The following is a 121,988-nucleotide window of genomic DNA, read 5'->3' as shown; positions in this document are numbered from 1 at the left end:
CATGGAAATCTATTTTCTTTAACCCTCTAAACATTTTTTGAAATTTGCATCATTTCAAAAATATATAATTTTTTTCTTTAAACAATGACATCTTAAATTTTAAATTTATTATAAATTTGTGGGTGTTTTCTTACATTGAAATTTTCATGATGCAATATTGTGTCATGTTACCATATCACACTGTATTGCAAACAAGTCATTACTCACGCATATTCCTGCTGAGGCATGCTGGAATTTCTGACAATACACAACAGGATTGTCTGCCAACACTTGCTTGTTAAGACCTGTCAGCGGACTTGACCACTGATCAGGTATAACTTGCATTTCGTGTGTTTATTTGGAAAATAATGTAATCACTATGACTTTAACTCTGTTATACAACAGATGAAACTTACCAGCAGTTTTCAAAATGTTATCTTCTCATCTTTCATCACCCCCTTATTTTTATTCAATGCCCCCCAATTGCACCTGAGGCTATTACAGCTCCCCTGAATCATTCTAGTGCCCCCCAGTGGCAATACTGCCAACTTTGGGAACCTTTCAAGACTCTTCAGACATTACTTTTTTTCTCATACTCTGTGATCCAAACAAAATGGTCTTCTCACTTGCAACACTCTCCATGCTTCTTGGAATTCACTCTCTCCTTAACTCAACCTCATAGATGCTGCTCAAATGCCATCTTCTTTAGGGAAACTTTTTCTGATCTCCCTTGATGGGGTAATGTGACCTGGACCCCAAAGGGGAAAGACTATGCCTCTGGAAGCACCCTTAATCTCAGTAGGCCATTGTGAGAAAGCTCTCTCCTTAGGACAGGCACATACAAAGCTGGCCCTGTAATCAGATAAAGGCTTTCAGTATAGGGACAGGGGTGCCTGGATCAAGGTCTTTCTCTGGCATGCCTGAAATAGAGTTATCTTGTCCCTTCAACAAAGCTATTTCTGTTGACTCTCTGAGTTTTCCCGTACATTCCAGCAACCCACTACCTAGATCTCTTACTTATTTCCTTAAAGACTACTTGCATATACTGAGTACTCCCTAATCCCATCTCCCACCCCTCTCCTATCCTGTATCACCTAATTAGCATACTTGGCATTCTTTTCACTGTCCCTTTTCTGTATGAGTTTTAGTATCACCACCATTAAGTTGCAAGTTCCATAATGAATTTTGCCCACCTTATGGGCTTCACAATAAACTTTGCCTCTAGACTGGAAGATGATTTCAGTGTGTGAATTCATTTCAGGTGCTGCTATTCAGTCCCCTGACATTTGGGGGTTCCAGCACCCCTAAACCATGTCATCATCCCTAAACCACATCATCCCCCATCTACTTGTGCCCTCCCTCCCTAATTGTCTTGTATTTAACCACTTTGTGTATATGTGTGTGCATATATGAATGTATTTTGTTAACTTTATATTTATACTGTATATATATTTAAACATTTCTCTAAGAAGCTGTAGCGTGTGCAATGGTTACACCCAGATAAATCCTTCTCAGCAGATAAGCTAAACCAGCTTGAGTGTAACCAACAGCTTCCAAACCTGTTGATTTTGCTAAGGGGATGCCTACTTCATGTATGTGGAGACTTTTTCCTGGCTGAATGGGCGGACAAGAACAATTCATTCCAGTGACCATTAAGGCTGATGAAGCAGGTGCTATGGAGCAGTTTGAACTTGTCAAGGTGTAGAAGATGCCGAGACCATTCACTGGATCCCAGGCTATCCCCAGCAGTCCTCACTTTTGTCTTGCCACTGGACTTTAAGGCCCTGGCAAGACAGAGTGAGGCTGATGACTTTGTGCAACTCTGCCTCACTTAAATCTCAAGTCAAGACAACTCCAGATGTGATGTCGTTGGTCTTCTTTGAAAATGAAGGATGAACAACAACCACCACTTTAAATGTGCTTGTTTACATATGCTCCCCCTGCACCGGGGAAAAACGGAAGCGAATAAACATTTCTATGATGAGTACTACAAGGCAGACACTGTGCTAAATGCTTTACAAATATTATCTTATTTGATCCTCACAATAGCCTTGCTAGTAGATAGGTATTATTATTTATTATCCCCATTTTACACTTGAGTAAATTCAGGCAAACAGAGGTTAAGTGACTTCCCTGGGGTCACACAGCTAATAAATATCTAGAAGTGATTTGAATTCAGATCTCCTGACTCCAAGTTCATTGCAAGTAGAGATTATTTCATCCTTTGTATATTTATACCTACATAGTACCTGCCAAATAGAAGGTGTTTAATAAATATTTATGATGAATTAAGTGATAAATACTATAGCTTACATAATAGTGAAATCCAATGTCAGAAGCTCAAATATGAGTATGTATGGTACTTCCAGCTTGTAAATATTTAATATTGTTCTCAGAAAAATCAAGATAGTATAGAATTCAGTAAACGTTGTTTAAATACTTACTGAATACCCAGTACTATGTTAGGTGCTAGAGAAACACAAAGTTAAGAACAGAATTTGTAAAACTTCCAGTGGCAAAGAAACATTATTATTCTCATTTATAGTATTACTTTTTTATTTAAAATGAAAAGATAGAAAGCATATTGCAAACATTTCCTTTAATTTTCTAATTCAGTTTTATTTTATTTCAATTCCAAATTACCTCCCTTCTGCCTCCCTCTCCCCCATCTATTTAGAAAGCAAGAAAAATAAAACCCATTACAAATATGCATAGTCATGCAAAATGAATTTGCATATTAGCCATGCCTCCTCCCAACCCCACCCCATCCCCCCACACCCCCAAAAAAAGGAAAGAACGAAATAGAAGAAAATATACTTGTCTTTTTTCTGGATCCATCTCTTTTGTATCTGAAGGTGAATAGTATGTTTCATCATGAGTCCTTTGGAGACCTTGTGGGTCTTTGTGTTGAATAGAGCTACTAAGTCTTTCAAAGTCTTGATGATATTGTGATTACTGTATAAATAAAATACCATATTCCTGGTTCTGCTCGCTTCATGTTGTATCAGTTCATACGGGTCTTCCTGAGTTTTTCTAAAATCATCCCCTTCATTTCTTATAGTACAAGAATATTTCTATCACACTCCTGTACCATAACTTGTTTAGCCATTTCCTGATTGATGGGCAACCATTCAGTTTTCAGTTCTTTGCTACCACAAAAAATTGTTTCTATAACTATTTTTGAACCTAGGAGTATTGCTAGGCAGTGTATGCACAGTTTAATAACTTTGGGGGCATAATTCCAAACTGTTCGCCAGAATGTTTGGGCTAGTTCACCACTCCACCAACAATACCATTAGTGTGCTGACATTCCTACATCCCTTCCAGCATTTGTCATTTTCCTTTTTTGCTATCTTGGCCAATTTGATGAATGTGAGGTGGTCCTCAGAGTTTCGAAATTTGCATTTCTCTAATTTTTAGTGACTTGGGGTTTTTGATTGCTTTGCTTCGAGTGATTTCACAATTCAGTCTGGGGGCTTGAAAGTTTTTAATGCTTCTAAAATGGTGTGGTCTGGAGAGAGATCTTTTCACTGCCCTCCTGGTCTGAATTCTTTTAAGTTGAGTCTGTTAGTTTATGTATAATCAAGTTTCAGTAGACTTCTGCTTGACTTAGTCACTTTTAGCCCACTGGGAGGTTCTGTCGGTTCACAGGAACTGAACTGCTGGCTTTCCTTTGGTCTTGGTCTCCTGCCCTGGTTATTCTACTGTACCTTTATGTGCTGGGCTAAAGGTTAGAACTGAATTGTTACCCTGCTCCTGGGCTCAGAGTCACACAGCTAAATTTCTGGAAATTGTTCTGTGTTCTGTACTCAGCTAGTATCCAGGCTTTCTCATAACCACTCCTCTTTTCTCTCTCTATGTCTGTGACTTGGAAGTGTGGAATGACTATAGAGCTTCCACATGTCACCCATTCTTTCTCCCAGTGCTATTTCAAGGGTCTCCTAATTCTCTTTCTGCCTTGGTGCTCCCTGCCTTGGTGCTCTGTCTCTACTTGCTCTTTGTAGCTGGGAGCACAATGTTCTTCATCCTCACCACCCCTATTGCAATGTGCTTCTAGTCTGTCCCTATCCCAGTATCCACAAACCTCTCTGTCTTCCTAAGCTGCCCTGGGCCGTTAAAAATTACTCACTATGACTTTTCCTTTATTTTCCTGTTCAGAATTCAGTCTAGCATGTTGTTTAGCTTGATTTAGAGGAAATATACTGAGGAATTAAGGAAAATAATACTTCCTTTCACTCTCTCATCTTGACTCTGCCCTTCTCCACATTGTAAACTTTAACGTTATTTATATATGTGTGTGTGTGCCATTTGTCATTATTGTTTTTTTTTTTTAATTAAACTTTTAACATTTATTTTCACACAATTTTGGGTTACAAATTTTCTCCCCTTTTTTCCCCCTCCCCCCCCCAGACCCAAGTTTTCTAATTGCCCCTGTGACCTATCTGCTCTCTCCTCTATCCTCCCTCCCTGCCCTTGTCTCCGTCTTCTCTTTCGTCCTGTAGGGCCAGATAGCTTTCTTGACCCCTTAACCTGTATTTCTTGTTACCCAGTGGTAAGAACATTACATTTGGTCCTAACACTTTGAGTTCCAACTTCTTTAGCTCCCTCCCTCTCTACCCCTTCCTCTTGGAAGACAGGCAGTTCAATATAGGCCATATCTGTTTAGTTTTGCAAATGATTTCCATACTAGTTGTGTTGTATAGGACTAACTATATTTCCCTCCATCCTGTCCTGTCCCCCGTTACTTCTATTTTCTTATGGTCCTTTCCCTCCCCATGAGTGTCGACCTCATATTGCATTCTCCTCCCCGTGCCCTCCCCTCTATCCTCCCCCCCATCCTGCTTGTGCCCCTGTCCCCCACTCTCCTGTATTATGAGATAGGTTTTCCTATCAGAATGAGTGTGCATTATATTCTTTCCTTTAGTGGAATGTGATGAGAGTAGATCTCATGTTTTTCTCTTGCCTCCCCTCTTTATCCCATCACTAATAAATCTTTTGCTTGCCTCTTTTATGAGAGATAATTTGCCCCATATAACTTCTCCCTTTCTCCTCCCAATATTTCTCTCTCACTGCTTGATTTCATTTTTTTTTTTAGTATATGATCCCATCCTCTTCAATTCACTCTGTGCACTCTGTCTCTATGTATGTGTGCGTGTGTGCATGTGTGTGTGTGTGTACTCCCACCCAGTGCTCAGATACTGAAATGTTTCAAGAGTTATAAATATTGTCTTTCCATGTAGGAATGTAAACAGTTCAACTTTAGTAAGTCCCTTATGATTTCTCTTTGCTGTTCACCTTTTCATGGTTCTCTTCATTCTTGTGTTAGAAAGTCAAATTTTCTTTCCAGCTCTGGTCTTTTCATCAGGAAAATTTGAAAGTCTTCTATTTCATTGAAAGACCATTTTTTCTCCTGAAGTATTATACTCAGTTTTGCTGGGTAGGTGATTCTTGGCTTCAGTCCTAGTTCCTTTGACTTCTGGAATATCCTATTCCATTCCCTTCTATCCCTCAATGTAGAAGGTGCCAGATCTTGTACTATCCTGATTGTATTTCCGCAATACTTGAATTGTTTCTTTCTAGATGCTTGCAATATTTTCTCCTTCACCTGGGAATTCTGGAATTTGGCCACAATGTCCCTAGGAGTTTCTCTTTTTGGATCTCTTTCATGCGGTGTTCTGCGGATTCCTTGAATATTTATTTTGCCTTCTGGTTCTAGAATCTCAGGGCAGTTTTCCTTGATAATTTCGTGGAGGATGATGTCTAGGCTCTTCTTTTGATCATGGTTTTCAGGTAGTCCCAGAATTTTTACATTGTCTCTCCTGATTCTATTTTCCAGGTCAGTTGTTTTTCCAATAAGATATTTCACATTATCTTCCATTTTTCGAATCTGCACGGTATGTTCTGAGATATCTCTTTCTCGAAAAGTCCAAAGCTTCCATCTGTACCATTCCAGATTTGAGAGATCTATTTTCTTCAGTAAGCTTTTGAATCTCCTTTTCCATTTGGTTAATTCTGCTTTTGAAAGCGTTCTTCTCCTCATTGGCCCCTTGCACCTCCCTTGCCAGCTGAGTTAGGCTAGTTCTCAAGATGCCAATTTCTTCAAGATTTTTTTGGTTCTCCTTTAGCAGGGAGCTGATCTGTTTTTCATGCTTCTCCCTTATCCCTCTCATTTCCCTTCCCAGTCTTTCCTCCATCTCTCTAACTTGATTTTCAAAATTCCTCTTGAACTCTTCCATGGCCCGAGCCCATTGGGTGGGCTGGGACACAGAATCCTCGATTTCTGTGTCTTTGCCTGATGGCAAGCATTGTTCCTCCCCATCAGAAAGGAAGGGAGGAAGTGTTTTTTCTCCGATAAAGTACCCTTCAATAGTTTTATTTCTTTTCCCTTTTCTTTTTTTTTTTTATTTTATTTTATTTTATTTTTATTTTTTTAATGTTTAACAATCACTGCCATACAATTGCGATTTTTATCCCTCCCCACCCACCGCTCACTACCTCCCTCCCTCCCCACGACTGCATACAATTCTGTATAGATTCTACATATACTTTCCTATTGAGTATATTTTCACTATAGTCATGCTATGTAGTCAGACTAAGATAAATGAAAGAATCCGTATAACAAATCAGAACATGATACACAAACAGTCTTTTCCCTTTTCTTGGCATTGTCTCCACCTAGTGGCCTGACCTCTGAATGTTCTCACACCCACCTCGCCTCCTGGTCCTCCCAGCCAGCGTTTGGGGACTGAGATTCAAATGCTGCTTCCCGCCTTACGATTTTTGGCGGGGGCAGGGCTGCTATTCAGTGTGAGGATTAAGTTCAGGTGCTGAGGTCAGGGGCAGGGCCGCCTCTCTGGCTCAATTCCCTCAGGAGGTTTATGCACAGACCTTCCACAATGGATCCAGGCTCCCGCCCGTTTGGGGAGCCCCCGTCCGCAGCTGCCTCTCAGCCCCCACCTCCCGGGGGGGCCCGAGCAATGGGGGCACCTCACTCCCCTCTCAACCCGCCAAAGAGACTCTCTCACCTACCCCCGTCAGTCACCTGTTGGTGGGGGGCCCGTGCAGCTGCTGAAGATCCCGCCTCCGGATCCCTCTCAGAACTGTGTCTCTCGGAGCCGCGGCTGCCGTTGCCACCGCAGGTGCGGGCTGGGCACCGTGTCTGCAGCGCGACGGACCTTTTGCAAGAGGTTTGCAGGTCCCTCTGTGGGTGGGGGGACCCGCGTGGCCACTGGAGACTCCGCCCCGCAGCCCTCTCGGATCTCTTTCCCATGGTGTCGCTGCCACGGCAGGGCTGCTCTCCTCTTCCCGCCCTGGCGCCCAGTCCCCGGCGCGAAGGACCCCCCGCGAGAGGTTTGCAGTTGTCTCCGGAACAGAAATCTCCCTCGCTCCAATATTCCGTGGTCTCTGGGTGCAGAATTCGCTCTGGGTTAGTCCCCTCTGCCGTTCTGTGGTTTGTGGGTTCGGAGCTATGTGTATGTGCGTCTTTCTACTTCGACATCTTGGCTCCGCCCCCCATTTGTCATTATTGTTAAGAGAGTCCCTGCCTAAAAGAGTTTATGTTTTATGAGGCAAATATGACACAGTTTATTTGGATACCATTAACACAAAGTAATATAGGATAAATTTATAAAAGATGTTCAAGCAAAATGAATGAGGGCAATAAAGGACATAATTAACAGAATATCAGGAGAGGTTTCCTGGATCTGGCAACATTTGAGCCTAGTTTTAAAGAAAAACTGAGAGAAGAAATGGGCATAGGGAGGGGTGGGGGCTTCCAAGTAAAAGGAATAGCATGTAGTACATGTAAGAGGACAGCCATGTCAAGTGTGGTTAGAGCATAAAGTAAATAGATGCATGCAATGCAAGGTTTTAAGGCATCAAGAATGAATAAATGGAAAAATAATGAAGTGAGTACTTACTATGTGCCAAGCACGACCTAAGGATTGGGGATACAAAGAGAACATGTGAGATAGCCTCTGGTCTCAAGGAGTTCATCATCTAATTGGGGGAAGCAACATATGAAAGGAAGTCAAGTGGTAGAGCAGATAGAAAGACTTAGAAGACTGAAGGGATCCACGGCAGGACAGGTGACACTGAATGGAGGGAGAAATGTAGATACTTCTAATTATTAAGAAACAATTTCTTTCTTCAATCCTAAATTTTACCTTTTTTTTTTTTTTTATTTCTACCCTCTGGACGTACAGAACAAGTCTAATCTCTTTCCCACATGCAATCTTTCAAATCCTTAAGGGCAGTATTATGTCATTTCTAAGTCTTCTTTACTTCATGATTAGACATCCACAGTTCCTCTAATTTATTCTGTTTATCTGTGGCTTCCCTCATCAATGTTCTTCTTAAAGGTGATACCCAGAAATGAATTAACTGCTCCATAAATACAGTGATAACAAACAAAGTGTCATGAGACTATGAACTCCTTATTTTTCTTAAAACAGCCCAAGATGGTATATATTTTTTTTATTAAACAAAACTCCCATATCTTTTTTCTAATGAATTTTCTGATGAATTGTTTAGCTATGACTTCCTCATTTTTGAGACTGATAATTTTGAACCCAAGTGTAAGACTTTGATATTTATTCCTATTGAATTAACTTTAATGGATTTGACGCAGTGTTCTAGCCTATCAAAATCTATTTGCAACCTGGTATGCTACAGCTTGACAAAGTACTTCTTAAAGTTATAGTCCCCAGTAATGAGCAGGTGTTACTTGGCCAGGGCAGAGAATTATTTTATATTTTGTACCTCTCTTTTATTGAACATTGTATTTCTATTAATGTAGCCCATGATCAAGTTAGTGTTTTTAGTTTCCATATTCCTGTTGACTCATTGAGTTTGTAGTCAAATAAATTCCCTAGATCTTTCTGCTTCTTAATCCAATCTCCACTATATTTGTATTTTTTGGACCTATGCTAGATTTTACATTCATCCACACTAGACCTTACTATTAGATTCCACTCATTGATTCCCTTTGTCCAGATTTTTTTGGATTCCAATTCTTTCCTCTAACTTATGAGCTTCTTTTTTTCTTTTTTGTAGCTTTGTACCAGTTTTCAAACTTTGTAAGCAGGCCATCTAAGTTTTTTTTTTTTTTTATTAATAGTTTTATTCATTTATTTTTAGATTTCAACATTCATTTCCACAAAATTTTAAGTTACTACTTTTCTCCACATCTCTCCCCTCCCCCCAACCCATAACACCTTGCATTCTGATTACCCCTTCCTTCAATGTGCCCTCCCTTCTATCACACCCCACCCTTCCTTTATCCCCATCTTCTCTCTTTTCTTGTAGGGCAAGATAAATTTCTGTACCCCATTACCTATATTTCTTATTTCCCAGTTATATACAATGACAATTCTCAACATTCCTTTCTAATACTTTGAATTTCAACCTCTCTCCCTCCTTCCCTCCCCACACATCCCCACTGAGAAGGCAAGCAATTCAATGCAGGCTATATATGTGTCATTTTGCAAAAGACTTCCATAATAGTCATATTGTATATGACTAACAATATTGCCCTCCATTCTACCCTGTCCCCCCCTTTTTTTCTCTTCTCTCATTTGACTTTGTCCCTTCCCAAAAGTGTTTACTTCTAGTTATTCCCTTGTCTCATTTGCCCTCTCTTCTATCATCTCCCTCACCCCACTTGGCCCCTTCTCCCCTACTTTTCTGCAGTGTAAGATAGATTTTCATACCAAATTGAGTGAGCATGTTATTCCCTCCTTAAGCCATATGTGAAGAGAGTAAGCTTCACTTTTCACCTCTCACCTCCCTGCTTTTCTCCTCCATTGAAAAAGATTTTTCTTATCTCTTTTATGAGTGATAGTCTGCCCCATTCCATTTCTCTCTTTCTCCTCTCAATATTTTCCTCTCTCACCTTTTAATTTAACTTAATTTTTTTTATGGATATCATCTCTTCTGATTCAACTCAACCTGTACTCTCTGTCTATATATGTGAGTGTGTGTGTGTGTGTGTGTGTACAATCTGTCCACCTACCCAAATATTGAGAAAGGCTCAAGAGTTATAAATCTTATCTTTCCATGTAGGAATGTAAACAGTTCAGCTTTAGAATGTCCTTTATGATTTTTCTTTCCTGTTTACCTCTTCATGCTTCTCTTGATTCTTGTGTTTGAAAGTCAAATTTTCTATTCAGTTCTGGTCTTTTCATCATGAATGCTTGAAAGTCCTCTATATCATTGAATGACCATTTTTTCCCTTGAAGTATTATATAGTTTTGCTGGATAGGTGATTCTTGGTTTTAATCCCAGTTCCTTTGACTTCTGGAATATCATATTCCAAATCCTTAAATCCCTTAATGTAGAAGCTGCCAGACCCTGTGTTATCCTGATTCCACAATACAATTGTTTCATTCTAGCTGCTTACCATATTTTCTTCTTGACCTGAGAACTCTGAAATTTGGCCACTGTATTCCTAGGAGTTTCTCTTTTTGGGTCTCTTTCAGGAAGTGTTAGGTGGATTCTTTCAATATTTATTTTGTCCTCTGGTTCTAGAATATCAGGGAAGTTTTCCTTGCTAATTTCATGAAAGATAATCTCTAGGCCCTTTTTTTGATCATGGCTTTCAGGTAGTCCCATAATTTTTAAATTGTCTCTCTTGGATCTATTTTCTAGGTCAATTGTTTTTCCAACGATATGTTTCACATTATCTTCTGCTTTTTGAATCTTTTGGTTTTGTTTTGTAATTTCTTATTTTATCTCATAGTCATTAGCTTCCCTGAACACCACCCTCTCTTTTAAAGAACTATTTTGTTCAGTGACCTTTTGAACCTCCTTTTCCATTTGGCTAATTCTGCTTTTTAAAGACTTCTTCTCCTCACTGGGTTTTTGGACCTCTTTTTCCAATTGAATTAGTCTATTTTTAAAGGTGTTATTTTCTTCAGTATTTTTTTGGTACTCCTTTAGCAAGCTGCTGATTCACTCTTCAAGTTCTTCTATGGCCTGGAGGTACTGGAGGCAGAAGCCTTGACTTCCTCTGACAGTGTGCATTGTTCTTCCTCATCTGAAAGGATGGAAGGACATACCTGTTCATCAAGAAAATAACCTTCTATGGTCTTATTTTTTTCCCCTTTTTGGGCATCTTCCCATGCCAGTTACTTGACTTCTGAGTCCTTTGTCAAGAGGAGGGTCCTTGTGCTCCTCCACCTCTTAGGACTGTGCTCATGGCTGAGATTCAGAACAGCTACTCAATTCCCTCAGACTTTTTAAGCTGAGCTGCTTGGACAATGGACCCAGGCTGCTTCCACAGCCACCCTAACTGCCCACAACCCACTGCTGCTGCTTCTGCTGCCACCTGGGGCCAGTGCTTGGGGGATCCTGCTCCTCTCTCTCCCAGCTGGGAAAGCCCTCCCACACTGACCTTTGAAGTTTTCTTTGGTGCTTGTGAGTTGAGGGATCTAGGACCCTCCCTGCTGGGGATTCTGCCCCAGAGGCCTGTTCAGATCCTTGTCTTCCCTGTGCTGCATGGCCAGGGCTTGGCTCTACTCTGCTCAGTGTCCTGTAGGATAGACTTTTCTTGTCGGACTTCCAGGTTACCTTTGGCTAGAAATCTCTTTCACTCTATTGTTCTGTGGCTTTTGCTGCTCTAGAATTTGTTGAGTAATTTTTTATAGGTATTTTGTGGGCTATCAGGGAAGCTCTAGAGTATATGTGTCTTCCTACTCTGCCATCCTGGCTCCACCCCAACTCAAAACCATCTAAGTCTTTATCCAGGCCACCAACAAAAGTGTTGAACATATTCCCTTAAGGAAAGAACTATGATCTTCCACTACACACCTTCCCCCACAGCTGTCTCTTGGTACAGATGTTTAACTTACAATGAGGTTAATGAGTCTTACCACATTCAGTGCTGCAGGATTACAAAAACTGGAGGGAGGGAGAATGAGATAAAAAGCACGTCATTAAATCCCTTTTTAGTCTTATTTAATTACGTGACATTTGAGAGGCAACTATGCATCCTGTGGAAACCAACTTCCAAAACCTATTAGTATGGGTCTCTCCCTTCTTGGGTGGAGAGCAATCCCTTGCATCTGTATAGGGGGAGAAGTGGAATTGAAAAGATCAGAACAGAGAGGAATACTAGGCTGTTTGAATCTCTTCAGCTTTCTTAGGGCTCTTTAGTCTCTTTTGTCTTTAGACATTATTTGGATTCAAGTTTGAAGAGAAAAGATGAATGCCAACTCCATTTCAGGTTGAGTAACTAGAGATACTATAGACTTGAAATTTCCCCTTAGATGGAATCTAGTATTCTGACCTGGTAAAGTTAAGTTATCTTGTTCCCAGTGGTACTTCTCCTTCACTTTCTATTGTCTACTATATATTCTCCTATGTATATTTTCTCAGATTTCAGTTTTGCTGTCTGCTTGAATAAGTGGTTTTCTTTACTACTCACTATGTGTTCATTATAAAACTGGTATTTGTTGTGAAGAGAATCATGCCTCTCATATAAAGTTTGGGGTTCATCTTCCCTTATTAAGAAAAAGTGACCACAGAACAAGAACCATTCCCCAATTGATAAATGACCAATAGGCAATTTTTAGAGAAAGAAATCAAAGTTATCAAAAGGCCATTTGAAAAACTGCTTTAAATCACTAATAACAGCATAAATGAAAGTTAAAACAGCTCTGAGACACTACCTCACATCCACTAACTTGGCTAAGATGAATATCAAGGGAAAAAGGAAAATGACTTTCTAGAGGGGATATGGAAAAATAGGTACACTAATGCACTATTGAGTCAACTATGAACCAGCGCGGCCATGCTAAAAAGAAACTGGGAGCTATTCCCAAAAGTAGCGTATGTACTCTTTTGCCTAGTAATATGCTCAGTAGTGTTATAACTCAGAAAGATCAAAGAAAATGGAAAAGGACCCATTTTATAGCAGCTCTTTTTGTAGTAACAAAGAATTAGAAATGTCCATTAATATAAAATCTCTGTGCCTTAAATAAATAAATAATAAATTAATTAAATTTTAAAAGAGAAAAGACAGAAATAGACAAGCACAATAGTTTTATTGCTATGATTTTAAGTTTAATCTTCATTAAAAATATAGTATATGATTAAAGTGAATTATTTCATATAGAATCTTCTTATTCTGTTTTGTTATATTGTAATATTCATATTTTCTGATTTCTTTCAAGGTCATCATTTTAAAAAGAGAATTTTTAAAAAGAAATAACAATCAGAAAACCACAGGCCCTAGACCAATAATGTTTAAGGGAGCAGAGAGATATACTTCTAGCCCAATACTCCCTCTCTCTAAAGAGAAAGGAGTGGTGGCCTCTTGCCCCAGTCTCCTGCTTCCCCTCCTGGCAGGAAATAAAGTATCCCTTAGGGAATTGTGAAAGAAGGAGATGCTAGAGATGTCCATTCTGCTTCCCTTCATGACACCCTCTTTTGACATGTGAGGGTTCAACCTCACTACACAGGGATAGAGAGCTGTCCTTAGTATCAGGAAGGCTTGCATTCCATTTTCACCTTTGACATATACTTGGTTGTGTGACTTGGCAAGCTGGTAGCCTCTCAGTAGCCACAAGAAATTCTCTAAAATTGTAAATCTTTTTGTATTAATGTAGGGAGTTTCCTCAAGTGGATTTCTTCCTGATTAAGTTATAGATCTAGTACAAAGAGAAAAAGAAAAATCAGCTATTGCTTCACAGTTAGTATAAGGCTACTACAAAGTAATGACAAGTAAAATAGGATCTTTTGCTGTTTTTGTTTTACCATCTCTGAATAATGTGATTAAGGAGGATCTTTCCCACCCATTGTTGGATCTGCCCATTGAGGGAAGCTTGATTAAGGGAGTTGTTTTGTAGAAAGGTCCCAAATACCTTTGATTTTTTCTATTGAGGCTCAGGGTCAGAGGGTTATGCCTTCTGGCTCTAAAAAAAAGTATAAATACTCTGAGGGTGAGGTTTTACTTTGGGGCTTACTGACTAGAAGTGTTTGTTTGCCTAGAAGAGAATGCTGGAAAGCTACTAAGGACCCCCCTTCCCCGCTTTTCCTCGCTTTGAGAAACCCAGATGTTCCCTCTCTGGTAAAGATACATGTATATTAATGGTCAGACATTTTGGAAGCATGTCTGTTGACTTTTAATTTCTCTGTATTTTCTTTGAAGTTCAGGGAGCTGACTCCCCTGAACTAGGTGAATGATGTATGTGTTTGATTAAAGTGATTGCTAACCCCTGAAGTGCCTTTCCTTTTATGAATGCAGATCTAAGAACCTGGGATAGGAGGTCCCCCTGTGTATGTTGGGGTGCTTACTGTTATAGACAGTTATAATATCTGTAACCCTTTTCATGACATTCCTAGATCTAAATGAGAGAACAGGCATAAACTGAATAATAAAAAAAAAACCTGTTTTAAGATTTTGTCCTAGATGACACATTATGTTTCAGTTACCAAGTATCATGATTTAGTGGGAGAAAATAAAAGAGAGGCAAGGAGGAGACAAGGGCTTTATGAATGAAAGGAAATGAAAAGGAAATGAGAGGAAAGGAATGCACAATGATAGGGAGTGAGAATTGAAGCAGAATCACCTTTCTGCCAGCATGACGTGTGGCACTATCTGCTGATGTGCAGAGATGGCAGCGATCTGATTCCTCTTTCCCTTCCACCATTGCTAGCACTCTTTTCTTTGCTGTTGTCATCATTAACTTTGCCTTAATAGACAGTTGGTAGTGGGTAGTACCTGGAGCACCAATAAATCAAGTCTTCACTGTCAGAACACAATCAGTCAGCAAGAGGCAACCTTTTACCAGAGCAGTCTCCCTCCTTATGTCCCCGCAAATGTTGATGGAAGTGTGTGAACGTAACGAGAGTAATAACAAAATTTATCATAGAGGGAGGGTCTGGTTAACAGGAAGCTCTTCTGCATTCTCCTATGAATTCATAACCACCTTATAATTGTTTGTGCTTTTCTGCAAATGCCAACACAATCCAACATCTGTCATGCCACATGAAAAAGTCCCAATTCATTTGATATAGTTAGGGCTCCACTCATCCCTGAAAAGGTCACAAGGGCTTTAACTAGCTGTGCATGATTAAATTAGCTTCTAGCAGATGACCATGCCTATTCTGAAACCTACAGCTTCAGATGGGGTGGAGGGCAAAGGTGTCCCTTTCTCATATTCTCAGAAGTTCGGTTTTAGGGAGTGTTGGCTGCAGACACACAGATGGTCTTGGGCTTTGACATTTCTGACTTTTTCCTCTTCTATTCTTATGCATATGGCGTGGGTACTGCTTTGTGTGAAAAGAGAATTTTAAAATAGTTTGCAAGTCCTTAATGTTCCCCACAGCTTGTTTCTTAGATCTGTTTATTGTTTCCAACCAAATGGGGTCTGTGTTAATCCTGAGATTGTGAAAAGACAGATGCAACTTGTTACCAAAATAGTTATCTCCTCACCCTTATCAGCCTTATCATCTAAGCAGTCACAGTCAATCAGCAAGCACTTATTAAGTCATTGCTGTTCTTTTCCTTTTCTGTATCCCTGTGGCTCAGAATGGTGACTATCGCTTAATATAAAGGCTTAATAAATGTTTATTTAACTGAATCAAATTCAAGCTCCTCTCTGTTCTAGAAATTATCTAAATGTTTAAGGTTTCTCTCATTTAGGAAACAGTCACCAGAAAGTCAAAGAAAGGAAGTAGACTTAGAAACAAGACAAGAAAGCCATCTAGCCCTGGATTTTTAAAGGTAGTATTCATGTTTCGGGTCCAAAATATTACAGTGTCTGTCATTTGGTTTGGAACCCAAGTCTAAAAATAATCTTAGGTGCCAGAAATCTTTAACATAAAAAGAGAGTACAAAATATTCTACAAGAAAGAAGCAAATAAAAATTGAGATAGTGTTCTAAAGGCCCAGGAAATATTGACATCTTTTGGGACTACAAAGGAAATAAATTATAAGATTAATCCTTTCAAGCCCAAGGGAGGACTCTTTGAGGGCCAGAGAGGGAAGTGTTTTCCACAAGTAAAGATGCATAAAGAATCCTAGCACCCTTTGCCAATGAAGAAATTGACCTTAGCTAGAAACTTGAGAGCTTGATCTGTATCCCACTCAGAGAAGTGAGACCCTAGAGAAAAAAATACATCAACAAGAAATAATAAAAATGAACATTTTTCTCAGTAAATGGTGAGAGCTAATAAAGATTAAGGGGTACTACCACTTACACACTCACTTAACCTGGAATCGTTTATTAAATGCCTACTGTGTGCCAGCTGCTGTAGAAAGTGCTAGGGATACAGAGATGAAACCAACAGTCCTTGACTTTAAGGACCTGATACTCTATGGGGGAAAAGCTATACATACGTATATGAGGAGACAGAAAATCTATAAAAAGCAAATGCAAAGTCATTGGGCAGGGGAAGACCTATGGAGAAGACAAAACCTATGGTGGAATGATATTAGAAAAGGCCTCATGTAAAAGGTAGTATTTGCCCTGAGTTTTGAATGAGGCTAAGGGTTATGAAGGAGGCAGCTGTGGATAAAATGCTGAGCCTGGAATCAGGAAGACTCATCTTCTCAAGTTCAAATCTGGCCTCAGGCACTTCTTAGCTGAGTGACCCTGGGCATATCACTTAACTCTGTTTGCCTCAGTTTCCTCATCTGTAAAATGAATTGAAGAAGGAAATGACCAACCACTCCAGTATCTTTACCAAGAAGACCCCAGAGAGGGTCATGAAGAGTCAGACATGACTGAACAACAACAAAGGGTTATGAGACCAAGGTAGAATGAAGTAAGGAGGTGATGGTCACTGAAGACCAAGTCTATTTGTGAGATATATTTTTTATGACTACTTCTACTATAAGTAAAATTCCATTACTTTACTTTTTTTTTTTTATTTTAATCTCTTATCTGTTTTCTCTGTAGTTATGAGCACTTAACAAAATACCCTCAGGAGACCTAAGAAAGAATTTATTTATTTCAGAGCCAGTAGGGTAGGGGAAATATTGGAAAACTATGTCCCCTTGTTTAAGAGAAATGCTAGATTGGAAAAAAAGACTGAGGCAGTAACTGCGAAGAGGAAAAGAAAAGTCAGATTCTAGGGTTCACCTACAGAAAAGATAGCCATGCAGAGCAGGCCTTGGACTAAAAAGTATCTTCAAGCATTTATCAGAGAGGCCGCTGTGCTGCTATGGTCTCACTATCCCCAGTCCACATGCCTAGGTGGGCATATGCCATAAGGAAGGATGAAGCTCTCCAAGAAAGATAAAAATGTGCCAAAGTCAGAGTTGCTTGATTCAAAATTTTGTGTATTATTCTTACAGTAGGCAGACAGGAAAATTGTAACTCTATCTATGTAGCTCAGGAATGCATGAGGCACTCCATGTTGTGCTGTGTGTGTTTCTAGGAAGGCACTGAAAAGTTGGTTCTGTTTGTCAGGAACCCCATGCTGAGACAGCCGCTCTCTTTTTACTCCTCTTTGTTTTCCTATTAGGAGATGCCCTATTTTACACAGCTAAGGTCCAGCAAGCACCCTGTTCCCTGATCTTGGCATAACAATAATCCTTTGTACTCACCCTCTGGATGGACTTTGCCGCATCAAAATCCCAGATTTGTTTCACACCAGCACCAGGTGGTCCCTGAACTTGGACAACCATCTTCGGGAACCATGTTCCTGTCACAAAGCCCTGCTGTAGATCAAACCCGTCTCATTGTTACCCCCATTGACTTGGGTACAGCTCAATGCACAGCCACTGCTATAATATCAAGATTTGGCCTTCCTGAAGTGGGTCTCTCCTCTTAGAGAAGGTCCTGGTACATATGTCTAGTATCCCTTTTCCAATGGAATAAAGAAAGTTTTTTTGCTTATGACCTCTGCTAGCTCTTTTTATTTTGTTTTAATTGTATTTTATTTCTTAGAGCTAACTGTGAGTGTAATGACCTGGGTGAGCTCTTTAGTGTTTTCAAAGTTAACAATGGCTGCATAACCTCTGAATTTTTTATTATTTGTTTTCAAATTTAACAGTTACATACAAATATCGAGGAGACTACGATCTAAAATTCGGTGCTTTCGGCTTCCAAGCCTGCACTGAGCCAACAAAGTTAGTTGGGACACTGAGGTTCTAAGTCAGAGACCTATTTACTAAAAGGCTGGTTTGTAGCAGGGGCTGGCGGGCTTGAGCTGTCACAGATGCTCAAATGCATTAAGTCTCCAGGCAGATGTTAGAGAGGAGATAATTCAAGCATCGCCCTATTACTCCATCCCTCTTATGCAATCTCATCCAATTCAGGTTCTGGCTCTTTGTGACACTCTTATAATCAGGAGCTTTGGAAATGCTGCACTAATAGGGAGGGTAAATATCACACTTGAACAAAATAGGAACTGTGGTTGAGGAACCATTTCCCATCACGTAATGGAAAAAGGAGCTGTGCTGCTCAGAGGGAGATTGTTCCTGCAACCATTGCTTTTGGACATGCTGTTCAATTATGATACCATTCCAACTGCTGTCAACACTGTAAGGCCTGAAAGTGTCAGAGCATCTCATGCGCTTTCCACACTGTGAAGAGCAACACCTCTGTACATTAGAAACGTGATCCTCTGGGGTACGCCCCAGCTTTTTCCTCTCATCCCTGGTGTTATATCTACCATCCATTTGGGTGGACTATATATATAGAACATTGACTATGTAAAGTGGGGACAAAGCCCCAGTATGTGCCCTTGGTCTCTATTTGGTTTTCCAAAGAGAAAATTGGATTACACCTTCTTCTTCATCTATTTTCTTTTCTTCTTTTTCTTTTTTTCTTTCTTTCTTTCTTTCTTTCTTTTTTTTTTTTTTTAGTGAAATTACTGAAAAGAAAGAGCTGGCTGAAAGTAGGAAACTTTATTTGGACTATGAAGCTTGCTGGTGGCACAACTTTCGAGGCCCATTTGGCAGGTAGGAAACAACTTTAACAACTTGGGCATCATTTGCTGCCACCTTCCCAGAAATCCCATAATAGAACATTTTGGGAGGTTAAATAACCCCTTACATACCACATGAATACCTGCATAGATTCACATATGCACCATTTGCCAACTCCCTTCCAACCTCTTCCCTCCTTATTTATCCTCATAACATACTGGCTAGTGAACAAGAAGTAAATATTATTATTTTCCTATAGGAAAATAGTCGCATTGAAAAGTAAAATGCCTTGTCCAATGTCCAGTTGGAAGAAAAACCAAAGCTGGTGCCATTTATGGTTTGAGCAGAATTCCTGTATGTATACAGTAACCCAATGCTTTCAACTGAATTTACTGACAGCCAAAACAAATGTCTGTTCTGGGTTAGTCAGTTATTCCATAGCAGAGAAAGTTGGTGGCAGAAAATCTAATCAGAGATCTGAGTAAGTCCCTTATCTACTTTAAAAGCCTGCCTTAGGACTTAGTGAAGTTCTCCTCCAGAGATGGAAGAATAGGTGGAGGAAATTAGAGGAAACCAACTAACTCAGAAGTCAATCACATTTTGAAATAGACCCAGCTGGGAGTGGGGGCTCATTCCTATAGTCCTTGATAGTGAGAAGGCTGAAGTTGGGGGAACACTTGATCTTGAGAGTTTTGAGCTTTGTGAAACCAATCAAATATCTCCACTAAGCTTAGTATCAATATGATGGATCTCCAGGAAAAGGGCTTGAAGGGAGGGTCACCAGGCTGCCTAAGGAGAAATAAACAGGCCCAGGTCAGAGTTGGAACAGATCAAAACTTCTATGTCCATCAGAGTGGGCTTAGTTGGTGAGTGGCTACCATCCTTCCACACTGAGTAAGAGAAGGAAAAAAAATGTTGTTGTTGTGTTCAACTTTTCATAATCCCTTTTGGGCAGTTTTCTTGGCAAAGGCACTGGAGTGATTTTACCATTCCCTTCTCCAGATCATTATCACTGTTGAGGAAACTGAGGCAAATAGGGCTAAGTGACTTACCCGAGTTCACACAACCAGTAAGTAACTGAGGCCAGATTTGAACTCAGGAAGAAAAGTCTTCCTGACTCCAAGCCTGACATTCTATCTGCCACTCCACCCAGCTACCAAAACAAAGAAAGACCTAAATATACATCTTTGAGTTGGGTAAAGCTGAAGGAATGCATTTGTTTTTGCTAGAAATTTAAATCCAAACAGTGAGGGAAAATGTGAAGCAAAACCTACTACTTACTTTGCTTTTCTTATACCCTTTTGCACTTATTTAATTTAATATGCTGTGCCAATTATAATTTGCAATGGGCAGGTAATGTAAATAACTGCTGGATTTATGTTTACACCCAGAACAGATGTTAACAGCTGCCCTTACAAACAACCTGAACTTCTGTTTTAGTACAAACTGTATACTATAGAGGTTTGACTAGTCATAGATTCACAGACTCCTTGGTATTTCATGAACAGTACAACCATTCTTTGTGAGTGTATCTTAAGTAATACCTTGGCTTTTAGTTTAGATTGCTACCCCTTCAGCCTCCTAGAATAAATATCTCTTTATTAGTGAGCAGGGTACTTCAGGAGACTAAAAGTAGAGACTTCCATTCTTCTTTAATTAGGAAGGTGACTAGATCTTCCTTACCACCAACCCCTGTCCCCATCCACCCATCCATGCCATCACTCCCCAAACCCCTTCACCTAGTCCAGCTCTATTCTATCGATCCCAGAATCCCCAACCCTAAGACTGTGATAAAATACCCAAGATAGCTTGAATCTGAAATATAGATTAATTTTACTTCTTCTGTTGTTTATATAAAAAGAACCCATCATATTCAATTCTTGCAAGTATCTATATAGAGTAAGAGTAAAAATTAGAAGGCATAGGGTTAGGGAGTCAGGAGGCATAGATAGAATAATTTTTTTAATCAGCTCTATTTTATTTTCAGGTCCAAATTCTCTCTTCTTTATCTCCCCTACCCACTCTAATAAGAAAGAAAAACAAAACCCATTACAAACATATATAGTCAAAACAAATTCTTGCATTGTCTGTGTTCCCTACCCACACCTTCAAAAAAAAAAAAAAAGCCTGAATCTATACTCTGAGTCCATCGCCTCTGGAAATGGGTAGCATATTTCATAAAAAGTCCTCTGGAATTATAATTGGTTATTGACTCTGGCCACTTCACTTTTCCTCACTTCATACAGGTCTTCCCATGCTTCTTTGAAACTATCCCCTTCTTAATTTCTTAAAGCATAATAGTATTGTATCACCTGCAAATACCATCATTTATTCAGTTATTTTCCAAGTGATGAGGGTCCCCACAGATTCTCATTATTTGCTTTCTTCTCCTTCTTTGAGGTATAGACCTCGTAGTGTTTTTGCTAGGTCAAAGGGTACACAGTTTAATCTCTTTTTGAATATAGTTCAAAATTGCTTTCTGGAATGATCATACCAATTCACAGTTCCACCAATAGTACATTGATATGCCTGATATTCCACAGCCCAATCTTTTTTGTCATTTTTCTCAGTCTAATGGCAGAGTTGTTTTAATTTGTATTGCCCTAATTGTTGATCTAAAATATTTTTTCATTTTTTCTAAAAACTTTCTATTCCTAGCCTTTGACTATTTATTAATTATGGACTAGCTCTTCTTCTAAACTTGAATCAGTTCCCTCTATGTCTTAGATCTAAAAATTTTATCAGAGAATTTTGTAGCAAAGATATTTTCCCAAATTTCTTGCTTCTCTTCTAATTTTAGCTGCATTGGTTTTGCCTGTGGGCAAATGTCCATTTTCCTTCCTGTGAACTTCTCTTTCTTCTTTATCTCTTGTTCTGTCTTGTTTTATTTTTTCCTTTGAACTCTTTCTTTACATACAGATCAGCAAGAAGTCTTTTAATCCATGGCAATGAAAAGTTGGACCAATTCCTGCAACTTTAGGAAAAAAAGTGGGTGATTGGTTAGCAGTTATTAGTTGAGTTTACACTAGCGTGAGACTTCATTTTTATCTCTTTACTTAATACCCTGGAGACTCTATCCTTGTTTCTCACACATCCTAACCCACAGTCTTACCTAAGGTTTCCATTACTACTTTTCAGTCCCTTCCTCAAGGCCCTCCCCTGTTGGAAATCTATGTCTAAAAATGATCATTAGTGCCTTAGCACTGAGGGAGCATTTGTCCTGATTATCTAAGCGGTGCCTGGAAGATGGCCAAAGTGGCCAGGAGATAGTAGAGAAAGGGATCAAGGGAGTCTAGGGAAGAAAATCAATATTCTTTATAGTGAAGCTGATCAATTCCTGGTGTCTAAGTTGGGCCTCTGATTGTCTCTCTCTGGACCTCTGTTTTCTCATCTGTAAAATGAAGGGGCTTGGATTAAAGGAAAGCTAAAAAACAATAAAGTAATAATGATCTTCAAGTGTAGAGGTGGCTTGGTGTGTGAAAAGAACACTTATGAGGTTTGGCTTCTGTCACTTACTGCCTATATAACTGACCTGAAGCAATTCATCTGACTTCTCTGGGTCTCATGTTTTTCATCTATGAAATGAAGGGACTTGGACTCAGTGATCTCTAAAATTCCCTTCAAATTAATAACAAATTGATGGCTCTGTGACTAGGACCCTATGCTAGAGTTGACAGTGGAGGAATTAAGTTTAGGGATCTCAGGAACACCATGGTAGTGACAGTCACAACATAACCACAAAAATAATTTTAAGATGTGAGACAAAGTTTCCATTTCTGACATGAGGTGGAGGTCCCAATAACATTTCTAGAAAATGGACAAGCTGTATGAGGAGGTCCCAGGCTAATGGATTTGATCTAAGCGGAAGCCTCACTGAGCAAGATCAGAGTAATATTTTTATTTAAAATTCAGTTCTTTGTCTAGGAATCAGCTCAGCAATTAAATCTTTTACAACAGGTAGAACCCAATAGTTTCATAACTGGGTGTCATACAATATAGAAAAATAAATAAGAGAATTCCAGTGACTGAGTTCAGGCAAGAAATCTCTACAGGCCCAAAACCAAGAAAGACCTTTGGTTCAATTTGTCCTTATGTAGATAAATTCTTCCATAGCATTTTACGTAAGTTATGTATAAGAATGAAGTTTTCTGTTTGTATTGATAATGCCCATGTGACCTGATTACATCACATGGAAACCTGAGTTACATGATTCAAGTCACATGGAGCAGGAAGAGGTGGAGCAGGAAGGGTGGAACAAGAAGAGGGGTAGCTAGAGCAGAGCTGAGAGGAAGTTAGAGAATAATCAGAGCTGGGAAAGGCAGCTGGCTAGCATTAGAGAAAGCTTGTTTGTGATTTGTTTAAGGGAGTTTAGCAGAGGGAAGACTTGAGGATGATATTGCCTTCCACATTCTTATTGTGTATAGATTTCTTTGTTACTATGATGGATTTGGTTTTCTGGTGTCTGAATAAATGTTTTGGTTCTGTCTTCCATGTGGAGTCTGTTGTATTTTGCAATTCAGAACTGTGCCAGCATGTTCATGGCTGCTTTAGCACTGTGACTATTGCATTGGCACTATACTGTTTAAAAGAGAGGAGTGGTAGTTAAGAGAAACTTCCAGTCTTCTTTAATTAGGAAGGTGATTAGATCTTTCCTCCTACCAACCCCAGCATACTTGCATGAATCAATGAAGAACAAGATTAGCAGAACCAAGAGAACACCGTATACAGTAAAAGTAATATTATTTTAAGAACATCTTTGAGTGCCTAATCATTTTGACCATTATAAATACCCCCAATTAACCACAAAACAACTATGAAAGAAGATGCTATCTGCATCCACAGAAGGAACTGATTACTAGATATATAGAATGATTCTACATATATACACACATACACATACATATATACATATTTGTGTCTTAATGGTAGCCATTTCAGGGAGGAGGGAGGAAAAAAAAGGAAAAAAAGATAAAAAAGAAATGTTACACGATAATTTCATTATATATTTAAAAGGAATTGCAAGTTGTACATAAGACACTTGCAGTTTCACCTACAAGCCTCTTTTTATCTATTTTACTATTTTACTAGAAATGATTTTGTTTTATTTCTTAAATTAAGAATAAAAATAAAAAAGAATGAAATCCCTGCACAACACACTCTTGCATTTTCCCATTGCTTCTAGTATGAAATATAGACTTCTTCGAATTTAGAGTCCTTCAAAATATGTCTCCAGCTTCCCTTTCCAGACTTGGATCTAGAGTCAAGAAGACCTCAGTTAATCCACCCTTAGGTACCTTATAACTGTGTAACCCTGGGCAAGTCTTTTAGCCCAGTTTCCTCAGCTGCAAAATGGGGATAATGGTGATACTTAACCTCCCCCTCCCCTAGGGTTTTTGTGAAGATCAAATGAGATAAGATTTGCAAAACATAGTAGATGTTTAATAAATGCTTATTCCATTCCATTCCACTTATTATATATTCCTGCCCTTCATGAACTCTACAATGGTGTCAAACTCAAATAGAAATCAGGCCACAAAAATATACATAAGATTCCCGTGAGCAGCAAATTGACATAGAAAGCCACATATTGACATTATTTATGTTCTATTATACATTTTTTCCTTATTTTGTTAAGCATTTCTCAATTATTTTTTAATCTGATTCAGGCTGCCCTGGGGAGCCACACTAGCCTTGTGTTTGCTACATCTGCTCTACAGTACCACCACACTCTCCTAACTTGTTCTTCTCATGACTTGAGTTCTGCAAATATAGCTAACAAGTCTGGTGAGTCAGAAAATCTCTATCAAGAGAACTCTCATAATTCATGAATTAGATATCCATGATTTTAGACATTCATGGCTCCATCCTGACAATCCTGATTGTAAGCAACCTTCATTCTTTTGTAGTATAAGCTTTTTGTTTTTCTGATTAGATCCAAGAATGACACTGGGAAGTTAGTCTCTCTTTTCAATATACTCTAACCCATGTATGTGTATACATATATATATATGTGTGTGTGTGTGTGTGTGTGTGTATACATATACATATGTGTGTGTGTGTGTGTGTGTGTGTGTGTGTGTATATATATATACATATATGTATGTAATTCTGAAAGGAAGATGCATTCATTGTTCACGGTACTATCTCCTGGCAACAGCTCATGATTTGATCCCTCACTAAAGTAGCTGTCACAATTAGTGTCCATGGGATTCTTTAGGATTGTGTTCCCCCCTCTCCCCAACAAAAAAAGTCAGCATGGAATAATACTGAAACACTAGACTCGGAATTGAGAACATTTAATATGAGTTTCAGTTAATATGACAACTGACATTTTAATTGTACTTTGAGGTTTATAATAATAATTATAGCTAACTACATAGTACTTACTGTGTGCCAGGCACTTTACAATTATTATCTCAGTTGATCCTCACAACAGCTCTTGGAGGTAGGTACTATTACTATCCCCATTTTACAGATAAGGAAACTGAGACAGAGAATAAGTCCCTTAGACCAGGGTAACACAGTTACTAAGTGTGTGAATTCACATTTGAACTCTGGACGCTACACGTTTCTACTGTTCCATCCTAAATGCCTGGGTTTATAAAGGAGTTTTTCACGACCACCCTCCCGCAGCAGGGAAGCATAATTCTTATTTTAGAGATAAAGAAACATGTTAAGAGCAGGTAAATGATTTCCTAAGGTCACACAAGTAGAACCTGGAGTCAAACTCAGCTCCCTCCTGCCTCCCTAGTGCATCTCTCTGTCCAGGGAACATCACCTTGCCCTTCCTGATGACTCTGCCACTCACTAGCTATATGACTATAAATGAATAACTGAATCAGTGAGCCTCAGTTTCCTTATCTATAAGATGAGGATAATTGTGTTTCCTCTGCCTGCTTCACAGGATTGTGGTGTAGAAAACACTGGAATTATGAAATGTCTTTTAAATGTAAGCCAATATTATCACATGGACAAGAATGAGACAAGATGAGAAAATATGGATGGCATTTGACTGATCTTCCCCAGTGGATCTGTTGAAGTAAATAAGTTATTATTATAAATGGTGAGGGAGAAGGCCAGTTTTTAAGGCCAGTCATTACAGGTCCTTCATTCATTTCTGTCTCCATCTTTGATTCTCATGAAACGCAGGAAGGAGTCAATCACAAAATGAAATTTTGAGGGTGCATCTACACCGAGTCAATGATGTCAAAAAGAGAGACAGCTGGATGGAAGTTCCTTAGAAAATCTCTCAGGGAAGAGAAGAAAGCCCCTTGTCTGTCTGACTAGAGCTGACTTAAGAGAGATAGCATGAGATATGTGGAGATAAGGGAAATGTTTAAGGCCAGCTCACTGATCTGGTGTGACCTTAAGCAATCAGCTCTATTTAATTGAAATGTTGCCAGAGGATGATATATTCCTTTCCCTTTTAAACTCACATATGTTTCCTAGAAGTCTCTGGGCTTTTAAAATAATGATTTGTTTTCTTCCAGCAACAAGTTTCAGATACCATAGCTTCTACTAAAAATGTGACATTTATTCTTTTGAATAATAACATTTCCACTCATTGCATCAGAACAAGAATTTGTTAAATGATGCTCTGATAGAACTAGTAATTCATTATTGGGTGGGATGAACATTTTGTATCAGCTTGTCTAAGGAGATACTAATCAATTTTCAATTAGAATAGAATGCTGACTCTGTGACATATAGTGGCAGGACGGAGAGGAAGGGAATGGGATATCATAGAATCAGGTTTTGCAAGTTGGAAAGCACCTTAGAGGTCATCTGCCCCAGCTACAGCATGCTTGACAAGTGTTTAGACTTCTACTTGAATACTTCTAGTTACAAAGAGCTCAGATCTTCAGAAAACATGCTTTGCACATGGTATATGCTCAATAAAACTTGAAATGAATGCATTCCATTCCAGTGTTGCAAAGGATGGACCATTCTTTATATTAAGCTGAAATCCTCCTCTCTGAAATGTTCATTTGTTATTCTGGGATGGAAATTCATTTAATCTTTCCCATATAACATTTTTTTCAAATCTCTAAAGATAGTTATTATTTCCTTCCAGCCTGTGTGAAGATTTCCTACCACCCAGTTTTGTTTTTCTTTTCTCACTGTTACTCTTATGACATGGCATCAAAATTTCTCACCATTCTAGTTACCCTTCTTTAAATATTCTTCAATTCATCACTGTCCCTTTTAACAATGTTCTTTAATGACCCTACAGATAGGATCTGAGCAGTGTAATGATGATCAATTACATTTATAAAAATGCTTTATATTATCCTACTTGAGTGAGATAATGTAGGCAAACAACCTACATTATCCTAATAACCCTGGGAGATAGGTATTGTATATATGATCCTCATTTTGCAGATGAGGAAACTGAGGTTCAGAAAAGTTGAGTGACTTATCTATGGTCCAAGGCTCCCTTATTCAAAGTCCAGTACTCTGTTCACAACACCATTAGTATAGAAAGATAATTGTCGTCATTGTACTGAAATCTATACTTTTTATGATGCAACCTAAGAACTTTCTTGTTGTTACTGTTCAGTCACCTTTGTAAAAATGTTGACCTACTGAGTTTTGTAGTCAGTTCAGTTACAGGTCTTTTTCTCTGAAAAATTGTTATTATTCCAGTTTTCCCTCATCTCATACTAGGGCAACCTCCACCAAGTCCTACTCTAACATCTCATCTCATCTTGGGATGACTCTAGGTTTTTTAAGCCTTTTCTAAAAAGAAGAAGAAAAGGGGAAGAAGAAGAAGAAGATGATGATGATGAAGGAGAAGAAGAAGAAGAAGAAGAAGAAGAAGAAGAAAGAGGAGGAGTAGAAGAAGAAGAAGAAGGGGAAGAAAGGAAGGAGAAAACTGGTAGATCCTACTCAGCTGGAAAGCATAGGACTAGCTATGAACGATGTGTCATCTTTCTGAGATCAAGTCTCATTGATCTAATCACCAGATGTTTTATCAGCTATCATGTGACGGATTTTTCTTGGCTTCCCATTTCCCCAGTTAGTTCACTTCTCATCTGCACCTTCACTCCCAGGAGAAAGATTTCTTTTCAGCCACTACTAAAGTTCATGAGGCTTTCTAAAGAGCATTCAATCTGCTTCAGTAAGATTGTTGTCATTGTTCAGTCATTTCGGTAGCATTTGACACTTCATGACCCCATTTGGAGTTTTCTTGGCAAAGAGACTGGAGTGGTTTGTCATTTCCTTCTCCAGTTCATTTTACAGATGAGGAACTGAGGCAAACAGGGTTAATTGACTTCCGGGGAATCACACAGCTAGTAAGCATCAGAGGCTTCAGTGGGATGCCCATATCAATAAAATCATGGGCCCTTAAAGCACTGAAGAAGTTCTTTGTGAAATTGACATTTGAAAATAAATGCAGAACATTACAAGCCATTTACTGGAGTTGATCTTGTTCTGCCCTATCAACATCTTTGGGATCTGAATTCTGTCATGTAAAGCAACCCCTCTCAGCTTTGTCACATTTACAGATATGATCAATGTGCCTTCCAATTCCCAGTTTGAAAATTTTAACATCTGCCCATTTTAATGGATCCTGATAGTGATGAGAGTGTTGTAGGATATTATTTGACTAGGCTTAAACTCATTCAAAAACATATCTTAAACAATTTAGGGAAGCTAAGTGATCTACCACATCTTCCTTCATCTTGAACTTCAATTCCCTCTTAACCATGTTTGCTGTGTACTTTTCAGTTACCTCCAGGATCAAATATAAATCCTCTCTGTGACCTTTAAAGCCCTTCATAATGTGGTCCTTTACTACCTTTCCAGTTTTCTTACACCTTTCTCCTCTGTACTCTGAAATCTAGTGACATGACCCTGCTTACTTTTCCATGTACAAGACTCTCCATCTCTCAGTTCCAGACATGTACCTCTGGCTAGGCACCCACTCCTGGAATTCATTTTTTACCTGCTGACTTCCCTGGCTTCCTTCAGATGCCAGCTAAAACCCCTCCTTCTAGGAGTCATTACTGATCCCCCTTAATACAAATGCCTTCTGTCTGTTGATTATCTCCAACTTATCCTGTATGTAGCTTAATAATTGTCCATAATCATTTGAGTGTTGTCTTCCCCATGAAGACTGTTAGCTCCTCGAGAATAGGGGATGTTTTTAGCCATTCTTTATATCCCTACAACTTAGCACAGTACAAGGCACAGAGTAGGCACTTAAATTCTTCTTGATTGATTGAAAGGATTGTATACACACACACACACATGCATACACATCTATGCATATATACATGTGTATGTGTATATATATATATATATATATGTATATGAATATATGTGTGTGTGTATATATCTTCAGAAGTCATGAGTAAGTCAACCAAACTTTTCCCTATTGTTTTCCCAGAAGTTAGCTGAGCACCTCTTAGGCTATTGTTCTTTCTAAATGAAACCTGTCATCTTCCTTATCATCCATCTCCCTCCCTCTCAAATTTCAACTTAACTCATGTCAGTGAGTTTTCTGCCAAGCATTTTCACCTTAGGAGGCATTTCTCACCTTTGCTAGGAAAACTCATCATTTGATGTCTCAAGCCGTAATCTAAGAAACCATTTTCAGTCCTTTTATACTATATCGTCTGCATAGCCTGTTGGGGATTTGCCGCATCTTCATCCCCTTCCAATGTCACAACCATCAACTGGAAGAAGACATGAACATTAAGCCTGTAAACACAAATCCCTCATTCTTATGTAGGACTTCAAAATATCTGAGTATCTTTCAGGTTTGTTCTCCTGGTACCAGTGAATACATTGAGTGGGTTTGATATACTTTGACAGGATCTTTAGCCTGTCTTGGAAACACATACACAAAGAAAATATAATAGCCAGATAGTTATTTCTAATTTATGTATCATTTCTCTAGTACTCTTCAGCAGGGATTCATTAATTATTGTTAGGCATCCTTTTTTGTCTGGGCTACATAACTGGACTCCTGTTATGGAATCCTCGATTCCAAAGGTCACTGAGCTATTTCCGTAAGACAGCAGTGTTTCTATAATTAAGTAGTATTGTATTGACTACATAGAATTTGGCACCTGAAGTGGTAAGTAGTTTGGCATCACTGAAAACCAATTCTGTACATCTCCTCCTGCCCTCTTCCAGGTACAGTTCATTATCCATCTCCAGTAGTTATTCAAGATACTTGTACTAATGGATGCTTTTGGTGACCTGAATCATTATCTGAGCAATATGCTTTTTATTTGCTTCATTTTTCCAGTATAGATTGTTACACTAATCTCTTACATATTACAGTGTACTTATCTGAGGAGAACTGTAGTGTCTTGACATGGAAAAATAATTAGTACATTATCTTCTGTGCCTGGAAGCATTTGGGGAAGCTGATGACCAATGTGCAGTCTTCTCATTTGAACCATCTTCATGACACATCCTTCCATTGCTGTGGAGGATATGTTTAGCAAACCTGTCTCTCCCCATACCTCAGTTAATGCCAACATCAGTACTCCCCATACCTCAGTTAATGCCAACATCAGTACTCCCCATACCTCAGTTAATGCCAACATCAGTAGAACTTTGAACAAAGTTATATTTGAAAAGAAAGTGAGTGAGTCCTATAACAATAGTGAGAGTTAACAGTTGAACAGGAATGCCCTGGAATCCCTGAGATTCTCTGAAGGATCTATGGGAAAACTCAAATATGAAGTAACAGGAAGAAAAAGGCCTGGAAAGAAAATCTATACTGATAAAAACAGGGATTGATTAAAATATGGATCTAAATATTTAGCACCTGAATATTTTCAGTTAACCTGAGGAAAGCAAAAGCATTATCTTTTTCTAATTGCAGGATAAGATTATACATCTAGATAATTATTACTTGGCAACTGATTTAGAACTTTTCAGGTCAATCAATACATAAGCATTTATTAAGCACCTACTATGTGTGAAACTCTGTGCTAAGTACTGGATATACAGAAAAAGGCAAAAGAAAATCCCTGCTTTCAAGGAACCAAGAGTCTTATGGAGGAAAAAAAAACATGAAAACAACTATATACAAGAAGCTATATACAGAATTAATTTAAAATAACCAATGGGGGGAAGATATTAGAATTAAGGGGGATTGGGAAAGGCTTCCTGTAGAACATAGGGCTTCAGCTGGGATTGAAGAAAGATGGGAGGTAGGGATGAGGATAAGAACAATTCTGGGCATGAAAGACAGCCAGTGAATATGTACAATGTAAGGAAATGGAGTATGTTTGTGCAAGAAATAGCAAAGCAGCAAGGAGGGCAGTGTCTCAGCATCTCAAAATAAGTGAAGCAGAAACTGGAAAGGTGGAAGAAGGGAATGTTATGAAGGATTTTGAATGTCCAACAAGGGATTGATTTTATATTTTATCTTCAAGGTGATAGGCAGCCACTGGAGTCTGTTGAATAAGGGAGTGACATGGTCAGATCCGTGCTTTAGGAAGATCAATTTGACAGCTGACTGAAGGATGGACTGGAGTGGGAAGAGGCTGAAACCAACCGGCAGACTATCACAGTAGTCCAAGAGAAAGGTGATGAATCTGTACCAGGCTTATGAACATGTCAGAGGATAGAAAGGGGGTATAGATGAGAGATGTTACAAAGGTAAAATTAAAAGGCCATAGCAATAGTTTGGAAACAAAGGGGATGAGAGAGTAAGGAACCATGAATGATGCCTAAGTTCTGGGCCTAGGTGACTGTGAGAATGTTGGTGCCATTGGCAGTAATGGGGAGATTTTAAAAGGAGTAGAAGCAAATGGGACACAAAAATAACAAGTTCAGTTTTGGACATGTTGAGTCTAAAATGTTCACTAGGCATCTGGAGATGAGAATTTGGATATTAGGGAAAAGGTCAGGGTTAGATAAATAGATTTGAAAATCATTAGCATAGAGGTTGCAACTGAATCCATGGGAGCTAATGAGATCACTAAGTGACATAGTATAGATTAAGATGAGAAAACGGCCAATGATAGAGCCCTTGGTGACATCCAGGATTGTTGGTTATGACCTGGGTCCAACAGAGGAGACCGAAGAATCTACTACTGAAAGGGAGGAGAACCAAGATAGAGTAATGTCATAGAAACCTTGAGAAAAGGGAGTATCAAAGAGAAGAAGCTGATTGACAAGCCAAAAGTTTCAGAGAGATTAAAAAGGATGAGAACTGAGAAAAGGCCATAAGATTTGGTAATTTAGAGATAATTGGTAACTTTGGAGAGAGAAGTTTTGTTTGAATAATGAGTTCAGAAACCAGACTGTAGAAGTATGAAGAAAAAGGAGAGGAAAGAAAGTGAAAGGATCAGTTGTAGATGGCCTTCTCAAGGAGTTTAGCCAAATAAATGTAAGACAGAAATAGCTATCAGGGATGGGTGAATCAAGTGAGAGTTTTTTGCAGATGGTAGAGACATGTAGGGCAGTAAGGAAGCAGTCAGTAGACAAGGAGAGATTGGAGATAAGAGAGAAAGTGGGATGATAACATGGGGAATTTTCTAGAAAAGAAGATATAGAGTAGGATCATTTATGTAAATTGAGGGGTTTACTTTGGCAAACAGAAGGGCTACCTCTTCTGTGACAGGTAAAGGAGGAGATCGAGGCAGAAGTCATCTGAATTATGTGAATGAGATAGAAGGGAACAGAGGGAACTCCCCGGAAATAATTTTAATGTTTTCAGTGAAATATGAGACAAAGTTAGAGAGGGGAAGCCAAAGGTTTGGGAAAACTACAGTGATGAGTGGGATAGTGAGCCAAGAACCTAGATGCTGGGTTTGTTCTGTAAAAAAAAAATAGATTTTTATTTGCTTTAGTGAAGTGCACTTTCTACCTTATCATTATATGTTTCTGTAAACTATTGACGTAGTTTTCTTAACTGTGGAAATCCTATTGCTTCTAAAATGTCCTGTGTCCTACAATCACTTACGTAAACTCTGGAGTATGTCAGAAACTTTACTATAGGCAGAATGTGTGCCCTGGAAACCTCACAACATGAAGGACTTTTGTCTTGGTACAAAACCCACAACACTCCTAATCCAAAAATCAAAACAAAACAAAACATTTTGACCTAATATTCCTGAAGGCATCAAAGTCCATGGATAGAAGTTATGAGAGAATTCCCAAGCACTTCTAATACCCCTAAACTCTTATAAAATATGTCCCTGTAGCTTGCCTACCGTGGTTGGACCTACTTCATAAGTATAATATTAAATAGTTTTTCAAATTCATAGAGTTAATCCAGAAATAAGGCTTTGCTGATTTCCAGAAGCAAGGAGATGTTTTTCTCTCTAAATATAAAAACAAAATGTGCCACTAATAAAGGATTCTTAGTTTAATTATGTGCTTCCTTCATTACTTCCATATTTGAGGTAATATAAAGGGAGGAACAATTATTGCCTTGTTCATTCTGATTTATTTGGCCCTCTGCCTCCTCACCTTGCTAATGAAAAATAAACTGTGCTGCAGGGGTCATTTAGGAGGTGATTTAATAAGATGCTTTAAAAAATTCTAGCCTAGAAGGAAACATATTAGCTTGAAAGCACCTGTCGGAAAAAATATATTTTGTCTGTCTTTTTTTCTGTCTGTCTTTAGGTTATAAGGTAATTCAAACCAACAATGTGTATAGCGTCATTAAGAGGCAATCTGCTAAGAAAGAGGATGCAAAGTGCTGAGAAGCAAATGATGCCTTTCAATGAAGATGTTCAAAAAGACAAGCTTTCCAGGTCCTGAGTTCCCTAAGAAAATTGCTGTATAAATGGTATCCTGCACAATTCAGACTGGTTCAGACCGGGAGGGTTTCCCTTAAAGGACAGTGTTGATGCAGAAATAATTCTCTTTGTTTCAAGGGAAATGTGTGAGAGGGGCCCTGTTTTCTCTAAATGAACCACCATCACAGACTTATGGTATTTGCATAAAAGTCATTTTAATTATTTAATTATTAAACTTGAGATGTGTCACCAACCAGGCAGTTAATAGTGATGTGTTAGCAGATTATAAGTGCCCTTCTGCACAACAGTTTGTCACTCTTTGTGTGGCTGGAGCCAGACAGTTTTACCTCTAAACACCAAACTGGCAGAATCAGAAACCTGTCTTCGTATTAAATGAAAAAGGATTTATCAGTGTTCATGAAGAGAATACCCATTCTAGTCTTCCAAGTGTTTCCTCTGAGCTTGGTTCTGAATAACCTTATTCTAAGCTTCAAAGGAAGTGATTTCATCAGAGTTCTTTCTTTCTTCCCATGCAGATCATACTCCCTCCATGACTTAGTATATGATTTCATGAGTTTCCATAGCCAAAAATAAATCAGCAACTGGCCAACCTTCTGGTGGGGGGCCTCTCCAGATCTTCAGCTATTTGATCAGACTTTTGAGGTTTTCCTTCTTGGTAAGACTGGCCAGAGCTCACGTCTAGCTTTGCCTTTAATTAAGAACCTGTGGTCACCTATATGCGTTGATGAAGCACTAGAAGGGGAATTTGATGGAAGGTCTCAACCCTTACGTAGAGTTTCAAGTTTTTGCAGCTGCTGGGTCATCTTCAAATAGACTCTTTTTAACAGATGAGTGGACAGCAGAGTTGAATGGGGAACCAGTGATGGTGTCCAGACATAGCAATCCTGATGGTGTCTGAAATTAAAATATCTCCATTTGTCAACCAGGCTAGATCTGGTCTAGCTATGGAGAAACATGGCCTGCAAGTAAAGAAAGGTGATTATTCAGAAGAAACATCAAGGTGTCTAGGTTGATCCTGCATCACTCTGCTTCTGGAGACTCTATGGAAGTCTGTGGCTCACCATGGGAGTAGACTACGGTGATTTCAGTTTTCTTGAGTGAGGTAGCAACCGTACCAAACATTTCTAACTCATGGAATTATTGAAAAGCTATAGAAGATCTCAACACATGATAAAGTTTAAGAATAATAAAGCTTTTGTTTTCCTAGGGTGGGGAGGTGGAAGTAGGTGCCAACTAAACATGGGGTTGCAATGAATGGTATTTATTTTCATAGTCTGTTGTGTGCCTCTACCCTTTTCCTATAGACAAGGCCCTTGACTTTGTATTCAGACTCAAGGACATAAATAACTTGAATTATTTATTCTTTTAATTGCCTAAGGGCCTCTAGATGTATTAATTTCAGTTTCTATTCCTATTATATTAAACATGCAAAATTCCTATTGAGTTATATAGCCTGTTAGTGACAATTTCAAGGAGTCAACCTATTATGGAAGCAAATTAAGTGACTTTACTGGAATCTACCAGAAAGAAATGCTTTCCTTTTTTAGCCATTTCTCCCAAATCCTGCTTACATGTTCTCAAATTTAAATTCACTAGTCTCTTTTTTCAAGTCTACTTTTTTTTCTTGAGCTCCCATCATCCTTGAAAGAAATTTGGCAGACAAGATAGACACACCCAGGGCGCCAAAGTGTAATTATGTGGAAAACAAAGATAGAATTTCATTATTTCTGAGTTCTATCATTCACTGAGAACCACTAGCCATGGGAGAGTGATTGTGTGAAAATAGCCATATGAATACATTTACTTTAATTATAATAACCTGCAATAATAAAACATGATTTTGTAGTCATAGCAAAATGGCCTAATGCCTTCATTGTTGTGTAATAATGCATTTGTAGATGTTGTGAAGCCAAATGCACACAGATGGACATTATTATGTGGACACATGCTCTGTGGCAGGAGGGCTTCTTAAGTTAATTGCCTTCATTTAAAAAGATACCAAAAGGCAAACTTGGGATAATCCTTTCTGATCATTTTGCAAACCAGTAATGACTATATAATAGTTGCAGTATCTCTGCTGAATGTTTTGCTGAAGTCAGGTAACTTCTTAGGAAGGGGAAATTATATAGAATTAAATAATAGCAGTTTGGAATAAACCAAAAATTTCCTTTGTACCATTATTGTGGTAGAGTTATGGATGGTCATGCAACTGTTCTTGACTAAGTAACTACAGATCTTGGACTCCTTAGTAGAAAGGAATCGTGGGCTAAATACTAACTTTAAAAATCACAAATTAATATTGTCCATGTCTTCTGACATGTTCATTTATTGTGTTAAACATTTTCCAATTACTTTTTAATCTGGTTCAGGCTGCACCTGGGAGTTTTGTGGGCTGCATCCATGAGTGTCCACCTTTCATCTAGTCCTACACTTTCATTTTACGGACTAGGAAAGCAAGGTCCAGAGTGGTTAAATCACTTTCCCAAGGTCACACAGATAGGAAGCAGCAGAACTATAACTCAAACCAAGGTCTTCTCACTCCAAATCCAGTGTTCTTTTGAGGACACCAGATCTAAAAGTCAGAGCACTAATAGAAAGAAAAGCAGAATCTTTAAATAGCAGTTGGAAGCATAAACCAACAGAGAGATCTCACACACAGTGGGAAAAGGACTCTTGGGCAAACCCATATAGTGATCACTGGTAATGATATCATCTCTGACAAAAGACAGAAATGCACTTTTTAAAAAATTATCCAACTGACATTTTAAAAAGTTTGTACTCTAATTCTAAGTAGAGAAATATACACACATGTGTATATGTATGTGTATGTATATATATATGTGTATGTATGGACACAGATATACACACAGATATGTGCTTACTCCAATGCTACTCATTAAATTTTAGTGGCTCCCTATAACCTCTAAAAGCAAATAGAATATTTTTATTCTGTTTATCACTTACAGTCCTTCACCAGCTGACCCCAACCAACCTTTCCAGTCTTAACTGAACTTATTCCTTTTCACAGCAGTTATGGTTCAACCAAACTGGCCTGCATCATACATGGCATCCTATCTCCCATCTACACAGAGCTTGATAGGGGCTGTTTCTCTTGCCTAGAAAGTGTTCCCTTCCTTGCCTCTACTTCCTAGAATCTATCCCTCCTCTCCTTCAAGACTTGAATTCAAATTTTACCTTCTTCATGAAATCTTTCAAGACTTTCACAGCCACTAATGCCTTCCCGTTACACACTCCTTTTCCCCAATAGAAGGTAAGCTTCTAAAAGGCACTTTTCACTTTTACTTTTATAACATAATCACCTGGCAAATTCCTAGACCATAGTAGGTATTCAATAAATGTTTGACGATCAATTAAATGATTAATTTCCTCAGTTTTTTTTCTTTTAGTACACAACACAATTACCTTACACTTTAGTAAACAATTTTGTTTTTGTTTTTAACCATTATAGAGGAAGAAGAATTTGAGTTTACAGATGACAGTCTATTTCAGTAATATTTTTTGGACATGGATAAATTCTCCTAGGAATCTCTCCTTCTCTCCCTTCTTTCCTCCCCATCCCCTTTCCCTTGAAAAATCCAAGAACAAATGTACATTATTATACTGATACAGAAATAAAAAAAGCTCTTAGAAATTCAGCTCCTTTAAAATGTGTCCCATTTTTTTCTCCTTCCATTTTTTTACTCTTCCTCCTTTTCATTTTCTTTTCTTTTTCATTACCTCTTCTTCTCTTTCTCCTCTTCCCTTTCATTTTCCTTTTCTGCCTTTTCTCTCCCTCCTTTTCTCCCTTCTTTTTCTACTCTCCCTTCTCTTCCTTGGCTCATTTCTTCCTCCATTTCTGTTCACCTCTTCCTTCTTTCTCACATTTCCAGAGATCATGCCTCTGCAAAGCAGAAGCTGCTGGGTGTCATGATAATTCCTCTGATTGGAAGCTATTGTCATCTCACAGTTAATTAATGCCTAATGTAGACAGCCCCTTCGTGTATGCTTTGGGACTGATGAGCAGCTGGAGCAGAAATGCTTGACTGACAGCTCTCGATTGTCAGTGAGATGTCATAAAGCAAAGAGCATACACTTCTAGACTATGAGGGAGATCATTTAGGGCAACTCCCTCATGTAACAGATGGGAAAACTGAGTCTCAAAGGGGTGAGGTCACCTCATCTCTTATTTATTTTGCCTTTATGTGTACTTTGTGTAATGTTTATATGTATTTGTATAAAATAATGAGAAATGATTCTAAAAAGCACTAATATGTGACAAAAAATATTTTTTCCAATCAGAAACCCTTAGCCACCCAATTCCTTTTACAATACCTCTCCAAATAATTTTCTTGGAGGTGAGCATGGAAAAGAAGCAAGGATTTCTATATTGATTAAATTAGGTTTTTGTTTTTTTGGGGGGGGTGGGGAGAATGAGGAATTTTCAAGTGACCGAAACAGGCAAAGGATGAATTGAAAGCTTCTCTAGAACTACTTGATGGGAGTTTTAGGTCAATAAACCATTTGTGGTAGTATATAAAAGCCCAATTGAACACTATTGATTTGCTTATCTGCTCTTTTATATTAGCTTCTAAGCACTGTGCAGAGGAAATGCATATGTGTAGGAGTCAACATTAAAATAAGTGTTGATATATTTGCCATCACATATCTTTTGTTTTTCAGGTTCAGACTTGTAATTTTATCCATGCAGAAAACTCCTGGTGTGGAAACACTCTCTCTCCACGCAGATAAGCAACTCTTCCATAACCTACAGTCTCAAAGATTTGCCTGGGGCAATAAGAGGTTACCTGACATGCCCAGGAGCACTGATCCAGTTTCCAGGGGCCTCCTTGACTTGGTGGCAAGACCTCAGGTCCATAATACCTTGCTATCTTCTCTTAGATTATAGCTTAGAGATCAGGACTGGAAAACTGTGATAGGATGGGGAGAGGGCAGAAAAGGTGAGGGTATGATTCTAGGTCACTCACTGTAAGTCACTGAAGTTGCTATGTTTCCACTATTTAGTGGGGGAAAAAGAAACAAGCAAACAGAAAAACTGCTCAAATGTTCTTGAAGACAGAGGCCAGCAATTTGCAGAGGAAATAGCATTGCATTTGGAGTCGGAGGACTTGGCTTCAAATGCCATCTCTGTTCCTTACTGCCTTGTAACACTGGGCATTCTCTTCTCTGGTCTTTAGTTTCCTTATCTGTAAAATGAGAAAATTGGACTAAATGAATTCTAAGGCCCCTTCTAGCTCTAAATCTTACGATTCTCTGTAGGGTCTAAATTACCCAGACTGCCTATCTACATGGACCACAATAACTGGAGACGTTATCATTTTTTCTTATATAAAATCCCCCATGCATAAGATATCACAAACACAATTTTTCATCAATATACAAAAGCAGTACCTTGAACATGAGCAAACTAATTCAGTAGCTTTTATTTTTGTAACCAGAACATGAATATCACATGTGAAAATATTCAGGAGGCTTGGAACAAGGAGCTCTCTTTAGCAGCTCTGTATAATGTGGTGGTCCTGGCAAGTACCATGCAGTTCAAACTGTCTTAAATATTTTAAAAATGTTCAGATGTTTACCCACTTAACCACCAATCTGTTGGAGTTTCTTAGCAAATATTGCCCCCTGCAGTTCATGCCGTAACTGTGCAAGAGGGTAAACAAATTCTTCACCTCTTCCAGTCCAAATGCAAGCATGGTTTTGGCTAAAGCCAAATGATCTTTGCACCTACACACAATGCAGCTATTTCCCAGCATATGATTAGCACTGAGAGAGACTGTGAGATTGGAGGGGCTCTTGTGTCTTCAGGCATCATAAGTATAACTCAACTTCTGTGACCTAAATCATGAAAAAGTCAAATATGCCCATGCTGTATTATTATTGCAAAGAAAAAACAACAGGAAAAAAATGCACATTTCTAAGTTACAAACTGATTGAAGTTGAGGCTGAGAATGTGATTGTATTTCTTTAGGGACAAAGAGGATATTCATCTGAAAAAATTCATTTTTCTACTCACTTTCAGTAGTCTAATTTCTTAAAGAAGACAGGTAGTTCCTCCCATTATGCCTGTGGTCCTATCCAGGATACTGTACAAAGTTTACTTTTTCTTAAATGAATTTGGAAGAGTCCGTGACAAATCATGGATCTATGCTAAAACTTCAATGTTATGGAAATAAGCCCAAAATTGATCATGGTATTTACCAATAGGACATTAGGGGTGTTTAGAAAGGGAGCTGGGAGGAATTCACTGTAACTGTACCAGATAATGGAATGGAAAAAAACAATGACTTGGTGGCCAGATTGCTGAAGTTCTAGTTCCAGATCAGGCACCAATTAGCAGGGATCTTGACTAAATCATATAAGTTCTCTAGACTTCAGTTTGGTCATCTCTAAAAGGGATTCGATGAGATACTTAAAAATTTCCTTGTGTTTCCAACATTCTATGTTTGGACTGTGAGTTTCTATGGTTATATTATGGGAAACATTCATTGTATATGAAACAATTTAAGTACCCAAACAAGTGGGTAGCAGTGTCACACTTAAATAGAAATGGAAGTCACTAATCCATACATAAGGATCCCTGTGGTCTTCCTATTGACTTAGTTATAGAATGTAATATTATCTCTATTATTTATTGTATTTTCATTTACTCTGTTAAATATTTCCAAATTACATCTTAATCTGGTTTGGGTGCACTTGGGATTGTTGTGGACCCCATATAGCCCGTGAGAGGCACATTTGACACTGCTCCACTGCAGTAGTGGTAAAGTACAAAGAGTATTACTTCAGGAGTCAGAAGAAATCTACTTCTAACACTTAGCACTTCAATAATCTTGGGCAAGTCACTTAATATACTTGGACCATTGAGTTCCCTCATCAGAGTTGGACTATATGACCTCTCCTATTCCTTCCATCACTAGATCTGTGATCTTATGAACAATATTACAAATTGCTCTCCTAAATCATTAGGCCAGCATTACATGCTGTACAGAGAAGTGTGTTAGACAGTACTGGATTCAGAAGCAGGAAGACATTGCTGCAAACCTGGTCTTTGATAAGTACTAGCTGTGAGATCTGGGAAAGTCATGTGGCCTCTCAGTATATGTCATTAGTAACAATGCAAGGCTGAAAGTTGCTGAGAAAGGATTGTCTGCATTGGTAGAATGATTCATTTGGAAGTCTCTACACCAATAAAATTATAGGTCTGGCTAAATACATCCATATACACATGAATGACTTTATATACCCTTGCAACTGGAAGCCTTTCATGAATCCAGTGCCACCCTTCCAAATCTGAGCCATCTCCATCTTATTTAACTTATCTCAATATCAGTAAAAAAGACAGGCCCTTCCTGTGGCCAACACTGAAACTTCAATCCACAAACCAGAATTTTTTTTAAAAGAATAAAACCATCAACATAGAGGGGAAAAAAAAAAAAGGAAAAAATCTATTTAATTTCTTTCTGAATTCTTTTAGTTCAGAGATCATGGGACTGAGCTTATTTTGCTCTGCACTAGTGAAATTCTTAGACAATCCAGTTGCCTTTTAGCAGACATGGATCTGCCTTTGCATCAGAGAAATGCAGGGAAAATCATATCTGGAAGATTCTATGGCAGCATCTCACATATTTTACAAGTAATTTCATTCAGCTGGCAAAAACTGTACTCTGTAGCTTCATCAAATGATCTAGACCATGGGGTTAGCAAACTATTGCCCTGGCTAAATCTGGTTTGGCTCCTATTTTTCTACAACCTGTGAGCTAGAGATGGCTTTTACATCTTAAAGTCTTACTATATATAAAAATGTACAACATCGTTAGCTTGTAGGTTAGTCAGTTTGCTGTGGGCTGCAGTTTGCTCAGGACTGATCTAGATTATAGACTCTAAAAACTATGAGTAGGTAGGATTTGTGTCTCTCACCCAGTTCTGTACTTTATTTTTCTTAGTATCTAGCACAAAGTTATTATGTGGTAGGATTTTCAGAAGAACTGATGGATTTATTGACCTAGAAATAGATCACTATCTGATCATTTAGGCACTTCAGTAGGTCAGATAGCTTTTCAAAAAATGACTTCTATAACCACTCCTATTAGAGCCATCTCTAGGTGTAATAATTTATCCCAGACCTTGCAATTTTTTTTTTTTTTTGGCAGGGGGGAGTCTCGCTGCTTTAAGTACCAGGAAGATGGAGTAATTTAGGCATAGGCGGTGGGGTTAGAGGGTGAATTAAGGAAGGAAGTGACAGACTGAGCTTCTCGATAGCAAGGGCTACCTTCTGCCTTTCTTTGTATTCCAATCCTTTACCTGGTTCCTAACACAGGCATTTAATAAATGCTTGCTGACCAGACTTGTGGACTCATAATGTTAACTTAACTTAGCCTCCTAGAGTGGGCTACCCAGATCTCTAATTACATAGCCCTCAGCTTTCCTATTGTCTTTTTATGAATTCTCATCTCTCTCTTCCTCCTTTTAAATTTCCTTTAATGTTCATTCTAATTAACTTTTAACATATAGGAAAATGTTGATTATTGGAAATTCATACAGTGTTATTTGCCCTATTTCACCTTTCAGGCTAGATCCCTTCCAGGATCTTAGACATATATCCTCTGAAAGTAAATAATGCCCTATATGGGCTATTGAATTGGAAGAATAGTTTGGGCATTCCAGTGCTAAATTTACCTTTATAGAAATGGAACAGAAATCAAACAGTGAGTTTTTATGTATATATATTTGATTGGGGCATCATGATATAGTGGGAATGATAAAATGGTAAAAGAGGTTGGAAGGAGTCCCAGTTCCATCACTCACTAGAATAGTGCCTAACACCCACTCATATAAATCTCACTGAACCTCAGTTTTTTGATCTATAAAATGGGAATGATATTTTCTGCTAACCATATGAGATCATTGTAGAGAAAGTATTTTTAAAGCCCTAAAGCATGCTATAGATTTGAGTCATATGCTTTTGAAATCTGATTGCATCAGTTATATGCTACTGCACCTCAACATTATTTATTTTAGACTATGTTCTTTTAGGGGAATCATAATTGCTTTTTCTGTCCCCTGCATTTTCAAGGACAAAACAATCTGTATGTTAATACTTAGGACTTCTGAGGATGAGGAATTACAGAAGTACAGCCTATTATCACTGTCAAACCATCCGTACATTCTTGACTCTTCCACAGCACCATGGCTATCTCTAGAACAAAATACAGCTCTTGTAAATTCTAGGTCCACTATTATGAGATGATCTGTAGGAGTTTCCCATTAGTCAGGAATGTTTCCTGAGTAAAGATATAGATATGTAAATATATATATGCATATATATGTAGCTATATATGTACATATATACACAGCCTGTATATATTTATATGTGTATATACATATACATACATAGAGAAAGATAGCTTTTCTGTAAAGATTGCTTTATATTTATATTCCTCAAATAATAATTCTAGAAAAAGTAAACACATGAGGTATATGTTGGATGACAGACGCAACATTCAGAAACATCCCACAATCCAGCACAATGGACTGAAAATAGCACAAGGTAAAATGGTTTGAATAAATATACACCCAGGTTCAAAAAAGAGTATGGCCTGGAGGAGACATGATTTAGCAATTTGGATGACATGGAGAGAGGGCTTGCTAAGAAACCAAGCAAACTCAATCAGCCCCACGAATGTTACATGAATACCCAAAGGGATAGCGTGATTATGTGAGGATACATGAATATGTGTGTGTTGCTTTATTTTTTTGTATATATCTATATCTATCTATATTATATATATATACATATATATATATATATATATGTATATATAGGCACTGCAGCCCACTTCTGCCCAGCATTATCTCTCTGTTGTGCTTTGAGTTGCCTGTAATTTTGTTTCTTTTGAGTGCATGATATTGCATGATTCCTAGATATACATATATCTCATAAACCAAAAGAATATCGGGGTTAAAAAGATCTATTTTTGTGTCAGGGAGCTCTTTAGGATCATTGAAAGCACTGTGCCATTCCTTAACTGCAATCCAACCTCCTGTTTATTTCAAAGTCCTGCTCATTCCATCTATGTTGCCTTTCCAACATACACATGCAATAACATGATTTGGTGAGTTGCATATACAACTGTGTGTCATAATTCAGAGAATACACATTCTTTATTCTCCTGGTTTCTTTTGTGTCTCTTATTAGAGTAAACTCTTTTGAGTCATCATAGATCTCATTATAGACAAGGCAAGAATCATTTTCTAAGCTTTTTTTATGTGCCAGCTACTGTTCTAATGGGGGAAATAAGAGGAGAGATACAAATATAAGTAAAAACAACAACAAAAGTAGAATCCCTGTCCCGGTGTCAAAATCCAGAAAGTCTGAAGCACAGATGAAAGTGGTTAGCTAGACTGAATACTTCTTCAAAATGAAGCCTCATCCACCCACCCCCTAATCCTCTCACCCTCTCCAGAAACTCACCAATAAGAGAAGAGGACAGTTGTGGTTGCTTGGATGCCATAGGATAATAATTTAGACCCAGTAGAGGATCAACCCCTACCTTTTATGATTGATGAAACTGGGGTCCAAAGAGGTTAAATGATCCAAGTGAAGGTTCTGTAATATTATTCCTCCCCACTCCCATTATAGTACCTGGAGGAACTCACTACATATAAGAAATGTCTATTTTCTCTCTGTGAAGGACAGAGTACATGACAGTACTGAGAAACTTTCTTCAGGATATATCTCTTTATTTTATGGTTTTCTTGGGGCAAGCCTATATTATTATTGCAAAGAAAAAAATGCACACTTCTAAGTTACAAACTTAGGATCATAGGATAATGCCAGTAAATTTGTAAAGTACTTCAAAGGTCATCTAGTTCAATTCTCTTATTTTACAGAGGTGGAAACTGAGACCCAGAGAAGTCAAATGATTTGCTCAGGATCCAGTAAGAAATGGGATTTAAAGTCAGACTCTCTGAGTCCTAGTCCAGGCCACCATGGTTATGCCTTTGATATGGATATTGTAAGAGATTTTAAAAATAAAGCAAAATGATTTGCATATTCTCAAAGCTATGCCTCCCACATCTTCCATGCATTTCCATCTGCCACTCTTACCTCCATCCCTCCCCACTCCATCCCACCCTCATCCCTCCATCAATCCACTCCAGTGCCTCCCTCCTTCTCCCCAAAGAATACTTTGGATCTGAACTAGTTTATCTAAGTGAAAGTAGTGCTGGCAATAACGCAAGGTTAAAATAATGAAGTATTTTGGAATAAGCTAGGTAAGAACCCTTTCAGTCACTAAATTGAAAACATCTTTCAGGAGAGTGATGAAGCCACTTTGAGTTCTGCTGTGCCAATCAACTCAGTGATTACAGAAGGCAGAGCTCCTTGGAAACTTGTGAAAATGCCAACACACAGAAGTTCCTGGCTCCCAAGGACAGATGATCAGTGTGGAATTCAACTCCTGAGGATTTAACACTTTATCGAAGAATATCTGTGTCACAGTAATAGCAACAGTGTTCAATGACTAACTTTGATAGACTTAGCTCTTCTCAACAATGCAAACATCTAAGATAATTCCAAAAGACTCATGATGGAAAATACTATCCACATGCAGAGAAAGGACTATGAAGTCTGAATGCAGATTGAAGCATGCTATTTGCTGTCTCTCTCTCTTTTTTTTGAGGGGAGGGGATTTCTTTCTCATGGCTTCTCCCATGGTTTCTAATACTTCTTTAAAACATGCTAATGTGAAAATATGTTTAATATGTATGTATATGTAGAGACTGTATCAGATTGCATTCTGTCCTTGGGAGAGGGAAGCAGAAGGAGAAGAAAATTTAGAAGTCAAATCTTAAGGAAATTAATTTGAAAATTAAAAATTAATCAATTAATTAAAATGATTGTCTGTGTCAGGGTTCATTTTTTTAGAGCCACTCCTGCTATTTCATCAGTTTCGTAGTTTCTTGGCAATGGCCAGAAATCACATAAATTGCTTTCTCATCAAACAGTTTAAACCTTGATAAATGAGGTTGGAGACTATTAAGGGCTTTTTTGTATGCACACAGTTGTATCTAATGGGACCCAAAAGATTCAGTAATTCTCATGCATTGCACTGTTAGTCTTCATAGTTCCATCTCATTCCTGGGGCACATAATAGATATTTGCTAAATGTCTGGTGTTGAATTTAATTGAAAGAGGCATGGAGATACAGGAAAATATTTATCCCACTGCTCATAGGATGCCCTTGGAATAATAAACACCTTTATGTGTTTGATGAAAGTTTCTCCCAGTTTACTCTCTCTTTCAATTCACAGAACCAAGGCATATTTTGTGGGACAGTGCATGGTATCAGTATCACAAAGTTATGAGAAACATTTCTAACTTTCTTACATAAAGAAGTTTCTATATGAAGAAAGACCCAAAACACTAGGTTTCTTTGTCCTAAGCAAATGAAGGCTAAAAATAGGTGAACATTCACCAAATCTTGAAATCAGGGCTAGAGAACATCTCTTGAAGTTGAAGGATATAATTTTTGAAATACTAAAATGAAGCCTATATTTATGCAGTCTATATTTATAAGTCTTTATCCATATGGGACTTACAACTCTGAAAGGTTGTAGAGGGAAAATATTAACAGTACATAAAACACTGGACTTGGCATTAAGATCCTGATGACAGGTTGCTTAGTATAGCAGATAAAGGATTAGAAGCAGTCAGGAAGTTCTGGGTTCAAATCCTGATGCTTACTAGCTGTGTGACTCTGGGCAAGTCATTTAATTTCAACCTCAATTTCCTTATCTGTAAAATGATGAATATAGACTAGATAGCCTCTGAGGTCCCTTCCAATTTCAAATCTATGATCCTATGATTAGGGTGCAAACATTAGCTCTGGCAGTTTACTATCATTTAATTCAATTCAATGGTAAAAGCATTGATTAAGTGCCAACTGGTCTAAGGATGAGGGTCTGAGAACACAAAGACAAAAACAAGGCAGAAGAAATCAACCCTGACTGGCAGACATTTAAATGAAGAGGTGGGCTAAAAGTGTTCAGGTCCTTTTGCTGAGAATATGACTTGATCATGGTGGCCTCCAGTCATCTGGATAGGAGAATTCACCTCCACCCAGACCAATCAAGTTGGTTTTCTCCTTTGTGACCTGGGTAACCTTAAACCTCAGTGGTGGGGACAGGGAGAAATTGGGGGATGGGACAGATATAACAGCATAAGCTCAATGCTTTGGGGTTGGAATTCATTTAGATTAGATTCTGTTTACAGAAGAGAAGAAAGGTGTCCTAGTTGGTTTGGGAAGCCCCAACTGAGGAGCATTCACTCTGAGGATTAGACCAATCTCATCTATCAGACTGGCTAACTGACCTACAGGGGATGATCTCTGAATGAGGAAATTAAAAAAGTCTAGATCCTAATTTAATAACTGGTTATTCATATAATAGAAAATAGTAGTTTCTCTCAAGACCAACCAATTGCTCTGGAAAAGCCATCTCCACAACTATAGGACTGAATCTGAATGCTCTACAGAAAGCATGGTGCAAAAAGAAAACAGAAAAGTATCCCTTCATCTTTGATCCATGCCTTAAGTCAGAACTCAAACTAGCTGAAGTCAGGTTTTTTGGTGGCCAAAGACACTATCTGACCAATATTAAGGAATGAATCAATGACAGACAGCATCAGAGGTCCAGGAAATGTCCAAACTCAATCATACTTGTTTTACTGTGCCAGATATTCAAAGAGGTTATTCTGGTTTTGGATCCCATAGGTCACCAAAGTTGGAAAAATGGCCATTTATCCCCAGGGATGCAGTAATCAAAGAAAGTAACATACCTCCATGAAATAGCTGGCACTTCTATGAGTGGTTTATTGGAACATAAAATCTTCCTGGAGTGTTAGAGCTGTATGATGAACTCATAATGAATCCAATTTTTTTTTTTTGAAAAAAGAAAAAAGATCATTACGAATGAAAGAGGTTGTTCATGAAAAAAAGAAAACCAAAATAATAATTTTTAAAGACTAAAACAAACTTTTACAGGCTTGTGAAGGTTTAATATCCTTCAGGCTCTGTATTTACTTCACTTTTTCATTTTCTCGTTTTGACCCTGCTTACAACAGAAGACTTAAGTCTTTAAAGTTTGAGAGTTGATACCATCAAGGAATAGTTTGTTATTGGTAAATTTTGAAACCCTCCAAAGTAAACTTGAGTTAAAACCTCTTTCAATTTAATTCTTTTTTTTTCTTTTCCATGACAAGTTGTGCCTAAGCAATCAGTTTCATCTTTCTTCTGCCCCGAAAAAAAAGGAATCTTATAAATTCCAGAATAAATTAAGCCAAAGGTCAGAGCCATTGATACAAATGAGAAATCCCACTTAACTGCATTACTATCAGTAATTTTGATTATTTCCATTTTCTGTTATTTCCCCTTCTTTTCACCCCCTTTTTTTGTCTTTTAAGAAAAATTCTGTGACCTTATTTTACTTGTGTGTTGTTGTTTTTTTTAACTTTGCAACCATTCTGTACTCTACCAGAGTAGACAAGCATGAAATTAATGCTGTGGAATATAATTTACTAATGTCAGGAAAGTTTGCTGTTTGATTCCTAGATAGCTCTGCCAATAGCTTAGCTCCTAGTTTTTCTTTAAATGAATGATAGTTAGGTGTGGTCAAGGAGTTTGGAATTCTTTGAAGCAAGTAATTCTACCATTGAAAGCAAATAAACTAGCTTGTTCTTTATTTGCTTCTTTGTTGTTTTACCCAAGTGGGTGATTATACAGTCATTGTTTGGTAAAAAAAAAAAAAAAAAAATGTCATTTCCCCTTCCTAATGGAGCTGATTATTTCTGAAACACGGGTGTCTTTTCCATTTGGTGAATCCCTCTTTGAACTGAACGTATAGTTGTTGTTGTGGTTCAGTCATTTTAGTCATGTCTGATCCTTTGTGACCCCATTTGGAATTTTCTTGGAGAGACACTGGAGTGATTTGTCCTTTCTTTCTCCCGCTCATTTTATAGATGAGTAAACTGAAGAAAGCAAGGTTAAGTGACTTGCCTAAGATCACACAGTTAATAAGTATCTGAGATCAGATTTGAAATGGGGTCTTTCTGATTCCAGGCCTGGCACCCTATCCACTACCACCTAGCTGACATAACCTATAATTAACCTTTGTAAATTGTTGCAAATCACCAAAAAAATGATTACTTTTTGGTTAGATCACAGCTAATTTTTCTAACTATGTTTCAAACTAACATCTGCTTTCATTTATTCATTCATCTTTTGATAAGTGCCTACTAAGTGCAGATCACTGTTCTGGGTCTGGGAAAGATACAATGATAATTAAGACAATCTCTGCTCAGAATTTATCACTTTTTTTCTTTAACTGAATATGATCATTGGGTGTGGTTGAGAGTTTGTAATTCCACTAACTAAATAACATCATAGTCTTAAAGATCAAAGGGAATTTATCTTCCCTGAGCTAGATGAGACCATCTAGTCCAGTTGTGTCCTTTTCTAGAGAAGCCCAGAGATGCTAAGTGACTTGCCCAAGGTCTTCCACAGATAGTAAGTGGCAGAATTAGAATTGAAACCCAAGTTTTCTGACCCTAACCCCCTATGTCATTCTGACCATTATATGACTCTGAAGAAAAGCAGGCACAAAAATTCTGAACAATCACATCAGTCATACAGTATAGTCAAAGTAATTATGAATGTAACCTTGATATAAATGTGAGTTCAAAGAGCCAGTTGTATGAGTCTCTCTTCTAAGTGATGGAGATTGATTACTCAATTGCTTATTTCTCTATGGTTGGGATGGGGGGAGCTGGTGAGACTTGGAGAGAAGAGAAATCCTGGTTTTTCTGGTTTCTAGCTTTGAGAGAAAAAATGCACCATTTTGACCTCTCTCCAAGTCCCTGAAGGAAGAGAAAGATTCTAGGAAGAAGCCGACATGTGCAGTAGCTGGCAGTCTCTATTATGTCCTTATGTCCCATAGCTTGCTATGTTAGAGACTTTGGGGAGTTTCTGTTTGGTGAGTTCTAAGACTCTCTCTCTCTCTCTCTCTCTCTCTCTCTCTCTCTCTCTCTCTCTCTCTCTCTCTCTGTCTCTCTCTGTCTCTCTCTCCTCTCTGTCTCTCTGTCTCTGTCTCTGTCTCTCTCTGTCTCTCTGTCTCTCTCTCTGTCTCTCTCTGTCTCTCTCTCCTCTCTGTCTCTCTGTCTCTGTCTCTCTCTCTGTCTCTCTGTCTCTCTGTCTCTGTCTTTCTCTCTCTCTCTCTCTCTCTCTCTCTCTCTCTCTCTCTCTCTCTCTCTCTCTCTCTCTCTCTCTCTGTTAAACTGAGCTATCTTGCTACCAATGGGAGAGTTCATCTATTCTGTGTATTGTCTGGTATGTGTTCCCTGATGTATATTTTTTTCTGATACTGTTTTGTTGTTGACTTAGTTAAGTAGGTTTATTTGCTATTTGCTATGTGTGTCCACCATGGAACTAGAATTGGATAGGAAGGGAGTAAAGCCTTGGACATGGATCTACAAGTTCTTTCCCCTTAAGGAATAGCAGTTGAGAGAATAGATTGTGAATGGCTGAGAATTAATTGTCCAATCAAAAATTTCCCAGTCTATTTTCCCCCAGAAACTAACCAAATGAAATGAGTGATTTTGTTAAATTTAGACTAATTTTTCTAAATTTCTTTCTAAATTTCTCTAGGCACTAGGCAGACCAAGGTAGAAATCAATATATTCCTTGTCCTGAAGAAATTAAAATCTAACTAGAGGAATATGATAGGTATACAGATAAATATAATAAAAAACAGAATGTGGTAATGGCAAAAATGAGACTGAAGTAGAAGGAAGCACTTTCATATGGATGGGATCAAGGGAAAGCTCGATAACAGAAGTGCACACTTGCACTGGGTCTTTTTTAAAGAAGAATTTCAAGTGAGTGAAATGAGGGAGAACATTCCAGGCAAGGTTTGAGCAAAGGAAGAGTGGGACAAAAATCTTAGCACAATACCTTACAAACAATAGACAGATATTTAAATAAAATCAATGTATCAACCAATAAGTATTTGTTGGTTCCCTATCATGTATCCAGGCCTGTATTTAAATCTTTATGGTATACAAAGACATATAACACCTTTAAGGAGAATATAATCTAGCTGGGGAGACAAAATAACAGATATGAAAAATTTAATAAATTTTAAACTCAGTAACTGGCACTAACTGTATATTTCATGGGAAATCATAGAAAAAATAGATTCATGTGGGTAGGAACTGTAGGTTTCATGAGAACCTGAGGAATATTTAGGCAAAGGGGAGATAACAGGGTGATTCTAGAAGGGTCAGTAGGAGGAACAAAGATTTCAGCTTCTGGATTTGACAGATCCCCAGGCCTTTTAGAACACAAGGGAACCAGCTCTAAAAGAAGCCCTAACCCTGTGCAACTTACTTTTAAACTTTGAATGTTGCTCGTCTTCATCTACTGTACCAGCTCAAACCTTTCTCCTCTGTCCATACTACATTGGTTCCCATCAGGCTTTGTTTACTTGATCCTTACCCTATCCACCCAGTTTACTCAACATTTGCTTTGGTTCCTGGCTATCATCTCAACTTTCTTGGTGCCTGAATGCTTTGGTTTCCTTCTTGTCTCTTACTCCCAAATCTAGGCTCCATTGGCATGTGACTGATGTTTATGGAATACGTTCTTGTCCATCCTTGTTGTCAATTGTGAGCAGGTCATCAGACAATTTGACCTTTGCTACTCCCTGCTTATCTTGGCATCAAATTCACAGTGACCCAGGGTTCCACTGCCTTCTGTGTACCCAGAATCTCAAGAAGGTTAAAAAACATGGGGAAGGGGAAGAAGGAGTAGTGGGGGGGATATTAAAGAGATCTGACTGAATGGAAGATGCGTGTGTGTGTGAGTGTGTGTGTATGTGTGTGTGTGTAACGGGTCTCAACTCATGGGAAATGAGTTTGCAAAGGCAATGTAAGGCCAAATAACGGGAAATTTGGAAGCCAGAGAAAAGAGTTTAGCCTTGATGCAACAAGAGATAGCAAGTTATTGTAGGTTTCTAAAGATAGTGATCTGACAAAAGCACTGTTTGAGAAAATTTAGTTGTTAGCTGTTCAGTTTAGTATTTAGCTATTTAATAAAGTATGTGACTTCGTTGAAGTAAAATATTTGAATCAATTCAATAGAATTTTATAGACAGGATTAGAAAATGGAAAAGATTGGAGGCAAAAGGACTGGTGAAAAGGTAGACTTTTCAATAATAATATATAGTTATTGTTATAATCTATTATTGTTATATGTATAATATTACAATCTATTATTGTTATATAGTATATAGTTATTGTCATAATCTATATTGGAACTGGGAAGGTTAGCCTTCTTCAATTCCACTTTTTATTATCCCAAGCTTCCTTCTAGGTTTAGTTCATGGGACAGTTTTATTGTTTTTTGTTTTTTTTTCAGGAAGTCTTCCTTTATCTTCCTAAGTGCTAATACTCTTTACTGGAGGCATTACAAATACATACTTTTAAAAATTCTCCCATCTCCCCCAGGCCCAGTCAAATGCAAGTTCTTTTACAGAAATGACTTTTTCACTTTGTCTTTGTATTCTCATCAAGGCAGAATGAAATAGGATTGAATTTGATAGAATGGAGCAAAAAGAGAAGCCAAGATACATTTCAAGTCAATGATGACACTTGTTTTAAAGATTGGATAGAGTATTCAGAAGAGAGAAGACCTTTGAAGAAATCTTTACATTTCAAGTTTTAGACACCCTACATTCAACTTCTACCCCTGAAATCTTTCTTTCCACCTGTATGACCGCAAGCAAGTCATTTAACTTTTCTAGGTTTTAGTTTCCTCATCTGTAAAATGATGCCTAAGGTTTCTTCCATCGTCAAATATTGTGACCTATGATCAATCTGTGGTAGACCTCAGCTGCTACTTTTCTCTGTGAAGCCTTCCCTGATCACCCCAGCCAGCCAGGAGCTCTTGTCTCTCTGTAGTGGCCACGTGCTACTGTGATTTGTGTCCAGCAATCAGTCCAGTACCATCTAGTCTAATTCAGTAACCATTTCAATAGGTTGTTTTGAGGATCTGATAGTATAATGGATAGAAAGTGCTTTGAAGTAAAGAGGAGGGCACTGATAAACTTTCAGGGAGCAGACTGTGCGAGGTTCGGTTGTAATGGAATGAGAAGGAAGTGAAGCCCTAGGTGGGGGTAGTGATTAAACATTTTGCACCAAAAGGAAGGTTCATGCTTCAAGGTCTGGCAGGATTAAGGAAAGATAGGCATTTTTTGTTGTTGTTGTCATTTTGTTTTAAGGTAGGGTTAGCTCAATCATGTTGAAAAGTGGAAAGAAAGACAATTTCAAGGGCAGGGCGGGGAATAAAGATACTAGTTAGGGAAGGAATGGATGTAGCAGAAAATCAGAAGACCAGAGGGGCTAACTTAAATGAATAGAAAGGATTGTGTTCCTTTGAGATGTCTTTTGAAAAGAATGAAATGTGTGCTTTGGATAAAATGCTATTTAGAGTAATATGGATTTTTAATATTCTATCTTTTATGGTATTTATTTTACAGACACTTATCCATGATAATTCATATGCTTTGTCAAATCCATGCCAGTAGATGGAAAACTTATTTTTTTTCTATGAATCTCCAAATGGTAGATGCTTTAATTGAAGAACTAATGAAATACAAAATGACCAGATAGGAGTCTTCTTGCTCATAATTTATTTTCAGTCCATCTGTATTCCATCTTTAATAACCCATTTGAAAACATCTAGGAATCTGGAAGTCTAGTGAAGAAATGTCTCCCACATATTATTTCCTCTGATATAAATATTAACATTCATGACTCACTGTTTGATCTTTGTTTCAGAAACATTTAGAGGAAGATTTGAAGTAGGGAGGAAACAAATAACTTACTTTTCTGCAAGGCAGATGAGTGGTACAATAAATACGAACTTACTGCATCCCACAGGTCATGGAAGGAGTCTTTTCCTTCTGCCTAGTTTTTTTTTCCTTCATTCCTTTATGACTATCCAAATCCTATCTATTCTTCAAGGTTCTCCGTCTTCCACAGTGCCTTCCCACGCTGTTTCAGTCCATGATTATCTCTCCTTTCTCTGAACTCCTATAACACATAAAGTCTAAGTCAAAGAGCTTAGCATTTTATCATATTCTACTGTGTAGTATTACAAGGACCTTTACAAAAGATGAGAACTCAGGCAGGCAATGGAGAATCAATACAAAAGAGTGACACATCCTTACAAGAATAGTGCTTGTTAGGAGAGCTGAAGCCAAGAGTGAACCAAAACTTGCAGTAAACACTAAGACAGTCAAAAACATAGATTATTTTGTTTGCTTTGTGCCCATATTGGAGAGACATGTAGGAACAAGGAAGGATTTAAACACTGTATGATATACAGTGAAAATAATGCTAAACCTTTTCATTAAACTTTAAGTCATGAACTAAAACAAGGCTCTAGACCTAGACTTTTTCTGGGCCTCAGTTTCCTTATCTGTAAAAGGAGATGGTTGTAGTAGACAGTTTCTGAGGTTCGCTTCAGCTATAGACCTGTGATACAATTATTATAAGATTATAGATTTAGAACCAGAAGACTTTAAAAATAATCTAATCCATTCATCTCCTTTCACAACCTGTAGCCAAGAAAGATTAAGGGTCCCATCTGAGTTCATTCAGGGAAATAAATAGTGGTGCTGTTGTTTGGGGTGAGGAGGAGGAAAGGAAGAGTTATAATGATGATAAAAGACAAATGGGAGAAGGGAAAATTATTCAATTTTTTATTTTACTTCCATCTTTTTCTACCCAGGATAATGAACCTTGAACTTGAAAGGATAGAAAATACCCTGCAAGCATGTGCAGGGTATTCAAACCCAAGATAAATAAAAATGACAAGAAAAGAACTGAGTGACACAAATGAGTCTGAATCACCCAGGATGGATGAACTAATTCGAGGTTTTTAACTAGTTCTTCTGAGGGGGTTGGGGGTGGAGGAGGATAAAAACAAAAACATGAGGATGCAGTCTCTGAGCCACGACTAGCCATCTTAGAAAAATTGTGGAGAGCAGGAAGCAAAGGCAGACAAATGTTCCAGTGGTCAATGGGGGCAGAATTTGGCTTTTATGAGCACTTAAAAAGCATAATGTTGCCAATTACCAGTCAGCATGAGTTCATTAAGAATGTCACACAGGACTAACTGCATTTCTTTCTTTACAAAGGTTACAAGACCGATAAATCGGGGGAATGACAAAGACATAGTGTATTTGGATTTTTATCGAAACACTTGATAAAAGCTCCTAGCACATCCCTTTAGACAAAATGGAAAGAGGTATGGCGAGTAATAATATCTGATAGATTCAGACCTGGTTAAGTCACTCAGTGCAATGAATAGTGAGTGACTGTATTGGTGTTGACCTGAGGAGATCTCTCCTGGGTTGTTGTAAGGATCTTGTTTTGTCTGGCATTTTTTTTAATGACTTGAATGTCTTTCTTTTTTATATTTTATTCCCCAGTGCTTGACACAATGTCTGACACATGATAGGCACTTAAAATGTTTATTGATTAATTGATTGATTGAATGAATGCATTCATGGCATGCTTATCAAAATTGCCAATTAAATGAAATTGGAGACCTAATATCTCAAATGACAAAATAGCAATTCAAAAATCTCGGTGTAATGGGTCATGCCTAATATGATGAAATTCAATAGGACTAAATATAAAGTCCTGAACTAAAGTCCCTCAAATCTTCTTCATGTGTTTAGGGATGGAGAAAAGCATCTGATACAACTCATAGGAAAAGACTGAAGTAATTTCCATGTGTTACAAGCTTAATACAAGTCAAAAGTGTGGTCCTTTTGGCCAGACCTGTGATCCCAGTGTGCTGATCTCCAAGTAAGCAAGGTGTTGCCTACCACAACAGCTGACTCAAACTAACAGCTATTTGGAGCTTTAGTTTACATTAATAAAAGAACAATGTCTTTTACTAACCATTAAGAATTAAGTTGTTATTATTATTTATTAATTAATAAAAGATGGAGGGCAGGTAGGTAGTGCTGTGGATAGAATGCAAGGCCTGAAGTTAGGAAGAACTGAGTTTAAATTTGACCTCAGGCACTTACTAGCTGTGTGACCCTGAACAAGTCATTTCACCCTGTTTTCCTCAGTTTCCTCATCTGTAAAACGAGCTAGAAAAGAAAGTGGCAAATCACTCCAGTACCGTTGCCAGGAAAACCCCAGATGGGGTCATGAAGAGTCAGACACGACTGAAATGAATGAATGACAACAGTAAAAGATGAATGTGAAATTCTTGCTGAATTTCATCCTAGCTAAGTGCCATCTGGAATATTATGTTTCATTCCTTGTGCCATATTTTCAGAGAGACATTGACAGTCTGAGAGATATACAGAGGAGTTTAAGCTAGATTGTACTAGGGTTTGGAAAGATGCTATGTTCGAAGGAATTTTAATTGTTTAACATGGAGAAGAGAAGCCTTAGGGAGAGGGATCATGAAACCTGTCTTCAAACATTTGAAGGTATGACATGTGGAGGAGGGATTAAACTTATTTGCTTGACCCTGGAGGGCAGAATTGGGATCAATGGGTTGAAGTTACAGGGAGACAAGTTTTTGGTTCAATATTAAAGAAAACCTTCCTAATCATTAGAGCTGTTCAGAAATGGAATGGACTGCCTCAGGAGATAATGAGTTCCATGTCTTCAAAGGAAGGCTGGATTGCTTGTCAGGAAAGTTGTAAAGAGGACTCTAGCTTCTCTAGGTGATGATTTAGATGCCCTTGAAGATCTCTTCCAGCTCTTGCAGCCTATGATTTGCATATCAAAGATCAGAACTGAATTTTCCTGGTGGAAAAAGTCATGATGGGGAAAAAATAATTTCCAGACTTTCAGAATAGGTTAAGATCTAGTAGGTGCAGATAGCAAGTGTTAAATGGGTGCTTCACAGTTAGGGAGATCTTCAGTTTCATGTGACCTTCTTTTTCTGGGTCCACCTTTGGAACACATAAATGCAATGAGCATGCCAATATTCATTTACTCTAGGCTGATTCCCCCTCCTCTCCTGCCTGGAGGAAAATATGATTAACTATGTAGTAGAGCCTTAAATTTTAAATCAGATATTCTTCATCCATTAACTAAAAGGAGCTTTTACACTAGAATCTTGCTACTCAGTTATTCTTGGGAAGGTCATGCTGTGGAACCACATTTGAGATAAAGATAGCTTAAAGCTTTCCTTGGGGTACTCCAGTAACAAATGTCTTTTGGATGACAGCCATTACAGAACTGAGTAATGTCAAACTTCACTCTTCATAAAATGGTTTTACCATAAAGTTTCAGGAACCTGAATTGGATTTCTGTTGCCAAAGAGAAATCCAAAATGGCAGAACTAGAAGGTTCTCATCTAGCCCGACCCACTTATTTTACAGATAAGGAAACATATGGGGAAAAATAGATTTAGATTTAGAATCAGAGAATCTGACTTGGATACTTACTATCTATGTGATCATGACATAATTGTATACATGATATGATGGATTTGCTAGAGATAGCCTAATGTCTCACAAAAAAAAGATCCTTTAGTACTTTGTTTTATTTTAAAGTTTGTTTTTAAAGTATTTTTTTTATATTTTACAAAACACCTTAGTTAAATTATAGGGTTTGATGAACAAATATAATTCCCTTTATGTTGAGTTAGTTCAGCATAGGATTATGAACCCAGGCTTCCCTGGTTCCCAGTGCAGATGTCTTTTCAATATGCTATCACACAGGGATTTGATTTAGCACAGGTACTCTTTAAACTCTTTAAAGGCATATACTGGAAATACTAGAAAAATCTAAAAGTAATTCAAGTCTCATAAATCACACATTGATTTGAAAGACAGCCTTATTGGATGACTAATTAATTCCAATCCTATAAGTATATTACACTAAGAAAATCTGAGGAATTCATTAGGTAGAAATTTTCTTAAGGCACAACTCAGAAAGAATGGGAAATAGTGGGGGGACAAAAAGAATAGTCCTTATACACTAGGCTTGCCCTAGGCTCTAAAAGTAAAGAATGTTCACAAGTTTATTCAGTCTTCATAACTTTGCTGACCATAATTTTTTATGTAGCTCTTTTATCCATTTACATTAATTCAAAACAAATTGGAGCCAAATCAAACCCTTTTAAGTTTTTTTTTCCTATAACAATAAAGTCATTTTGTTAAACTATTAATAAGTTTTTACTTAAGTGATCTTTTCCGGTGCTGTAACATTTGGAGATTCAATAAAAATGTTCTCAAGAAGGATTTTATGAGACCGTATGTGGACTCATCTATCAATCTCTTCATGTGGACACATCAGTAATAAAGGTATATGCATTAGAATCTGTTTTTAATAACAGTCGTATATTTAAGCAAGGGGATGATCCAAAGAGTAGACCAGTTCATTTAGAGCTTTCGAATGGAACTATAAAAAACAATTCATCTACCTTAATTATGTCAGGGCAGAGACAAAAATTTACTCCCTCTTCATAAATGCCACTTACAATTTAATCTTAGATGTTCTGCATGGTGGATATTTGAAAATAAAGTTTGACAAAACTTATGACTTCAAATTCAATCCAGGGACCCAGGAGTTTTGGGAAAAAAAACAAAACAATTGAAGGATATGTCACTTCTCAAGCACCCAGAGAATGAATAGGGATAAGAAATATGAAAATTTTACTTCTCTCAGTGAATAGATTAGCTAGGATATCAATAGTGACTGCTGACTGATAAAGGGATTTTCTGGTAAAAAGATTTCCCAGGTCCTCTACCTGGGCTCTGGTTTCATTTTTAAACTGCCTTGGAAAACCTTCCACAGAGTAAGAAGCTAGTTTTGTTTAATACAAACATCTTTTTTTAAATTTTTCTAAGATTTTGACAGATATTCACAGTCTTTATTGAACTTTTACATGAAACTTTTTCCTTAAATTGTAAACAAGCTATGTTTGCTACAAGGCCACCACTCAAGCACAGCAACGACAATGAGATCATTCCAAAAAATAAATTGGTATGTTGACGACACATTTTCTGGGGTAGCCAAGTTTGCTATCTCTGTTTGACAACTAGATGCAGTGAACATGCATAACATGGAGTGGGGAAGGGAGGGGCAATAGAGAAGGTTTCAGGACTGGTTAGTGTGAAACTATAATAACCAATACAACATCGAGAATGAGAGCCTTAGAAGTAGCAATAGTTATGTACTGCACCAGCCTCTCTTGTTTCTAAGACAGATGATGGGAGTGTTTAATAAAGTTCCCAGGGTGGGGAATAGTGAAAGAATCACTCCTTTTGGCTCAAGTAAGATACAGTGACCCACCATCACCTTAGTAGGAATTTCAGAAGCACTACACTAGACTTTCCAAGAAGTTAAAGTGAGAAGTTAAAAGTATGGTTGGGGAGGACTTAGGGACTGAACTGGTTAATAAAACATTAGAAGATGCTAAAAAGAGACAAGAAGGTAAAAAAATATGATCTCCATTTAAAGTGTACTAACATGTAATTCACATGATTGATCATGTGAATTATGGCAGCCTTCCCTTCTGATGGGTAGAGGGATGGAGTGGAGCAGTAGTGGGGAGGAGGGAAGGCAAAGAGATTCTTATATTTTGTAGGAGATGATATAGGAGGTTCCTTCCTTTTGGAGTCTTTGATTTGCATATCAAAGATCAGAATTGAATTTTCTTGATGAAAAAATTGCTACAGGAAAATATTTGGACATTCAGAATAATTTTGAACTCATGCTAAATGTATACTGCTTCAGAAAATGATCAGTTCCATATTGCCAAAAGGCCCCTTTTTTCTCTGCTTCTGGGTCCCCTTTGATGCATATAAACATACTGGACATGCCAACATTCATTTATACTCACCCATTTCCTCCTCAGTTCCTCCTTGGAGGGAAATTTGATTGACTATATAGTAAGACTACATTCTGAGCCAGATATTCGTCTCTAATCTTAGGGGAATTTTTTAGCCAAAGAAAGAAAAGAAAAGAAAGAATGAAGAGAAAGATAAGAAATAAGAAAAAAAAAAACAAAGCAGGAAGGAAGAGAAAGAGAAAAAAGAAAAGGAGAAAGGAAAGGGAATATATAGAAGGAAATATAGAAGGGAAGGGGGAAGAGAGGGGAGAGGAGAGGAAGGAAAGGAGAAAATTGGGCAACAGCAACTACAGATTTCTAACCTGCTCTAATATGCCAACTCCAGGCTTCTGACACTCTGGTTGCACTGTCTTGCTTCATTGTACTGTGCAGTGTCTGTTTTCTGCACATGCCGTCTCAATAACAATGCAGCAAATGAAAAGCCGATGCTGACGGTAGTCCCCACTGTTTTCTATTTCATGAAGCAGAAGGGTAAAAGTGAGCCCTAAGGAGATTTGGAATCTAAGAATTTCCACTCAACTGATTTCTCTCCTACAAAGCAAGCAGTCATTTTTTTCCTTTCCTTCTGAGAGAAAATTCAAGATTTCTAAAAAGAAAAAACAAAGCCTCTCAATTTACAAAAGGCTTGCTCCCAACTTATCCATTCACAAACACTAGTAGGAACATGACTGCTTTAGACTAAAAGCCAAATCTGTACAATAGAAAAAAGTTGCTGGTGTTGGTATTGACTTTTACATTACAATGAGAAACTAACTAGAGCTAATAAGAATGTCTTAATGATTACCTTCTAAACCCTTCTCCAAATAAAGTTCTGAGGTTTCATCTTAGCTATTATTCATAAGGAAGAATCCTTGCCAGGACACTTGTTGTCTTGAACTCAGTTTATACCAAGAAAATCTCTATTTGTTAAGTAATTACTGTGTTCCTTATATACTACGTGAGAGCCAAAAGAAGCAGGAACTTAGAGTACACTGGAAGACAAAAGGCATGGGTAATAATAACTGCTCATGAACTCTTTGCAGTTTGTTTGCAAAATGGGACTTGCCTTACCATAGCTTTAAGGACTAATTCAACTCTAATTCAAGTGATGGCCTCCCCAGCTGAGTATCTTAGATATGAAGCCGAAAAAGACCATAGTCCAGTGCCATCTAGTCCAGTGCCATTATATTACATATAAAACAGGCTCAGGAGGATTAAGCAATTTTCCCAAGGTCCACAGGTCATAAGCATAAGACTTGGGATTTAAACCCAGTTCCTCAGCCTCCAGAACCAATTTTCCTTGTAGCGCCCCCTTCCACTCCCTCACCCCTCCACCCTTCACTGCCTCTCACTTCATAGATGGAGAAACTGAGATTTTAAGAAATAACTTACCGTTGATCACCCAGCTTGGTCCAGAATCCTATTCAATCTACCATGCTTCTTAGTGTCTTAACAGGGGACAATTCTAAGGCTAAATAGAGTAAATCAAAATGATGATGATGATGATGATGACCTTTGCATAACACTTTAGGACTTACAAAATATTTTCAGGTTTACAAAGCACTTTACACATGCTTTTTCAGTCAAACCTCTTAACAATCCAAACAGGTAGGTAACATAAGTATTATGTTCTCCATGTTCCAGATAGACATGATTTGATTTACCTAATCTGTCACAGCTGGTGAGTGGCAGAGCTGGCTGGTCTAGTTTAAGTCCACCATCAAGGCTTAGCACAGTGCCTAGCACATAGAAAGCACATAATAAATGTTTAGGTCTGACTGTTCTTTCAAGAACACCTGGAAGTAATAAGGTAGGTACTCAAGTGCTCCAGAAAATCAAAAGGAAGTTCTTGTTCTGAGAGAAGTCTTCAAGAAGTCAATGAATCTTGGGTTGGCCCTTGAAAGAACAAACTTCTTCAAATAGAGGAGTTTGTCAAGGTTTACCCAGCCAAGGATACTGTTGTTGCTACTAAGTGCACCCAAACTCAGCTGGGATATCTGGTCAATCAAAACATGAGATGTTTAAGCAGCTACTTTCTTGAGTTAGTGAAAGTATCATAGCAAGGGAAGACAACAGCTTTCTGGTTAAGGATAATACAACCAATGTTACCCAGAATTTTTTGGTTTTCCTGCATTGTCCTGTAAGAGGCCAAATGATATTATATGACTGGAAACATTTATATTCTGAATACACAGCCAAGGTCATTTTAAAATGACCAATATATTCACACCTTAACTGTGGGAGAAACTTTCCACTTTCTACTTCCATGTTGAATGTTACCCTAATATATAGGAAAAGTAGATCATAGATATAGAGACAGAAAGGATCTTTATGGCTATTAAATCCAGTCACCTCATTTTACAGGTCAGAAAAGTAACTACAGAGATTAAGTAACTTGTCCAGACTCTCATAACTAGTAAGTGACTGAGGTGGGATTTGAATCTAGGCCTTCCTCATTCCAAGTTAAATACTCTTTGTCCAATACACATTCTAAACATGACTGACTATTCTAAAAGCTCCTCTTTAATAGGAGCAAAATCAGCCAACCTCTAGAGGATTGTGTGTACTCCAGACCCACAGTAGTATAATTGCTATGTCAAGTAAACAAATGTTTTTTTAAGGTCTACTATATGCCAGTCACTATGATAACTAGCCAATAGCTACAAGGGAGCTTTCCATTGAATTCTACTAGTCTGATTTTAAAGGATTTTTTTTCCAGCAAAAAGTTTTTTACTAAATGTATTTTCTTGTTTGCAAAAAATAATAATAACTTTACTAAGAACAAAACAAAACAGAACAATTAACTACCTACATGATATGACCAACTCATTTTGAAACCATACTCTTGGTAGAACTTCTGTTTTTAACTCTTGGCATGGTCAGAATTTAGTATTACAATTGCTTAAAAGTTCTTTTGAATTATTGTGGCTATTATATGTTACTGTCCTGTTCAATCTTCCATAATAATATCTAGAAGGAACTGAAAATGGATTATCTTGTAGTAGAATTATAGCTCATTATAGATAATTGAAATAGAAAGCAGTATCTTCTGGCTTGTTTCATTCTATGGTGTTTTTTTAAATCATTTTCCCAGGGGAGGAAAAAAGACAGAGCACAGAGCACAAAGATTAGCTCATTCTTGCTTTCCCCCACTGGATCACCATTCTGGCCCAAGAGGCAGATATTGAAGAGAGAAGATAACCAGGAGGGAAGTATTACAGGGTGATTGGGCTCTTCTCTTTACCCAAGGAGTATACAACTAGTACCATGCAAAGATGAAGATGCCATTACAGGACTTCTGCAGTTTCTAGTAGCATTTCACTGTAGTGAGTTTGAAATGTAACAGAGAGGTTTGACGTAGGTCATCCTCATCTCTCTGCCTACCATTTGTTTCTTCTATGCACTCTGACCCACTCAGAAACAGTGACTCATTGCCAGATTCTTCAATCCTGCTTTCTTCTAGAAAATGACATTCATCTGTAAACTCCCTCAGCTAATTCTATAAAGTGCCAGGCTGACATTTACTTTGCTACCCTTAGGATTTCCTTCCAAAGTGATGTATTCACCAAGTGTACACATGAGCCAGGATTGGTAAAAGTCAAAAAGCTTTCTCTTATCAATACACTGTACACACACAAATGTACATTCGCAAACTGAGAGGACCATGGGATTTAGAGCCAGATAGATGGGTTAGGCCAGGGCTTATTGGAGAGTTGAGGAAAGTTGGTATCCAAGAAATTTCAGAGGTTTGTGTAAGATCATGAAAATAGTAAGTAGCTTCTTTTGGCTTCTTTTATTCTGTGGGATTTCTAAACCACAAAAGTGATGTAATGCTAGACCTGATCATCAGGGAAATTACAGAAATTTCTGGAAATATCTATACATAGCATTAGGAAATGCTTATTCTCACTGTTTTCAAAAAACAACCTGGAAATCCACTGGCCATGACCTTCAAGACCTATTACCTTCTGGATCAAAAAATTCTTTCACTATTTATCTCATGTTAATAAAAAGAATTGCTTGCATTTATAGGAAAGTGCTTTTCACTTCCCTAATACTATCTCATTTTATCCTCACAATAACCATGGTAGGTATGTTATTATTATCCCCATTTTACAGAAAAGGAAACTGAGTTACTCCTGTTCCCCTGATACCAGTGATGCCTTGCCTACATTTCTTTTTTTTGAAAGATAAATTCCATTTTTATTGTTGCCATTAATCCATTCTTTTTTTTAAAAAAATTAATTTATTTATTTTTAGTTTTCAACATTTACTTCCACAAAATTTTAAGTTCCAAATTTTACCCTATCTCTCCCCTCTGCCCACTCTAAGACATTGTGCATTCTGATTAACCCTTTCCTCAATTTGCCCTCCCTTCTATTACACCCCTCCCTTCTCTCACCTCCTCCCCTCCATTTTTCCATAGCGCAAGACAGTTTTCTATAATCCATTGCCTGTATGTCTTATTTCCCAGTTGCATGTATAAACAATTTCTACATTCATCTTTATAACCTTGAGTTCCAATGTCTCTCCCTTCCGCCATCCCCACTCATCCTCACTGAGAAGGCAAGCAATTTGATATAGGTTGTACGTATGCAGTCATGCAAAACACCTCCATAACAGTCATGATGAGAAAGACTAACTATATTTCTTTCCATCCTATCCTGCCCCCCATTTGTTCTACTCTCTCACCTGACCCTGTCCCTCTTCAAAAATGCTTACTCCTAATTACCTCCTCCTCCCATACGCCCTCCCTTCCATCATCCTCTCTCCCTTATCCCCTTCCCCTACTTTCCTGTAGTGTAAGATCGACTTTCATACCAAACTGAGTGTGCATGTTCTTCCATCCTTAAGCCAAATCTGATGAGAGTAAGGTTCACTCTTTCCATCTCACTTCCTCCCCTTCCCCTCCATTGAGAAAGGCTTTCTTGCCTCTTTTAGGTGAGAGATAATTTACCTCATTCTATTTCTCCCTTTCTCCTCTCTCACCCCTTTGGTTCTTAGTAATTAGTAAAAGGAAATTAGTAAAAGTAAAGGTAGCTTTTGAAGGGTTAACAATCACTTCAATCAAGCACATGTATCATTCACCTAGTTCAGGGGCATCAACACCCTGAACTTCAAAGAAAATACAGAGAAATCAAAAGTCAACAGACATGATTTCTTCTGCCTGACCATCAACAAATGAGTCCAACTATCTGACTGTAGTTACCAGAGAGGGAAGCACAAACATCTGGGTTTTCAAAGCCAAAGTTGGGGTGGGGGGTGGGGTTACCTTAGCAGCAGCTTCCCAGAGTCCTTGTCTAGACAAACAAACACTTCCAGTCAGTAATCCCCAAAGTAAAACCCCACCCTCAGAGAATTTATACCTTTTTAGAGCCAGAGGGTATCCCCATTCTTGAGAACCACTGTCTCATTAACAAAAGGTATGGGCCTTCCTACAAATATTCCCTAATCAAACTCCCCTTAATGGGCAGGCCCATTAATAGGTGAGGGAGATCTTTAATTACGTTAACAATACAAATACATATACTAATTGTAGTTAAAGAAACTCTTCTTCCTGTACTTTACTCCCAGTAAAGACTTTTATTTGATAAAGGCAAGATTCAATCAGAGGAATCTGATTGTACTAAAACCAAAACAGCAAAAGATCTCACTTTGCTTGCCATCACACCCCTTAATTTTATTTATTTAGATATCGTTCCTTCATATTCAATTCACCCTATGCCATTTGTCTATATATGTATAATTCCTCCAACTACTCTAATACTGAGAAAAGTGTCAAGAATTATGTATATGATCTTTCCATGTAGGAATGTAAATTGTTTAACTTTAATAAGCCCTTTATATTTTTTCTTCCCTGTTTACCTTTCCATGCTTCTCTCAATTCATAGGTTTGGAAGTCTTACTTTCTATTCGGCTCTGGTCTTTTCATCAAGAATGCTTGAAAGTCCTCTAGTTCATTGAATGACCATTTTTTTCCCCTGAAGTATTATACTCAGGTTTGCTGGGTAGGTGATTCTTGATTTTACTCCTAGCTCTTTTGACCTCCAGAATATCATATTCCAAACCCTCTGATCCCTTAATGTAGAAGCTACTAGATCTTGTGTTATCCTGATTGTGTTTCCACAATACTTGGACTGTTTCTGGCTGCTTGCAACATTTTCTCCTTGACCTGGGAGTTTTGGAATTCGGCTGCAATATTCCTAGGAATTTTCCTTTTGGGTTTTCTTTCAGGAAGCTGTCTGTGGATTGCTTCAATATCCATTTTACCCTCTGGTTCTAGAATATCAGGGCAGTTTTCCTTGATACTTTCATGAAACATGATGTCTAAGATCTTTTTTGATCATGGTTTCAGGTAGTCTCATAATTTTGAAATTATTTCTCATGGATCTATTTTGCAGGTCAGTTGTTTTTACAATGGAATATTTCACATAGTCTGCTATTTTTTCATTCCTTTGACTTTCTTTTATAATTTCTTGATTTTTTCATAAAGTCATTAGCTTCCATCTTCTCCATTCTAATCTTTAAGGAATTATTTTCTTCAGTGAGCTTTTGGACATCCTTTTCCATATGGCCAGTTCTGCTTTTTAAGGCATTCCTCTCCTCATTAGCTTTTTGGATCTCTTTTGCCATTTAGGCTACTCTATTTTTTAAGGTGTTATTTTCTTCACCATTTTTTGGGTGCCCTTTAGCAAGCACTTGGCTATTTTTCATGATTTTCTTGCATCACTCTCATTTCTCTTCCCAATTTTCCCTCTAATTCTCTTACTTGATTTTCAAAATCCTTTTTGAGCTCTTCCATGGTCTGAAATCAATTCATATTTTTCTAGGAGGCTTTGGGTGTAGGAGCTTTGACTTTGTTGTCTTCTTTTGTTTGTATATTTTGGTTTTCCTTGCCATCAAAGTAAGATTCTATATTCTGATTCTTTTTCTGGTTTTTGCTCATTTCTCCAACCATTTGTTTGATTTTTGAGCTTTTTGTTAAGGTAGTTCTCTGCTTCCAGTGGGGGCAGAGGGGTGTACTGTCAGCCCCTCAATCCACCCACAATCTGTAGGCTAAAGCTCCAGAAACAGCTGCTACTTCTGCACCTTCTGCAGCTGCCGTGGGCTCTTCTGCCACCTTGTGGCTGGGGCCAAACCACACTATTCTCTCACACAGGTCCAAAAGGTTTTTTCCACTGACCTTCTGATTTGTCCTTGGGGTTTTGGGGTTGTGAAATCTGAAAACCACCACAGGTGCTAAAGATTCAGCTCCCCAAGCCTGCTCACATTCCATCTGTGCCAGCAGGGCCCATGCTGAACTGTGCTCTGCTCACAGTGATAGATGCTTCTGGGCAATCTTCCATGCTGCCTTGAGCTGGAGATTTGCTTCACTCCCTCATTGTGTGGGTTCTGCCACTCCAGAATGTTTAGAGGTATTTTTTACAGGTATTTGTCTGGGCTTGGGGGGAGAACTCCAGCAAGTGTCTGGTTCTACTATGCCATTTTGGCTCTGCCCTCTTCCTGGCATTTCTTGTGACAAAATTCACTTTCCCCTGCTGCCTCAATCTTCCAATTGGTTCATTTCTACACACACCCCACCCCCACCTCCTTTGATCCCTTTCTTCTTTTGTTTTCTCTCTTCTAATGTGCTAAATAGTATGAAATACAGCCAGAAAGGTAGAGTGAGGTTGTTTAAGAATACAAAGGCTAAAAGGAAGAGTTTGTGGGGCATCCTGGTGATGCCTTGGAGTCATCAGAGCTTCAGCCTCCCTAGCCAGTTACCAAGTTCTGTTGATGTTATGTCTACATCTCTATAGTCCAGCTGCTTCTCTCTTCACATACTATAATCAGCCTAGTTCAAGCACTTCTTATCCAGATCTGGACTTCAGCAATCTGCTTCTAATTGTTCTCCCTGATTCCAGGGTCTCTCTACTCTCCTCTTCATTCTCCACCCAACAGCTATGAATTAAACACAGAGTTTAACCTTCAGTGACTCTATAGACAGGCACTAGAGAGACACAAGCGCTATAGTCTAAAATTGAAGACCATCTACCATTTGGTTCTAACCTATCTTTCTACCCTGGTAATAACATATTACTTTGCAAATTCTATATTTTAGTCAAACTGCGTTACTAAATGTTTTCTGAGTTTTTTGCTCTGATCTCCTGCTTCTAGGTCTTTGCTTATCAGAAACTCATGTTTCTTCACATTTTGGCATAGTTCTCACCTCCTAATTGCCTTCCCTGAGCTCCCTAAGTTGTTAGTATTTTATTTATCTTCAGTTTTCCTTGTCCTATGTTTATATAATGTGCCCCACTGAATACCAGTTGTTACTGTGGATATTAAATAAACTACAAAAGCTTTCAGTATAATAGATGTCAAACATCTTGATGCTGCAGCCAAGAGACCAGTGATATCACTCGTTGCCCCTATTGGCACTATTGGTCAATTCCCATTAACCCTTTACCTGTAGAATTCCACTGAAGGCTGCTTACCAGGGTATGCTCAAGAGAGGCTTTTATCAAAATGGTGGAAATAAATATTGATATTAGTGTACCCAAAATGTTCTCTCCTGTACTGCCACCCTGCTACAGGCACCAGCCCCCAAAGTGACAAACAGGACAAAGATCTAGAAGCTCAGTTCTCTGTCACTCCCAGCTGGAAGGAGGCAACATTTTCACTCAGGGCTTGTTATTCACAGACTGCCAAGTAGGCTACTTTCTCCTTGAGGCAGTACAGGAACTGGGAACACCTGGGAAGTCAATTCTTGTTTCATTTGTTTGGTTTAACTTTTAGTGATATCTTTTGTTTTTATATCATCTTCATTTCCAAATAAATCTCCCTTCCTCTTTCCATCTCTTGTAACTCTCTCTCTCTCTCTCTCTCTCTCTCTCTCTCTCTCTCTCTCTCTCTCTCTCTCTCTCTCTGTATGTATGTATATGTGTTCATATCTATAAATATGTATGTATATATGTGAGAAAAAAAGGTTATGCATCAAGACTAATTAACACATCAAACAAGGCTGATAGTATATGCAATGTTCCACACTCATAGTTCCCTATCTCTGCAGAAAAGGGAGCAGTTCTGTTCTCTCATCTCTTCTTCATGTCATGTAACTATAGAATATGGTCATTATAATTTTACAATATTCAGTTTCAATTGCAATTGTTTTCATTGTTACTGTTTTCATTTGCATTATCAGAGTCATCATCTATGTTGTTTTCTTGGTTCTGTTGACTTCACTTGGAATAAGTTCATCATCATCACCTTCATCTTCATCATCATCATCAACAGCAACAACAGTGTGGGAGTTCTCTTCTAAAAGCAGTGTGACTTGAGCGAGAAGGGTTTAAGTCTCTGGACAAGTTACTTAGGCTCTCTGCAGTTCAGTTTTCTCATCTGTGAAATGAGGGAATTGGTCTCAATGGCCTCTAAGGATTCTTCCAGGTCTAAATCTATAATGTTACGATTCTATGATTTAGAGGTGAATAGGACTTTGGAAGACATCTGGCCTACCTCTTCACAGATAAGGAAACTGAGGCTCAAAATGGTTTAGTGATTGGACCCAGGTTACAGAGGAAGCAAGGACTAAGGAAATACTTGAATCTGAGTTCCAAATCCATTGTTTTTCCTTCTACATTTCCTTGGCCAAAAATATGCTCTCCCCTACTGTCATCTTAATTGAAGAACTGCCATTAAATAATTTCCTATATAACTTGGGGTGGGGAAACACATAATGGAGATTCGTGTAGCAAAGCACTTATGAGCAAAATCCTAAAAGATACAAACCTGAACACAAGATGTGCCCAGAGTGGGTAAAGAAATACTAAAGAATGTGGTGGGATGCACAAAAAGTAAGTTTGCCTATTTCTTAATTTTGCCTCAGAAACTCAGGGATGAAGAGAGGGGTGTCATTTCAGGTCTTTATCTCCTTCTTTCCTAAGTTCCTTACTCATCTGTAGAAATAAACTAAACCCAGTAATTTTAAATGACAGTCTTTGAATTTAAAGGAAGAAAGATCATTTGGAAGTCCTTTCAAAAATTTCAGTCTTCAGAAAGAAGCCAGAGTCTAAAGCATTCATGATTCTTTACCCCTTCCCCCTCCACTTGTTTGAAAACTTGTGCTGAGAGTTTTGGTCCTGGCTGGGCATGAGGGGACAAGTTGGGAAAAGAGTGTCATTTCTTATGGCCACTTTTTAATTTAATCTAGCTTTCCTTCAGATTTCAATATTCTGCAAGGTAATGAAGAATGTAAACACTGACATGTTGATATAAAACATTATCCTTTTATTCTGAATATAATCATAACAAAATCTCATTTTAAATAAGATGTTTTGCAGAGGGAGCTGCAGAACTGTTTGCCCTTCAAGATTAATTGGCAGGTTTCTTTAAGACCCATCTGTTTAGAAAATGGATTTTACTTTTGGGCGATATCAAATTAGATTTAGAATCAACAAAGATTGGATTACAATCAGGTATCACTCTTGAAGTTCCTTTTAATATATTAATGACCTCCCTCTAGCTTATCTTCTTTAGTACTCAATTGACAAATTACAACCCCTACATTTGAAATTCATGGACACATCTATTCCAATTTGTCTTCCATTTGTAGAAAGTAGCTTAATTCTCTCAGCTCCCTTTTAATAATCGCTCCCTTTCCAATATGTATCATGTCAACATTTATTTCCTGCCTCACTAATTTAACAAGAGAACCAATTCTGGAGAATGTAGAAGAGCTGAATCATAGACCTATAATTGAGAGAAATCTTAAAACACTTTCTCATCTATAAAATAAGGAGTTTGGACTAGTTGGTCTTTGAGGTCCCCTGTATCTGTAAATCTATGGTCCTATGACCAATTAATCAACCAACCGACCAACAGCAATTGATTAAGTGTTTACCATGTGCCAGACATTGTTTTAGAAGCTGCAAACACAAGTACAAAGAATGAAACAATTCTTCCTTGAGAGGCACTTGCATTCTGATAATCATTAACTCTATCTTCCTCCTTGTACAGGTGAGGAAATGAGCTCAGGAAAGCTACACAATGGAACTAGAGCCAAGTGTTACTGACTTCCAGTGTAATGGTCTTTTCCTGTTTTGCTACTTTCCTTAGATCACTCAAAAATAAGATATTGTTAGGCCCTTGAGCAATTCTAATGAATTTCATTTTAAATAAAATAATCATGGCTGGCCTTCCACATAGGTATTATGGATAATTGAGTGCTGTTAAAAGAGCCCTCAATCCCTGCACACACACACACACACACACACACACACACACACACACACATCCAAAAAGAAACTCCTCACAACACCTATGATGGCACTGATGGTAATTCCACATTATCGGCCTCTGCTTGCAGCGTTGGGGAACTTGTCTCTTGCCTGTAATTGGGAACTCATTCCCTTATGAGTCAATCTGTTCTTTAGAAAAGAATCCTTAGGACATACTTTTTCTTTAACTGACTCAAAATCAGTTCCATTGTAATTTCTATCTATAGCTTCCAGTTTGGACATCCAGATCCAAGCAAAACCAGTTTAATGCGTCTTCTACATGACAAGGCTTAAAGTTTGGAAGATAGCAACCATGACCTCCTCAGTTGCTTTCTCTTGGCAATGACACAGATTTCAATCCATCCAATCTTGACCATCATGCAGGATTCTTGTCCACATCCTCCTATGCTTTTATCACAAGGGATGGGGACATTTTGAATTTCTCTTGACATTGGGAGTATACCAGTGGAGAATACAGGTTTTCCATTGGTTAGCCCCTTCTTTGCCCACTTAACCACCACGTTTCAGCTCATACATAATTTTTATGACATCTTTTACAAAATTCTTTTTATAATTCCTTTTGATAAAATATGTTGCAGACTGATTAGGTCTACCTCTCTCCATTGCCCAATCATCATTTCAAATACTTCAGAACCTCTATTCTGGGGACAGACTCAGAGCAGGCCTGCTTCATCTATCTGCTGGCTGTGTTTCTCACTCCACTGGACTTCATCACTTTTCCTCCACAAGGATACCTTCCCCTTCCCAACCTTTCTCAACTCTCTTCAAGGTGTTGTCTTCCCACTCTGGAATGCAGATTCCTTGTGAGCAAAAACCCTTTCTTTTTACCTTCTCTGCATCTCCAGCACTTAGCACAATGGATTACAAACAGAAAGCACCTAATTAAAGCTCATTGTCTGCCTGCCTGCCTTCAGTGTTCTGAGATACCAGTCATACCACCAGGTGTTGCCCAAGACTCTACCCTTCATTCCTTTAGCTTTTACCATTGACATCTGTTACTCTTTTATGATACAAATATTTTTAAGTTTATGATGTGAATTAGTTTATCCAGTAGATAGATTATATAGATATAGATATATTTCTGGCAGAAGGATGAGCAAATGGAAACTTTGATTAGTGGGAAGATACTGTGGAGGGGGTACTGGGCAACTGGGAGCAATATGAAAAAGCTAGCTTGTAGAAGCAGTGCTTGGGTGTTCAGTGAAGACTAGGAAGACTAGCTCCTCTGGTGTGAGGGCTGCTTAGCTCTTTTTCAAAGCTGCTTTCCACATTTGGTGTCCACCTGACACCCAACTCTTGTCTGTGGGTCCAAGAAGCTGTAGCATGCACAATGGCCACAGTCTGGTAAACCATTTCACTGATGGGCTAAATCAGGTTGAGGTTAATCAAGGAACTTGAAACATCAGTTAAGGGAATGTCTACCCCAAATATGTGAAGACTTCCCCTGCAGAATAATCAGATGTGAATAAATTGGTCTAGTGGGCCACGAAGGTGGAGGAAACAGGAGTTGTGGAGGGCTTAGTGCCATTAGATAAAAAAGACAGCAAGGTCCCACTGCATCCTGAGCCATCACTAATCATCTTGACTTCTGTCATGCCACTGGCCTCCTATGACTCTGGAAGAGAGAGTGAGGTCAACGACTCTGTGCAATTTTGCCTCACTTAAATCCAATTTATGTGCAAGTCAAAAGATATCATTCAAGCCATATTACCATTTTTATTAGTGCCCAACCTGTGGTAAAGCTTCTCAGCTCATATTGCTCTGATTAGCTACAGTTGGATGCATTGTACCTTGACCCTGACATAGTGACATTATTTTGGTTCTTTTGCATCACAAAAGACAACAACCAATTGTATTGTAAAGGAAGAAGATTGGAAAGGTGGGGAAAAGGTACAAAGGGACAGGTAGAAGGGGACTGAAGACAAATGATCATAAGTCAGGTAAATGCCAACCCTAGAAACAATAGCATGATTATCATTTTTCTGATCTATTTCTATATATAATATACATACATAAATATGTATATATACCTATATATTTATCTATATATCTATATTTTTATCTATGTACTTTACATAGAGATTCTATCTACTCTCTCTATATGTTATATAGATCTATGCAACTATATCTATTTATCTATATACTCCAACAATTTGCTAGACGGGATAAAAATGAGAAATAAACCCCTGTTCAATTTCTCATCCAAAAAATGTACATTATGGCAAAGTCTACATTCCCAAAATATCCTCAAAACTCCCAAATGTTAATGTGAACACAAAAATGACAGAAAGATGAAAGATTCAGAACATTCTGTGACCCACCTACACAGTAGCAATTTTATCTACAGTTAGATGAGATGGAACTGTTGTTATTCATAATTTTCCACTGACATATTAACTAACAGTGTGGGTCAGTCCTGAAGGAAAAATATGTTTAAGGATCATACTGTTCAAGACTTTTGGAAGAATTCTGCAGGTCTTTGAAAACCTCAGCTCAGAAAACAGATGGCAGCTCCTTTGTGAGTGAGAGATGGGGGCTGGGTACCAGCTTGCTGTTACTAAAAAATTAATCCATGCTGCTAGTGCCTTCATGGGAGGAAATCTAATGTCCCTATATGGAACTTCAAGATTATCTCTACAGGGAGTTAGTCTTAGATGACTCTGGAGACTCTATGTCCTGAATGAATTTAGTGCAGACTCCTTTTTATTAAACCGCAATCAATCTTTCTTTTTTTCTCTCTTTTGGTGTAAACCTAGGGATTTGGAGGTGGGGGTGGGAAAAGTAGAGAAAATATAAAGAAAATACACAGTCAAAATCCACTGAAATTTTATTTTTTTGTTTTTGTTTTCACACAGAGCTGTGATTTTATTGGCATAGTGAACTCAGTACTAAAACGCCCTCAACCAATATAGATATACAATATTTAGTCTTAGAGAAGAGGATCTTAACTTGGGGAACCCTTAGGGGTCAATGGATAGATCTCAAAGGGTCTGTGAACTTGGATAGTAAAAAAAAGATGACATCTTGATTTTCTCTTATCTCTAAGTAAAATTCAGCATTTCCTTCAATTATGCATTAAAAAAATTATTTAGAGCAACAATCCACAGGCTTCTCCTTTCTGTTAAAGGGGTTTATGATTCACAAAGGTTAAGAACCTCTAAGAGAGTTGACTGGAGGTCCTGAGAGGTCGTGTGACTTATCCTGTGTCACACAGTCAGTATGTGTCACAGGCAGAACCTGAACCAAGGTCATCCTTTTTAAAAAGACCAGCTCCTTATTCTTTGCACCACACAGCTTCTCCTATCCTCTTTAAGGGATCAGAAATTTGAATATGCTCACTAAACAACATTAACTTTGGGAGTGGCGCAGACAGGGGTGTACTGCATCAAGCAGCACTGCTACTTCTCAAGTTGGCTCAGGAGATCTTAGTGTTAAATCTCAAGTGTTAGCATTTCTACGCCAGAAATCAGCAAATGTCGCACATTAGGGTTGGACTTATTGGTTTGTTGATTGTTGGAACTTAGGAAAGTGATGGATGAAATCTTAATAATACAGATTAAACTCAAAAATGTGCCATGCATATATCCTCCTTCTTTTCTTTCCTTTTTTCTTTTTTTTGAAGCTAGTGCCTGAACATTTCCCAGTATACCACTGGGTACAGGATAATGAAGTTGTAAGAAGTCCAACTCCATCTCCCCTTTTCTTACGGCCAAAAGGAGATTTCTTTCAAGCAGACTCCTGGCTCAAAATATTTTTCTATTGTTCACATTCTTATAGTGGTTTTAGAAGTATGAAGTGTCTTACTCAACGCAGCCCTGTGGGGAGGGGATCAAAATTAGTTTTCTCCTCATTTATGAAAGCAAACGTTCATTGGAGGAAGTGGAGCTACTTTGGGCTGATGCATCCTGCAGCCTCATAATCCCTCCTAGTCTTATCTCCCCCATGTTCCTTGCAAGACTGGTATTTTAAAGTTCAAACCTCGTGCACTATTAATTCCAAATGTACCTTCTGCAATGTTTTAAAGTTCTCAAGTATTTGGAGCCACAGACTGTACCTTTTCTAACTCCTATCTTATTTACCTCATTTATTTTGTATGACTAAGTTGGAATTTGCCTTTGAGACCTCAATCTCAGAGAGAAAACAGTATTTTATTGCTTGGAGGTACATAAACCCTGTCCTAATGATTCAGCTGGTGGTAGCCTCCATCAGGTCAGAGTAATTGAAATTCTCTGAGCTCTGTGTTCCAGCACTTTCGGCTATCTTTATCAGCATAAATATTTCATTGATCTGCTTATTCTAAATGGAGGGTCAGGCTTTTGAGAGAATTATTTGTACCTGGAGTAGTAAATATTGGTTGCTTGCTAAAGGCTCTTCCTTCAAAAACAGTATGCCCAGAGAGCCAGATAGATAAGCCATGTTGGTAAAACTGTGGCGACTCCTTTGTCTTCTTCTATAGTTCACATTCTTATAGTGAGTTAAGAGGCATGAAGTGCCTTAGTCAACAGAGCCCTGTGGGGAGGGGATCAAAAGGAATTTTATTCTCACCTATTCCCTTCTTCAAGGAAGAAATTCCCTTCTTCCTCTTTTTGGACCAGACTGGTATTTTCATTACTATGGGAACCAGCTCTGTGTGAGGTCACTTCCTTACCAATGCAGGTCAGCACTTGCTCTGCAACTTACACTCAGAGGGTTGTCTGAGTCACAGAGAATTTAAGTGACTTGCCCCAGATCACACATCCAGCATGTATCAAGACATGATTGGGACCAGGTCTTCCAGATTCCTAGGCTGGATCTTCTCTATCAAGGAAACTTTGTTTTCTCTCCAAGTCATATATATGTATGTGTATGCATATATATTATGCATATATGTATATACACACATGTTTATATGTTTTATATTGTATATAATTGTATGTATATGTGTGTGTATAGATATGTATATATACATACGCAAACACACACAAATTATTTTTTGTTGTTATTCAGCCATTTTCAGTCATGTCCAACTCTTCATGACCCGTTTGGGATTTTCTTGGTGAAGATATTGGAGTAGTTTGTCATTTCCTTCTGCAGTTCATTTTACAGATAAGGAAACAGACAAAGAGATTTAAAGGACTTGCCCAAGGTCATACAACTAGTAAATATCTGAGGGCAGATTTAAACTCAGGAAGATGAATCTTCCTGACACCATGTCTGGCACTCTGTCCACTAAGCCACTTAGCTATCCATTATTTATTTTTTATATTTACTTTTCAAAAATTTGAGCTCACAGTTCTCCCCTTCTCTCTAGCCCCTTTCCCACCCATTGAAAAGCCAAGTAATAGGACAGCCATTTTACATATGAAATCACTCAAAACGTATTTTTATATTAGCGATGTAGAACAAAAATAAATAAATAATAGTAAAATAAAGGAGTGAAAAAATTATGGTTTGATATGCACTCAGTGTTCATCCATTCTTTTTCTAGAGGTGGATAACATTTTTCATCATGAGCCCTTTTAAGTTACCTTCTCCAAGTGTTCTTTATGAAACCCAGTAGTAGAATTTCTTAGTGCCCCAGGCAGCTCTAAGAAATCACAGCTGAGGTGATGTCATGGTGCTCATGGCAGGCAAGATCCAGGTTTATGTCTCTAAAACATAGCACATTATTATTCCTCAACTCCACCTTCTAATTATTCGCAGAACTCTTCCTTTTTTTTTTTTTTTTTTTTTTTTTAGAACTCTTCCTTAAATGAAGCCAAATAGTGTTTTGCACAGTGTGTGGCACATTGTAGGTACTTAATAAATGCTTTTTTTTCTTCCACTGCCTTTTCACAGTTAGGGAGGGTTAGGGTTAAGGTTAGGGTTAGGAAGCAGAAGAAGGAAAAGGGTTGACAGGAGAAGTAGGATTACTCCTCACTTCCAAAGACCCCAGTCCACATCATCTGCATAGTATCTCCTCTAGTATAACCTCAGTCCTAGGTTATACTCACACAAAGGTAGCTGAGGGGTGCAGCGGGTAGAGTGTTAGACTTGAAATCAAGAAGATCTCAGTTCAAATCCTGTCTCACATACTTCTTAGTTGTATGACCCTGGACAAGTCATTTAACTTTTTCTGTACCTAATTTTTCTCATCTTTAAATTGGGATGATAATGGTAGCTATTTTGTACAGTTGTTGTGAGGATCAAATGACCAATATCCCAAATAGGTATTTGTTCACATTTCACCAATGAGATTATCATCAAATTTCCACATATAATTTCAGTGGGTATGCTAGATGTTACAGCTCAATAGCTCAATACCTCAGCTGCTATCATCCAATTCCCTAAGCTCATCAATAATATTTTCTTTACTGTGCTTAATTTGGATAAGGGAAAACAAAATGCTTTTAAAAATGGGAATCACGGGGGGGCGGAGCCAAGATGGTGGAGTAGAAAGACGCACATACACATAGCTCCGAACCCACAACTCATAGAACATATGTATAAAGTAACTCACGGCGGATTCTGGAGCAGTGAGGCCACAGAACAGTGGAGCGAAGGAGATTTCTGTTCCAGAGGGACCTGCAAACCTCTCGCAAAAGGTCCGTCGCGCTGTGGACACAGAGCCCAGCCCAACCCTGCCGCGGCCTTGGCACCAAGAGGAACAGATCCGAGCAGGCTTCAGGGACAGGATCTCCAGCAGCCACGCAGGTCCTTCCACCCACAGGTGACGGGGGTCGGTGAGAGGGTCTCTTTGGCAGGTCGAGAGGGGAGTGGGGTGCCCCCATAACTCAGGCCCCCTCGGGAGGCAGAAGCTGAGGCAGCAGCAGACCAGGGCTCCCCAAGCAGGCAGGAGCCTGGATCCATTGTGGAAGGTCTGTGCATAAACCCCCTGAGGGAACTAAGCCTGAGAGGCGGCCCTGCCTCCACCTGAGCACCTGAACTTAATCTCACACTGAATAGCCCCCCTGCCCCTGCCGAAGCCCCGAGGCTGGGGAGCAGCATTTGAATCTCAGACCCCAAGCGCTGGCTGGGAGGATCAGGAGGTGAGGTGGGTGTGAGAAGAATATTCAGAGGTCAAGTCACTGGCTGGGAAAATGCCCAGAAAAGGGAAAAGAAATAAGACTATAGAAGGTTACTTTCTTGGTGAACAGGCATTTCCTCCCTTCCTTTCTGATGAGAAAGAACAATGCTTACCATCAGGCAAAGACACAGAAGTCAAGGCTTCTGTGTCCCAGCCCACCCAATGGGCTCAGGACATGGAAGAGCTCAAAAAGAATTTTGAAAATCAAGTTAGAGAGGTGGAGGAAAAGCTGGGAAGAGAAATGAGAGACATGAAGTCAAAGCATGAACAGCAGGTCAGCACCCTGCTAAAGGAGACCCAAAAAAATGCTGAAGAAAATAACACCTTGAAAAATAGGCTAACTCAATTGGCAAAAGAGGTTCAAAAAGCCAATGAGGAGAAGAATGCTTTCAAAAGCAGAATTAGCCAAATGGAAAAGGAGATTCAAAAGCTCACTGAAGAAAATAGTTCTTTCAAAATTAGAATGGAACAGATGGAGGCTAATGACTTTATGACAAACCAAGAAATCACAAAACAAAACCAAAAGAATGAAAAAAATGGAAGATAATGTGAAATATCTCATGGGAAAAACAACTGACCTGGAAAATAGATCCAGGAGAGACAATTTAAAAATTATGGGACTACCTGAAAGCCATGATCAAAAAAAGAGCCTAGACATCATCTTTCATGAAATTATCAAGGAAAACTGCCCTGAGATTCTAGAACCAGAGGGCAAAATAAATATTCAAGGAATCCACAGAACACCACCTGAAAGAGATCCAAAAAGAGAAACTCCTAGGAACATTGTGGCCAAATTCCAGAGTTCCCAGGTCAAGGAGAAAATATTGCAAGCAGCTAGAAAGAAACAATTCAAGTATTGTGGAAATACAATCAGGATAACACAAGATCTAGCAGCTTCTACATTAAGGGATCAAAGGGCATGGAATATCATATTCTAGAAGTCAAAGGAACTAGGACTAAAACCAAGAATCACCTACCCAGCAAAACTGACTATAATACTTCAGGGGAAAAATTGGTCTTTCAATGAAATAGAGGACTTTCAGGCATTCTTGATGAAAAGACCAGAGCTGAAAAGAAAATTTGACTTTCAAACACAAGAATGAAGAAAAGCATGAAAAGATGAACAGCAAAGAGAAGTCATAAGGGACTTACTAAAGTTGAACTGTTTACATTCCTACATGGAAAGACAATATTTGTAACTCTTGAAACTTTTCAGTATCTGGGTACTGGGTGGGATTACACACACACACACACACATGCACACATGCAGACACACATGGAGACAGAGTGCACAGAGTGAATTGAAGAGGATGGGATCATACCTTAAAAAAAAAAAGGAAATCAAGCAGTGAGAGAGAAATATATTGGAGGAGAAAGGGAGAAATGGAATGGGGCAAATTATCTCTCATAAAAGAGGCAAGCAAAAGACTTATTAGTGGAGGGATAAAGAGGGGAGGTGAGAGAAAAACATGAAGTTTACTCTCATCACATTCCACTAAAGGAAAGAATAAAATGCACAGTCATTTTGGTATGAAAACCTATCTTACAATACAGGAAAGTGGGGGATAAGGAGATAAGCAGGGAGGGGGGGATGATGGAAGGGAGGGCATGGGGAGGAGGGAGCAATTTGAGGTCAACATTCATGGGGAGGGATAGGATCAAAAGAGAATAGAAGTAATGGGGGACAGGATAGGATGGAGGGAAATATAGTTAGTCTTATACAACACAACTACTATGGAAGTCATTTGCAAAACTACACAGATTTGGCCTATATTGAATTGCTTGCCTTCCAAAGGGAAGGGGTGGGGAGGGAGGGAGGTAAAGAAGTTGGAACTCAAAGTGTTAGGATCAACTGTTGAGTAATGTTCTTGCCACTAGGAAATAAGAAATACAGGTAAAGGGGTATAGAAAGTTATCTGGCCCTACAGGACAAAAGAGAAGATGGAGACAAGGGCAGAGACGGATGATAGAAGAGAGAGAAGATTGGTCATAGGGGCAATTAGAACGCTTGGTGTTTGAAGGGGGAGGGGATAAAAGGGGAGAAAATTTGGAACCCAAAATTTTGTTAAAATGAATGTTAAAAGTTAAATAAATAAATTTAAAAAAAATAAATTAAAAATTAAAGTGGGAATCACTACTATTCTTATTCTAATGTCTCATCTACTGTAAAGAAGAGCCCACATGTTTCTTTAAAAAGACTATCCCTGGAAGGCTGAAAATTGGTCATGTGTGGACCTAGCGATAAACCATATTCTGATGCTACAAAGAACCAACTTTGTTAAATTTGGAAAAGGTTATAACCTGAAGGGTGGCCATAATAAAGTAATGAACATTTTCAGTTGTAGCATCTTATAAAGATCTATTAGGGCAAAGAAAGCTTTCCATCTTTCCACCACTGAAGGTAATTTCCATCCCCTTTAAATGACATATCCTTGAAATATTTGAGGTATAAATCAAGAAGATGGGATATTGATAGCATCAAGAAAGAAACGATCAACAAATCAATCAATGAACTCTTATTAAGTACCTCATGTACCCAGCACTATGGTGGGTTCTGGGGATAGTCTAGCAACTCTCAAGTTACTGGGTTTAGTGTAGACAAGCCAGACAGGATAATTCAGGCACCACAAAAATCCATCTTAGATTTTTTTTTCTATCTACTTTCATTATGATAAAAAGTCTTTGTCACTTGAGTTTTCTTATGGAAATTGATCACAGATGACAAGGGTTGTTTTGATTCAATATTTTTAAAAAGTTGAAAAGTGAACATTCCAGTAAAATTATGTTCTTCGAGACATGATTTTCCTTTGCCCTTAACCACTTTCCCCACACTACTCTACTTTATTAAAGTTGCAGGTGGATCAGTAACAAGTTTCTTCAATCATCTAACTGATTATTCTTTATAGTAAAGGTAGAATGAGAATGAAATTTACAGTTAGAAGCCTTGTGTTCCCTGCTCTGACACTAACTAGTTTTATGACTATGGGTTGGACTTAAATCTGAACTTCACTTTCCTCATCTGTAAAATAGTGTCACTTATATGACTTGCCTTCTAGTTTCTGAGTGCCATATACTGTTTTATAAAGTTGTATATAAATGTCAATGATTCTTTCACCAGCTCAGGCATCTCTAATCTAGGCACACAGGTTAAAATAGTTTCCAGTCATGGCACAGTAGAATCCTAGACTTGAAGACAGGAAGACCAAGGTTTGAATTTTTCTTCAGATACTGACTGACTATATGACCCTGGACAAGTCATTTAAGTTCCAGTTGTCTTTGAAGGGGTTGGACTTAATGACCTCTAAGTTCCCTTCCATCTCTCAGTCTCTGATTCTATGAATGAAAAAGCTAAGAAACTTAGTTCCAGTTGTATTTTCACATTGAATCTATGAGATCTCAAGGGCATCAATTCAAGTCAAACAAATATTATATTAAGTGCTTAGAGTTCTGTTAATAAGTGCCAGAGATATAAAGATTTATAAGCAACAGAATTCTTGCCCTCATGTATAAGAGGTTATATGGCTCAGTGGACAGAGCACTGGACCTAGAATAAGGAAGATCCAAGTTCATAAACCTAATTTGGCAAGTGAGTTTTGCCTGGAAGTTTTCCTAATCTTTAGGTTCTCTCCTATTGAAGTCAATGGGAGACTGAATAAACATATTTTGCCCTCTGTCTTAACTTCCTCAACTGTAAAATGAAAATAATAATAGCACCTACCTCACAGGGTTATTTTGAGTATCATGAGATGATATTTGTACAGTGACGTGCACATAGCTGATGCTTCATAAATGCTCATTCTCTTCCCTAATATTGGAGTGAGAAACGGAAGACAATAAACTATAATGCAAGTCACAATATGGTTAAGTGTATAGGAAAGATTGGGGCAGCTAGGTGGCACAGAGGATAGGGCTTGGAATCAGCAAGACTCATTTTCATGAGGTCAAATCCTGCCTCAGCCACTTACTAGTTGTGTGACCCTGGGCAAGTTACTTAACTCCATTTGCCTCAGTTTCTTAATTTGTAAAATGAGTTGGAGAAGGAAATGGCAAACCACTGCAGTATCTTTGCCAAGAAAACCCCAAATGGGGTCATGGTTGAATAACAACAACAAAAAGGCAAAATTAGAGTGGCATAAGAGATTCAAGAAGAGAAGGATCACAGAAGACATGATGGAAGGGATGGTTTCTTAGTTAATCGCTCAAGCAAGGGAATAATATGGGGAGGGATGGGCCCATTTAAGGCATAAAGGATGGTGGCCACAAAAGCTCAGAGGCAGAATGCAGGTATTGATGCAACATAACTGGAACATAAACCAGTTTAATAAGTCTGGGAACCCAGCTTGGAGTGATATTATGGAGGGCCTGGAATGCCTATTTAAAGAGTTTGTGTTTTATTAATTTTTATGTACAAATTTTCTGTGTTTCAATTTCATGATATCTCAAGAGCATTAAATGTGCTTATTCATATACATGCAGTCTAATGAGCACACAATAGGAGTGATTTTTCCTCTTCACTTCATCCTAATTACTGCATCACATTCTACTTTAGAAGAGGGCCAAGTTTATGAGATGATGGTGATAATGCCAGGCAAAGGATGTCACTGTGCAGCACGTAAGGATGCTTGAAGCATAATCTTGTAACCCAAACCACTAGCCTGATTCATTCATTCAACAAACATTCATTAAGCAACTTACTATGTGCAGTGCATTGGGCTAGTCTCTAGAGGAGGCATAAAGATAAATGAGACAGGGTCCTTGCCCACAAGATTTGTAGTCAGAGTTCACATTACTTTATGATTAAGAAAAAAATTGAGGACAGCCTATCAGGATTTAATTTTCCTAACCTAAAGCTAAAAATGAGCATTGAAGTATTGCTGCCATACAAAGCACTCAGAACCTCCGGTCCTGGGGAAAATGCCTCATAGATAAAAATGTGCTAAGAACAAAATCTTTGGATGCTTAAATACATCAGCCGCCTTTAGTGATAAAATATATTCGGATCGATATCCCTGGATGTCAGCATATAATAAATGTTGGAGAAAGCTATTGAACGGGTAAAAGTACACACAAATCAAAGTCCTTTAAAGGTTGTTGGGTGACAGTGCACTAAATGGCCAGCATGCTGGAGGCTGTTTATAGTCTATCTTTTCTATCCCCATTCACTATCTCTCTTAAGGGAAGATGTGTAATAAGTTCCCACAAATCTTCCAAATGACTGATGTGTATACTTCCTGTAAAATGCTCACATATTGATTATCAATGATACAATTCTGTTTCACAAGTTACTCCTCACCTTCTTTCATTGTCCTACCATTGGGGAAAGTAGAAATTCTGGAAATTAAAGTGAAAACTCAGGATCTAATAATTTAATAAAATGTGTTTAAGTATTATCTGGGGTCTGATTCTGATGAGATCTTTCAACCTAATATTCTAGGACAGCTGACTTCCTTTCACTATGTCTCAAAGTTTGAAGGTAGCAATTATTTGGTTAATCATTTACTACTTTGAGATGGTGTTTAGGGCTTAGTGAGATTGAATCAACAGGCTTTTGGGAGACTGGGAGCAGCTTCCTCCAGTGTCCAGGTGGGGTAGCTGTCAAATGATGCATTCTCTACCTTGAAAGGCCTAGCAGTAGTCAAGGTTCCATTAACTCCTTGGGAAGTTGGGAAAGGCATGCCTTAGATAAGGAAAGAGAGGCTGGACAATAAAGTTTGGCTTTGTCTTATAGTCCTCCCTCCCTCTCTACCCTCCCCCCTTCTTTCCTTCCTTCCTTCCTTCCTTCCTTCCTTCCTTCCTTCCTTCCTTCCTTCCTTCCTTCCTTCCTTCCTTCCTTCCTTCCTTCCTTCCTTCCTTCCTTCTCTCTTCTCCCTCTGTCCACATAGGGAATCACACCCTTACCCATAGGTGCTCTGCCCAAAGGATATAAATTTTGATCTCTTATCCCTGAAACCTCAAAAGATATCTTGAGGTTTATGGCTAGATTTATTTTTTTAAGGACCATGCCTTAAACCCAAATCGCTCCGGTCTTCATTGATTGGCCAACAGTAGGTCCTAGCCCATGCCTCACTTGATCATTGTTTGGGCTGTGCCGGCTCAGAGCTAGTCTAAATAGTAATAGTTCTTGTTTTGGCTGAAAACCCTGAGGGTCTTCCCCTCTCAGACTAATTTTGTTGTTGTTTTTGTTTTTTGACCAGGTAAAAGAGACCATTCTTTGCCTCATTTCTTACCTAGCCTTGCTATTTCCCACCCAGCCTGATGTCTTTCTTTTTCTTGGTCTCATTAAAGGGGCCATGCCCTGGCTACTTCTTAAACAGCCCTATTCAATGAATGAGTGTTACCTCACCTTAAGTGAGTGCCTGCAAAGACCTTGGCCTGAAGGGGCCAAAGTCTCCCACCGCATCCTGGGCCATTTCCAGTCACCCTGATGAATATCTGGTCACTGGATTCAGATGGCTCTGGAGGAGAAATGAGGCTGGTGGCCTGCACAGACCTCCCTCACTCAGAACAAAGTCAAGTGCAAGTCACATAAGGATGGACACAACAACAACAATCTAGCCTTAATCACTGAAGGTCATTGCCTCCATCAAACTGAGAGCTGGGAAAAACCTTAATTTAAAAAGACCAGGGTCTCCCACTGCATAGCTGCATTTATAGGCAGACTTCATCACTGAATCCTGATTGCTCTGGAGGAGAGCGAAGCAGGTAACTTAAATCCCTCACTTAAATCTAATTCACTTGTTCGTGATGACATCACCTTCCTCATGTTGTGGTCCTCTTTGAGACCATAAGACCAATAAGGAATGAATGACTGTCTTCTACCTTTTTGTTGAAAGTCAGTCAGTCAAGAAGTTGAAATGATCATTTTGTTCTGACATGAATAGTCCTATGTTTAGGACTATTGGTAAATCCATGAATCTGAGTTCCATTTGCTATTCTATAGTGAAGAATACCTTAAAGTAGTATTTTTTGTTTTAAAGATAGTCAGTTAGCCACAGTGATCTGTTTAACAACCAGTCCTGAGTGAGGTAAGAGGGAATCTTGTATAACACACTATTAAATTTAATGAGCATTACATATAATTTTCTAAATTACTTTCTTAAGTTGAGACAGTAAAAAAAATAAACCAAGTCTTAATTTGTATTGTTTACTGATCTGTAAGATATAAATACTCTCACTGAAAATTTAACATTAGGCTTTAGCCAGCAGAAACTAGCCTCAGCTTAGTCCTGTTCAACCTGAAGGTAGTAGGTAGCAAAGGGCAGGGGAAGGAACACTTACCACTCACCAACTGTGGATGAAAAAGATATATTTGTTTAGCAGCTAAACCACTTAATATATGATCAAAAAGGGACTTCAGTTCTGTGACCCTCAAAATTCTCTGCCATAAAAATCAAAGGTAACACAAATTCTAGGACTTATCACCCATTTAGTTCAAATGAAATCTTATAATGAAATACCTTATGACCAAAATAGAAACAATTGTTATTATCATTATTCCTGCTAATAATAATATATGAATATGATAGATGAACTGAAGTCTTTGCTGTGGAATGAATATAAACTCTGAGAGCCAAACACATGTGACAAAATTCCAGCACATCTTAAATTTACTCATGCATCCCAGTAGCTTTAAGAGGGTAGAAAGAATATCTTGCTCCTTAACAGCCAAAAGATCAGCCATGTTATTAGAAATTAGGGATGTAATTCCTTAATTATCTAATTATTTCTCCATAATCTATACTTAAATCAGCACTGTCATTAACTGAGATGCTTAATTCATAAAACATGTTTTTATTGTAAAAAAAAGAGGCATGTAGTGAAATTCTACGAAATAATAACAACATAAAGGGTCCGAGTTACAATGATTAAATGACATAATATTTGCAAAGCACTTAGCACAGTGCCTGGCACATAGAATACTTCATGTCCCTCTTCTCCTGTGTATTCCTGGGGCCCACAGATACAGGGTAAAACATATCTGAGATCTAAAAAGTAATAAGCAGAACAGCTCTCATTCGAGTAGCATTTTGAAATGGATAAAAACTGTTTTCATGATCTTGTAGCTAAGTTGTTTTAAATAAAGAAAATGTGCAAGGATATACCCATTTGGAGAAAAGAATTTGTATATATGCATACATAATATACATACATACACACATATATGTATATGTGCACACATATTTATATACATATGTGTATATACACATACACATATATACATACATACATGTATGTGCATATACAGAGATATCCACCCAAATGTATATATATTTATATATGTACATATGTAGTTATATCTATGTCTATCTTTCTATCTCTGTCTCAATACACTTTACCAGCCCTTGAACAGTCTTCACCAGGCATGTATGTTACACAACTTTGCTTGAAAGGACAGTAGAATTTCAGATTTCGAAAGTGTTGAATGTAGTATTTGATTCAAATCCTACTGATTTTCTGCTCTGTCTTAGGGACAATGCTCCAAATCACACACACACACACATGTGCATGAACACACATACACTCCATGGGCACACTTGGAACTTCCACAAATCTACATGTGCAATTTGCCACTTCTGACTCACTAGAAGACAAAAGTATGGTAGAATGCAGCTAATGGAAGCCAGAATAATAGTACCTAGCTAGAGAGTATTTACATAATGAGTCTGGGCCTGACGGTCCATTTTGTGTCTGTGGTAGGGGTGGTAGAGTGAGCTAAATGGGATATTGAGGTAATGCAATGTATCACAATGTACAGTTTGCGGCAAACATTAAGCAATTTGAAAGGTTAATGAAGGAAGCAGTGATTCTCTGGAAGAGCCTGGGGAAAATATAGAAAATATACACACACACAAAATGAAACTGCCTTAGGCAAGAGAAAAGATCTATACACCTGTGTTTCCTTCTGCAGTGTTCACTTGATAAAGCAATGGCAATCTTGACACAAAGCATGTGTTAGGAATTACTAACTGGATGAGATTAATTGCTCTAAGCTGTGTCTCAAGCCATCTATTTCTCCTTTCTTGTCATCAGTCCTCAGGGAAGGCTCCATGCTATGACTGTTATTGCCAGTCATGTTAATCTAAAGCAACACTATAATAAACACATAAATAACCTTTGGAGGATTTAAAAAGTTATTATTACTGGACAAATTAGAGCAGAAAACACAATATTTCACGGAGAGAGCCGTTGGGTCATAATGGAGTTTAGGATTGGAAATGAAATTTTCTTTTCTAGTCACTTACTCCAAAATGAGGTCAGCCAATTCCATTCCTCCTTCTGAAATACAATTTATTGATCTTCTAATCTCTTTTAGAGGAAGTAAAGACTGTGTTGGGAGCATGAAGTGAGAGAAGAGGAGGGGAGAAGGCCGGTCGCTGATCAGACCAGAGATCTGAGGGTAGTGAGGGTAGGGACTGAAGTATTTCTGAAGAGAGGAGAGAAACAAGGGATAGACAGTACTTGAATCTTGATTACAAAATTGTTCCAGATCAACATGACTGGCAATAACAGTCACAGCATAGCCTCAAGGAGCTTACAATCTCATGGGGGATACAACATGCAAACAAATATACATCCAACAAGCTATACGTAGAATAAATAGAAAATAATTAGCAAAGCGAAAGTACTAGAATTAAAAGGGATTGGGAAAGACTTCCTGTAAAAGATGAGATTTTAAGGGAGACTTCAAAGGAGTTAAGTAAGACTTAGAAGAAATCATCCTCTCATCCTGTTTAGTTCTGGTCCATGTCTTTCTTTTCCTCAGTTAAGAATCCTGGGCATAGAGATGGAAGGACCAAAGAAGCCACATAGTCCAATCCCCTCACAAAGTCTAGAGATTAGTGACACCCAAAGGTTACCAGAGGCAGGATTTGAAGCCAGGTTCTCTGGTTCCAGAGACTCTTCTCTTTCTATTATACACTTTGTATCCCTAATCTTATTTTATCAGTTCACCTTCAAGACCAGCTCTCACCACCATCATCCCAGGAAGCAACTCCTTTGGAGAAGGGGTCAGTCATTTCCACTAACTTCCAATTAACTGCTACACACAGTACAAGCAAGTCAACTTCTCTGAAATAGCAGTGCCCATGGAAGGAGAGACAGGAGGCAGCATGTGCCAAGCAAGTCAAAGCACCACAGCCACTACCATGACCATTCTTTCTCCTCACACCTTGAAGGAGACAGCCTAGGACTCTGAATCCAAGAGTCTTGGGAAAAAGAAGTTTCACCTCCCTAATAAAGTCTACCAGAACTGGTTCCAGCTCAAAGAGAAGAAATTGTGGCAATGAAAACCATCTTCCTCATCACCACCAGTGACAAAGGCCAACCAACTGCCACCAGCAGTCAAACATGCACACAAATAGCCCAAGAGCTTTAGGAGTAGTATCGCTTTACCCTTAGCCATCATCCTGGCATAGTAACCCCTATAGAGATGCAGATCAAGCCTGGTAACTTCTATGGTGGCTAAAGCCAAAGCCACTGAAAACCCACAAAGGAAAGCTGTTGTCACCAATGTTCTCGGCACTACGAAGTGGTACAATACCAGAAACTGATATGATTTTATCTGTGGAAATGGCATTAAATAAAAACTGTTACCACTTGCTTTACCCAGGCACCCAAAGAACCATGATACTTTTCCATCCGACTTGCAGCTACAACATTGCCATTCAACTCTCTCCCATTAGGACATGAGCTCCTTGAGGCACTGGGACCATCTCACTTTTCTGTTTGTATCCCCAGCTCTTCACACAGTGCTTTGCATGTAATAAGAGATCGTCATTAATTCAATCATTTATAGTATCTGGGACATGGTAAGCATTTAACAAATTCTTGATGTCTGACTGAGCATTGAAACTCTCTGGAATTTGATGCCTGAGGTCTAAAAGCTTCATCCTTTACACAAAGGATCAGTCTCTTCAGGTAGTTGTGAGAATGAATGTTTCCTCAAATGAGTCTCTATTTTCCACTCTGAATTAGCTCATGGCCAATCAGTCAATCAGTCAACAAACTTTTATTATGTGCTATCTACTTTATGCTAGGTATTGCTAGGCAAAAATTAAACAACAGTTTTTACACTGAAAGATCTTACATTCTCGTCTCAACTCTCTTTGGACAGCATGCCTCCTGATCATGTTAATACCTCCTAGAGAGTCTTGGAAATCTGGATGTGTATTTTATTATTTTACTACTTCACTGACAGTAAATGATTTAACTTTAAAAGGCTATAAGCCAAGACTAAAGTAGAGTGAGGGTTGGTACACAACCTTTATTAGCAGATGATTGAATTCTCTACAAACAAAGTATAATTTCAGTAGATCAAAAGAATTTTGAGATGACCAAATTTAGAGATAAATCCTTTCCAAATGGTAATACAAGCACTTTGTACCTGACCTGTGGTAGAGCCTTCTGAGCTGGTATTGGTATGATCAGCCACAGCCAGACACACTGTACATTGACCTTGACATAGTGATGTCATTTTGGTCTTCTTTGAAAACAAAATACAAACAACAATAACATATTAGAAAAATCAGCAGTGACATTTGAAATTGAGAAGAGAATTAATGGTTTTGTTGTTTTTTAATGAAACAGAGTGATGGAGGGAAAGGAGGGGAAAGGGAAGGGAATTAGCATTTATATAGAACCTACTATGTACCAGACACTGGGTTAGGCACTGTTTGCAATTATTATCTCTCTATTTTCTCAACTACAATGTAGGTGCTATTGTTTGCCCCATTTTACAGTTGAGGAAGCTGAGGCCAACCAAAGTTAAATAATTTGCTCATCATCACACAGACAGTTAGTATCTGAGGCTCTGTTTGAATTCATATCTTCTTGACTCCAGGCCAATGATCTGTTCACTGTGCTACTAGCTGCCTCTCTGATATTGTTAAGGTACTGAAGAAGACATTGGGGGTGTTTGTGGTGAGGGAAAGGACATAGGTAAGGAGAGCAATTAAGGGGAGAATATGGGTGGATTGGATAATAATACCAATAACTCACATTTATGTAATGCTTCAAGATTTACAAAACACTTTATAAACATTATCTAATTTGATCTTCATAGCAACTCTGGGAAGTGGATGCTAATATTACCGAATTACTCCAACTTTACAGATGAGGAAACTGAGAATTATCACAAAATTATTAAGTGTCTGAAGCTGAATTAAAGACCAGTTCTTTCTTATGACAGATACAGTGCTCTGGCTATTATGCCATGCTCAGGAGAGACGGAATCTACGTTATGAAGGACAATCCATGGGAACACTCTCCTAGAACATGTGAGTAAAATTTGACAATAAGACTTCACAGATTTTTCTCTTACAGTACTTCTCTTGGGATAAGCTGGAATACAGGCTGAGGTCTATGCAGAGGGCAATCCTCTTCTGCTACAGTGGAGAAAGCAGGACATACATGTTCAGAAACTATGCAGTGATAGAAAATCTTCAAGTTCAGGGATTTCTTTTGCTGTAACAGTTTTAAACTACATGCTAGAGCAGCTTTTCTTTAGAAAAATAACCCTCAAGGTCCTGTGAAAGTGATGGCAAAGACTAGAGAAACCACTAAAGAGATCATCTACTATGTTTCAAATACTGACGACCTTTGAATTTAAACATGGCAACTGAATTCAGGGCTCTTGTGTGCAGATTCAGAACATGAACTCAGGACCGTTCATGACATGTCATTTTATAATGCCACTGGGATGCCAAAGGCAATGTTAATGTTCAAGACTGATACAGAACTCAGGACGTTTTGGCAATTTCGTTTAGCTCCTCTCTGCCCCTGAGATTGGCCAAACTCTATAAAATGGAGAGGTGTTAATTTGTATTTGATAAATCACCCAGCGTCATTCAACCATAATGTCAGGGAAAAAAGAAGGTGGCACAAATGGTAATCACTGGAATGTTCTAATAGGATTCTAATACAAGGAGAGAGAGAGAGAGAGAGAGAGAGAGAGAGAGAGAGAGAGAGAGAGAGAGAGAGAGAGAGAGAGAAGCAGCCCCAAAGTCCATAAATTTAGGTTGCTGGAGACACTAGATTTGCATCTGTTTCAGCTAAGGCAGAGAGGAAGAAATCTTTTCAGGTTTTTTGGAAAAAAATGAGCAGGTATCAATTATGTACTATATATTCAAGCATACACCTCAAAACATGCATACACAGATAATTATTTTCCAGGACTTGGCAGCAGACAAACAAAGAAGCCTCTCTCAGGGTTTGAGATGATGACTTTGATATGTGTGTTCTGAATTTTGAAAGAACTGGTTTATACACCGGAAAACAAAAGCTGGAGAGGCACACAGATCAGCTGTGAATTTCCAAGAAAAAGATGAACACAGTTGTGGGCTGAAAGAATGGAATAAGGTGGTCGTGCAACTGAGGTTGCAATGTAAGGCCATTGGACTATTAGTCTTGGCAGAGATTCTCTACCAATGGAAAGGATGGATGGATGGATGAATGCTGCCTTTATCAGAACACTTATTTGCTCTGCAATGTGGTTTGCAGGAGTAGCATTTCACCAGCATTTTTTCCTTCCAACTTCCCTTCTCTTTACTTCCTTTATATTTTTCTTGACTGTCTCATAAGGCAATCTCTTCCATTATGGATATATATGCTTTCCATTTTTAGCCATGGGTAAACCAGTTAGTAGGCCGGACATCAAAGAATCATTTATATTTTTAAAAAAGTCATAGATCACTAACCAACATGTTTTCTCTATCTCAGATTGGGACTTTTCCCTTTTTAATGAGATGAATTTAAAGGTTGCTAGGGGAAAAAATTTATGTCATCTGTATTTTTTCTTTGCTTTGGAATGTAATTTGTGGTACCATTTCTTTCTCTGTCCTCTCTAACCCCCTGTCTCTCATGAAAAGGTTGTGAGAGGTTCCCCAAGTCTGCTTTTGGCATTCTGACAAAGCACATTTAAATTATTTTATTAGCATTTTAAGTATTTTAGGTTAAAATTGGTCTGTGTCTATGCTATGGCCCAATAATCTATCAGTCAGTCAACAGGAATTTATTAGGAGCTTACTGTGTGCCAGGTACTGTACTAAGTACTGGGGATGAAAAGAGAGGCAAAAAGACAGCCTCTGCCCTCAGCAAAGTGATCTAATAAGGGAGACAACCTGAATATAAAACATTTTACAAAAATGGGAGGTAGTTTCAGAAGAAAGTCATTAGCAGTGAGTGAGACTGGGAAATATCTCTTGCAGAAGAAAGCTGTCAAGTAAAGTCAATAAACATTCATTAAGCATCTACTATGGGCCAGGTACTGTGCTAAGCAAGAGAGATAGGCAAAAAGAATAATACTTGCTCTCAAGGGGCTCATAGTCTAATAAGGGAGCCAATATTCAAACAACAGTGTACAGACACAATAAATAGAGGTGGAATTGAGAACGATCAGTAGTGGAGAGGTACTAGCATTAAAAGTGATTGAGAAAGGTTTATTATAGAAGGTGAAATTTTAGCTGGAGGTTGAAAAAAGCCAAGGGAGATAGGAGGTAAGGATGAGATGAAGGATTTCAGATGTGGCGGATGATGGAAGTAAGTTAAGTGAAATAAGGGTTGAAAGGTAAGAACGGTTAGATTACAAAGGACTTTTAATGTCAAATAGAGGGTTTGTTGCTTGATCCTGGGGACAAAAGAGTGCCATAGGAAATTTTGAATAGGGGATGACATAGACTTGTATTTTTGGAAGATTAATTTGACAGATGAGTGGATGATGGACTAGAATGGGAAGTGATGAGGCACAGTAACCAAGCAAAAAGCAATTCCAATATTCCAGACATGAAGTGATAAAGGCATGTAACAATGGTGGGATGGGAATAGACAGAAGGGGATGTGCAAGATATTATGAATATAGAAACAATGCAATTTGACAACAATTTGGATATTTGGGTTGAGTGCAATTGAGAAGCTGAGGTTGATACCGAAATTGTGAGTCTAAACATTTGGAATGATGGTGGTACCACAGGGATACTAGAAGAAGGAAGGACTTAGAAGGAAAATAAGGAATTCTCTTTTGGACATGTTAGGTTTGAGATGTCTATGAGACATCCAGTTCAAGATATCCAAGTTCATGATATAAGATTGGTCTATGAGCAATGAGGGGAGATGATAGAACTGGATAAATAGATCCACAAATCATCTGCATAGAGATGATAATTGAACCCATTGGGCATGATGATATGATCAAGTGAGAAATTATATATAGAGAATACCCATCAGTAGGTGTAACCAGAAGGAAAGTCCAGCAAAGGAAACTCACTGGAAATGATCAGGCAGGTAGGAGAACCAGGAGAGATCATTTCCCCTCCCTTCCCCATATACACCAACCTAGAAAAGATAGAGTATCTAGGAGAAAGGAGTGTGAAAGTGAGATCAAGAAAGATGAAAATTGAAAAAATATCATTAGATTTGATAATTAAGATATAGTCAGTAACTTTGTAGACAACAGGTTTCACTTGAATTATAAGGTCTTAAAATAGATTTCAAACGGCTTAGAAGAGTATGAAAGGAGAAGAGGAGACAGATTATAAACTACTTTTTCAAGAACTGTAGCCGTGATAGGGAGGAGAGATATAGGACGATAGTTAGTGGGGATAGTCAAATCAAGTGAGGGATTTTATTTTGTTGTTTTTTTTTTTTTTTTTACGATGAGGGGAAGACTTGAGCAAGGAGTGGGAAGGCATAGGCAGGAGGGAAATAGCGAGGAGACAGGGAGACTGATTAATGAGGATGATAGAGAGAGCTAGAATAGAGAGAATTTGAATGGGATCAGAGAGAAATGTGGAGGAATTTGTCTTGGCAAAGAGAAGAGATAGAGGTGAAGAAGATAGTATGAAAAGACATCTAAGTAATGTGAGCTGTGACAGAGTGGAAAAGAGGGAGCTCTCAGCAAATCAACCCCATTTTTTTTCTGCAAAGTATGAGTCAAGGTTCTCACCGGAGAGGCTGGGAGAAAGGACTTCAGAAACATACGAGGAGAGATGAAAAGGTTGGGAATAGCTCTGTGAGTAGAACAGCAAATCAACTAGAGAGGTATAAAAGAATTGTCTTTTAGCAGGGAGGACCGAGTTGAGATTAAGTAACATAAATGTGTAGTGGACACAGTCAAGATGGTTTTATCATTTTCTTCAGCTCCATTTAGAAGTGCAAAAAAATAGGAGTGAAAGTCATGTATGGTGGGAGTAATCAAAGGTTGGGGCTTGGCAAAGTATGATTTGTGAGAGGATAAGAGGCCAAGAAACTTGAGAATAACTAAAAAGGTATAATGGAACTGGCTAAAAAAGGGATTGAGATAGAGAATGGAGAAGAGTGTAATTCGTTCAAAGCTGACAGGCCAAGAAAGAACTGAGAGGTGGAAAGATTGGAGCGCCCAGTGAAGAAGAAGTATACGTTACTGCCTATAACTCAGAGGGAAGGATAGAATAAAAGATAATAATTAGGCAAATGAATTTTAATGGTATTTTTATTTTTTTCAATTACATGTAAAGACAGTTTTAACATTCTTTTTTTTAAATAAAATTTTGATTCTGAATTTTCTCCTTCCCTGTATACCCTTGCCTCTCCCTAATACAGTAAGCAATTTGATGTAGGTTATATGTGCGCAATCATGTAAAATCTATTTTCATATTAGTCATGTTGTGAAAGAAGAAATAGTTTGGAAAAAATTACAATTGACAAAAGGATAAAAAACACTAAAGAAAATGAAAATATTATGCTTTGATCTGTATTCAGACTCCATCAGTTCTTTCTCTGGATGTGGATAGCATTTTTAATCATGAGTTTTTTGGAATTGTTTTAGAAGAGCTATCAATCATAGTTGATCATTGTACAATGTTACTGTTACTGTGGACAATGTTCTGGTTCTGGTCACTTCAGTTTGCATCAGTTCATGTGTGTCTTTTCAGGTTTTTTTCTGAAATCTTAGGTGAAACAATTTTGAAGTTAAATGAACACGGAAGCTGAATGCTTGTGGATGATGTCAAGACTAAGGGTATAAATATCTCTATATGTAGTTGAAGTAGAATGAGAGAGTAAGTCATGGATATTGGATAGATGAATTATTTTTAAGTTGGGGTATTTGGAGTACTGATGTGCATGTTGCAGGGCAGGAGTTGGGGCAGAGAGAATTAGGCACTGAATTCATTGAAGGAGGAAAGAGAGTGTCTTGAAGACGGTAGATAATAGTTATCAGAATCTTGATCAGGTGATGAATTTGTATTTAATGAACATCTAAGGAGGAGAGGCTACTGAGTGATGAGGACAGAAGAGTCTGGAAATGCAAGGAGAAACAAGGAGTTTTCTAGCTCTCCCTCCATGACTAGTGAAACAAAAGGCAGGGGTGAAAGTATACCAGTACTAGAAAATAAGGCCAGAGAAGCAGTGTCATAAAGAGGGTACCACGTCTCAGAGACAGCCACAAGGTAGAGGAAATGGGAAAGGAAAATGTTTAAGATAAAAGCTAGTTTTTTAACTAGGGAGTTGGCATTTCAAAGAGCATAGAAGATGGGGTGAATAGATACAAAGTGAGTACAGTTGGAGAAAATAAGAATAAGGAAGCAAGCAATAGGGGATGAGAGATGGGATTTGTTCAGCATGACTGGGATAGAAAGAGTATGAAGGGTTGGGAGTATGCTAACCATTTAGAAATGAGTCCTGACAGAGTATCAATGTCTGAAGAGAGGCCCTTGACTGTCAGTGAACTCCCTTCAGGTCTAACTTCACATAGAGAGTGAATGTTATATCCTGGGAGGCACTGGAGGCCCAATTCACAGCAGGCAAGGAACAAACAAAGATGTGTCCTTGGGTAATCCTGTTATTTGGAAAAATCAAATAACAAGGAAAATTCAGTCTAATTGCAGAGCTGGAATCTATTTCCCTTAAATGTAACCAAAAGCGTCTGGTTTGGTTTTTGCTCTTTGATTACAAGGATAAAAACACTAATAACTGTTGTATTAGGATCACATTGCCTGGAGAATTCAAAACCTCATCTCCTCTATATAAGTTGAAGTTCAAGAGCAGTGTCCTTAAACTTCCTTCTGGGGACACATTGAAATATTTGCCTCCCACTACCATGTGCTGTACAAAGGAAAAGGTAGATCAAGTTCTCAAAAGTTTTCAGAGAACACCAGTTTGCTTTTTATAAGCCAAGAGGAAGGATGGCTTAGTCAGCTTGTCCTCAGACAGTCCCTGTGTCTCATCAGTTGCCTGCAAACAATGTCCCAATGTCCCACAATGTCATCACATTGGCTTGAGAACCCAAAATTTGATCTGAGACTTCTCAGATCCTTCCTATCCCCTTCCAGCAAAAAAGGGTTCCTGAGAAGATGTTTAAGCACTTGGCCCCTGGTAATGCAGCTGTTTGTCATCTACTAATTAGGAAGTGTATTTTAAAATTTTCTTCAGAAACTATTGTTACTGAAATCTTATGTCTATGCTCGTGTCTCTGTGGAGAACTTACTTTTTTATTGGTAGTACAAGACCAGTCTAATGATTTCATTTGAGACCAGAAAATATGAAGTTTTTAGAAAAGGAACTATATAAATCTCAGAATAGTGTATGTGTCATGTGAGATAGACACAGAAAGGTACTTCAGAGTTATGTCTGTGAGTTTGAAAAACGATAATCAACAGCAGTCGTAGAAGCCTCACTTTGGGTCTAATAGGTAGAAGTGGTAAGAGAGAAATGAAGAAAATGGAAAAAGTTGTGTAGAACACTACCATCAAACGGGGAACCATAGGATAGGGAACCACAGGATAAACACAAGTAAATATAAAGATGGTGCACAAATAAAAACAAATATATATTTTAGGTGATGTGATATAGGTAACATGGTCTAGTGTAAAGGAGACTGAAGGAAAAATTCAACCATATCTTTATTAGAGTTTGAAGTTCATAATCCTTCACTCCCCTCATGGTTGGTACCATATGATGGCCTGAGCACCTAGAGAAATAAACCAAGACCCAAGGGTAAAATCAATAAGATATAATAGCAGGATAAGAGCTTGAAACAATATCCTACTTGAGAAAAACTGAGTTTCTATGTAATCCTTGAATTTCTTAGGCTATGCCTGACAGCTTGAGCAGCCTATCTCAATTGGCTTTAAATTCAGGTGGCTTCAATCACTGCTCCTCTCCATCCCCATCCTAGTTTTCTTTCATTTATTCCAAGAAAAGAGCATGTACGTTATATAAGAAATGAAGTCATTTTCCTCAGTTGCCCACCCTATGACAAGGCATAGAAAGAAAATTACAATTCTCTTGGAAAATGGACCCAGCCTGGCTTAAGATGCGTGGTATTTATTAAAAACAGGGCTTACCTTGGAGGTTAGAAAAGCCCCTCCCCACTTTTCACGTGCTTCCAATTGCTGAAAAGTCATTCCAAGACCACACTTTCAATCAACTTCAATTCCGGCTCCGAAATTGCAGTCATAAATTGGGAGTGCATCTTTGTTAAGCCAGTGCTTAGCTTCTTTTTACATGACGTGGAAAACAGTTTATATGTTCAAATGTGGACAAAATTTACGGGAACAATTTTAAAGTCTGACCCTTTGTCTATTGTGCTATATCACAATAGCAATTGTTTCCTCCCTGAAATGATTATTCACTTTCTTCTTCTTATGATTTGCTTCGCTTCAAAGTGAATCCATTTCTTTTAAATTACAATAGTTTATATGTGAATGATAATATTAATAATAATATGACAAAGTAAGTTTTTCTCCTTGAAACTTTGCATTCATTGATATATATATATATATATATATATATAAGCAGAGAAATCATTCCAGGGAAAAGAGCTCTTGATACCCTCATTTAGAGATTAAATATGTTGAAATGAGACATTAATATAGAGTTTTTACAATCATTCCCCTTCCTAACCTCAGCACCCTGACTTCCTTAGTTTCATTCAAGTCTCAGTTCAAGAGGCCTTTCTTGTCCCCTTTAATGCTAGTGCCCTCCCTCTGATACTACTTCCAATTTATCTTCTTTGTATATTTTATGAACATTGTTGTTTGTGTGTTATATCAGCTCCTTGAAGACAAGGAAGGCTTTTGCCTTTCTTTGTATCCTGAAATGCTTAGCACAGTGCCTAGCACATAGTAGGTGCTTAATGAAAGCTTGTTCTATCTATTCTTTTAGTCAAGCACTTGGCATGCCAGTATAAATAGTTAGCCTCAGGGTCAGAAGACCTGCATTCAAATCCAGCCTCTGACCCATACTGATTGTATAACTGTGGACAAGTCACATAACCTCTCAGAGCTACAAGGCAACTCTAAAATAAAAGTTGCAAATCAACTTCATATCTTCCTCAACAGAGGTAGTTTTCTAATCTAAAAGTTCTCTGTACCAATGATTTGTTTGCTTGTTTGCTTGTTACCTCCTCCATTAGATTGTAAGTTCCTTGAGGGAAGGGACTGTCTTTTTGTATTTCCTCAAGGCTTAGCACAGTGCCTAGGACGTAGTATGTGATGAATATATGTATGTTGACCGGCAATGATATCAAAGATCTAGGTAAAATGTCAATGTTTCCTTCTGTCTATTCAGTTAATAAGTCAATAGTCTACCACTTATTAATTACTTCCTAATCTCTATGCACTGTGCTAAATTCTTGGAATACAAAGAAAGGCAAAAACAAAAACAAAACCCAATAAAACAGAAATCTATTAGTTGTATTCAAGGAGGTCACAATCTAACGGATTTATGTTAGAGAAATTTTTATTTGGTTTCTAGCATTTTTCCTTGTTTTAGTCTCTCCCTTCTTTAAGCATCTCTACATCTTTCATACAACTATCAGATTAACATTGCTAAATCATCGGCCTAACTATGTTACTTTCCTTACTCAGGATGGCTGCTATCCCTATAGAGTTTTAAAAAGAAACCCTGGAAATCTTAGATGATTTGGTCGTGATATTTGGCTGTGGTTACATCTGTGCGGAAGGAAAGGCAAAGGTAGGCAAAAAGATAAAAGGAGAAATTTTTCTTCCCCAAGATAAGTCCTCAAAATTAGGTATAAATATAAAAAGAACCAATTATAGGCATAAAAGTGAGGATGGAGAAGGGAAAGAAACTCAATGAGAAAAATAACTAACTTCAGCCAGGAAGGATGACTAGAGTGTACAAAAACAAACTGAACTGCCCAGATTTTATTGAATAAACAACCCATCTGAGAAATCAGCTCCTAAACCAATCAATCTTCAAAGTTTTATGGAGTCATTACTAAGCACAAAGTCATATGTTATAGAATTTTCAGCTTCAGAAAAAAAATCCTAAAAAGAAAGACAGTGAGGTACGACAGAAAACGAGCTGGATGTGAAGTCAGGGAACATGCGTTCATATATTCCCCTTCCTAAAGCTTGTTGCATTGAATGGAGTTGGAGAGGGTGTTGTTATGACAGTTTTTCCTTGGTCCTTACACATGCAAATATACACACAGTTATTGAATCAGAAGTGTGCTGGAGCCAGTTCTCACCTGTTTGTGGGAGCCAATTATTACATCTTCAGGGAGAACGTTTATATCTCAGAAATTGGCAACTACAAATGAGGGCTTGATTTACTGGTCTGTTAATTGTCTGGACCCAGGAAAGTGATGGAATACATTAAGAATGTGGACCTCAAAGTGCACTGTACCTTTCAGGAAAGCTGATGGATAAACATTTACCATCGCACCTCTGCTTAGGTTCATAGCTTGCCAGAATTGGAAGCAGGGCTCAGAGATCATCTGGTCCAATACACTCATTATACGGATGAAGGAACTGAATTCACAAGTGCTAAAGTGACTTTCCAAGAGTCACATGAGTTAATTTCAGAGCTAGGTAAATCACTTAGCCTCTTTAGTTCTCAGTTTCCACATATGCTATAACATATAGCTCTAAGTCCATGATCCTTTCATATCTTATCAAACAAAATTTAAATGAAACTATTATATATTAAGCTTTTTGAATGTTCTTGAATTAAGAAAAACAAAAAAAGTTTATCTTACTCTAAAAGTGATCAGTTGTTATTATTCCTATTTTACAGATAAAAAGAAAACATGAGTGGTGGTAAATTGACTTTCCTAAATTTGAAAACAAGTCTTTCTTGATTTGAAAGTCAGCATCCTTATCTACTATGTCACATTACCTCTACAAGGGATAAGTTTTGGCGGGGGAGGTGTTTGGTTTCCAGATGAACAGTGTTCCTCCCTCATCCTACCCCCAACATTCTCAACCACCTAACTAAAGGGCTGCAGAAAGATTGTGTTGGCATTGGGACAGATGTTGAATGGAGACTGGTGAGTCTGTATATCTTGGATTCCATTTGTAGGTGGGTTTGACATCATGAGTTTGTCCTCCTGGGAAAGAGCTGAGCTTTAGGGCATCTGTGATTTATGGTGAAACATAGTGATGTGTAGAGGAGAAAAATAGTAAGAAATGGTATGTATCCTCACCTTTCAATATAGCTTGCTTTGGACGTTTTCCAAAGATCTCTTATTTTGTGGGAAAGAGTAATGAGAAATCCACTGTGAACATGTTTAAATACCCTGTTTTGAAATCTTCTGGAGCTAGAAAAGTCAAAGAATAAATAATGCCTCTGTTCTTTATGTAATATGAATTCATAGTCAAAATATGTGTGTATATATATCTATGCATATTCACTCATAGGTATATATATGTATGTATATGTATCTGTATATATGCATATACACACACATATATATATATGCACATACAAATCTGTATTTCAATAGCAATATATAATTAATAAGTGGATAGAGCAGTGGACATGGAGTCAGAAAGATCTGAGTTCAAATCTAACCTCAGACCCCTAATAGCTGTGTGACCCTGTCCCTTACCTTAAGCAAGTCACTTAATCACTGTCTGCTTAACTTTACCCAGTAATATCACGGGAGTAATAATAGGGCCCACCTCACAAAGTTGTTGAGAGAATCAAATAAGTTGATGTTTTTATTATTTTTTAAGTGGTAAATATATAATGCTATCAACATGATCATGGATATGCATAGTTTTATAACTCTTTGGACTTAATTCCAAATTGAATGATTGGAGCAGTTCACAAATCCACAAACAGTTCATTAGTGTCCCAATTTTCTCATATCCCCTCCAACATTTGCCATTTTCCTTTTCTGTCACATGAACCTATTTGATAGATGTGAGGGCGTTTATTTTTCATTTCTCTATGCAATATTGATTTAGAGCATTTTTTTCATATGACTATAGATAATCACATGTATATTGAGTTCTTTGTCTGAAAAAAGTCAGTTAGTATCCTTTGACCATTTATCAACTGGGGAATGATTTGTGTTCTTATATGTTTGACTCAGTTTTCTACATATTTGAGAAATGAAGCCTTTATTAGAGAAATTTACTGTAAAATTATATTTTCAGTTTTCTGCTTTCCTTCTAATTTTGGCTGCCTTTGTTATGTTTTTACAAAACCTTTTTCATTTAATGTAATTAAAATTATCCATTTTATACATCAAAATGCTCTCTATCTCTTTTTTGGTTATGAATTTTTCCTTATCAATAAATTTTAAAGGTAAACTATTCCATGCTCCCTTAATTTGCTTATGGTGTCACCCTTTATGTTTAAATCATGTGCTCATTTTTACTTTCTCTCTCTCTCTCTCTCTCTCTCTCTCTCTCTCTCTCTCTCTGTCTCTGTCTCTGTCTCTCTCTCTCTCTCTCTCTCTCTCTCTCTCTCTCTCTCTCTCTCTCTCTCTCTTTTTCTCTCCCGCTCTCTCTTTCTCTCTCTCTCCCTCTGACCCTGCCCCTCCTCAAAAGTGTTTTGTTTCTGACAACTACCTACCCCAACCCACCCTCCCTTCCTTTGTTATCCTTTCTTTTCTACTTCCCCATAGGGTAAGACAGATTTCTATATCCCACTGTGTGTGGATGTTATTCTCTCTTGAGTCAATTCTGACAAGAGAAATGTTCAAATATTACCTGCCACCCCTTCCATATTGCCCAACTCTGAAAAACTCTTTTATGTGAGATAATTTGCCCCATTCTACATATCACTTCCCCCTTCTCCCAGTATATCCCTATTTCTTATCCCTTCATTTTATTTTATTTGTTTTGGACACCCATTGTAGTCAACTCGCACCTGTGCTCTCTGTCTATGTATACTGCTTCTAATTGCCTAATGATGATAAGGTTCTTAGGACTTTTAAGTGTCATCTTCCCAAGTAGGAACATAAACAATTTAACCTCATTGAATCTCTTATGATTTTCTTTCCTGTTTACATTTTTTATGATACTCTTGAGTCTTTTATTTGAAAGTCAAATGTTCTATTCAGTTCTGGTCTTTTCATTTGGAATGCTTAAAACTCCTCAATTTCATTAAATATATATTTTTTCCTTAAAAGATGATACTCATTTTTTTTCTGGGTGGATGATTTTTAGTTGTAATCCTATGTAACTCCTTTGCCTTCTGGAATATCCAGAAGGCAAACATTCTAAGTCCTCTGCCTCTTTAATGTGGAAGCTGTTAAATCTTATATGATCCTATCTGAGTCCCCAACAATGCTTTAAATTTTTTCTTCTTTCTGAATGCTTGCAGTATTTTCTCCTTGACCTGGGAGCTCTGGAATTTGGTAATAATATTCTTGTAAGTTTTCATTTTGGGATCTTTTTCAGGAGGTGATCAGTGGATTTTTTCCACTTTTAATTTACCCTCTGTTTCTAGGATATCAAGGCAGTCTTCCTTGATAATTTCTTTAGATATGATGTTTAGGTTCTTTTTTTGATCATGATTTTCATGCAGTCTCATAATTCTTAAGTTATCTCTCCTCATTTTCTAAATCAGTTGTTTTTCAATGAAATATTTCATATTTTCTTCTATTTTTTTACTTTTATTTTTTTTACTGTTTTTTATTTTTTCATGAAGTCATTAGCTTCCACTTGCCCAGTTCTAATTTTTAAGGAATTATTTTCTTCATTGAGTTTTTGTGCCTCCTTTTCCATTTTGCCAATCTACTTTTTTAATGAGGTCTTTTCTTCAGTGAATTTTTGCACAACTTTTTTCCATTTGCCCAATTCTGCTTTTTAAGGAGTTCTTCTCTTCAGTGGATTGTTGTGCCTCTTTTCCATTTGGCATATTCTGTTATTTTCTTCACTTTTTCCTTCAGTTTTCTTCATTTGTGTCTCTTTTACCAAGCTACTGACTTTTTCATTATTTCCTTGCATCATTCTCATTTCTTTTAATAATTTTTCCTCTCCTTTTGTTTGATTTTTAAAGTCCTTTTTGAACTTTTCCAGAGATTGTTTTTGGCCTGAGACCACATCACAGTTCTTTTCCTTAAGGTCTTGCATATAGCTATTTTGATTTTATTGTCTTCTTCTGAGTTTGTGTTTTGATCTCCCCTGTACTATAGTAACTTTTTACGGTCAGGTTCTTTTATTGTTGTTTGTTCATTTTTTCAGCCCATTTCTTAACTTTGAACTTTATGTTAAGGTCATGCTCTTCTCCTGAGGTGGAAGGGACACTATCCTAAGCTGTAGATTTTTGTGTTTCTCTTTTCAGGGCTAGTTTTAGGGATCTGTAAGTTTACCATTTTTCCAAGGTGGTATGATCTAAGGAGAGATGTTGTCACTGCTCTCCTGACTATGTTCTGATCTGTGAGCAACCCAAACATTCTATTCAAACCTGGAATTATGACTAGTGTCCCTAGTCCTGCCAGTGCTCTTCCTTTCCTTGGGACTTTGACCTGGACAATCAGCAATGCAGCACAGTCCTGCACCCAATGCCAGCAAAGGGTTCCTTGTAATCTTCTTCTGACCAGTTGTCCCACCCCCTTACAGTCTGTCAGCTGAGAACTCTAGAAGTCCCCAATGCTAATTCATTCTCCTCTAAGACCTGCTGTTGATTTGACAAGTTAAGCCCTGTCCAGGGTGCCCTTTTCTCCCACTTAGTGAGCCAGAACTTCCTGCTGACCTTCTGAGTTTTCTTGGCCTAGAAAAATGCTTTGTTCTGTCCTTTTGTTGGTTCTGCCATTCCAGAATTCATTCTGAGGTAATATTTGAAGTTGCTTGGAGGGGAATTTAGGAGAACTCAGTTGAGTTTCTATCTTTACTCTGCCTTTTTGGCTTTATTCTCAAGCTTACAACATAAGATATGTATAAAGAGTTATTATTTCTCAAATACTCTTCTGCCTAGTAAAATTTCCTCTACCTGAGACAATGAGCACTTCTTGAAACATTCAAGGTATATATTATGGAGGTTTTTTTGGCTTTACACAATTATAGATGAAGTAGCTGTTATGCTGGCACCTGGAAAAGACCAAAGAAAGGCTTCTCTCCAGGGATGGCTCTGTACTAGGACAAATATTACTTGAGGGATATGTTAAAAAAATTCACTGCCCAAATATAGGATGTTTGAAACCCCAACACTTGTTTTTACTTTCCTTTTTATGTGTCTAATTACTGTTAGAATTCAAATATGTTTGGTATGAGATAACATATTAAGCTGTTATCTGCTGTTACCATCTCAACAAGAATTAGTGATTAAATACATGTATTAAAGAAAAGGTTCCTAGGACTTGTAAGAATGTAGGACAATAAAAATTTACTAAAGTTCTCGGCCATGATCCTGTGCATGGAGGACAGGCCTACTTGGGGTAGTGGGACAACATAAGGAAAGGATTGTATATCAGAATTTGGAAAAAGCAATGAAAAGGGTTAAAAGTGGCAAAGTCGACCTAGATTTCTTTGTTTTCTGAACAAAGGCATACTAGGACACATTACAAAGGAGAGAATCAAGGTTAACTTTAAGACACAACATTCCTCACAAGGTAGGTTAAGCCTTGTTTCTTTATTATTTTTTCATGCCAAATTCCTTTCTCACCCTCTTGGGAAGGTTTATGTATGTGAACGTCCCTGGTGAATTTCACAAATTAAGACAAAGAAGGCAAGGCTCAGTAAGTAAGTACTAAAAGCTTTAGTGTTATCACAATTTTTACTTTATTATCATAATAATTAATATACAAAACAGGTTAAAAATAGTAATTTAGTATGTAATAGGGATTATCCTGAATATTCTTTGGAACTGTTGACATCTTCTAAAGGTAGGTAGAGCAGTAGAACCTTCTTTCTTGGACCAGGCCTCATCTTCCTGAGTTCAAATCTGACTTCAAACTTTACTAGCTATGTGACCCTGGATAAGTCACTTAACCTTGTTTGCCTCAGTTTCTTCATCTGTATAAAATAAACCAGAGAAGAAAGTGGTAAACTACTCTAGTATTTTACCAAGAGCCCAAATGAGGTCACAAAGAATCAGACACAACTGAAAAATTGGGCGACAACAAAGGCAGAATATGAGAGATGCCCTTGGACCTTTGAAACTCATGAGCCTAATATCTAGAGCAGAATTTGAAAAAGTACCTGAAGTTTAAAGAAAAATAAACTTAGATATAAGTAAGTACTTCCTGTTGGTTAAGGTTGTTAAAGAGTAGAAGAGTTTGGGTAGGGAAAGGCAAGGAATTTTCTGTTTTTAATCTGTCCAATACTCTTAGATGGTCCATGACTTGGGAAATTGAACCAAATGCTCTCTTAAGTGCATTATTTTTAATTATTTTTAATCTTTGTGTCTCTTATAGAGTATGTGATTAATGTTTTTTTCATTGAATTGAAGTTTAGGATTTCAGATTTCTATATTTTATAGTAGGCTATTTGACCTGGAATTAAGACTTTTGTAAAGATAGTTCATGCCTTTCCCACTTACATAAAATCAGAGAAGATCTTTTCTTGTATTTAATAAAATTACTCTCCCTCTTCAATTCCAAAATAAAAATTGGAAAGGTATAGGTCCTGGACATGTGATTACACTGGCATAGGGAATTCTCAGATAAAGAAACTCTCTCTTCCAATGCAGGTTAGTGCCTTCTTTGAAACCTGTAGTCTAAGAGAGTTGTCAAAAGCATTGAAAAATTAAAGGATTTCCCCAGTCACCTGACCAGTGTGTGTCAGAGGTGAGATTTGAAGTCAGGTCTTACTGTCTTTGAGTTCAACTTTCAGTTAACTATGCCACCATACCCCAAAGGAATGCTTGATAGTGCATCTTGAAATCAATGAAATGATTATAAAAATCATGATTTAAGAACATTCAATTATCATTTTTGATAAAATTTCTGAAATGTTACTGTAATCTTCTTCTCCTTTTAATTCGTGGGGGGTAAGGGGGTTGAGTCTCTTTGGTGGGATTGTCCTGGTTGAATGTTGTACTTTGTTCTTAAAGAGGACCAAAATGTCATCACTACATTATACTCAAGTTAAAATGAATCTGACATGGCTGATCAGACCCATACAAGTTTGGAATGCTCTACCACAGGTGAGGCCCAAATACATTTTGGGGGGTTTGGACCACAGGGTAGGATCCTCACCTGCAGTAATCATGCCAAGGTTGGGTAAACAGACAAATTTTAGAGCACCTTTTCTAGCTCCTTTTTCACACCAGGAGGTGAGCACTGTGATCCTTAACAGGTTGCACAGACACAGGGTGGGGTGAGGTGGGTAGTGAAGGGGAGGGTTGCTGCCAAATCCCACTCTTGCTTCCAGTGAGAAGATGACCCTATGGCCTGATCCACCTGTGTGCAGAATTGTGACTACAACTCCCAGTGTATCTCACTTGATGCTTTGTCATTTGCCTGTCACCAAAGGGCTTTGAAATAAAAGTGGTAAAATGGTATGGGTGATGTCTTTTGATTCATGAGTAAATGGTTTTTCAGTGAGGCAGAGTTTTAGGAAGTTATAAGTCTCACTTTCTCTTCGAGAGTCATCACAGTTCAGCAGGGGGGCAAAGTCAAGATGACAGATCGTAGTTTGAGACCTAGTGGATGACCTTCTTGTCTTCTATGTCTGACCAAGCTCTAAGTGCTCCACAGTATCTGCTTCAGCCACCTTCAAGGCCATTGAAACAAACTGTTCTTATCCATCCATTCCACAGGGAAAGTCTTCACATGCTTGATTCCCCTAACTCACCAACAGGTTTGAGGTCCTTTGTATATTAGACATCTTTGAAGAATCTTCTTTCTTGGATGGAGAGGCAGTTTCTCAGAGCTAAATGCGGTGTTAATCATGGTGCAGTCTTGAGACATCAACATGATTTTTAAAAATTTTCAAGCTGTTAATGGCAATTTCATTTTGCCTTTCACCCAGACTTTAAAACTAGAGTTATTTTTGCCTTTTCTGCATTAAACTGGGTTTAAAATATCTCTCAGATCTGTTCCTTGCTTTTTCCCTTCGTCATCACCATCCTGTTGATGTTACTCCAATGGTCATTACATTGGCACCAAAATTAATATTAATTACTTTTTATCTTGGGCCATTTTGATATTCTCCTATTTGGTCTTCTTGCCTTTCCTGTCCATCTTTCTTTTTGTTTCCTTTTTTCTAACTAGACTTGTGATTTCACTTGCCAGTGAAGAAACTCCCTTTACTAATGAAGATAGGCCTTTTTGGGGGGGGGGAGCAATTTATCATCCTCAAGAATTGCTGATAACAGAGTGATTAACTAACTTGCCCAGAATCACACCAACAGGATATGTCAGAGATCGAACCTAGGTCTTCCTTTCCTTGAGATCAACTCTCTGTCTACTACTCCACACTACTTTTCATTAATCCTCCAGTGTCAGAATTTTATATCTAAAGTTTTATTCTACCATTCCTCCCTCCAAAAAACCTTTATTGATTCTTCATTGTCTGCTGAATCAAATATGAACTACTTAGTATAATATTTAAATTCTTTCACAATTTGGCCCCAACCTACCTACCCAGATTTATTTTCCACTACTCCTTTTCAAACACATTCTAGTCAAACTGTGTTACTTGTTTTTCTTCCCCAAAATCTCATTCTTCTATCTTCTTCCTCTATATAATACCAATTCCTGTCCCCCAATCCCTCGAACAGATTCCCCCTAAATCTCTACTTATGGGAAACTTTTCCTCTGAGACCATCACATCTTTCCAGATTCCCCTGGTAGAAGTAATCCCTCATGTCTTGAATCTCTTACACTATATTATTTAACTATTATAAACTTGCCATATTATAGTTTTTATTATCCTCATTTGATTAAGTAACTTATCTTTCACAATCAATTGTAAGCTTCTGGAGATTATTATAAAAGATAACTCTCTTATTTTTATTTTCCAAGTATTTAGCAACCTATTTCCTCTTCTCAAATGGCCAACTACCAAGGCCATCAATAGCTCAAAAGGCAGAAACTACATCTAAACCACCCTTTCTGTACCCCACGCGTATGCATATGCACATTGACAACAGATGGTCTTGGACTTGTACATATGCAAGAAGATTTTTAAGGTCATCCAACAGGAACTCCATTAATGCCATCTTCCATTCCTCCCAACTTCTCAACATCAACAGTTATCCTCTTCTTCTTCCTTTCTGTGTCAAAGGAAAAAGCAGCCCTTCTCTTCCCTTTAATTCCACCCCATATTTCACCTCTTTCTCACGTACCTCCAGTGTCATTCAGGGGCCATCACCAATCATCCTGACTTATGTCTTGCCACTGGACTCAGATGACTCTGAAGAACAGACTGAGGCTCTGTCTCACTTAAATCGAATTCACTTGCAAGTCAAGACATCACCTTCCTAATGTCATGGTCTTTTTTGAAAATGAAAGATGAACAATGACAACAGTGTTCCTCCTTCTCTCCCTCTCCACTAACTCTTTGCCATAGGCTGATAGGCACTATCAGTTCGCACTCTTAATACCTTCCCTTGATTCTTAGTCTTTTCAACTTTGCTCTGATCTCTCCTACCTTTTTTTTTTTCATAAAAGACCTCTCATCTCATCCTTCTTTTGAAATTGTACATATCTTTTATAACACAGTATTTAGCAGATAACTGTGTTGAATTGAATTGAATTGACTGACTCTTTTATAAATCTTTCCCTGATCCTCCTAACTGGATTTAATTTCTCCCTTCTTTGAATTCCTTGAGTATTTGATGATGACATTGAATTTACATCTAAATTCTTCCCTTTAATATAGTTATTTGTGTATTTATTTTATCTCTCACTATCCCTGAAGGACATGTCTTATTAATCCCTGTATGTTCCATGGAACCCAGCACAGTACTTTGCCCATAACTGATATTCAATAAATATAGGTTGAATGAATTAATTGACAATCAAGACCATTAACCTTGAATCGACAGTTTAAAGTTGGTATTAGCACATTCTCACGACTCACAAATATCCTTTTCATGTAACCTAGATATTGGTTCTGATGCTTGGCAACATTAGCATGGGTGTACATAGCATAAATGTATATTCTATAAGGTATCCATACTGAGCACACAGTATGAGCAGTAGATTATAGAGAAAATTTAGTGGTATCATGCATGATATAAAAAAGTACTTTGCATCAGTATCAATGCCTAGTTGTAGCAGCAAGCACTCTGACACACATTTAGGGTGACCTGCTGGCACTGATTCTCAGGTTTGCTTTTCTAAAAGGAAAACAACTTTTAAGGAGTCAACAATCTTCTTTAGTCACATATACCAACTGAGAAAATATAAGCAGAGAAATAAATACCAACAGACAGGGCTTCTAACTGTCTAGCCATAAGCAATACATACATCAGAGATCAACAGACAGCTCCAACTGTCTGACCATTACATACATACATAGTTACCAGAGAAAGAAGCACCAACATCTGGGTTTTCAAAGCCAGGGGCCCCTTAATGGCTTCCCAGATTCTCATCTGGCACTTGAACCTTCTTCCAAAGAGTAGGCTCTTTACATTTCACAAGTAAATGTAGAAGTACTAAAGGCAAAGATGACAGATGAGCAAATGTGTATTTTGGATTCCACTCTTTACTGAATGAATAAGTAGCGGTGAATAGAGCGGCAGCCCTGGTGTCAGGAAGAGCCACCACTCAAGTTGTAGTTTTGTCATATATTAACTGAGCAGCGTCAGTAAAGTAACTGAAATTTTAACTGTCCCAGGTGCCTCTCTACGACTACAAGTTGCAAAATAGGTACTGATCTTCATTAGTAGAAGAAGTTTCCCTTCCTGGGAGTGCCCTACGCTAGGCAAACCACAGGTCCATCTGGAAAAATAAACTAAATGGAGTACTTTAAGCTTCCCATTATAGAACCACCAGCTTTTCCCTGATACAACTTTCCCCCTCCTATCCACAACACAGATGGGAAAATTTTAACTAGAAGAAGATAGAGCTGCCCTAGAACCTGATTGACTTCAGTTTCCTTGATACAGTTTCATGGTCATCTAAGGACAAAAAGTCCCAGCTATATGGAGTCTGGGTTTTTTAGTCTTAGTAGGTGCCTAAGACCACCTTAAGTCACCTTCTGAACAGATTCTTCCTGACAGCAAGAAGAATGAAGGGAGGGGAAGGCTATCCAGAGAATCTAAATTCCACTATATCTTTGTTGTATATTCTTGTTGTTAGGGCAAAGTAAACCTTCTTTTATAAATTATTCAATAACTTTAAACTCTTCATTTCAGCCCAACATGGAACTGAACTAAGAAAGTACTGGCCTTAGAGACATACCTCATTTACATATGCACAAGGGCTATCTTTTTTAATTTAATAAATCATTATTAAAGAATTGTCCATCTCTTAGGAATACTATGTTTGGATTTGTCTTAGACCTTTATGATGGGTTTTTAATGTGCTCTACCAAAAAGAGTTCAGGCTTTCACAGCATGTTCATTCCTGAAGAAAATTCAGTAGAACAACTAAAAAGTTCTGGGTTCCTATTTCTCCTGCTAATCTATGGAATTTGATAAGATTCTGTTTAAAAAATAAAGGTAGAGACACTGAGGGGGTAAATCAAGAGAGAAATTAGCCAATGGTATAGCATAAGAAAAAATATCAGATGTCTTCTCTCAATAATCTGTGAATCAACCTGATAGCTTATAATTTTAGAAAAATAACTCAAAGCTGTGTCACTTCTAGATACATACCATTTTTGTTTTCAATAAACAAGACAGTTAAAATAGTCATCTCATACATGCAAAGTTTTGAGGAAAATGTGTTTTAGGAAGCATTCTTGTGATACTTAGAGGAATTCAATTTTAAAAATTTGCAAATACTGACAGAGTCAAATGGGGCTGTTCCAGGAGAAAGGATTATAAAAGCAATATCTGTGATCTGTTTGATGATCTCACCTACTTGATAAGATTGCAAGGTCTGGATCTTTGTCCAAAAAGCATGTCTCAAAGACCATTACATGATTAGCATGTTGTTCAGAGGATACAAGTATGAAAAAGGCTAGGGAGGCTCCTTCCAGAGATGCATGATGATGACATATAATGAAAGTGCCTTACATCCCCCAAACTGATCCACAGGAAGATATTTTATAACTAGTTCTTATCTTCAGGCCAGGTCTGATTGATTTTCATTCTGATTCTTGCCTTTCTGCCTACATTACAGACAAGATGGGAAAGATGCATAATTTGAGGACAACATATGTTCTAAGCATGTGGCCCTCTGTTCTTTGCCTATTTTTAATTTGTATTTTCCTGCTTCTAATTGAAGAATATTGGAGATGGCTACAATCTTGCGACCTTTGAAAGGTCAAGGGAATGGGCATCCATAGAGATCCATGATGTCCACAAAAGGTCCATGAGTAGAGTACATTCCTAGAATTAGTAGCCAGTCAGTCCAGCATCAATCCCCTGAGGAGTGAAAAGGATTGAGCCCAGTGATAACTTAAGACACCAACACCACAAAAGAGTCACTATAAATATTCTTGTGCATATAGGTCCTTTTCTTTTTTCTTTGATCTCTTTGGATTATAGACCTAGCAGTGGTATTATTCAGTCAAACATTATGAACAGTTTTATAACCCTTTGGTCATAGTTCCAAATTGTTCTCCAGAGTGGTTGGATCAAGTCACAACTTCATCAACGGTTTATTAGGGTTTCTATTTTTCCTCATCCTCTTCAACATTTGTCATTTCTGATAGATGTGAGGTGGCACTTTAGGGTTGTGTTAATTTTCATTTTTATAATCAACTGTAATTCAGAAAAATCTCATGTAACTACATATAGTTTTGATTTCTTTTTCTGAAAATTGCATGTTCATATCCTTTTACCATTTATCAATTGAGGAACGGCTTTTACCAGTTATAAATTTGACTCAGTTCTCCATATATTTGAGAAATGAGGCATTTCTGAAACTTGTAGTATTTTTAAAAAAATATTACTTCATTATCTATTGTACCTTTCAGCAAAACATGATTTCCCTGATTATCTCTTTCAATTGAGTCTGTTTTTGCTTTTGCTTTTTCTGAGATCCTAATTGCTACTTTTGTCTTTTTTACTTCAGCTGAAGCATAATAGATTATGTTCCAGACCTTTATTTTAACTCTTTGTGTATCTTCCTATTTCAAGTGTGTCTCTTGTAAACAACATATTGTTGGATTCCAGTTGCCAATCCATTTTGCTATCCACTTCTGTTTTATGGATGAGCTCATCTTATTCACATTTGCAGTTATGATTACTGTATATTTGCTTTCATACTATTTTCTTCCATTTATCCTCTTTCTTTTTTATCCTGTCCTTTCTTAAAAGCCAGTTTTGCTTCTAACCACTGTCTCCCCTAATCTGATCTCCCTTATATCACCTCCTCTCATAACTGTTATCCCCTTCCTCTCCTATTTAAGTAATTAATAAGACAGATTTCTATATGCAACTGAGTGTATATGCATATTTTCCCTCTTTGAACCAATTCTTATGAAAATGAGATTTAAGCATTGCCTGCCATTGTGCACACACACATGCTCACCCACACACACATACATGAGAAATACACCATTCTCATGGAAAGTACTCAAAAAAAGAGTAGGCTGAGGAAGGAAGTTTATTTACACATTCCGAAATGTGGGTGCTGCTCACAAAGAACATTCACACAGTACAGAAGCAAGAACAAGTTTAAATACTGTTAGGGTGGTCTTACATCCCCTCGGAGTCAGGATTGGTCCAGATTCCTCAGGGTTATAATCTTTCTGCCACTCCCATTACATGCATGTTTCCCCTCTCAGATCATGGGACCCATGATTAGAAAATGGAGAGATAATTTTATGTAGGGTGTGTCAGTTAATATGCATGAAGCTTATTAAACAAGTGCAGTTGAGGGAATACCTTGACTTCCTCTGCCCCCTTAGTTTGGCATTTCTCTTGCTGAAGCAGAACTTTGAAGTTTCTCTTCTTGGTACTCTCTCCCAATCACATAGCTACCAGATAGATGCTTGTTTCTGTGGAGGGCAAACTTTATCTGTTTCTAACACACACACACACACACACACACACACACACACACACACACAAGCACACTTTCCCCTCCATTACAATAATTCTTCCTTGTGTACCTTTTTTATGTGAGAAAAATTTCCCCATTTGATTTCTTCCTTCCCCTTTCTCTCAGTACATTCCTCTTTCTCAACGTTTCAATTTATTTGAGATCAAACATAACTTACACTCATGCCCTCTGTCTATGTAGGTGCCTTCTAACTGCCCTAATAATGATAAATTTCTTGGGAATTGCATGTATCATTTTACCATGTGGAAATGCACATGGTTTAATTTTATTGAGTCCTTGGTGAATACTCTTTCATTTTTACCTTTTCACGTTTTTCTTGAGAATTGTCAAGTTTTCTATTCAGCTCTGATCTTTACATCAGAAATCCTTGAAATGCTTGTATTTCATTAAATATCCATTTGTCCCTTTGAATGATTATGCTTAGTTTTTCTGGGTAGGTGATTGCAATCTTAGCTGCTTTTCAATATGGAATATCATATTCCAAGCCCTCCACACCTGTAATGTGGTAGCTGTTAATATTATGTGGTCCTAACTGTGACTCTACAATATTTGAACTATTTCTTTCTGGCTGTTTGCAATATTTTCTCCTTCACCTGAGAGTTCTGGAATTTGGTTACAATATTCCTGGGAAATTTTCATTTTGGGATGTCTATGAGGAGGTTATTAGTGGATTCTTTCCATTTCTATTTTATCTTTTGGATCTAAGATATCAGGACAGTTTTCCTTTATAATTTCTTGAAATATGATATCTAGGCTTTTTTATCATGACATTGAGATAATCAAATAACTTTAAAATAACCTTCCTTCAATCTATTTTCCAGGTTAGCTGTTTTTTATGAGATATTTCACATTTTCTTCTATTTGTTTTTTCATTTTTGACTTTGTTTTGTTGTTTCTGGAAGTCTCATGAAGTCATTAGGTTCCACTTGCCCAATTCAAATTTTTAAGGAGTTATTTTCTTCAGTGAGGTTATGTACCTCTTTTTCCATTTGATTAATTCTGCTTTGTAAAGAGTTTTTTATTTCAGTAAGTTTTTATACCACTTTTTCCATTTGACCTATTCTACTTTTTAAGAAGTTCTTCTTGGAGGGGGAGGAGTAGGGTCAAGATAGTAGAGTAGAAGCAGAGACTTGTTAGCACTCTCCTCCTAAGCCCAGTCAAATACCTGTAAAAAATGACTCTAAACAATTTCTGAAACTGCCAGACCCAGAGAATGACAAAGTGAAGCAAATCTCCAGCCCAAAACAATCTGGAAGGTCAACCGGAAGCATCTATCATACCACACTGGAAGCCCAGAACAGTGCAGCATGGGCTGTGTCAGCACAGGCAAGACCTGAGCAGACTGAGGAGGGACTTAATCTCTGGCACCTGTGGCAGCTTCCAGACTTCACAACCCCAAAACACTGAGGACAAATTGGAAGGTCAGTGGAAAAAACCTGTCTGACCTGTGTGAGAGAATAGAGTGGTCTGACCACAACCCCAGGGTGGCAGAGGGAGTGGAAGATCCTGTAGCCGCTGCAGCAGCAGAAAAGACAGCAGTTCTGGAGCTCTACACCCTTAGATTATGGGGGGATAGAAAAGATGACAATACACTTTCCCCCCCCTACTGAAAGCAGGTAACTACCTTGACAAAGAGCTCAAAAGTCAAGCAATGGGCTGGGGAAATGAGCAAAAACAGGAAAGAAATCAGACTATAGAATCTTGCTTTGGTGACAAGGTATGCAAACAGAGGGAGGCAACAAACTCAAAGCCTCTACATCCAAAGCCTCCGAGAAAAATATGAATTGGTCTCAGACCATGGAAGAGCTCAAAAAGGATTTTGAAAATCGAGTAAGAGAAGTACAGGAATAATTGGGATGATAAGTGAGAGCAATGCATGACAATAATAAAAAAACAAGTGAACTACTTGCTAAAGAGGACCAAAAAATGCTGAAAAACATAACACCTTAAAAATAGACTAACCCAAATGACAAAAGAAATCCAAAAAGCCAATGAGGAGAAGAATGCCTTAAAAAATAGAATTAGTCAGATGGTAAAGGAGGTTCAAAAACTCACCGAAGAAAATAATTCCTTAAAGGTGAGAATGGAGCAGATGGAAGCTAATGACTTTATGAAAAATCAAGAAATTATAAAACAAAACTAAATGAATGAGAAATATGGTAGACAAGGTGAAATATCTCAGTAGAGAAACAACTGACCTAGAAAATACATCCAAGAAAGACAATTAAAACTTATTGGTCTATCTGAAAATCACGATAAAAAAAGCAACCTAAACATCATATTTCAAGAAATTATCAAGGAAAATTGCCCTGATATTCTAGAACCAGAGGGTAAAATAGGTATTGAAAGAATTCACAGATCGCCTCTTGAAAGAGAATGCAAAAGGAAAACTCCTAGGAATTTGGAGCCAAATTCCAGATCTTCCAAGTCAAGGAAAAAATATTGCAAGCAATCAGAAAGAAACAGTTCAAGTAATGTGGAAACACAATCAGGATAACACAAGATATAGCAGCTACTCCATTAAAAGGACTTGTAATATGATATTTCAGAAGTCAAAGGAGCTTGGATTAAAACCAAGAATCATCTACCCAGCTAAACTAAGTATAATACTTCAGGGGGGAAATGATCATTCAATGAAATAGAGGACTTTCAAGCATTCTTGTTGAAAAAACCAGAGCTAAATAGAAAATTTCATTTTCAAGCACAAGAATCAAGAGAGGCATGAAAAGATGAATATTGTGAGAATGGAGTCCTGGCAGACATAGTAATGACAGATAGGAGGTCCTACTGCACAAAGATCCAAGCTAATACAAAGGATTGCCTTCTTCCTTTCCCTTGCTGGTGGATGCCTCAATTGTTGGACAAGTTGTATCCCCTCCCAGACTGATCTTTTTATTTTTTTACTACATAAAAAAGGGCATTCTCTGCCTCATTTTTTACCTACTTTTAATTTTTTACTTAATTTTCTTTCTTTTTCTTTCTTCCTCTTTCCTTCTTTCTCTTTGTTTCTTTGCTTCGTTTTTTGTTTCTTTGTTCCTTTTCTCTCTTTCTTTCTTTCTCATTTTCTTTCTTGCTTGCTTTCTTCCCTCCCTCCTTCCTTCCTTCCTTCCTTCCTTCCTTCCTTCCTTCCTTCCTTCCTTCCTTCCTTCCTTCCTTCCTTCCTTCCTCCCTTCCTTTCTTTCTTTCTCTTTCTTTCTTTCTTTCTTTCTTTCTTTCTTTCTTTCTTTCTTTCTTTCTTTCTTTCTTTCTTTCTTTCTTTCTTTTTCTTCCTTCCTTCCTTCCTTCATTCCTTCCTTCTTTCCTTCCTTCCTTTCCCTCCTTGTTTCCCTCTTTCTGCCTTATTTCTTACCTAGTTTTGGCTAAGTCAAACTGAGACTTGTTAAAGATCTTAGCTTAAAAAGGTCAAGGTCTCCCATTGCATCCAGAATCATCTCCAGTAGTCCTGATCTACATCTTGCCATGCCCCAAATGACTCCAGAGGAGAAAATGAAGCTGGTAAGTTTGCACAGCCCTCCCATACTTAAATCCGATTCCCTTGCATGTCATGGCATCCCTGATGCCATGGTCCTCTTCAAGAAGGAAGGACAAACAACATCATAATGCTTTATAAATCTTAAAGTCCTATATAAATGTTTCATTATGTTGCTGTTAAAAAAACAGTTCTCTTCAGTGAATTTTTGTGTCTCTTTTAACATTAGACCAATTCTATTTTTAAGGTGTCACTTTCTTCAGTATTTTTGTTCCTCTTTTACAAAGCTATTGATCGTCCTCTCATTTTTTTGGCATGAATTTCATTCTTTTTTTTCCAATTTTTCTTCTATCACTTTTATTTCCTTCTTTAATTCTTCCAGGAGTCCTTGTTGGCCTTGGGTTCAATTAGTATTTTTCTTTGAGGCCTTGTTTTCATTGTTTTCACGTTGTCCTTTTCTGAGTTTATATCTTGTTCTTCCCTTCCACTATAATAGTAATCTATGGCCAGATTCTTTTTTGGTTGTTTTCTCACTGTCCCAGCTTATTTCTTCACTTTGAACTTTATATTAAAGTTGAGTTCTGTTCACCTAGACGTGGGGAGGCATTGTGCTAAGCTTTAGGTTTTTTCATGATGCAACTTTGAGAGCTAGTTCTAGGGTCTCTAACTTTTCAGTGCTTTCAAGGTGTTATGATCTTAGGAGAGGTGTGGTCACTGCTGTCCTGGTCTACATTCTGTTGTCTACCCAGGAAGGGCCCCTGTTCTCTTGTAGCCACAAGTACTAGTGCTCCCCTGTTCTGTATTTACAAGTGCTGCTGTTCCTCTCTGCCTTGAAACTGTGACCAGGGTCTCTGTTTCCTTTGACTGACCAGTAGTACTCCTCTTTGCCCTGGATCTGTGACCCAGAACTGCTTATGGACAATAGAGTTACCACCCAGTGCCAACTACATCCAGTGCCATCAAAGACTCCTCTGTAATCTCTTTCTGACCAGTTGTCTTATCTCTGTATTGCCTCTGGGCTGAGAGTTCCAGAAAGTGCTGCTCTTGCTATTGTAGCTGTCTCCAAGGTCCACTGCAGAGTGTGTCATGCTCTAAGTCAGTCTCTAATTCAATGTTTCAGATCTCTCCTACAATCTCTCAGGTTGTCTTAGAATGGAAAAATGTCTTACTGACTTTTTGTTGGCTCTGCTGCTCCAAAATTTTATTTGAAGGGTTATTTTAAAGTTGTTTGGAGGGGAATGTTGGGAAAATTCAGCTGGGCTGCTTCTTATTTTCCACCATCTTGGCTCCACAACTCAGTTGTGTTTTGGAAAAAGTAGAGAACCGTCTTGAAGCTATAGGATCAAAACTGCATCATGTAGGTCTTGGAGATTTGGACCTGCAACTCTCTGTGATAGTGTAATGAGTTGCTAAGACAGTATTGGTAGAAGGCCAGTGAGGAGTAAATGTTATGCAGTCCTAAAGTGTCTTTATTTGGGGTGTTGAAAGAGGATGTAAGGAATTTAATGGGTTATTTGAAGGCTTTGTATAATTAATGCAGACCCCAGAAAATAGTAAGTACTTAACAAATGTTTAGTAGCTGACTGACTATTTGTCAATGGGTCTGATATTTTCTATGGGCAAAATAAAGACTGTTTCATTTCCAGTACCTACTTTGTACATTGAGTGATTGTTCAGGAGATGAGGACCTATATTCTACCACAGGAGGCAGGTCTAAGCTTTGAGGGTAATTTCCCTTTCCTTATACCTTATATCAATGAAATCATAGATCCAGTCTTAGTCCCTATATGTAAACACACATAAATATGTTTACAGAAGTATATGAATGTATGTATGTATGCACATGTATATGTATATTTATATATGATATACAAGCATATTTATGTGTATGGATGTGAATGCTCACGTATATATGACACGTGTATATAAATATATATATATATATATATATATATATATATATGGAGAGTGTGGAGTAAGAGAGAAGGAAAGAAGAGAATAAAAGGGAGAGGGAGAAAGAGAAAAAGAGGGGGGAAAGGTGGATGAGAAAGAGGAGGAAGGGAGAAAAAGAGGAGAGAAAGGGAAAGAGACTGGAGAATAAAAGTATATTTATAGCAGTCAAGAATCCAGAACTGTATTTATCAACTAGAAACACATCTCCCAATTCTAGTTTTTGTCTTTAATATTAATGCCAGATGTTGAATTTGTTCTACTTTGGGTTATTATGCCAGTAAGGAAGTGGGGGGAGAAAGAAAGAAGCAAACTAGTAGCTTCTCTGAGTTTGGCATCTGGTACATCCTATGATTCACATCTGGAGTGACTCAGGAATAGTCTCAGGATTAAGTGCAAGTGTTTGTTTAAGTGAAGCCAACATTTAAATATGTGCTTTGACGAGATCAGAGACATAGAGCACTAGATGCCCAAATCTAGAGACATCTCCACCTGAAATGTTCTAACAGATGATTTACTCCTGACGTGGGGTATAATCTTCCAGACTCATATTGCTATAATCAGCCACAATTCACCATGCAGTACATTGACCCCAAAGTTGTGTTATCATTTGGCTCCTTTCTAGCATGAAGGACAAACAACATTATATGTAGAGCTGGTAGAGACCTCAGAGGCAATCTAGACACCTACTTCCTTATCTTACAGATGAGGAAACTGAGTTTTTAGTCTATCAATCAATAAGTCCTTATGTACTTACTACGTGCCAGGCACCATAAGCACTGGGAATACAAAGAAAGTTAAAAAAAAAGTAAAGTGATTTGTCCAAGGTCAGATAGGTATTAAGTACCAAGAGATAGAGGCAAAACCCCTGTCCTCCTACTTCAGAGCCTATGCTTATTCCATTGTACCGTACAGCAAATACATGGTAACTCAGGAAGGCAGTTTTTATTTTACAGAAATTTTTTTTGTTTTTTAAACATGGGGACTGTCAATCATTTCTGACTGTTTACTTAAATTTTCATAACATTTTTTTCCTCATCATTGATTTTGTTGGAAAGTGCTGCTCTGATTGATTCCTCCCCCTCAATGTTAGAAGAAATGGTGTCCTGGAAAGCACAATGAGACACCTAGGACTAACTCATGACTGTAGCATTAACAGTACTACTCATTTAATTTCAATAATCCTTGGTTTTTCTCCCCTGTAAAACAAGGGTAATATCTCTCTAATTTATTTCATGTGATTGTTTTGACATACTCTTGAGATCATGGATGGGGAACTATTTTTAAAGGTAAGACTCCATAGCAATATAAGGCTATTATTGTTAATATTAAATATATTACTTCGATATTAATGTTACTGTAGTAAAATAATGGTACGAATTAGGAAGTAATATTTTTCTAGTCCCTGAAGTATTTCCTCTAGGAAAAAAGGTACTATGGTAGTGATCTTTGGATTTGTTTTTAGTTCACAGACCACTTGAATAGGACAAAAAATCTCCAGTTACTCTTGCTTATTGGTTAGCCAATAAATATTTATTAAGCACCTACTGTTTGCCTGATGCTAAGCTAAGTGCAAGGGGTACAAAGACAAAATATAGTGCCTTCCCTTAAGGAGCTCGCAACCAAAACAACAGTATAAATCCTTACCAGGTTGAATGAAGAGTGTTGTTTTTTAAGGAAATGTCAGTAAGGAATATCATAAACAAGTAACTCATGACAAAAACCAAAGCATGATCTCTGTCAGGCAAAGAAAATATGATACCCTCAAAGTGGCAGTGCCTGGATGAATAGAAGAAGCCACCTCCAGGGGTGGAGAACCTAAGGCCTCAAGGCCACATGTGGCCCTCTAGGTCCTCAAGTGCAGCCCTTTGACTGAATCCAAACTTCCCAGAACAAATCGTCTTAATAAAAGGATTTGTTCTGTAAAACTTGAACTCAGTCAAAAGGTCACACACAAGGACTGAGAGGTTCACATGTGGCCCCTAGGCCTCAGGCTCCCCACCCCTGAGTCCTGGACCATACTCTTAAACTTAGTAGATTTGGAGAGAAGGCACTGAATTGGGAGCTATGAAGGGACCCAGTTTTGCTTTTCATAGTCCTAGGGTATTATATTGTCTTTGAAGTACTTGCCTGCGCCTTGAGTTTTCTAGTGTTTAGGCTTTGAATAGCTACCAATTTAATGGGGCTCTAGTGCCTAACACAGGGCATTTCATACAGGAAATATTCCATGACAGCTATTCATGTTAATGACATGGGTAAGTCTGCAGCTCCTAGGAGGTAGTGGGATGTAAATCTTACCTTCATGCTCCCTCAATCTGTTACTAATGCATCTACTACAATCCCTACTGGAAGTATTATCATTAGCAATGGAAGTATAGTGGATTGAATGAAAAGATTAGCATTATCAAAAATTGCCTTATATCTAAGCTGTAATAGGAAAGGTTAATTATAATCAGATCGGAAGTTACCATGGGAGTACAATACAATTATATCACCTTTTAAGGAACCACACACACACACACACACACACACACACACCTCACATTCTGCTGTCCTTTCATACGCAGGCAACAGGGAACTCAGAGGTCATTTTCATATCCTTGGTGCTGCCAAAGATGCTGATTTACTTGATGTGGCCTCTTCCAGTTAATTGGAATAGAAAATGGAAGCCTGCTTGCATTAGAAATTCTGACTTCCCAAACAGATGTTTTCAAAGTACCTGTAGGGCATCACCCATAAGTGCAGTATATTTGATTGGCCTTTCATCTCAAAGCATATATCTATACTGTGAATATTCTGCCCTTCCAGCAGATTCAGACAGCAATGTCTCAGTGGGACACTAGTCTCAGGATGATGCACAGTTAGCTGGAGCAGCCAGGCCAGTAGCAACCATACAAGTATTGGAGGGCATAGCACAGGTGAAGAGTCAGAAAGGACAAAACAAATGCAGTGCAAAAAGGGAGAGAGTGATTACCAACTATAAATAACTTGGAAGTGGGAGCATAAAGGAAAAAAGGAAATTAGTAAGACAGTGACAAATGGCCTGAATTTCCTTTTCAAGGAGAAATGAATCAAATGATACAGAAAAAAAATAATTCTGGAGGGGAAAAAAACCAAGTCAGTAGTTGAACCTTGTGCTACCAAGTACCTCAATTTTCAGATTCACCATTCAGAGCTTTTGTGTTAGTTGATAGAATGGGGAATAGGAAGACCTGACTTCAGAACCTGCCTCAGACAGCAACTAGCTGAACTTCTCGTCTATTTTCTTTTTAAAAATTAATTTGTTTCATTTTACTTTTTAACATTCATTGTCATAAAATCTTGAGTTCTAAATTTTTTTCCCTTCCTCCCACCCCTCCCCAAGATGGCATACAATGTGATGTAGGCTATACAT

General features: G+C 38.0%; 1 long non-coding RNA gene across 1 annotated transcript; it reads right to left on the bottom strand.

Moving 5' to 3' along the window:
- Positions 1-34,478: 34,478 nt before the first annotated feature.
- On the bottom strand, positions 34,479-97,318 carry LOC140501980 (uncharacterized). The gene is made up of 3 exons (XR_011966470.1): positions 97,190-97,318; positions 38,403-38,801; positions 34,479-34,556 (listed from the first exon to the last, which is right to left on the bottom strand). It is a non-coding gene; the product is annotated as an uncharacterized lncRNA (long non-coding RNA).
- Between the last annotated feature and the right edge of the window lie 24,670 nt (positions 97,319-121,988).

Source organism: Notamacropus eugenii, chromosome 4 (genome assembly GCF_028372415.1).
Source record: "Notamacropus eugenii isolate mMacEug1 chromosome 4, mMacEug1.pri_v2, whole genome shotgun sequence".
Classification (NCBI taxonomy): domain Eukaryota; kingdom Metazoa; phylum Chordata; class Mammalia; order Diprotodontia; family Macropodidae; genus Notamacropus; species Notamacropus eugenii.
This window is presented reverse-complemented; position numbering and strand designations above follow the sequence as displayed.